This window comes from Coffea arabica, chromosome 7e, assembly GCF_036785885.1.
Source record: "Coffea arabica cultivar ET-39 chromosome 7e, Coffea Arabica ET-39 HiFi, whole genome shotgun sequence".
NCBI lineage: Eukaryota > Viridiplantae > Streptophyta > Magnoliopsida > Gentianales > Rubiaceae > Coffea > Coffea arabica.
The window spans coordinates 14,483,005-14,623,175 of NC_092323.1; the positions used below are offsets into that span (position 1 = coordinate 14,483,005).

Consider the following 140,171-nt stretch of genomic DNA (forward strand, 5'->3'; position numbering starts at 1 on the left):
ATCCTTCTTGTAATTGTAACTCATGATGTTTTCCATTAATGAAGTTATGAGTTTGATTATTTTATCATTCATGAGTAGCTAATTTTCTATATCTAGGGAGTAGATGAAACTTATGGCCAAGTGATATAAATTGAATGTAATTTACACTTGTTGTATCTTGTATTAACTTGTCTTCTTGTGCAGATTGATTACTTATTGTTGTTTGATCACCATTAGCGGGTCATTAGTTGCTATTACTCAATGAAAATTGGTAATGATAATGGAATAACATAAGTAGACCTTGAGTTGTAGGTTCATGAGAATAGAAATACATTCAAGTGGATTAATTTCATGCATGAACAAGAGCAGTTTTAGTTTTAATCAAGAGATTAGAGAAATCTAGACTGTTCTAAGCCTTATTATCATGAGAATGAAATTTTGGCAATTTTGGAAATGAATCCCTAGTTAAACAAGAGTAGTAACAAGTATTAAATTCATTCATTTCGATCTTTTGTGCCATAAGTGGAATCTACATCCCTAGATTCAAGTTTTTAGTGAATTTTCTCCAATTGTAACTTGCATTTATTAAATCAGATTATAGACAGTAGCAAATATAATTTTTCTGCTCAATCTCATTATAAGTCTAAATAATAGAGAAAATAAGGACCTAGTACTTGTAGACATTGCTCCTCGTGGGATCGATCCGATTAATGCACTAAACTACTAGTTTGGCCTGTATACTTGCAGTCAACGGGTATAAATTAGAATTAAACTTACACTTATATCAAAAACCCGTCACTCTCAAATATGGTATGGAAAGACTAATTTACATATACAAAATTATGAGTGAAAAAAATTACAAAATCTACAATACATTACTATCAAACATTGAAATTAAGACCCTACAACTCTTACTCTTCTCAAACAAATACAATAACAAGGCACTTTACTTATAATTCATCAGTGATAAACAAGAAACAACCACCACAAGAAATTACCTAAATAGAGTATTATTCAAACTGCTAGAAATAATTGACTTGAGTACTACTCAAACTACTAGAAGTAATTGACTTGACCCAAAACCTACTAATAAAAAATTTTGAATTTTATAATATAATTAGACTTGTTTTAATATGCGAATAGGCAATATGAATTTTACAAATCTGGCCAGAAATATTAAAACAATTTTTCTAAAATATCCCTCTTAATAAAAAGAGAAAAGATTTTATTATTTAGCTAAATGAATCATCCCTCAACCAATATAAGGAATCTCCCTCTTCAACAGAAATAATAATAATAATAATAACAATAACAGATTTTTTTTATATATATATACGTTAAAATTTGTTCCAAAGTGGCAAAATTATGATAAAGCTGATCCAGAAAGTGATCTACAATAGAACTAGATAATTCTCCACCCATCCATTTCAAGAAACAGCACACAATCTTCGAGTAAATAATTAACCATGAATGATGAGCACGTAATTGATCCGTACAAAAAGGACGAAGATGGTATCAAGATTAATGGCTCCAAACTGTAGCAGATTCTCCGTTTTGAGCAATTTTCTTCTTTATAGCTAAGAATATGCTTTCTTGATTTTCTCCACATGATCATATTGTCTTTGCCATCTTATCATATATTCCTTGATCATATATGTAGATGCTTAATGGAGCTAAAGGTCGGTTCTGTAATCTTTTTGAAATTAGATTAAAGGGCTGAGGATGAAGCCCTCATGCTGTCATGCATAAGGTGCAAATCTAAATATTTTGATTTTGAGCATCTTAAAGTTGATCAAATCTGTTCTTAAGAACTAAACAAGGAGAAGAATGAAATGGGAAAAAGACAAAGATTAATCTTTAGTACATTGTCAAAGTAATGATTTATTTTATACTAACAGATTTAGATGCAACTCTTTATCGAATTTGAAATCTTCCTTTTGCAAATTCTATCATGCATTCACGTTTTTGTAAAAAAGCTTTTACAATGACAGTAAAAGAAAAAACAATTCATAACAAAATGCTTGCATTGCAAATTGAAGCCTATTCTCAAACAAGAAAAAAAAAAAAAAAAAAGTTCCTTGACGGTATATGATATCCACTGTCTTGTAATTGAACTCTTATATATGAATTTTCCACCTTGTTAAACAGTTAACCTTGAGACCCGTAAAAGATAGGTATAGTGTAGATTTAAATTCATGTTCACTATTGGAACAAAATCCACGTTGACCCCAATATCTACATTAACCATATATGATCATGAAATTCTTAATTCGACTCTCAAACTCTCCATTTTATTTTGTTTTTTTTTCAAGGCTTGAAATCTCCCTTGAATTAAAAACAAACAAATATATGGATATTGAGTCTTCGAGTGCTCTTGTTAATGCTAATGTTGATATGGAATCTGGTGTCCTGAGCAAAATTGTGGTTAATAGCTCTCATTCTATAAATATTTCAGTTGACGATCATGTGAATCATGTTCAATCTCCTCCTTTGCTGCATGATATATAGTCTTAAGTTTTTTATTGATACTGGGTAGGGAATAGGGATCAAATATTTCTGATGCATCTCTTGTGTAGGTTAGGTCTGATGAGGGTGCTTGTAGTAACTCTCAGGTGGATCCTTTTTGGCTGACTAATGATTTATGGCAAATGAATCTGGTTGGTAATTATTCCAGTATTTCACAAAGTGCCAATAATGATAACAATGAAGAAGATCATTATTCACAAAATGAAAGGGATGAAGCCTTTAGTGAAAATTAGTTTATCCCAATAATTTCAAAGAAGGTCAAGGGACAGAAGGGAACATTCAGAGTCTAGCAAGACAATGCAAACACAATAAAAGTTTAAGATTAATTTTCTATACACTGACAGTGTATACACTTTTACCATTAGATGCATGATACATAATTCGAATTTGAATTTGAAACTCAAATATTGTATATGTATCATATATCCAATCGTGATAGTGTATACACTGTCAGTGTATATAAATTTATTCAAAAGTTTAAATAAAAAACTCAAACCAATCCATTATACTACAAACGTGGAGCGTGTTGAGATTATTTATTATTAAAATTTGTCAAGTTTACATTTAGTCAAACTCGGAGGTATATACCTAATTTTTTATGAGAAAAAAAAATATAAATAATCCCCCCAAAAGAAAGCTATTTGATTACCACTATTGCAACTTAGACACATAACCTTTATCCTCTTGGGACTTTAACCTATCACAAGGCTGACATCGTTCATAACTAAATGGTTATTAATTATTTAACCTTTCCCCAAAAAAAGTGCTTGATTTTTAAACTTTCTCTACAAATCAGCTTTGGAAAAATGTGCACCACTTGTAGCAATGTGCTTTTCTCACCAATTCCACAAATAAGTGGAGCCCAAAGTTTTCATTTTTCCTTTTTTTTTTTTTGGTTCCATTCTTGACCTTTAGTGACCAAAAAAGGTGTATGGGGCGGAGGGATTCACAGCAATTAAGAGTTGAAAATGGCTGGAGTTTATTAGTGCTCTTAGTATCTCTAAAGAGGAAACTGGAATTGACTGTTCAATTGACAGCAATAAGAGCTGAACTTGATGTATCATTGCTAGGGAAAAATATGCCCTTTCCTTTCAGGTTTTAAGTAACCATTTCTCTCAAATAGCAAAAATTTGAGAACATTACTTATAACTAAACCATTTCTTCTCCATGACACTGTAAATCTAAAGAACTTGGTAAAGTTTAATCAATTAATTAGCAAAGCAAAAGTATGAGAGAAGATAAAAATTGGCTGAACTCAATTCTTTTCCATTGTCACTTTAGAACTAAAACGTCACAGAAACAAGGATCGATCAAGTGGCATGGACTCCTAAATATGAGTTACCATGACCACTATAACATTTTAAAGACTCAAAACCGGTTAATACTGAAATTTAACAAGACTGGTAGGAGTGCATGCTAAACCTACATTCTCCTTTAGATGGCTTTCTTCAATTAAAAGACAAAACAAGAAAGAAAAGTTTCAGTTCGATGGTAAATTCTATATGTGACTTCTACATCCATATTGCATTGGCCTTGATAAGCAGTGGCTTCAACTTGCCCTGAACATTTAGGTTCATAACCTCATCAGAACCACCAACAAGTAGTTTCCCTATGAAAACAGCAGGAACAGTTGGATGGCATCCTAATGCTAGCAATGCATTCTCAATGTCCCTTCCTTCTGGATATTGATCAAGCTCATAAACCGTGGGATTTGCCCCGAAGCTGCATATCAACATGTGAATAGCATGGGATATGCAGCAGTTGCTCTTGCTGAAGATCACCACTGGCTTTTCTGAACCCAATCTCTTCACTATATCCATTCTACTTTTGGCAAAAATGTGAAGTCCTGGGCTAAATGATGTGCTCTAGTATTTTACTTCAGAGGAAGTTTGAGGCTTGCTTTGTGTGAAACCTGAAGTTCTTGAAGGTATATATAGAGGGCTGGCTGGCTCCGGGCTAGTGATGGAAGATTTATAACATTTTTCTTCACAAAATAGCAAAAGGGCCGCAAGATTTTGCTTGGAAAGTTGATGCGTTGGGGTTCATATCAGCAGGTACGTGAGAAAAGGATTGATTTGTATTCCCTACTATAGAGTATCACAAGTTGCATTAGCATCCTTGCATCGGTTTCTCATGCAGAAAATGGAGAGCGGTAGGTGATAGATAAGCAAGTAAGAATCTTTTACCTTTACTTGATGCTTAGTGCGGACGTAGTACGGCTCTTGGATTCCATACATTCGTCAAATTTGGGGGAAAATATCAGTATTGTACAAGGATTTTTTTTTTATTTGGGCTTTCTTCGTTTTCTTCCTGGAGAGCATTACAAAATATATATATATATATATGAACCTTTTTTTTTTTGTTAATGGTTCTTGTCACAACCATGAGTCATAGCATGCCTCCAGGACCATCAATGGCTTATAGAAGTACTTACATATTATCCACCAAGGCAACACTCTAATATTTGTAGCAGAACTCGAACACACTCAACTTTTTTGCGAATAATTAATCCGCCCTTAATAATTGATCCAATGTATATTTCCACGTAGGAATATAATAGTTGTATGCAAGACAAGCACATATTAGCATGAGTGAACTTGAAGTAGCTTGAGAGGACAAAGGACTCATAAGTTGAGTTTAGTCAAGTGCAAATCAGCTCCTATAATTTTTATGATACTTAGTATAAAGTTATATGTGTTTGGTATAACTGCCAATTTAATTGTATAAGTTGACAAATTCAATTTACCCCTATGTTGTTCTCAAAAGCCAAATCCCTTTTTGGGCAATGTCAATAGTACAAAACTGGCCAGAGAAGATGAAACGAGAGATGGACTTCTCAGAACAAACAGAACATTATTCCTTCAACTGTGTGGTGCAGGGGAGGGATTCCCTTTCAAGTACTAATGCTACCTTTATTCTGTCTTTTTTATACAGCTTGGACCACTGATTAAAAGAGAAAAAAGAAACCATTGTTTACCAGTTGATTCAGCCCTTGATTACTAACAAAAAGGAATCCCCCTCTCCAAAAGAAATGAAAAAGAAAATCATGATAAGATCGGATAATTGGGCACCCATCTTTTTCAAGAAACAGCATACATTCCTTAACCAAGCCATTTATGAGCATGGTATCGAAATCCGTACAAAACGAAGAAGAAGGTACCGAGAAGGACTGTGCAGCCTTTGGAGGATAGCAGATTCTCCATTTCTGAGCACTATTGTTCTCTATCACAAAGAAGATGCTTTCTTGATTTTCTCCGCATGACAAATGGATTAAACAACCTGGATCCAACTATGTCTTCTTTCCCATCATATCAGATACCCTTTGACATGGAAACTTAGGTTCACTTGGAGTTGGGGTGCATTTACCAAAAAAAAAAACTTTTAAGCAGTAAAAATACTTTCAGGGTATTCGATAACTAATTTTTCGTAATTTAAGCTGCCCAACTTTTGTTTGTTTGACAAAAAAAAAAAAACTTCTGTTGAAAATATTTGTGTAACAAGTGTTTCTTTATAATTCACCATAACCCCAAACCCAAACGAGACTTAATGAAGCTAATTATCAGTTCTTGAACTTTTTGAAATAAGGTTATAAGGGGCCAAGGATGGAGCTTTTATCAAATCCACCTCCACCTTGTTAAAGTATACAAATTTTTTTAAAATTTTGTTATACTACAATTTTGACCTTAGGCAATTTGGATGAGTGCAACTCGTGCAATAGAATATTGTGAAGATATTCATTTCCAAATTATCTCAAGCACCAGATTTCACTTTGAAGCCTCGAGCCTGATAAAATATAATATTAATCACATATATGCTGATAGTATATGTGCTATCATCCATGATAATTTATCTAAATTTGAATTTGAAATCCAATTTTTACATATATTTTATGTATCTAACTGTAATATTACATACATTATTGATACATATAAGATTTACTCAAAAATATAAAGTAGCACATTTGTTCTGTTATTCCTGAGCATCTTAAAATTGATCAAATAATTGTTTTCATTTTTTTTCTCTCAAGAACAAAATCCGCATTGTCGAGCCCCAGCATCCAACACTTGACATTCTAACATCAGAAAGTCACGTCACAGTGCCAACAGCAACTTGCATTCTTATCTTTGAGCGTGCAAATGACAGCAATTCTCCTCGAGTTAGTAGAAGAGAATCAAACCTTGAGAGTTGGCTCGGGTGGTTTCGGGTAGACTAGTTAGGTCCCGAAATCGTATGTTCGAATCACCTCTCTATCGCTTGTATATCCTTGAGAGGCGGGGTGCACAGGCGTAAGGAAATTAGTCTGGTAAAATTGGGATACTCCCTGTATTAAAAAAAAAAAAAAAAAAAAGTAGAAGAGAATCAAATGATGGTTGGGTACCCTCCGTCAAGAAATTAAAGACTGAAATGGTGGAAGAAAAAGGTAACAAAACCTGGGACATAAGATTGTATCTTATATTACAAGCTAGAATACTACAGATAATTTCCACTTTTGAAGTTTGTTCTGCAAAAAAATTCTCCTTTCATTTCAATGTCTTGCATACTTTGGAAATCTTGGATCCTTTTTTACAATCAATCATCCATAATCAACCACGAATTAAAGCTTGTGGAATTTAAGAAGATGCTTGCTTTATTTCGAAGTACATTAAACAATAGGAGAAATACCTATTTTCATCCCTAAATTTTGAGTTATGGACGCATTTCTTCCTCAAATTTTAACCAATTTTATTTTAAACACATTTCTGACATAACACAAATATTTAGTATCTGAACTATCAATTTTTAACCAATTTTATCCTCAAATGGGAAACTAATTAGTAATTTGAACGGAAATTAGACACCTGACGAATATGAACCTCTTGACTGAAAAGCCTTGCATGACTTAAAATTAGCAAAATAGGATGGCTATTTTTACTCTCCCAATTTCAATTTCCATTCAAATTGATCAATTTCTTGTTTGAGGATGAAATTGGCCAAAAATTGATAGTTCAGATACTAAATGTGTTATGCCAGAAAGTTTGAGAACAAAATGTATCCATGACCCAAAGTTTAGGGATGAAAACTGGCATTTTCCCTTAAACAATATGTATTTTGAAACAATTTATGTATTTTGATATTGGCATTTCCCTAAGTAAATTACAGCAAAAGTTCAAGCATCGCCTAATAGAACATACAACAAATCAAATGAAATTGAGAAAAATCTCGTAGGAGGAGGGATGGGGTTGTGATCTTTAAAGCAGATCATTTGACCACATGAAGTGGTTTATCTAATGTTTCAACTCCATATGCCCATAACCACAGGAAATTAGAAAATTTGGAGCAAAACCAACAGTAATAGCCAATGACATGTAGCACATTCCCGCACCATATTAATTAACATGAAACTAATTAAATTTCAAAAGTTTCAGGTAGATAAAATTAACGGTATCAAGATCCAAAAAGGAAAAGAATAATCCATGCACAGTGCTGTGCTATCAAAAGTTTGCCTATAATTCTCTTTTAAGACATGAAAAACAGAAATTTTCAATCAATCAGCCACTTCTTACATCTCTATAAAACAGACCACTATCCCAAAGTTTTTAAGAATAATAGCTTCATGATGATGTCAATGAATTTGTTTCCAAAGTTACTCTCTAACATACAAATTTTAAATTTGAATTTAGTATGAAACATGAACAAAGGTGGGAATAACATTAAAAAAAAAAAAAAAGGGATTAAAAGTAACTTTGACTATAGTAAAATAACAAACATTTTGAGACCTCCATTTCTCAAAATAGAAAGCATAATATTTTCAATGGACGGAGGAAGTAATGATTAACAAGATGAGATGTTTTAGGAAAGACACAAGCAAAGCTACTGAGCACACATCGAGACGGACATGGAAGTGCAGGTAAGCCACAGAAGAGGACAAACTAGATGATGAAGATCTCCACCAGCAGGCTGCAGCTCATGCATTTACCATCTGTTTACTGAAGCATTTATTCTGAAAACGCAGATCTTAGAAGTTGCTACAGACCATTCTCAGAAATTTTGTTCCAAGGATCTCAAATTTCATGACAGGCAAGAAATTTAGTTGGATCAGCGAATAGAAACAATTGACGGCAGTTCAGGTGAACTTATCCATTCACCTATAAGAGCTTGAAACAAAGATCATCACATTTAAAAACAGAACAGATCAAAAAATTCACGGAACTACATGCACAAGACTTGTTGCAGAAAAAGAAGATATATGTATAGAAATCATTAATCATATAAATCTATCAGCAGAGTCGAAATAACTTACTTGAAAAAAAAAAAAAGAAAGAAGGAAAAAGTAAAGGACAAGCAATGTCATGTCTAGAAATCATTAATCATATAAATCTATCAGCAGAGTCGAAATAACTTACTTGAAAAAAAAAAAAAAGAAAGAAGGAAAAAGTAAAGGACAAGCAATGTCATGTCTAACATTACAATGTAAAAAGAGAACAAAATTGTTGCTTCAGGCCCAAATTTGATACATGTTTTCAGCAACATCGACGTCACAAACAGTACATTTTGACAAAGGATCAGTCATCCCTATTGAACGGAAGTTGGAATGACGGAGTTATAATGCTCACCAAGCCCAAATGCATGCCTATGGTATGACAGCATAATACTTTTATTGGATAAGCCATTTCCACCTACAAATTTGTACTCATTTCCCATCTCCACATCAGGGAAGGATCCAGAAAATATCATGATATGTTTCTTCAGGCAATGAGTTAGAGCACCAAGTTCCAACTGTCCTCCCCATGCTGCCGTTGATTCCACTTCTGTACAATAATTCTCAAACTTCTCTGCAAGGGTATCAGTGGATTCTCCATCTGCCATATTCTCAGAGAGGAAAAAGGGCAGGAATTCAGATGCATGATTCCTCATATATGATGCCACCATTTGCCGAAGTTCTTGGAAAGTATAAGGAGAGGTACCTCCAGCCTGGAGGGCGAGCTGATCCTCAACAGCTCGGTAAAGACAATGCCCATCTGGCTTTATTTCATTAATGACCAATCCAAGTGGCTCAAGTTTCTTTTCTAACCCCTCATTTTCTGCAACTCTCTCACTGACAATGTTACACTGCTCTTCTCGTATTCTTTGCTCTCTGGCTGCTTCTTGTTGAGCTCTTTTCTCACGCCTCTGAACACTTTTGCTTGGTTTTGATTTCTCAGTTTGATTGGTGGCTGAAACTCCAGCAATGGCCTTAACCAAATTGTCAAGATCTCCTTTATCTTTCTTGTTGCTGCTGCCATAACCTGCAGAAGCCAGTTCTTCTGCATGTCTTTCTTTGAGTTTTGCTGATAGATTGGATATCTCTTGCTCCACTTCTTTCTTCTTAGCTTTCTGTTCAGCCTTGCTGCCCTTAGCAGCTGCCTTTTTCATTCCCACTTCCTTATTTTGTAATTGGGAGATCTCTTTCCTGCAGTATACATGAATTAAAATGCTTTTATTCACAGTAACCAATTCAAAACACAGTGGTTCTACTTATCTGTTTCAAAATAGGTTATCAATTACTAAAGCTTTAATATTCTTTTCTTTAATTCAGGAAATTGTTGTAGAAGTTCCCAATGCAAATCCATCCACTTTCAAACTATATATCAATGGCAATTAACATAAAACATCTAAGAATGTAGAATTGTTAGAGAGAGATAGAGAGAGAGAAGGGGGAGAGATAACTGAATCAACAGTGGTACACCATATTCAAAATTAGAGAACTGATAAAGTCTAGACAAACATTACAGCACCTATGCCTAGAAAGCATCTCCTCAAGGCTTTCTTCCTTCTTCACAGGCGTGTCTTCTAAAATCTCCTCAGAAGGCTTACCCACCACCTCAGGTCCATCCTCCATCTGCAACTCTGAGATTAAACAGGACAGCAATATTGGAATGTCAGGCAAGCATCACATTTCGATGACTATAATTTTGCATTGTGAAATGAAAGAGACATTTGTCACTTGATTATGATGTATCCTTCCTTCATGTCTTAAATAAGCTAAGGGCAAGGAATGAAATATCACGAAAGATCCAACAAGTAGTAGTAAATGGGTGTAATGGCCCATGTATATACTTCGTTCTTTTCATCTGGACATGCTCAAATGGCAGTCAGGTTAACAGAGGTCAACGCGCCTTAAATCAAGAATTCTTAAACTTACAAGAACATGCAACTATTGCACATTTAGTTCATAGTCTAGACCAGGGGTGTGCAACGAATTCGAAATCGGTAAACCAGAAGTTTGAAATCGGAATTTTTCGAAATTTTGACATGTGAATTGCCGACCGAATTCAAATTCGAATTGGCCAATTCCGATTTCGAATTCGATTCCGAATTCAATTCGGAATTCAGAATTCGGAATTTACCGAATTCTTCCGAATTCATCAAATTCAAAAACCTGTTTTCCAATTTTTTTTTTAATAACTTCTCACAAGTCTGCATCACAATACAGGCAACACCGGCAGTGGCAAGCAGAAATATTAAATGATCAGTTTCATATTCTGATGACTACGGATTCTACGAAGGCTGGCTGTGCAGATGCATCTTTGGTTAAATTAAATCTAGCAGTTGGTTCAAAATGGAACCAACACAATCAAGTTGCTGCAAGGAAATCATCTTGAGAACGGCCAAAAGGTCGATTGAGGAACATGGCCAATCGAACTCCACCCTGAGACCTGGGAAGGCAACAACTAACGGTGGCAATAGCAGTCGCAGTAGCAGTAACTTATACAAAGTCCATTTATTACAATACTTATACAACCATTCCAATCCACAAGAATAAAATAGCAGGCACATATGTTCCAATAAACTGCATTTGGGAAACTGAAATAAGACCAAAACTACCAAAATTGACTAATTTTTAGATCACCTTCTTAAAAGATATTGCTTTTATTGAAATTTCGCAACTACTAGAATACTCACAAGCTGTTTGATGAAATGCCTAAGAAAAATAAACTAGAAACACAAATTAATAACAATTATAGCATAGCCCCTATTAAGTAAAATCACCAGCGTACATCAATTTGTCCTTGAAGATGAAGGCTGATGATGGCTTGAAGATGAAGACTGTCGGGCTGATGATGGCTAGCTTGATGGCTTGAAGATGAAGGACTAGAGTGAGAGAGAGTGAAGATGAAACCTGAGAAAGTAGGAAAGCTGAAGGCTGAAGGCTCTTAGTTGAGCTCCTTCTCGACTGAAGACTGGTAGACTGGCGGCGGACTCGGCGGAGGAAGGAAGGTGAGAGTTGTGAGACTGGTAGACTAGCGGGGGAGGAAGGAAGGAAGACCGAAGACTGGAGCTTAAGTGCTTAACAGATTAGGTTTTGCTTTTTTGTCCTTTTTGGAGGTTGTTTTGTAACTTTGTTAATTGGTAGATGTATAACGTATTATTGTTAATTTGTTATTATGTTATATAATATAAATTTTATATTACATATATTGTAAAAAAATATTCTATTATATATATAAATATTATAAAACGAATTCGAAATTAGTTTTCCGCTTTCGAATTCCGCATTCGAAATTCCAATTCGAAATCGGAACTACCGATTTCAAAAACTATATTATCGAATTTGATCCGATTTCGACTAATTCGAAATCGGAAATTCCGATTTGAATTCCGAATTACCGAATTCGAAATTCCGAATTCAATTCGAAATCGGTCGGTAAATCAGAATTTTTCGATTTTGCACACTCCTAGTCTAGACTTAAATTTTGACCTTTACACATTTCAAGGCCATAGACATGCTCAATAGATTAAAAGGTCCCGTTTCACTAAAGACTTTAACTTCAGTTTTCCAGTTTACGTCCAGTGAGGATAGTCCATATTGTAATCTCAACATCAAAAGATTCAAGGGAAGGAACACCCATCAATAAAGCCATATAATTGGAAAATGTCACACAATAATATAACCAAAAGTAAAGGCTTGATAACAGAACACCACAAATCTCATTAACCGGATCATGACTTACTGGCATGAAAAGTATTGGGTGACAACTATCAGCATAGAAAAGTACTAAAGCAGTTCCATTCCTTTTCATTTATTTACTTTCAAGAGAAGAATGTTATACAATTAAAAAAATTTATGCCATTTCTCAGTTTTAAGCTCATCTTATTGTGGTCTCAGAGTTTCTAACATAAAACCCTAAGCTTCTTTATGATTTCTGAGTGATAACAAGCCAAAAGTAACTAAATGTAGATCAGATTAAGTCAAAGCTTGTAAATTTACATACATAAAAATACACATACTTCTGATCCCCTCATTTTCCACTATAATTCCTATAATCTTCTTCAGTATTTAGCTCGCATTGATTTTAGAACAATTGAGATGTAAGTTTAATTCACCTATAATAAGCACGTCCTTCTTACGACTAAGCATTTTTCTCCATGAATCTAACATTCTACGGCATTGACAACACACGTCATGGTTTAGAAGAATGAGAAAGAGATCAAATATTTAGGGCTCCTATCGTCCGCCTTATAAACTGGCTTTGATTATTTTGATGATCAACAAGTAAGAGAATCAACTACCATAACTTCTTCCATCGCCCCTATTACACTCTCTGCATTTTATTTATGCCCTTGCTTAGTTCTAATTTCCTGTTTGAATTCAGACACAAGCAGCATCTATTGACTTTATCATCCTAAGCTGCTCTAAGACACTGCACTAGGGGCCTTCTGACCACCTTTCCTGAGACCAACTGCCAACATAATTGGTGGATCTCTCTGGTCCTGGTGGTGAAACTAAATGACTCACAAGACCAGGTTAAGACAACCTCAAGCAGTGCTTCCAGCCAACAACAAACACTACTCAAGACTTCGTTTAAAGTGTTAGCACTTAAATAAACAAGCATCGTTTATTGCTTTGCATTATTAAAGGAACCTAATTGAATATGGATAAAACATCCAAAAACCCTAAACTTGAAAACAAAGTGCATAAAAAGTTGCAGCTGAGCTAGCAAAGAAAGGTTTGTCCACTATAAATCAAATGCAAATAGACTTGAATCAATCTGCACTCTACCGAATGAATGATTTCTTCCATACGTGTTGCCAGTAACAATTCAGCACTACTCTTCCACCGACAAATGTTATAAAAGTAAACATTCTTTGCCAACATCCTCACTTCTCAATTAGTCCAAAAAATGACCAGCTATCCTAAATGGGTTTTTAGTAAACCTTGATAAAGCCCTTGTGAATCATGTAAATTAAGACCTCATATTAACTTAAAAAACAACTCATACTTCACTGGAATACGCCTAATTATTTGTAGCAAATTCTTCAATAATTTCATAACCGTCAACTACCCATCTCTTCAATCTCATTATTAGTTTAGTTTCTTTCCAATCTGAAGTGCAAGTGGAGTGCATAAACTGGAACAAAACCAAAATTATTAACACAAAAATCAAACTTTGACAGCGCCGATTCAATTTCTATTTAATCATCAACTTTTTTCTTTTATTTTGAGCACAAATGTAACTTTATTTGATAAGAGAACACATCATACACAGAGAGGACAAACCTCAGTAACAAACTGCTGAACAGCCAAAAAACCAAAAAAAAAAAAAAAAAATTACCCCCCCCCCCCCCCGCCCACCTAAATTAAGACAAAACACAGTACATAATAGAGGAACTACTCAAAGATATCAAAAGGTAAACTTCATTCAATAGCTAGTCCACAATTCTCACTCATGCGTTCACCTTATACCCCTCCACGCTACAACCAGGAAAAAAAAAAAGGAAAAGAAAAATTAAACAAGATTCCCAGACTTCCACAGGTATCCAAATTTATAATTGTACCCAAGTTGTGGCAAGCATTCAGCTGAATTCAGTAATTAATATGCTTTCTTCATGATAATTCCACGGATAGAAAAGAACAGAAAATTCGATAAATATCTAAGACTGTAGAATAAATAAGCCCATGAAAAGAGGCGGGAGGTGAAGAACTGACTAAAAATAAAACAAAATAAAAACCTGGCGGTGGCGGTGGCGGGCGGCGGCGGCGAAAGAAGAAGAGGGAGGTAGGCAGAGCAGAGGCGGGACAAAGACCACGGCAATACTAAAAACAGAAGAAACTTTTATGCTGCCATAGGATTATATAATATTACGAGTGGAGAGGCCCAAAGTGGTCCAAATTGGTGTTTTTAACCCTAAGTTTCTTAAATTGTTCAAGACTAGTCCTAGTAGTTATTTTTCTAACAAATAATAGAGGTCAAAAATAAATTTTCTAACAAATAATTTTTTAAGTGAAAAATTAATTACTATTTTGGCTGTCCAAGAAACTTTTATCTTCCTGCGGAGAAAAACCAATTGAGGAAAAAATTTTAAATCCACAATATATATACATATAATTGGTCCAAATTGGTGTTTTTAAACTTAAGTTTTTAAAATTGTTCAAAGACTTCAAGTATTATAGTCCTACTAGTTATTTTTTAACAAATAATAGAGCTCAAAAAAAATTTTCCTAAAAAATAATTTTTTAAGTGAAAAATTAATTACTATTTTGGTTTTCCAAGAAACTTTTATATGGTTTTATCTTCGAGTGGAGAAAAATCAATCGAGAAAAAAACATGAATCCACTATGTATATATATATACACACACACATATATTTGATCCATCTATGGAATAACCATATAATTTTGGTAATTTGTTGTTGTTATTATGGATAGGTGTAGTAAAATTGAATAACTAAAGGAGAAAGATTTTAATTAGAATAATCTTATTGAAGAAACATGGGCGCAAAAAGGTCAAGCAAGCAAAAGAGATTAGTGATTAGAGCATATGAGGTACACGATATCTAATAACACAGAGCTGATGAATCAACCTAAATTATATTCACTGGGTTGGGCTAGAAGTCAGGGGAGAAGGGTCCTCAGAGCCCTATCTTATAATCATCTTCCAGTTTTTTCAGTTTTTCATATGACCTCACAAATTTTATTTCATGACTTTATAATTTTCAGTAAGTTCCAAATCTTAACATTGTCTAATTACTCAGAATATTTTATGGCTAGTTGCCTTTTTTTTTTCTAATCCACTAGACCACTGGTACAATTGCCAAGAAGTTAAAAGGTAATGATATGGTACAGTTTAAGGAGGAAGATAAGAATTTGACGTAACTGTCCGATACCAAAACATACTTCCAAGTTCCAACATGCATTGAAGGATCTTAGACTTCTTGAATGACAACTTTCAGTTCATCTGAGAGAAGAAAAAGAACAAATCAACAGGTTTAGGCAAAGCCCTCAGAGTGGCAAATTTTCTTCAGACTCAATGCTGAATCCCTTGTCAGAAATGAATTCCTGGTTTGTGACTGATCAAGTGCATTGTTCTCATTCTTAAATCATGTTGATTGTTCTTCTCCACGAAACTGCCATAATTTCATGTTTTGATCACCCTGCTGTTTCAATTGCTTCTATGCACTCCACAACTGTTGCTTTCTTTGACATTGCAGAGATTAATGCTTCATGAAGTGCCTTATTGTTCTTAAGCAGTGATCCAGAAAAGAGTACCTACAATGTAGTTTTCAGGATTAATTGTGTTGGTAAGTAAATGATGAGCTCATTGCTTGCAAGACTTGGTACTAAACACAAATCAGACCAGGCTTAAGGTGATCAGTTGCATAAACTTACTGCCCATCTTGTGAGGTTTTGTTGCTGATCTTTGCTAAGCTGCGGCTTGCTCCTATTTATAAATCTCTGAGAGCAGGGGAAGAAGCCAAATCAATGTAACTAGAAATCTTTCCAAGGAAAGTGCATTTTCAGGAAATCCTTAGACCTGAAGAGTGAATAGATCAGCAGATTGGCCAACCACTTTATCATATGTTAGTCCCTCTGCTGCCAATCCAGCCATTGCAACTACTGCTAACCTGAGAAACATAACTAAAGTTTAGTTTATTAGTCTTTCAAAAAATCTATCCTTAAAACTTCAGTTGAGCTTTGGGATAGGAAGGTTCAGATTCGTCCAAGCGGAGGAGCTTTGATTTATTTCTCCACCATTTGAACCACAGCTGGTCCAAGGTTCTTCAAGATTAGAAGGACAGAAATACAAGCCATTGGACACTTCAGAGACTGGTGGTAATTGCCTTTATGTGCAGTCCTATAAATCCACCCAAGTTTTGACATGAAAAGGAACTTTCAAAAGCTCCAGTGAATGAGAATCCTGGTTCATTACCTTGTGATTGTGTATCATTCTGAATTACCTATTTTTCCCCCAATAAGAAGTGATTCCCTTCTACATACAAGCTAATTTAATAAGGACTTTCAACACTAGGTCGGTTCGTAGTATTCTTTTTCACCATAAACTTAGGATCTGAAGTGTTGCTGCAAAACTTGAATGGAACAGTATAACATGAAATAGACATGCCTTAACGGTTATTTCGACTCTTCTTCAAACAAGAACATCACATTGGCTAGATATTAAAGAGGAAATGGGAATAAGATAATACACTTCCCATTATATCAACAGGCTCTAGTATTAAGACAAAGATACCTGTCTAGTTCTTTGGCATCAAGCTGTCCACTATATATCAGCTGTTCTAGTTTTTCATCAATGAGATTGACATGTTCTTTTCCAATATCCAGTGAATACCCGAGGATAGGAAGGCCAAGTAAGTAGGCAACTGCAATTTCAACAGCGAATTTTGTCATGCCAAAGCAAAATATTTGGGGTACACACATATTTTGCAAAATTGTACGAGACAGCATCCACTTTCATCATAATTTGGAGACCACCTCCTTCTCTTTCTCCTCCTTCCACACTGCGGTCACGTACAACAAAAATAAAAGAATTCCTTGAGGGATTTAATTTCTCATCCCAGCTTAAGCTTTATGACTGAGTATTGTGGCTTAAGGCTCCCCCCCCCCCCCCCTCCAAAAAAACAAAAAAAAAAAAAAAGCATTTGGTGGATTAAGTTTTACATTTCAGATTCCTTTTATACCACTAAAATCTGAAGTTCCACAGCATTTGTCTGGTATTTCATAAAACAATATATAGACAAATACTTCCTTACATTTGCAGATCTACATTTGCCATACTGAAAAAGATGTTACCTAAAAAGTGAGCTGCCTCATGTCTAGCAATCCTCTCCTGGTAATCAGGAAAAAATGATGAAAACCCACCAATGGCTGCCTGAAGGAGACTATATCATGAATACATATCAGCATTTGCTGTAAGACTTGCCTTCACTCTTATCACTCCCTCTCTTCTCTCTACGACTAAGCCTGTCTTCTGACCTTGTGTCTGTGCTTCTTTTTTTTTTTTTTGTGTTTTTGCATGTTGAATTCTATCGATGGTTGGGTGTACAGTGAAAGTTCTGTGCCTGTTACTCACTAATCTCACTTGTCTTCAGTAGACAATCATGGAAAAGTTAACTTTTCACACTTCACATCTATCAAGGGCATACGAAAAGATGTATCTTATGACTTACCCAGGGGAAACGCTCCCAACTGCCAGAACAATTAAAGAGATGCTCCCAATTAAGTATGGAAGAAAGAAACCCCAATCCTGAAAGAGCATAAAGATGATGATCATATACTATGCATCACTAGACAATCAAGCAAAAAACTGCAGAAATCTAACAAAAAGGAGGTGACTTAGTGTCTCAAATTCATACAATGTACTTCAATTTGTGGAGCTTTTGCACCTATTTACCTAATAAAGCATAAAATTGTTTATGGCACCACTCATTTACTAATATAAGTCGCATTTTGAGTGGTAATATCATTAATCATATGCTTTAAGATCAATATTACAGTTTTTTACTGTTATTGTAGCTTTAAGTTCACCAGAGAAGGGTGCTCCAACACAATGATTAAGGCTTGATTCTCATATACATGAGCAGAAAGATATTCGCCTGCATGATTCATCTATCTATGCTCGGGAGTAGACAAAATAAGTATGCCAATGGACATAAAGCTTACCCCAGGAAGCTGGCTAGTGAGAACACCTAAAAAACCAGTTGTTCCTACCACCGTAAAGAGAAACGCTGCCTGCACTACTGGAAGAATTAGTTAAACTAAAATGAATCAGAACTACTGTAAATTTCTTTGAGGAAAATTATGAAAACATAATCTCCATTTTCTCAAGTAATTATACATAATGCTGCAAAGAAAACATCAGAGCCAATGCATCAAGGTTTTATGTTTGAATTCTGAGCCAAATTAAAATTCTTCTTATTTTAGATAATGCAGATATAGGACACACCAATATCTCTATTTCTTGAAGAGCTACAGAACTGGTTAAGACCTGCAAGGTGGCCTTATAAGTTGAGACCTTTTTTAAGCATTGAATATGCACTTCTATATAATCAGTGGATGTGTTTGAGAATATGCATTTCACGACAAACTTACATCATTTCTAACACTTGGGATTGCAAGGTTCTCTGCATTTTTAATCCCAAGGGTTGTCAACTCTCGAAGAGATGTCTGCGACAGAAATTTCAGAACAATTGTCATTTTTCTGCAGATGAAAACAAAAGAATATTTTAAGGAAACAACATAAAATATATGTTTTCAGAGTACATGTATGCACAGATTTGTAGAAGATGTTAATGCTTGAGTAGAACTTTCCCATAACTTCTCATTCTCAGTTGAGACTGACCGTACGGCGTGATACATATGGCTGAGAACTCCACCTTTTCGCCCAACCAACTTCACTCAGCTGATCAAGTACTTCTTTAACTGCATCACTTTCTTTCTGCAGCATGTCAATAGATGAGAACAATATCAAACAAAATGTAACTGAGGCATTGCAGAATTCTAATATTTTTCTGATCAAATGGATAAAAGAATGGATTGATGTGCACAAGCATTTTATCCTAGTAGCGACTTGTCATACCATAGCAAAGAACTGCATCTGGACATTTAACGGGTCCAAAAATGCTTCATAAATTTTAAAAATTGAACTCGTTTTTGGTTAAATTTGCTGAAGATGCCTTCAGGCTATATCAATAGCTAGTGATGTGATAGACCCTAAAATTGTTTTGCATATGCCTAATAAAAGAAGGGCTAAGAGAAGAATGATCTTGTGATACAGTAACATTTACACTGGTCGGATAACCATGCTGCAATTTCACAACTTAGTAAGAAACTAAGTAAAATGCCTTTTAATACTAGTTACAGATTCGTGGCAGGACCAATGATTGGCCTCAGGAGTTAACCGTTAGCATTTAATATGTGAATATTAGTGGTACGAAAATCAGAGATGGACATTATTATTCATGTGCAAATCTTGTGTACTTTCTATGTTTTAAATGTGCATACAAACGTTAACATGTGTACTACTAGTTTTCCTGCAAATCTGTAAACAAATGTCGTCTGCTAAAGGCAATAACCTATCCTCACTCAATCTCAAATAAATTTCTCATAACCACCGTTACCATTTAGCTGCCTACAGTTTTACAGTGCAGAACATTCCAAAAAGAATTCTGCGAAGATTTCACTCTGAATCGGTTTCAAAAATGCCAACTTTCCATCTGTCCGTATATGGATTCTCATAATAGTCAATAATTTCTCCAAAAGTGAAAAGTCAGACCAATTCAATGCTCACATTTTATCTAAAATTAAAAAATGGAAGCAAAAATTAGTAAAAACACCTCAGATGACAACAATTTTTCCATTTATATCCGTAAAATGCACTAATAATCCACAATAAGAAAAACCCGCATGGAGAAAAATAAAGGTTGAAAAACAAATTTCTGTGAACAAAAGACTAACCTTGGAAATTGCAGATTCAAGAATGCTGAGGTCCACACCAGAAGCAGCTGATGAAGAAGCTCTTATCCTCCAACTCATGGGATGCCTGAAACATGTTCGATTATTCCAACATTGTAAATTAATATGGGAATGGCAAAACAGAGAGGAATAAAGGGTTGAAACGGAGGTGGAAGCCATGTTTTCCTCAGGTTTTCTTTCCTTCTTTCTGTCTTCTGTGAAGTTGGTCCGGGACTCGGGGTCTGGGGATAAGGTTGGCGGGAGGACTTGAATATACGGTTACAAATGTACTAGTCTTTCTTTTCCCCCATATGTAACCATATGGACCCTTTTTTAATTTTTTTTGGTCTTAATACCTTTTATGACATGTCCATTATTTCAATTTGGAGAAAAGTTTCATAGAGAACTTCTACAATGGGTAAAAGAACCTGAATTTGAGGGAGCATTAAAGGGTCATCTCAGAAATACCTCACAGACATTTCTACAAATACTTTGTCTTAAAAAAAGAATCTTTATTTCGTCATGTAGCAGATTATGGCTGGGAAATGGGGGCATACGTATGCCTTTTCCGAGAGTCGGTGGTTATTCAATTCCTTGAAAAACAGTTATCTATTCAAAAATACTATTTTCTCCGTCCCACACTTTGATAGTCTCATTTCTTTTTTCACAAAATTTAAGAAAAAATAGTTAACTTTGTTGGAAAAGTAAATTTAGATTGCTATTTTTCTAAAATACCCTCACATTAAATAAAGTACAACTTTATGGAAACTTGAATTAATGGTAAAAAAAGAATCAACTCTCATTAAATGAGGTAGATTTATAGTAACAACAACTTACATTAAATAAGGGCATTTTAGAAAAATTAAAATACAACTACATTCTTCAATTGGAAAGTGGACTACAATTTGGGACAGACGAAGATGGGAAATGGGACTGTCAAAGTGAGACGGAGGGAGTACTATAAAGCACTAAGCAACCAAGAGTATCCTTATTGCCGGCGCAACATTGGATCATTGAACTTACAAATTTTCCTACCATTATCTCCTAAATTTAAGACTATCAAATAGAACCCATTCAACTCTTTTCGATGATGGATAGAGGGAAACAGTTGGGGAGAGAAAAAGGAGAGATTGATGATGGGGTTTGGTGGACTTGGTAGCCCCGCTGTAGACTGCGGCTGACGGAAGACACAAGAAAGAAAGAAAGATTTAACCCGGGGTTAAATCTGGGTTAAATCTTTGCTCATCTATGATCTAACAGTTTAGTCCTTACTGGTTTGTTTGAGCGCTTTATTTATTTTTCTTTTAAAGCAAACACAAAAGGAAAATTAGAACCAGAAAATACAAACCCAAAGAGAAAAGGGTAAAAAATAAAAAAAAACCCCTTGTGGTAAAGTTAATATATAGAAAAATCCCCTATGATTTCAAAACGTACAACATGACACCCCATATTTTGAACTAAATTGTAAATGTGACGAAATCCGTTAAGTTTAACGGAAATGAATTATTGGAACTTTAAAAAAAAATTTATACCTAAATTTTAACAAATATACCTGTTCTACCCCTTAGCCGTTAATTATCTCTCTCTAGAGAATAAAATAAATGATTTTGTTAAGTTGTCTTTTGCTTAATTATATCAGGGCATTTTTATCATTTCGTCCATTTCTGTTAAATTTAACAGATTCCGTCACCTTTACAATTTAATTCAAAGTATGAGGTCTCGTATTGTGCGTTTTGAAATCACGAGGGGCTTTTCTCTGTATTACGTTCACCACGGGGGCTTTTTTTTTTTTTTTACCCAAGAGAAAATTAGAACCATGTGGAACCACAGAGCAGAATGAGCAAAAGATACAAGAAGCACATATTCATCAAACTGCTGCTTAATCAATTATGGTTAAAACAACTCTAATGAATGTGTCATTTGTAAGTAAAAACCAATTATGGTTACAACAACTCTGATTTATGAAATTCGAAATTAAGTTTTAACTTTGCATATGTCACTTACATTTAACCTCCCTAATGCATACATAGGCAGATGGCGTTAGAAAATTTCTAGCACTAAATTACTAACATATTGTCTTTTAGTCCATTAGAATTCATGGTTAAAATATGAAAAAAGAGATAGATTACACTTAACGAGAGTAATCTAGAATGGGATTAATACACACATCGGAATCCTTGCATTGTGAGAAACCATTTTAATGTACATATTTGCAAAATTGTATATTGAAAATTGACATTGAGCAGGAACCATTTAACCTTCATCTGCAATGATCTCAAATTCTTCATCTATGATTTGATGCTATGTGATGGCAATGTTAATCTTGCTCCTTGTAATAAAACGACTAGTATGGAAACATGTTTTTAGTCAGGATATACGAGATTTTCATGATTTTAATACTCTGAATTTTGGTGAAAGATTACTTACAATAATAAGTCAACATTGTTGTAGCTAAAATAATTGATAGCAAACCTGTTAAATTTGTCTTTGTAGCTTATTGGAAATTTTACAAAGAAATCTCTTCTTTTGATGGTTATAAATATAGTGGATATAATTGAATTTAAGTATGCCAAGGGCACCAGTCCAAGTGCTATATACACTGGTCCAAAAAAAGTTTACAGAGGCCTACGCCTTAGTTTAAGAGAGGTTTTGATTAGACATCAAACTAAAAAAGTAAGTTATGAGCCTTTGATTCGTTAAGTAATTTTTGCTAATTAGACTCTTTTATATTTTCAATTTTAGGTGCCTAATTTTCTAGATTTTGTACTATCTTTTTGTTATAGTAAATTTGCTATCTCTGTGTCTTTCTATTTTTTTTTATTTATTTTGTTATTGTCTTTATTAAATTGGCAAGAATCCTATTATTTAAGCTTTGATTAATTTTCAGGGACCAACCTAACAAAACCAATCCAACACCACAAATTGCTTCAAATAATAAATTTTAATAAATTACTTGCCATCTACAACCCTATCTTTCTAGTGGTCCAGGAAACAAGTACTCGAAGTCGAGGGCCAGGCAGAGGCTATATCCCTACTTCCAAACTTCAATATCCGCAAACTTCAATATCCACACACTTTATCTCCACCTCCTTCCCACTCCCCTTTTTCTCCCAAACAACACACAACCTCCCATCGAAATTCACCATCGTTGCGCCATAGACGTACACCCTGCAACTCCTTCCAAACACCTTCCTCCACATCATACCCTGCAATCTTCCCAAAAATATTACAACAACACAACACTCCCTGAACCACCGCAGGCTGCCGCCGACAAATTATTAACACGTTTCCGCACTTCCCCACCACCCCAACATCATACACCTCCCCACTTCTACCCGCCATTGCATAAACTCTCCCCTCCATCACCACGCTCGCGTGCATCCGCTTCAACCTCACCTCAACAGGGCTCGGCACCGTGGTCCACAACCCGGTAACCGGGTCAAAAACCTCTGCCCACTCCATAGACTGAGCCGTACCATCCACAACACAACCACCTAGAACATAAATCTTCCCATCAACAACTCCCGCTCCGGCGAACTCCCGGGCCACCTTCATTCTAGGGCCTTCCTCCCACCTATTGAACCTACAATCATAAACCCACATCGAATTTGACGGAATTCCATCAAAAGCTCCCCCAATTACGTATATTTTCGGGCCTAGGACAGCCAACGCGGGCCCTACGGGCTGGACGCGGTTGCGGGGAAGGGGATAAATGGGTTTTTATGGGTTTTGGCAAGTAGGGACGAGAGTGTATCAGTCGAAGGAGTTGTCGATGCGGAGGTTGAGGTAAAGAAAGGTTTGGATGGTACGGAGGCGGGGCCGGGCGGTCAAGAGTGTAGAGGAGGTTATGGCGGAGTGCCATGTTTTCGAGACAAGAGAGAGATCACGGTAATGGGAGCTGGGGACTCTTGCTAGGCAGTCGATGGACACGTCGTCTGGGAGCTTTGGGATCAGCTGGAGTTTAGCCGATGGTTGTGGCGGCTGGCTGCCACTGGCGGCGGCGGCGGTCATATGGATTGTGAAACTTGGGAAATGCCTATGTTGGTTGACTTGGTTGGTTGGTTGGTCGGTCGGTCAAGGTTGTTGCAGCTAAATATGTATTGAGATTTAACTGTAGAGACCTCCCATAAGGTAAAAGTTAGACATAATACTTTGTAAAAATTCCCGAATGGCATTTCCCAAGTACTAAATAATACCGGTTGGACTTGACATTCCTGGCATTGAGTACCTTAAAATACGTTAGCAGCGTATTTGGTCTCGAGCTCGAGGCTCGTCCAGCTCGGTTAATTACTCAGAATATTGATAAAAAAAGATTAATCGCACATGTATGGCTCTGACAAGGTTTTGGTACAAATCTATGGGTATCGGGTTGCATCCAAAAGGCGACTGAAAAATTCTGACTCTAACACAGTCTGGCAGCGAAATTTTTTTTGTTTTTTAATAAAGCTGTAGGCTACCGGGCTGTCCGGGCTGACAAGACCCGGTAGCCGACAACCTCTGCACAAAGTTGGCTGCCGCGCTCTCCAATAAAATTTTTTTAAAAAAAAACTCCAAAGCAGTCAGCAGGGCTTGTGGACAAAAAGAAAATGGTTGGCAGCTAATGTTGAGCATTTCGTGAGACATGTAAAGCTGAACAAAAAAAGTGCTAGTACATAGCAGAGATATGACAACCCCACCTCACCCTAAGGCGAACCAAAGAGTTCGGCGGGCCGCCTGCCCAACTCTCGCCGGGACTCAGTCGTTCAATTTAGAGCGATCTAATACGTTTCGGGACATACAAACGCGCGTAACCAAGTCAAGATGTCAAAATAAAAAAATGAAACCGGAATCGGTCATGAATAGTAACCGACACGTCAAAACCCAACCAAATATCAAGCAAATATTTACATGTTGAAATTTAGCATATACAACCTAAAGGGGCATACCAAAGTGACTCAAAAGTGGATACATGTACGGTTTGCCAAATTCAAAAGAGAAACGGACCCAAAAATACATTTAGGGTTTCAATCAATGAGCTATACAAAAGATATGTCCAACTAGCTCAATTCGGCAACCAATTGTCAAATCCAGTCCAAAAGTATTTCTTTTCCTGTAAGGAAAAACAAAAAAAAAAAAGAACAGAAAGGGGGTGAGCTTGCGCTCAATGAGGTACCAGACATATAGCAGTAAACTCATGGCATTTCACATTTAACAAATCAGGTACACATGCCAGATGTAAAGTAAAGGAACCAATGATTCAAATCGGAAGGATACAAGTGGCTCTCAAGAGCCAAATTCCCATTTGAGTCACCGAACCTTGATCGAAATAATAGTTGACACTCCGTCAACGCTAAAGGAGTAACCAATACCGTAGACTCCACTTTCTTCGATTCCTTCCACCTCACATACCCCTACCGGGCCCGAAATCCAATCAGATCAGAAATGGTAATACTCGAGTATACAGGAATCAAGGGTCTCAATACCCAAAGATCCCAAAACAGACTACCGTGGTTCGTTATCTAATCGACCAGGCCCTTGCCGGCCCGACTCGAGTAACTGGCCACAGGTGTTGAGCTCAGAGGTCCCAGAAAAGTCGTTGGATACAAGCTTCCAAACGACGTCAGAACAGATACAGATCCAGATACAAATAACAGATACAGATACAGATAGCAGATTCAGATACGCACTCAAAATTGGCATATGAACAAACAAGAGAACGAGTGTAATAAAGTACACCCTCGCCTTCCTTTTATCAAAACAGTATTTGGCCCCAACAGTCATAAATCAAGTATTTCAGATATTCAGATATTTCACATAACGGGTAGCAAGTAGTGGAACACTCACCGGGGTCAGTACAGATACCTCCCAAAAGAGAGCTTTAATCACCAAAAAACCCTAAAATAATCCAAGGAAAACAATTGAAGGTTCCACTTTCAAAAATCGAGCATATGTGAGGCTCGACTACCAGTCGTATGCCTCGCCAAATAATTACTAAAGCAAGGGTGCAAAACATGATTTTTGGAAACGAAAAGGTAACATGAAAACTTAGGTTCAAACAACCCAAAAGCCCTTCGCTCAAATCACAAGTAAATCCAACTAGCCTTCAAGTAAAATTTCAGCAGCATATCCCTTGTGTTTACCTATTTTCCAGCCATCATGGCTTCATTATTTCCTCAAATCAGTCCCAACATCTCGTACAAAAATAATCTCATTCCCAAAAGCCGTTCACTAGGCTTAATGGCATTCAAGTACAAAATTTAGCTCGAAAATGACCGGATATGAAAGTCAAGCCCTAAATAAGACTCGATTACAAATCATAAACCAATGCCAAATACAACCCCAATAGGGTTCCATAAGCATATACAAGCATTAGGGGAAACCAGAAAATCCAGAAATGGCATTAGCTTTAGCCCTGAAAAAAATAGTTTTTGACCTCATTTTGCAGTAATGGCACCAAAGGCACTAAAATTATCGGATTAAGGTCCAAAACCCACCGTTTCAAAGCTAAGAGATAGGGTTACAATATTACAGAAGGTCACTCAACCCAGTTTCGAGTGTAACCAGGTCAAAAATGCAATCAACTATACTAGAACCGCAAAAACAGATTCACAGAACGCATTCTAGTGCAAATATCATAAAACAGCCTACATAAGTCCAAATCCAGAAATTCCAAAGCCATATGAAAGCTAAGAAATAGGGATACATTTCATCAGAAGACCTCAACAACCAATTCGGAAGCATTCCTAACCAAAATAACCAATTACATAAGCAATTCCCAAATTCGGGTAAAACCAGGACAGCAAGGGTAATTTCGACTTTTCTCAAGCTACGCTACTCCGACTGACCTGAAATTTTGCAGGAACTTCTAAAATATCATTTCCTACAACTTTCATGTTTTAAGCCAAAGCCAATTCGGCCTCTAACTATGAGATACAAAACCGGGCAGAATGAAGAACAATGAAACCCTAAGTTTTCAATTTCTTTCCAAAACAGCAATTGCTTGCAATTAACCACTTTTTCCACCTCCTAGATCCCTTACATACCATTTCCAATCATCATACATAGCCACACAATCATATTCATATTAAAATAGAAAAATCCCCAATAATTACAAAACTTCATCAATTCAACCAAAAATCACAATATAATCCATAAAATTGCATCTTATACTACCACTAAGCATAAATTAAGCATCATTAGAGGGAGGAGAGTGGTTCTTCATAACTCACCTTAGAAACAAGAGAGAGAGAGAGAGCAACAAGTCCTCTTAGCTTTCCAAACAACTCCACCAAACCCCACACAAACACTCACTTAAGGTTTTCTATGGAACAAAAGTAAGATTAAGTGGTTGATTAGTTGAATTTGAGCAAGATGGAGGCAAGAATTTGAAGAGTTTTCTTTCTTTCTTTCTTGGAGGAGAGGGCCGGCTATGAAGAGCAAATTTTGAGTGAATTTTTGATCAATTTTGAGTTATTTTAACCAAATGGTAAAAGTGGGAATAGTAGTCAAAAAGTGCCACCAATGTCCAAGTGACACTTGTCACTCTATTAATGCATCTCTATCCCTTTGTTCCCTCTCACATCAATCCAAATTGCAACATCTACTTATCTCTTAACACCCGGTAAATTAATTTCAGTATCCAAAACTTACCCTAGTTGGCCGAATTTTACGGAACTTTCCGCACTAGTGGGTCCCACGTCCGATATACATTCTTATTTCTCAAAACCTAACCGATACTAGAAAACTCATCTAAAAACTCTATTTACTCATAAAAATTATCTAGAAAATTGTCCGGATACAGAAAGTGCAGAAAACAAGCCATTGAATATAATAAAACCCTAAAATGAAAAATTACGGGCTCTCACAAGAGAACTCGAAAAAAAAAAAAAGCTATGTTCCACAAGAGTTTAGCATCCCCTGAATTGGCAGTTGTTTATTTTATTTTTTTTAAGCAACTTTGTAATCTAGCCGTGCAAACGGACCGCTAGATTTTGATTGATGCTCTATATAAGCACTGAGGAACTTCCTCATCGTTACTCCGCGCCTCTCACTTTCTCCCACTCAGAGTTTACATTGTGAGACCACAAGACAGTTCTTCGCCTGTGAGAAAAAGAGAACATGACAATTCTTCACCTGTGAGAAAATGAGAAATGTAAACTCTGAGTGGGAGAAAGTGAGAGGTGCGGAGTAACGATGAGGAAGTTCCTCAGTGCTTATATAAAGCATCAATCAAAATCTAGCCGTTCGTTTGCACGGCTAGATTACAAAGTTGCTTAAAAAAAATAAAATAAACAACTGCTAATTCACGGGATGCTAAACTCTCGTGGAACATAGCTTTTTTTTGTCGAGTTCTCTGCTAGGTACCAGCGCTTTTTTTGTTCAACTTTACATGTCTGACGGGATGCTCAACATTAGCTGCCAGCCATTTTTTTTTTTTGTTCATAAGCCCTGCCGACTGCTTTGGAGTTTTTTTTCAAAAAAAATTTACTGGCTGCCGGGCAGCTTTGTGCAGAGGCTGTCAGTCCGGTAGCCGACAGCTTTATAAAAAAAATAAAAATTTTTCGCTGCCGGGCTGTGTCAGAGTCAGAAATTTTCAGTTCATACCAAAACCCTGTCAGAGCCATACATGTGCGATTAATCTTTTTTTGGTCAATAATCTGAGTAATTAACCGTCCAGCTCTTGAAAATTCAATTTAAATTCGATTTAATTATTATTTTTATCTTTTTAAGTTCGAATTCAATGTATTGTATTCAACTCAAATTCGACTTAATGTATTGTATTTTTTATCTTATTCAAAGGGTTTGTTTGGATAGGAAATTATTCAAAAAAAAAGTATCTAAAATAATACTGTAACATTATTTGTAATGTAATTTATATGAGATAAAAAGGTGGTTGAAAATTATATTCAGGGTATATATATATATATATATATATATATATATATATATATATATATATATATGTATTGGCAAATCTTGACAATCAAACAAACCCAATTATTGTTATTATACTAACTTTTAGTGTATCAAAATTTAACCAAAATTATTTCTTTTTTTGTAATTGAAATACTTCATTTTCTTGCACTAAATAAATGAAAATTGTGCAATGATATCTCATTGACCTTCTAAAAGGGCCAACTAACAATTTATGATACTTCATATCTATAGCATAACTGTAGCGGTGGACTGAAACTTGGGAAATGCCTTGGTATAAATGTGCATTGGCATAACTGTATATTTCCTGCAGAAACTGTGAAGATTGGTTATAGGACCATATCAGGCAATGTTGTAAAAGACATTAAACATATGTATTTTGTTTGGGAAAGGAACTTGTTTACTCATAATTAGAGCTGCAAACGAATTGAGTTGTTCGAGTCCGAACTTGACTCAAGATCGGTGAACATCGAGCTCGAGTCAAATTTGAATTGATCAAGTCGAACTCGAGTCAAATTTGAATTGATCAAGTCGAACTCGAGTTTGAAAATACTAATCTTGTTAGTTTCCGAGCCGATTCGAATTTGATTATATATATAATTTTTTATTTTAATAATAAAATTATATATATATTCCTAATATTTTATTTTTTTAAAAAAAATTATTTTATTTATTTTAAAAAAAAATAATTATTTTTTTAAAAAAAATTTAAACTCAAACTTGACATTTTGAACTCGTCGAGCTCAAACTTGAATTTGAACGAGCCTCAACTCGATTAGACCGAAATTCAACTCGTTTGGACCCTTACTCAGAATATACACCCATGATGTGATCTATATTGGGTACATCAAAATGTGGGAAATGTATCACAATCTAAGGTGCAAAATGTTGGGGATATTACAAAGAAAATGGTTGAATGATACAAAGATAGATACACAAAATAAAGATTTCAAATCTTGATTCAAAATCACTTTTCTTTAGGTTTTAATTGCCCATTATTTGTGTGCAATAGAACTTGGACAAATTATCCTTCACCATAATTTGAAATTTGTTTGTCTTTTACTCTTTGCAAAGATTTCAAATCTTGATTCAAAATCACTTTTCTTTAGGTTTTAGTTGCCCATTATTTGTGTGCAATAGAACTTGGACAAATTATCCTTCACCAATTTGAAATTTGTTTGTCTTTTACTCTTTGCACTAAATAAGACAAATCCTACTTGAACTATGGGCTGTTTTTCAAGAGAATTCTATAGCGTAGAAAAGTAATTTCTATACATGATCCAGAAGTATTTGAAAGTTGCAACTTTTGTCTAATGAATCATGTATTTTCTCAGCCAAGTGATTAACACCAGTGGTCTGAAGTTTTTTTAGAGGTTTTAGACACCATTTCGAGGGGCATTAACCGTCAAAACATGAAAAATTAAACATTTTGACCGTCACTAAGGATCCATCCGCAGATCATACTGCATTTCCAATGGGCGCTCATACTCTTGCAGAAGGATCCCTACACTCGTATAATCACTGTAAAAAGGACCTTTTGTGGAAGTTACTCGTATATATATAGCTCAGGATTTACGAATGAAATGTACAACAATGGTCAAAATCACTGAACATGCAGCTGTATTTGAATTAGAATGACTATAAACATATGAATTTGATCCTAAGTGACATGCAGTTGTACGAGAGCACAAGATTTCCATCCAGATGAAAGGTTTAACAATGCTGAAACCAATAACTAAGGGAGTAGAATTTATAGTACCATGCACGAATAAAACGCATGAACTGAACTTTATCGGATATCCAACCGGTCTATGCAATTGGGAAAGGCAGCAGGCTGGAGAAGAATCGAAGTACAATCAGACTGCAAGAATGTGATAGACTGTATCTTAACCGTCTCATGCAACAACAGCAACTGTGCTGTGATACTGGAGGACATACAACAACTGAGGGAGTTTTTTGAGCAATGCAACTTCTCTTTTATACATAGGGAAGGGAATGAAGTGTGTCATAGGCTAGCAAAGTTTGCCTTGAAGCTAGTTAATGATGTATATTGGGAATCATGTTTCCCTGGCTGGATTAAAGATCTAGCAAGAATAGATTATGAGAGCAATGAGCTCCTTTTGTAAAGTGCTCTTGTATTATCAAGTTTAAATCAATACAAATGTTATCATTTTGACAAAAAAAAAAAACCGGTCTATGCGAGCACAGTAAATTAATTTCAAATCAGAAGGGAAAAGAAAGGTACATACAAGAAGCAGGACTGGTCCAACTTACATTGCCAGCTGCAGATGAACCCTATATGGTATATACACATAATAACATTACAGAATCTAGACAGTGTCGGGAATGCAGCCGAATATAAATACAGATTACTTTCCAGATGGGCTGTAGCAAACTTGGCCAGTAAATTATCTGCCAATGTACCTCAGATGGTGGTGACTCGGACTACGCAATACACCTCGGCACTTTCGAGAATCTGAAGCAGCTGGATGGCTACCCCAATGTTGCTTCGTCACACAATCTGAGCTAGAAGAAACTACCAGTAGTATCATTCTGCTAAGAAGCAATTTATCACCTGCTTCTCAACTGGAGTAGTTGGAAAAATCGATTGCAGTGAGAATCCTGTGAAAAACACCACAATGGTTTTGTCGTCAACGAAAGTACTCAGGATAAATGGAATAGGAAGCTAAAAATCATAATGCATCTCTCATACAAGAAGATCAACAGTAAAGCCCCACGTGCTCAGGCAGCCCTCCTTTTCAGACCAAAATAATGGGAGTGAATGGATGAAACTTCATTTGAACTATAGAAGCAAGCAATTTGAAATTACATGAAGGGGAAGAAGAACAGATGTGAAGCTACCAGCTTTGGCAACAAAGTTCCATAAAAGAAGCCTGGCACTTCAATGATCGTCAGCCTTTTGAAGTGAATGACCTCACAAGCAAAACAGAATTTCTCATTCCCTTAAAGGTAATTGTGAATGCCAATGACAGATGGCAATGGGAGAAAATGACTTGAAAATGAACCAAAGCTCCAAGAAATTAACTCAAATGGAGTATATGTTCTCATCTAAGACTTATCACTTAATGGTCGTCTGCAAATTACAAATAGTAGCTGCAAAAACATATAGGATATTATCACCTTCAAGAACAAATTTTGAACACCAAGGACAAGTAACAACATGACAGAATGACTCAAAAATAAAAGAGGACCAAAATTCTAAGAGTTGAAACAGAGGGAAAGAAAAAGTGTAAGGTAGCTGACTACACACGCAATTCCATACTATAAAGTCATCATATAGCAAGCAAAAGCGATCTTATAAATTGAACTTTCATGATAAATTCAAATGCTCACTTCTGGGACCGGATTGTTAAGAAAACCTGGGACAAACAAAAGGCAAGGAGGGTAGTATCTCACATTTGCAATATAATCCATGAGTGGTAATTAATGATGCTCAATAAAAAATGGACTGGATCTCAGGAAGTAAGTCTATCCTCAACTGGATTTCAGATAGATAACGCAGTAAAAACATTAACATCACTGATCCAGAATGGACAATCATGACTAAACTACACCAATGTTCAAAAAATATTGAATCTGTCTAAATCTAAAAAAAAATTCAAGCAATGGCAGCGCAATCACCATGGGGACATCAAAGTAGCAGAGTATCACATTATAAGGCCATTTTGTCAATCGAGAAAATATCTTAAAAAACAAACAAATCCAAAATGCTCATGTTGCATTTGGCTCTAATCCATTTTGAATACATGGGTAAAACAACTGTGAGTATACCATTCGACTGAATCTCAGAATCTCCAGATTACAACATCAAAAATAAAGTACATAACTCAACAGAGAGGTGGGAAATGGGGAGAACAGCATCTCAGAGTCAATCCCCATAGTTTTCTTCACTGGTAATCAAAGTGCAAGGATAACAATTGTCATATATCATCACTGATGCTCATCCTCAGATCATAAAACAAATTAAACCACCAGTACAGACTTCAATATCGAAAAAGAAATTGAAAAAATGACATTATGAAACCATTAGACTGATAATTATCATACAGGACCTCAGGAAGACAAATTAATCTTCAATTCCATTTGGGAAATTGCAGATAGATAACGCAGTTTATTTCTTATTACATCATCGGTCCATCCAGGAAAAATTCAAAGGCAAATAGGATAATAAAAAAGAAGAAAATTTTCCAGCAAGAAGCTCAAGAAGCAGTAATGAATGATTAAAATGTCTAAACAAGGAGGAGGAACCTAAAAGAACAATTTATGCCTGCGGGACTTCACAGTTAGGCAAAAGAACAAAAGACATAAAACACTAGTTTGGGTCTTCTGGGATTGGATGAATGACGTTGCTTGGCATATGAAAATCAAATGTTTTTAAACTCTTATGAAAGTGGAGGCAGTCAGTCTGTTGGCTAACCCTCGTTACAGTATAGGACATGTTCAGCTACTGGCTTTATTCTGTAGATTTTTTGCTCCATAATTATATGAAAGCATATTTTAGGCAAGATGACCAATTAATATCAAATAAGGGGGGGAAGTCAATTAAAAAGTATAGACTGAACCAATCGAGCTTGTTCCTTTTTATGTGTGCTTCAGAGGTTCAGGGATGTTCCCTCGTCAATGGCCATTCCCCCAATTTGCGCTCTATTTTCCCCTTTCCTCGCAAAGAATGAAGTAAAAGTTCACACTCTCTGCAACGAACCAGTTTTATATAACTATATTTAATGACTACTCAATTAGAACGAGAGAGAGGGAAGTTTACAGGCATGGTATAACCGTACAAGGCTAAACCCATAAAAAACAAAGCATTCAAACAAATGAATCAGATAACTAAATGGCTAACATGCTTCAAAGATAAAAGAACCTGAATATTATAAACAACATATGCACCAAAGAACAATTGCCATACCCTGCACCAAACATCACCATCAGAACTCAGATGCCATACAATGTACAATCGCAGCTCCATTAGGAACTGTGAGAATCACGTCAGACCATAAAATCCTTCCGCTCAACATTCCATCCCCATCCTTCCAAACTTCAATATCCGCACACATTATCTCCACCTCCTTCCCACTCCCCTTCCCCTCCCAAACTACACACAACCTTCCATCGAAATTCACCATCGTCGCACCACATAAAAACCTAGGCAACCCTTTCCCTACACCCCTCAACTCCTTCCAAACATCTTCCTCCACATCGTACCCTCTGATCTTCCCTAAATAATCATAACAATACAACACTCCCCGAACCACCGCAGCCCGCCCCCTCCACCCCAAATCAAGCCTTTTGGACACGTTTCCCCACTTCCCCAGCCCAACATCATACACCACCCCACCTCTATCCGCCATTGCATAAACTCTCCCCTCCACCACCGCGCTCGCGTGCATCCACTTCTCCCTCACCTCAATAGGGCTCGGCACCGGGGCCCACAACCCAGTATCCGGGTCAAAAACCTCGGCCCAGTTCACAGACCGTGCCCAGCTATCCACAACACAACCACCTAGAACATAAATCTTCCCATCAACAACCCCGGCCGCAGCGAACTCCCGTCCCACCTTCATTCTTGGGCCTTCCTCCCACCTATTAAACCTACAATCATAAACCCACATCAAATTTAACGGAATTTCGTTAATAGACCCCCCAATTACGTATATTTTCGGGCCTAGGACGGCGAACGCAGGGCCTACGGGCTGAAACGGGATGCGGGGAAGGGGAAAAATGGGTTTTTGTGGGATTTTTCTGCTATGGCAATTAGAGAGGAGAGTGTACCAGTGGAAGGAGTAGTTGATACGGAGGTTGAGGTAGAGAGAGGTTTGGGTGGTATGGAGGAGGGACCGGGTGGTGAAGAGTGCAGAGGAGGTTATGGCGGAGCGCCATGATCTTGAGACAAGAGAGAGCTTAGGGTAATAGTATCTGGGGATTCTTGATAGGCAGTTGATGGACACGTCATCTGGGAGGTCTGGGATCAGCTGGGGTTCGGCCGATGGTCGTGGCGGCTGGCCGCCACTGGTGGTGGTGGTAGTGGTGGTGGTCATCTAACCAATGGACTGTGAAACTTGGGAAATGCCAATGTTGTTGCAGCTAAATACGTATAGGGACTCTAAAACTTTGGAAATGCCTATATGTTGAATTAGGGTTAATTCCACTTTGTCCCCCCAAACTTTGGACGATTACTCACTTCAGTCCCTAAACTTCAAAATGGGACACTTAAGTCCCTAAACTTATAAATACCTCCCACTTAAGTCCCTAAACTTATAAAATGGGATACTTAAATCCCTAAACCCTTATAAAATGGGACACTTCGACCACCAACGACATTCAGGATTTGTTAACAATTTTCCTTAAATGGGAGGTATTTATAAGTTTAGGGATTTAAGTGTCCCATTTTGAAGTTTAGGGACTGAAGTGGGTAATCGTCCAAAGTTTGGGGGGACAAAGTGGTATTAACCCGTTGAATTATTGATTGGCAACTAGGGTCCCGTCGAGTCGCTCGAGCACGACTCGAGGCAAAATAACTAAGATGGAGCTCTGTTCAAGCTTTTAAAATTTGAGTTCGAGCTTGAACTCGACATCAATTTATAGAACTCAAACTCGAACTCGAGCTCAAGTTTAAGTAAATGTAATTAATTCAAATCAAACTCAATCGAGTTTATTCGAACTCAATCAAGTCTAATGAAGGTTAAGTAATAAAAATTAATATTTTATATATAATTTTAAATAAAAAATATTATTGACATTTCATAATAATAAAAATACAAATATATATTATAAAAAGCTCGATAGAGCTCGTCGAGCTCTCGAATATTATATTTTCAAGATTGAACTCGACTTGATAGCTCTAACGAGCAGTTCGAGCTAGAGATCGAGCTGGGTCAACTGAGCTCGAGCTCAAGCTGCTGACTAAGTAGCTCGCGAGCTCGAGCCGAGCTACTTGGTTCAGCTCCAGCCCTATTGGCAACCACCTCTATAAAATTTTCAAAATTAAACTCAAACTCGGATTGATTATTAATTTATTTTATTATTCATGCTTGATTTCAACGTCATTATTATTAATTTTTAAGTGTTAGCAATATTTAACTAAAATTATTCATTTTATGTAATTGAAATGCTTCATTTTCTTATATACTACTAAATAAATGAAAATTGTGCAATATCTCATTGACATATCTTCTAAAAGGGCCATTTGACGTATACTCGGACGCCGTACAAAGCGTTGGGGGCCAAAGGGAAAACACAATCTGAGATTTCCAAGTTCGAACTGACAACGGGGAAACAAAATCTATCCAACTGAACTCTAAGATTGCCAGCCGTTAACAAGGAAACAGTTCCAACTGAATTGCCAAGATTTTTTACAAAGTTTCAACCAGCAAGACTGTCTGAATCCTGGTTGAACTGATCAACATATCCAGCTCCCCTTGTCCAATTGCAGTACATAATCAAAATCTGCTGAATTTCTCTTATGGGTTCCTGCCACCAATTTTGAACCATATTGCCTTTTGACAGTTTGAATTGAGATCTCTCGAAGCTTCCCGTCAGTGGGGTTCAACTTTTGCCACCACAACACACACCTTGAAGGATGCAGAAGTTGATGCCTCCAGGAAGGAAACAAGTACTCGAGGGCCAGGCAGAGGCTATATCCCTAAGTCAGCCTAATTAAAAATTTTTGTCAACCAACATATCCAAATCACAAGCCACTGGCCATTTGGTCCAGTGGTCATCACCATTAAAGGTGATGCTGGAGGTCAGGGGTTCAATCCTTGCCTCCCACAAATTTGACACAATTTGTGGCGGTCTTAATTGACCTTCATCGATGGAGACTGTACTCACATCGAACCCCCTCCCCTTCCCCTTAGACTAGGCTAGATTAGGTTATAGGACATCTATCATTGCGACAAAAAAAAAACATATCCAAATCACAAGTAACTTTATACAAATTATAATGCTGAACTAAATTTCAATGATCTAAAGATGACAGTTTTGTAAAAATCAGCTGTAATGCTTAAACTTATAGCACCGTCAAACTACTTCACAGTATCACAAAAATATAGAGAAGGAAAATTAAAAGCACATACAATGCAAACTAGTAATGTGCTTAGCTGGAGTGATTACCAAGTAAACTGCATATTTCAGATCATACTCTGGTTCCTAGTTAGCTCTTCTTCTTGAACAGGCATTGGAGCAAATCTGATTCCAGCCAACTCAAACTCTTTCAATTTCAGGCAGTCATCAAGAGCATCTGCAGATGTGCAAATGTATTGAAATAAAATTGAGGAACATGAAATAAAATTTGTGAGGTCATGTGAAACACTGAAAAAACTGGAAGATGCCATGTAAAATGTTACAGTGTATTTTGGCTCACAGAGGATTAAATGAAACAAAAACCAAAAAAAAAATTAAATAAAATTGTGAGGTCATAATAAATTGATGAAATTTCTGAGGGGAAGTCCAACTGAATTATCGAGTTTGAACAACTTATATGACCTAATAATATCAGTTAAGACTATTTGATTAATCATGAAAGTATCAAAGAAAATTCATAATGAACTACATAATGCATAAACAAAAGATAATAACAAAAAAAAAAAAAATTTAGTCTCAAATATATGTGTGTGTGTGTGTATATATATATATATAGTGGATTCACGTTTTTTTCTCAATTGATTTTTCTCCATTCGAAGATAAAACCATATAAAAGTTTCTTGGAAAACCAAAATAGTAATTAATTTTTCACTTAAAAAAATTATTTGTTAGGAAAATTTTTTTGAGCTCTATTATTTGTTAAAAAATAATTAGTAGGAATATAATACTTGAAGTCTTTGAACAATTTTAAAAACTTAAGTTTAAAAACACCAATTTGGACCAATTATATATATATATATATGTATATATATTGTGGATTCACATTTTTTTCCTCAATTGGTTTTTCTCTGCTGGAAGATAAAACCATATAAAAGTTTCTTGGACAGCCAAAATAGTAATTAATTTTTCACTTAAAAAATTATTTGTTAGAAAATTTATTTTTGACCTCTTTTATTTGTTAGAAAAATAACTGCTAGGACTAGTCTTGAACAATTTAAGAAACTTAGGGTTAAAAACACCAATTTGGACCAATTTGGGCCTCCCCACTCGTAATATACATAATCCTATGGCAGCATAAAAGTTTCTTCCGTTTTTAATATTGCCGTGGTCTTTCCGCCCGCCACCGCCAGGTTTTTATTTTTATTTTTAATCAGTTCTTCACCTCCCGCCTCTTTTCATGGGCTTATTTATTCTACACAGTCTTAGATATTGATCGAATTTTCTGTTCTTTTCTATCCGTGGAATTATCATGAAGAAAGCCTATTAATTACTGAATTCAGCTGAATGCTTGCCACAACTCAGGTACAATTATAAATTTGGATACCTGTGGAAGTCTGGGAATCTTGTTTAATTTTTCTTTTCCCCTTTTTTTCCTGGTTGTAGCGTGGAGGGGTATAAGGTGAACGCATGAGTGAGAATTGTGGACTAGCTATTGAATGAAGTTTGCCTTTTGATATCTTTGAGTAGTCCCTCTATTATGTACTGTGTTTTGTCTTAATTTGGGTGTTTGGGGGGGGGGGGGGGTAATTTTTTTTTTTCATTTTTTGGCTGTTCAGCAGTTTGTTACTGAGGTTTGTGCTCTCTGTTTATGATGTGTTCTCTTATCAAATAAAGTTACATTTGTGCTCAAAATAAAAGAAAAAAGTTGATGATTAAATAGAAATTGAATCGGCGCTGTCAAAGTTTGATTTTTGTGTTAATAATTTTGGTTTTGTTCCAGTTTATGCACTCCACTTGCACTTCAGATTGGAAAGAAACTAAACTAATAATGAGATTGAAGAGATGGGTAGTTGACGGTTATGAAATTATTGAAGAATTTGCTACAAATAATTAGGCGTATTCCAGTGAAGTATGAGTTGTTTTTTAAGTTAATATGAGGTCTTAATTTACATGATTCACAAGGGCTTTATCAAGGTTTACTAAAAACCCATTTAGGATAGCTGGTCATTTTTTGGACTAATTGAGAAGTGAGGATGTTGGCAAAGAATGTTTACTTTTATAACATTTGTCGGTGGAAGAGTAGTGCTGAATTGTTACTGGCAACACGTATGGAAGAAATCATTCATTCGGTAGAGTGCAGATTGATTCAAGTCTATTTGCATTTGATTTATAGTGGACAAACCTTTCTTTGCTAGCTCAGCTGCAACTTTTTATGCACTTTGTTTTCAAGTTTAGGGTTTTTGGATGTTTTATCCATATTCAATTAGGTTCCTTTAATAATGCAAAGCAATAAACGATGCTTGTTTATTTAAGTGCTAACACTATATACGAAGTCTTGAGTAGTGTTTGTTGTTGGCTGGAAGCACTGCTTGAGGTTGTCTTAACCTGGTCTTGTGAGTCATTTAGTTTGACCACCAGGACCAGAGAGATCCACCAATTATGTTGGCAGTTGGTCTCAGGATAGGGTGGTCAGAAGGCCCCTAGTGCACTGTCTTAGAGCAGCTTAGGATGATAAAGTCAATAAATGCTGCTTGTGTCTGAATTCAAACAGGAAATTAGAACTAAGCAAGGGCATAAATAAAATGCGGAGAGTGTAATAGGGGCGGTGGAAGAAGTTATGGTAGTTGATTCTCTTACTTGTTGATCATCAAAATAATCAAAGCCAGTTTATAAGGCAGACCATAGGAGCCCTAAATATTTGATCTCTTTCTCAGTCTTCTAAACCATGACGTGTGTTGTCAAAGCCGTAGAATGTTAGATTCATGGAGAAAAATGCTTAGTCGTAAGAAGGATGTGCTTGTTATAGCTGAATTAAACTTACATCTCAGTTGTTCTAAAATCAATGCAAGCTAAACACTGAAGAAGATTATAGGAATTATAGTGGAGAATGAGGGGATCAGAAGTATGTGTATTTTTATGCATGTAAATTTACATGCTTTGACTTAATCTGATCTACATATACTTACTTTTGGCTTGTTATCACTCAGAAATCATAAAGAAGCTTAGGGTTTTATGTGACAATAGTAGAAACTCTGAGACCGCAATAAGATGAGCTTAAAACTGAGAAACGGCATAAATTTTTTTAATTGTATAACATTCTTCTCTTGAAAGGAAATAAATGAAAAGGAATAGAACTTCTTTAGTACTTTTCTACGCTGATAGTTGTCACCAAATACTTTTCATGCCAGTAAGTCATGATCTGGTTAATGAGATTTGTGGTGTTCTGTTGTCAAGCCTTTATTTTTGGTTATATTATTGTGTGACATTTTCCAATTATATGGCTTTGTTGATGGGTGTTCCTTCCCTTGAATCTTCTGATGTTGGGATTACAATGTGGGCTATCCTCACTGGACGTAGACTGGAAAAGTGAAGTTAAAGTCTTTAGTGAAACAGGACCTTTTAATATATTGAGCATGTCTATGGCCTTGAAATGTGTAAAGGTCAAAATTTAAGTCTAGACTATGAATATGTTTCCCTACTAGTCATTTTATTACAAGGAGCAAGATTAATATTGCCATCACATAACATCAAATCATAGATGAAGAATTTGAGATCATTGCAAATGAAGGTTAAATGGTTCCTGCACAATGTCAATTTTCAATATACAATTTTGCAAATATGTACATTAAAATGGTTTCTCACAATGCAAGGATTCCTATGTGTCTTAATCCCATTCTAGATTATTCTCGTTAAGTGTAATCTATCTCTTTTTTCATATTTTAACCATGAATTCTAATGGACTAAAAGACAATGTTAGTAATTTAGTGCTAGAAATTTTCTAATGCCATCTGCCTATGTATGCATTAGCGAGGTTAAATGTAAGTGACATATGCAAAGTTAAAACTTAATTTCAAATTTCGTAAATCAGAGTTGTTGTAACCATAATTGGTTTTTACTTACAAATGACACATTCATTAGAGTTGTTTTAACCATAATTGATTAAGCAGCAGTTTGATGAATATGTGCTTCTTGTATCTTTTTCTCGTTCTGCTCTGTAGTTCCACATGGTTCTAATTTTCTCTCTCTTGGGTTTAAAAAAAAAAAAACCCCGTGGTAAACGTAATATACAGAAAAGCCCCTCGTGGTTTCAAAACGCACAATACGAGACCTCATACTTTGAATTAAATTGTAAAGGTGATGGAATCCGTTAAATTTAACGGAAATGGACGAAATGACAAAAATGCCCTGATATAATTAAGGAAAAGACAGCTTAACAAAATCATTTATTTTATTCTCTAGAGAGAAATAATTAAGTGCTAAGGGATAGAACAGGTATATTTGTTAAAATTTAGGTATAAAATTTTTTTAAAGTTCCAATAAGTCATTTCCGTTAAACTTAACGGATTTCGTCACCTTTACAATTTAGTTCAAAACATAGGGTGTCATGTTGTACGTTTTGAAACCATAAAGGGCTGTTTTGTTTTTTACCCTTTTCTCTTTGGGTTTGTATTTTCTGATTCTAGTTTTCCTTTTGTGTTTGCTTTAAAAGAAAAATAAATAAAGCTCTCAAACAAACCAGTAAGGACTAAACTGTTAGATGAGCAAATATTTAAGGGGTTAAACTGTTCGAAAACCCAAAATTAATAAGACCCCCTTCTTTCTTTCTTGTGTCTTCCGTCAGCCGCAGTCTACAGCGGACTACCAAGTCCACCAAAGCCCATCATCAATCTCTCCTTTTTCTCTCCCCAACTGTTTCCCCCTATCCATCATCGAAAAGAGTTGAATGGGTTCTATTTGATCGTCTTAAATTTAGGAGATAATGGTAGGAAAATTTGTCAGTTCAATGATCCAATGTTGCGCCGGCAATAAAGATACTCTTGGCTGCTTATTGCTTTATACTAGTATTTTTAACAGATAACTGTTTTTCTAGGAATTGAATAACCACTGACTCTCGGAAAAGGCATAGGTATGCCCCTATTTCCCAGCCATAATCTGCTACATGACGAAATAAAGATTCTTTTTTATAGACAAAGTATTTGTAGAAATGTCTGTGAGGTATTTCTGAGATGACCCTTTAATGTGGGAATTAGATTGGCATGTGTTTTGACTAGTAGTATTTAGCTTTTAACATTTTCAGCTAATGGTTATGCGATAGAACTTAGGAGATCAATACAGTTGCTGGGAGTAGATTTTCTTTTCTTTTGAAGAATGTGAAACATGCTTTTTACTTGGATGTGAGCTATTAACTTTTATCAGTGGGAATGCTAAACGAGAAAAATTCTTCATGGAAATTATGATAGTCTCTAATTTCAACATGAAACTAACTTACTGGTTGACATCATAAGGGGTGTATTACTGCCTCGTTGCAGTTGCACGCTTTATTGAAACATTGCTGCAAAGAAGTGGAAAAGGTGGTATTTAGCAGACTGAGATTTGTGACTATTATACTAATATGTCTTGATTTTCTACTTGCTAGAATACCACAATAAATATGATTCTACTAGCAAGCACTGTTTCTGGCTCAATCCCAGGAAACCAACTTATTAATTCATCAAAACAGAGGCCAAGCAGTCGTTCTTGTGTTGTAAATTCAGCAGTTGCGATGACAAATGAAGTTAAAAGAAGGTGCATTCACTTTTGAACACTGAGACTGTTTGAACACGCTTTTGAGTTTTTCAAACTTTCATTCTTTGAATTTTTATTGCGTGGCAGTTGTGAGTTTTATGACATGCATAAAGAACTCATTCCCTATGCTGAGGCATGGTCTTGGCAGAAGGACATAGTTAAAAAGAGGAAGGAATTGATCGAAAGGGAAAAAGACTGTTCAGACACACTGATCATTTTGCAGCACCATCCTGTTTATACATTGGGTACTCGTAGTTCTGAGGCATACTTGAATTTTAGCATGAAAAATGCGCCCATTAATGTATATCGAACCGAACGGGGAGGCGAAGTTACATACCATGGACCTGGACAGGTAGATTCTACTTTTCAGCAGAATTTTGTACCTAATATCTTAGGGTGTTATTTTTATAGCTCAGGAATATTTGGAAGATATTCAGACCTGAACCTGGGTTGACTAACTAGTGTTTTGTGCTATCCACTCAGATATGTGTTTCTCATGATAATGGTAGTCATGTTATTAGAACTTTTGTGGGATCAATTTGAAGGGAAAGCCATTTGTTTAAACCTGACTGCATTCAGGCTGGGTATATTTGCTTCCTCAAGCATTTGGGAAGTTGGGTTTGTTCCACCATCCCAGAGTCTAGAATCAAATATGTAATCTTATAAATAAGTAGTCTTATAAGTTGTTCCAGCAGATTCAGTAGCATGTATCCTGTATCATGCTCAAGGCTGTCAATTAAATAAATGTGTTTCTTTGAGCATCAAAACCTTTTTAATTCTGACATTTTACATTTTTGTTTTGTAGCTAGTGATTTACCCAATAATCAATCTCCGATATCACAAAATGGATCTTCATTGGTACCTCAGGGCACTTGAAGAAGTTGTTATTCGTGTTCTTTCCTCAACATTTTTCATTAAAGCTTCACGTATTGAGGGCCTAACTGGTGTTTGGGTTGGTAGGTTGGCAATCCTTTGACTAATATTCTATTGCCTTTGCCATACTTACACAAGGCATGGTTGTGAAATGAGTGAAGGTTATTCAATTTGTAATTTGGAAGGATTAGGTTTGGCCTCTAATAACTGTTTGTGTGGACAAGTATAGAATTCCTTTCTATGTGAATAAGTAACCATGTAGCTGCTGAAAATGCCTTGATATCTTCCTATCATCAAAGAGGATTTGATTGTTGTTCATTTAACTAGTTGGAAGTGACATCCAAGGCAAGAATCTTGAATGTAGATTCCATAATAGAATGAGTTCTGTGAACATTTTGCAAGTAGACTTTTCATTGAAAAATTGGCAGACTAAAAATATGGTCAGTGCTATCACTTTTTTCATCGGTTGTCATTAAGGATAGAAAGAACTTACACTTTTTTATGTCCTTGGATTAAATTTGTAGTCTACTATCATGTTTTCAATTCTTAAGGCACTTTGACAGTCCATTTGTTTTTAGCAACACTTGAATCTCATTCCATATGTATCATCTGAAAATTGTGAGTTTTCAGCACATATGCATAAAGTTTTACAGATAGATTGTTCTTGTCTTTTGTCCTTGACATCTTTTCCCTTCCTCTGATGTGCTTTAGGAATTATCCTTCTGGAAAAGCTGGATTGAATGGATCCATGCGTGATGGTTTTATAGTAAAATTAATTTGCTATTGACTTCTTAATAGCAATGTCATATTTAGCATTTAATTTAAGATTGCTGGTGAAATAGACAGAGACTAACACTTGTGACCCCTTCAGGAGACCAAAAACTGGCAGCTATTGGTATAAAAGTGTCACAGTGGATAGCATACCATGGATTAGCATTGAATGTTGCCACAGATCTGACAGCATTTGGTCAAATTGTCCCTTGCGGTATTCAAGATCGTCAAGTTGGAAGCATAAAGGGTCTGTTGCAGGAACATGTTTCACCTAATCAACGTGGAGCTGAAAACAAGTATGACATTGATGATAACCAGCTGATTGATATTACTCACAAATCTTTGGTTCAAGAGTTTTGCAAAATTTTTCAAGTTCACCTCCGTCATAAGCCTATCCCAGCAGGAATTGCCTGGGAAAGGCCTGAGGTTTTACATTCCATAACTGAAAAAGGAGACTAAAAGAACATGAAGGATGCACCAGGTGCTTTCCATTTTGCTGTTAAGTATGTCTTACACTCCATTTATGCAGAAAATTTCAAGACTCGGCTTAGTTTTACAGTGTCAGGATTCTTGAATATTCAAATTCTCTTTAAAGCAAGTTTGTGCAAATCTTTATGGTCTATTGACTTTCAGAGCATTTTATTCTTTCATTTACTGAGAGATAGGAGTCTAATAAATGGGATGATGAATCTTTTCTGCAAATAGCCTTTGGAGCGCAAAATTGCGTGACAGAATTTACATGATTCTCGAGGATTGTAATGGCAATACATTTGCACATCTGCAGATGCCCTTGATGACTGCCTGAAATTGAAAGAGTTTGAGTTGGCTGGAATCAGATTTGCTCCAATGCCTGTTCAAGAAGAAGAGCTAACTAGGAACCAGAGTATGATCTAAAATATGTAGTTTACTTGGTAATTACTCCAGCTAAGCACATTACTAGTTTGCATTGTATGTGCTTTTAATTTTCCTTCTCTATATTTTTGTGATACTGTGAAGTAGTTTGAGGGTGCTATAAGTTTAAGCATTACTAGGTTACAGCTGATTTTTACAAAACTGTCATCTTTAGATCATCTTGCTGATTGAAATTTAGTTCAGCATTATAATTTGTATAAAGTTACTTGTGATTTGGATCTGTTGATTGACAAAAAATTTTAATTAGGCTGACTTGGGGATATAGCCTCTGCCTGGCCCTCGAGTACTTGTTTCCTGGAGGCATCAACTTCTGTATCCTTCAAGGTGTGTTGTGATGGCAAAAGTTGAACCCCACTGACGGGAAGCTTTGAGAGATCTCAATTCAAACTGTCAAAAAGCAATATGGTTCAAAATTGGTGGCAGGAACCCATAAAAGAAATTTAGCAGATTTTGATTATGTACTGCAATTGGACAAGGGGAGCTGGATATGTTGATCAGTTCAACCAGGATTCAGACAGTCTTGCTGGTTGAAACTTTGTAAAAAATCTTGGCATTTCAGTTGGAATTGTTTCCTTGTTAACGGTTGGAAATCTTAGAGTTCAGTTGGAAAGATTTTGGAAATCTGAATTGTGTTTTCCCTTTGGCCCCCAACGCTTTGTACTGCGTCCGAGTATACGTCAAATGGCCCTTTCACAAGATATGTCAATGAGATATTGCACAATTTTCATTTATTTAGTATATAAGAAAATGAAGCATTTCAATTACATAAAATGAGCAATAAATAATAAGATAAATTATTGCTAACACTTAAAAAATAATAATAATGACATCGAAACCAAGCATGAAGAATAAGATAAATTAATAATCAAGTCGAGTTTGAATTTAATTTTCAAAATTTTTTTCAACATATAGGCATTTCCAAAGTTTTAAGAGTCCCTATACATATTTAGCTGCAACAACATAGGCATTTCCCGAGTTTCACAGTCCATTGGTTAGATGACCACCACTACCACCACCACCACCAGTGGCGGCCAGCCGCCACAACCATCGGCCGAACCCCAGCTGATCCCAGACGTCCCAGATGACGTGTCCATCAACTGCCTATCAAGGATCCCCAGATACCATTACCCTAAGCTCTCTCTTGTCTCAAGATCATGGCGCTCCGCCATAACCTCCTCTGCACTCTTCACCACCCGGTCCCTCCTCCATACCACCCAAACCTCTCTCTACCTCAACCTCCGCATCAACTACTCCTTCCACTGGTACACTCTCCTCTCTAATTGCCATAGCAGAAAAAACCCACAAAAACCCATTATTCCCCTTCGCGGCCTCCCGTTTCAGCCCGTAGGACCTGCGTTCGCCGTCCTAGGCCCGAAAATATACGTAATTGGGGGGTCTATTAACCAAATCCCGTTAAATTGGATGTGGGTTTATGATTGTAGGTTTAATAGGTGGGAGGAAGGCCCTAGAATGAAGGTGGGCCGGGAGTTCGCCGGAGCCGGGGTTGTTGATGGGAAGATTTATGTTCTAGGTGGTTGTGTTGTGGATGTTACGGCTCAGTCTATGGACTGGGCCGAGGTTTTTGACCCGGTTACCGGGTTGTGGACCACGGTGCCGAGCCCTGTTGAGGTGAGGTTGAAGCGGATGCACGCGAGCGTGGTGATGGAGGGGAGAGTTTATGCAATGGCGGGTAGAAGTGGGGTGGTGTATGATGTTGGGCTGGGGAAGTGGGGAAACGTGTCAAAAAGGCTTGATTTGGGGTGGAGGGGGCGGGCTGCGGTGGTTCGGGGAGTGTTGTATTGTTGTGATTATTTAGGGAATATCAGAGGGTACGATGTGGAGGAAGATGATTGGAAGGAGTTGAAGGGTGAAGGGAAAGGGTTGCCTACGTTCGTCTATGGTGCAACGATGGTGAATTTCGATGGAAGGTTGTGTGTTGTTTGGGAGAAAAAGGGGAGTGGGAAGGAGGTGGAGATAAAGTGCGCGGATATTGAAGTTTGGAAGAAGGTGGGTGGAATGTTGGCTGGAAGGATTTTGTGGTCTGGTGTGATTCTCAAAGTTCCTGATGGAGCTGCGATTGTACATTGTATGGCAGCTGAGTTCTGATGGTGATGTTTGTGCAGGGTATGGCAATTGTTCTTTGGTGCATATGTTGTTTATAATATTCAGGTTCTTTTATCTTTGAAGCATGTTAGCCATTTAGTTATCTGATTCATTTGTTTGAATGCTTTGTTTTTTATGGGTTTAGCCTCGTACGGTTATACCATGCCTGTAAACTTCCCTCTCTCTCGTTCTAATTGAATAGTCATTAAATATAGTTATATAAAACTGGTTCGTTGCAGAGAGTGTGAACTTTTACTTCATTCTTTGTGAGGAAAGGGGAAAATAGAGCGCAAATTGGGGCAATGGCCATTGAGGAGGGAACATCCCTGAACCTCTGAAGCACACATAAAAAGGAACAAGCTCGATTGGTTCATTCTATACTTTTTAATTGACTTCCCCCCCCCCCCCCCCCTTTATTTGATATTAATTGGTCATCTTGCCTAAAATATGCTTTCATATAATTATGGAGCAAAAACTCTACGGAATAAAGCCAGCAGCTTAACATGTCCTATACTGTAACAAGGGTTACCCAACAGACTGACTGCCTCCACTTTCATAAGAGTTTAAGAACATTTGATTTTCATATGCCAAGCAACGTCATTCATCCAATCCCAGAAGACCCAAGCTAGTGTTTTATGTCTTTTGTTCTTTTGCCTAACTGTGAAGTCCCGCTGGCATACATTGTTCTTTTAGGTTCCTCCTTCTTGTTTAGACATTTTAATCATTCATTACTGCTTCTTGAGCTTCTTGCTGGAAAATTTTCTTCTTTTTTATTATCCTATTTGCCTTTGAATTTTTCCTGGATGGACCGATGATGTAATAAGAAATAAACTGCGTTATCTATCTGCAATTTCCCAAATGGAATTGAAGATTAATTTGTCTTCCTGAGGTTCTGTATGATAATTATCAGTCTAATGGTTTCATAATGTCATTTTTTCAATTTCTTTTTCGATATTGAAGTCTGTACTGGTGGTTTAATTTGTTTTATGATCTGAGGATGAGCATCAGTGATGACATATGACAATTGTTATCCTTGCACTTTGATTACCAGTGAAGAAAACTATGGGGATTGACTCTGAGATGCTGTTCTCCTCATTTCCCACCTCTCTGTTGAGTTATGTACTTTATTTTTGATGCTGTAATCTGGAGATTCTGAGATTCAGTCGAATGGTATACTCACAGTTGTTTTACCCATGTATTCAAAATGGATTAGAGCCAAATTCAACACGAGCATTTTGGATTTGTTTGTTTTTTAAGATATTTTCTCAATTGACAAAATGGCCTTATAATGTGATACTCTGCTACTTTGATGTCCCCATGATGATTGCGCTGCCATTGCTTGATTTTTTTTTAGATTTAGACAGATTCAATATTTTTTGAACATTGCTGTAGTTTAGTCTTGATTGTCCATTCTGGATCAGTGATGTTAATGTTTTTACTGCGTTATCTATCTGAAATCCAGTTGAGGATAGACTTACTTCCTGAGATCCAGTCCATTTTTTATTGAGCATCATTAATTACCACTCATGGATTATATTGCAAATGTGAGATACTACCCTCCTTGCCTTTTGTTTGTCCCGGGTTTTCTTAACAATCCGGTCCCAGAAGTGAGCATTTGAATTTATCATGAAAGTTCAATTTATACGATCGCTTTTGCTTGCTATATGATGACTTTATAGTATGGAATTGCGTGTGTAGTCAGCTACCTTACACTTTTTCTTTCCCTCTGTTTCAACTCTTAGAATTTTGGTCCACTTTTATTTTTGAGTCATTCTGTCATGTTGTTACTTGTCCCTGGTGTGCAAAATTTGTTCTTGAAGGTGATAATATCGTATATGTTTTTGCAGCTACTTTTTTTAATTTGCAGACATCTATTGAGGGATAAGTGTTAGATGAGAACGTATACTCCATTTGAGTTCATTTCTTGGAGCTTTGGTTCATTTTCTAGTCATTTTCTCCTGTCGCCATCTTTCATTGGCATTCACAATTCCCTTTAAGGGAATGAGAAATTCCTGTTTACTTGTGAGGTCATTCATTTCAAAAGGCTGACAATCATTCAAGTGCCAGGCTTCCTTTATGGAACTTTGTTTCCAAAGCTGGTCGCCTCACATCTGTTCTTCTTCCCCTTCATGTAATTTCAAATTTCTTGCTTCTATAGCTAAAATGAATTTTCATCCATTCACTTCCATTGCTTATGGTCTGAAAAGGAGGGCTGCCTGAGCACGTGGGGCTTTACTGTTGATCTTCTTGTATGAGAGATGCATTATGATTTTTAGCTTCCTATTTCATTAATCCCGAGTACTTTCATTGATGACAAAAAACCATGTGGTGTTTTTAACAGGATTCTCACTGCAATCAATTTTTCAAACTATTCCGGTTGAGAAGTAGGTGATAAATTGCTCCTTAGCAAAATGATGCTACTGCAGTTTCGTCTAGCTCAGATTGTGTGACTAAGCTACATTGGGTTAGCTATCCAGCTGCTTCAGATTCTCCAAAATGCCGAGGTGTATTGCGTAGTCCAAGTCGCCACCACCTGTGGTCCATTGGTTGATAATTTGCTGGCCAAGTTTGCTATATTCAATCTGGAAATTATCTTCTGTATTTCTATTCAGCCACATTCTCGACAATATCTACTTTCTCCAATATGTGTGTATAGTAGTAGGGTTTATCTGCAGCTGGCAATGTAAGTTCGACCGGTCCTGCTGCTTCTTGTTGTATGTACCTTTCTTTTCCCTTTTGATTCGAAAGTAATTTACTGTGCTCAGACAGACCAGTGGATGTCAGATAAGCTCATGTGTTTTATTCGTGCATTGTGCTATAAATTCTACTCCCTCAGTTATTGGTTTCAGAATTGTTAAATCCTTTCATCTGGATGGAAATCTCGTGCTCTCATGCAACTGTATATCACTTAGGATCAAATTCATATGTTTATAGTCATTCCACTTCAAATACAACTGCATGTTCAGTGATTTTGAGCATTGTTGTTCATTTCATTCGTAAATCCTGAATATGAAGTGTCTATATATATATATATATATATATATATATATATATGTATGTATGTATGTATAGGAGTGACTTCCCACGAAAGGTCGTTTTTACAGTTATTCTACAAGTATAGGGATCCTTCAGCAATGGAGAAAAATGTCGTGCTCGCCTTCCTAGGGACGAGGACATAGAAGAGCATGAGCCCCCACTGGACATTCGCAGGTGGATCTTGTATGATCTTCAGACGGATCCTTAGTGACGGTCAAAATGTTTAAATTTTCTGTTTTGACACCTTTTTTTCTTGTTTTGACGGTTAATGCCCCTCGAAATAGTGTCTAAAACTTCTATAAAAACGTCAGACCAACCACTGGTGTTAATCACTTGGCTAAGAAAATACATGATTCATTAGACAAAAGTTGCAACTTTCAAATACTTCTAGATCATATAGGGGGTGATTTGCTATAGAAAATTACTAGAATTCCCTTAAAAAACAGTCCATAGTTCAAGTAGGGTTTGTCTTACTTAGTGCAAAGAGTAAAAGATAGACAAATTTCAAATTATGGTGAAGGCTAATTTGTCCAAGCTCTATTACTAGACAACTAAAATCTAAAGAAAAGTGATTTTGAATCAAGATTTGAAACCTTTATTTTGTGTTTTTATCTTTGTATCATTCAGCCATTTTCTTTGTAATATTCCCAACATTTTGCACCTTTGATCGTGATACATTTCCCACGCTTTGATACACCCAATATAGACCACATCATAGGTGTATATTCTGAATAGGGGTGTAAGAGTCGAGTATATTCTGAATATACAACATCATGGGTATATTCTGAGTTTCGAACTAATCAAACCGAGTCTCGTTCGAACTCGATTTTGAACTCGTCGAGTTCAAAATGTCTAGTTTGAGTTTAAAATTTTTTTAAAAAATTAATTATTTTATTTTAAAATGAATAAAATAATAATTTTTCTTAACGAATAATAAAATATTAGAGATATATATATGTAATTTTACTATTAAAATAAAAAATTAAATACATAATCAAATTTGAACCGGCTCACGAGATAATGAGATTAGTATTTTTGAACTCGAATTTGACTTGATTAACTTGAATTTGACTCGAGCTCGATGTTGACCGAACTCAAGCGATTCGATTCGTTTGCAGGTTGCGGTCCTAATTCTGAGTACAAAAGTTCCTTTCCCACACAAAATACATATGATTGATGTCTTTTACAACATTGCCTGATATGGTACTAAAACCAATCTTGACAGTTTCTGCAGTAAATATGTTCTCATCTCAAGATCTACGTCACTATTTATACAGTTATCCATATGCACATTTATACCAAGGCATTTCCCAAGTTTCAGGCTTTCAGCTACAGGGTTTCAACCTAGGTCCATTGGGGCCTTGTTCAGTTACAGGGTTTTTTAGTGAGTCCCTTTTATATTAGTCTTTGACTCAATTTTACGATGACTCCTGAGTGTTTCTAATTTAACTGGGTGTGTGTTGATTTCGGTTCGGAAGAAAAATTTCCCAAGTTTCAGTCCACAGCTACAGTTATGCTATGGATATGAAGTATCATAAATTGTTAGATGACCCTTTTAGAAGGTGAATGAGATATTACTGCACAATTTTCATTTATTTAGTGCAAGAAAATGAAGCATTTCAATTACAAAAAAAAAAAAGAAATAATTTTGGTTAAATTTTGATACATTAAAAGTTAGTATAATAACAATAATTGGGTCTGTTTGATTATCAAGATTTGCATATATATATATATATATATATATTATAAATATAATTTTGAATCACTTTTTTACCTAATATAAATTACATTACAAGTAATGCTACAGTATTATTTTAGATACTTTTTAGCTTATGGGAGGTCTCTACAGTTAAATCCCTATGCATATTTAGCTGCAACCACCTTGACCGAGCAACCAACCAACATAGGCATTTCCAAAGTTTTCACAGTACACTGGTTAGATATGACCACCACCACCTCCTCCAGTGGCAGCCAGCCGCCACAACCATCGGCTGAACCCCAGCTGATCCCGAAGCTCCCAGATGACGTGTCCATCGACTGCCTAGCAAGAGTCCCCAGCTCCCATTACCGTGATCTCTCTCTTGTCTCGAAAACATGGCACTCCGCCATAACCTCCTCTACACTCTTGACCGCCCGGTCCCGCCTCCGTACCACCCAAACCTTTCTTTACCTTAACCTCCGCATCGACAACTCCGTCGACTGGTACACTCTCGTCCCTAATTGCCAAAACCCACAAAAACTCATTTTTCCCCTTCCCCGCAACCGGGTCCAGCCCGTAGGGCCCGCGTTGGCTGTCCTAGGCCCGAAAATATACGTAATTGGGGGGGCTTTTGATGGAATTCCGTCAAATTCGATGTGGGTTTATGATTGTAGGTTCAATAGGTGGGAGGAAGGCCCTAGAATGAAGGTGGGCCGGGAGTTCGCCGGAGCCGGGGTTGTTGATGGGAAGATTTATGTTCTAGGTGGTTGTGTTGTGGATGGTACGGCTCAGTCTATGGACTGGGCCGAGGTTTTTGACCCGGTTACCGGGTTGTGGACCACGGTGCCGAGCCCTGTTGAGGTGAGGTTGAAGCGGATGCACGCGAGCGTGGTGATGGAGGGGAGAGTTTATGCAATGGCGGGTAGAAGTGGGGAGGTGTATGATGTTGGGGTGGTCGGGAAGTGCGGAAACGTGTTAATAATTTGTCGGCGGCAGCCTGCGGTGGTTCAGGGAGTGTTGTATTGTTGCAATATTTTTGGGAAGATTGCAGGGTATGATGTGGAGGAAGGTGTTTGGAAGGAGTTGAAGGGTGTAGGGAAAGGGTTGCCTACGTTCGTCTATGGCACAACGATGGTGAATTTCGATGGGAGGTTGTGTGTTGTTTGGGAGAAAAAGGGAAGTGGGAAGGAGGTGGAGATAAAGTGTGCGGATATTGAAGTTTGGAAGGATGGGGATGGAATGTTGGCTGGAAGGATTTTGTGGTCTGGTGTGATTCTCAAAGTTCCTAATGGAGCTGAGATTGTGCATTGTATGGCAGCTGAGTTCTGATCGTGATGTTTGGTGCAGGGCATGGCAATTGTTCTTTGGTGGACATGTTGTTTATAATATTCAGGTTCTTTCATCTTTGAAGTATGCTAGTCATTTAGTTATCTGATTCATTTGTTTGAATGCTTTGCTTTTTGTGGGTTTAACCTCATATCATGCATGTAAACTTCCCTTCCTCGTTCTAATTGAATAGTCATTTAATATAGTTATATAAAACTGGTTCGTTGCAAAGAGTGTGAACTTTTACTTCATTCTTTGTGAGGAAAGGGGAAAATAGAGCGCAAATTGGGGAAATGGCCATTGAGGAGGAACATCCCCGAACCTCTGAAGCACATATAAAAAGGAATAAGCTCGTGTACTACCCTACAAATTGTAGTATTGTTTCACACTGAATAAGCTCTATGGGTAGTCAAATTTTTACTGGAAAACAAAGTTAATTGTAGGCTGACATGAATAAGAATAATGGCATATATATTGCCATTGAAAAGATATTGAAAATTGCCTCTGCTTAGAGGGCCCCTTCGTTGCCTTTATTTGTCCTTTTCCATATTTTCATTTAATTTTTCAGTAATTCAAGTAACTTAGTTAGATTTTTTTATTCAAGAATTGGTGTTTCATTCATGACCTTTGGAACTTAAACACAATGTCATGTGTTGAATTATGTAAATGTGTCTTTGGTAGCACATTTTGGTATAGTGGCTTGCAACCCTTTGATACTCTTCTGCTGGGTAAATGAACTTTATAAATGTAGTTACCTTCACCTGTGTCCGCAAAATATTATTGCTGATAAACTGAAGTTTCATTATATATTATCAGGCAGAAAAAAACACTTAGCGAAAGAGGGGGGGAAAAGTTTGAAGGTTAAGTGTTGTGCTGTGTATACTTATTAGTAGTGAAGGTGTTTTGGACTTGTGCTTATGAATGCCGGATCCAAGTAGTCAAAAGTACTACTGAAATTATTGCATAGATTTTTGGAATTTTATTACTAAGGTTTAGCCTAAACTATAGCACTAATTTACGGGCTGCTTTGTTCGTGATCCAGAGTAACATTTGGTTTTGGAATAGTAAACTAGGCGATCGCAATGATTGTAATTCAACCTTTTGCTGTGCTTGGCTGGTTCTATACATTTTAATTAACTTTTTTCTCCCTTATTTCTAGTTAATTTTTCATCTTCTTAGTCCTTTTCTGACTTAAATTTTTCCCCCTTATTTGATATTAATTGGTCATCTTGCCTAGAATATGCTTTCATATAATTATGGAGCAAACAATCTATGGAATAAAGCCAGCAGCTGAACATGTCCTATACTGTAATGAGGGTTACCCGGCAGACTGACTGCCTCCACTTTCATAAGAGTTCAAAAACATTTGATTTTCATATGCCAAGCGATGTCATTCTTCCAATCCCAGAAGACCCAAACTAGTGTTTCATGTCTTTTGTTCTTTTGCCTAACTATGAAGTCCGCTGGCATAAACTGTTCTTTTAGCTTCTTTCTCCTTGTTTGGACATTTTAATCGTTCATTACTGCTTCTTGAGCTTCTTGCTGGAAAATTTTCTCCTTTTTTCTTATCCTATTCGCCTTTGAATTTTTCCTGGATGGACCAATGATGTAATAAGAAATAAACTGCGTTATCTATCTGCAATTTCCCAAATGGAATTGAAGATTAATTTGTCTTCCTGAGGGTCCTGTATGATAATTATCAGTCTATTCATTTTTTTTAATTTCTTTTTCGATATTGAAGCGTGTACTGGTGGTTTAATTTGTTTTAAGATCTGAGGATGAGCATCAGTGATGATATATGACAATTGTTATCCTTGCACTTTGATTACCGGTGAAGAAAACTATGGGGATTGACTCTGATATGCTGTTCTCCTCGTTTCCCACCTCTCCGTTGAGTTGTGTCCTTTATTTTTGATGCTGTATACTCACAGTTGTTTTACCCATGTATTCAAAATGGATTAGTGCCAAATTCAACACAAGCATTTTGGATTTGTTTGTTTTTTAAGATATTTTCTCAATTGACAAAATGGCCTTATAATGTGATACTCCACTACTTTGATGTCTCCATGATGATTGCGCAGCCTTTGCTCAATTTTTTTAGATTTAGATTGATTCAATATTTTTTGAGCATTGCTGTGGCTTGGTCTTTATTGTCCATTCTGGATCAGTGATGTTAATGTTTTTACTGCATTATCTATCTGAAATCCAGTTGAGGATAGACTTACTTCCTGAGATCCAGTCCATTTTATGTTTAGCATCATTAATTACCGCTCATGGATTATATTGCAAATGTGAGGTACTACCCTCCTTGCTTTTTCTTTGTCCCGGGCTTTCTTAACAATCTGGTCCCAGAAGTGAGCATTTGAATTTATCATGAAAGTTCAATTTATACGATCGCTTTTGCTTGCTATATGATGACTTTATAGTATGGAATTGCATGTGTAGTCAGCTACCTTGCACTTTTTCCTTCACTCTGTTTCAACTCTTAGAATTTTGGTCCTTTATTTTTGAGTCATTCTGTCATGTTGTTACTTGTCCCTGGTGTGCAAAATTTATTCTTGAACGTGATAATATCGTATATGTTTTTGCAGCTACTTTTTTTAATTTGCAGACATCTATTGAGGGATAAGTGTTAGATGAGAACATATACTCCATTTGAGTTCATTTCTTGGAGCTTTGGTTCATTTTCTAGTCATTTTCTCCTGTCGCCATCTGTCATTGGCATTCACAATTCCCTTTAAGGGAATGAGAAATTCCTGTTTACTTGTGAGGTCATTCATTTCAAAAGGCTGACAATCATTCAAGTGCCAGGCTTCCTTTATGGAACTTTGTTTCCAAAGCTGGTCGCCTCACATCTGTTCTTCTTCCCCTTCATGTAATTTCAAATTTCTTGCTTCTATAGCTAAAATGAATTTTCATCCATTCACTTCCATTACTTATGGTCTGAAAAGGAGGGCTGCCTGAGCGCGTGGGGCTTTACTGTTGATCTTCTTGTATGAGAGATGCATTATGATTTTTAGCTTCCTATTTCATTAATCCCGAGTACTTTCATTGATGACAAAAAACCATGTGGTGTTTTTCACAGGATTCTCACTGCAATCGATTTTTCCAACTATTCCGGTTGAGAAGTAGGTGATAAATTGCTCCTTAGCAGAATGATACTACTGCAGTTTCGTCTAGCTCAGATTGTGTGACTAAGCTACATTGGGTTAGCTATCCAGCTGCTTCAGATTCTCCAAAATGCCGAGGTGTATTGCGTAGTCCAAGTCACCACCACCTGTAGTCCATTGGTTGATAATTTGCTGGCCAAGTTTGCTATAGCCAATCTGGAAATTACCTGTATTATTCTCGACAATATCTACTTTCTCCAATATGTGTGTATAGTAGGGTTTATCTGCAGCTGGCAGTGTAAGTTCGACCGGTCCTGCTGCTTCTTCTTGTATGTACCTTTCTTTTCCCTTTTGATTCTATAGTAATTTACTGTGCTCACACAGACCAGTGGATGTCAGATAAGTTCATGTGTTTATTCGTGCATTGTGCTATAAATTCTACTCCCTCAGTTATTGGTTTCAGAATTGTTAAATCCTTTCATCTCGAACTCTCGTGCTCTCATACAACTGTGTATCACTTAGGGTCAAGTTCATATGTTTATTGTCATTCTACTTCAAATACACCTCTGCATATTCAGTGATTTTGGTACATTTCATCTGTAAATCCTGAGTGAATATGAGGTATATATATATATGTAGGATTAACATCCACGAAGGGTTGTTTCTACAGCAATTCTACGAGTACAGGGATCCTTTTGCTATGGAGAAAAATGTCGTGCAGGGACGAGAACATAGATGAATAGAAGTGCCCATTGGACATTGCTCCCTTATCATCTTAAAAGACTTGGCCACCAAATATGAGATGAGGACCTTGTCGCCCCCATCCTCTGCTCTGTGGCTCCAAAGAATTATGGAATCTTGCAACTCTTCGGCACAACTCCGTATTCCAATAATAATCAATTGATCTTCCAAACCTTCATCAATCTGGCTCTCAAGCGCAAGGTCCCACATGTGATGTGTAGGCATTCATTGTTGAAGATCTTCAAAATTCATAATCCGGCCATGGATTATTGAGAATCCGTCCACAAGTTCATTTTCTTATACTCAATAGAATTCTCCGCAAAAGCACTTCAAATTATATGTTGAAAGATATTTGTCCAAATTCTATTGGACGCAAATGCCGGACAAATAAAATCTAAAGGAAAGGGATTTTGAATCAAGAATTGAAGCCTTTATTTTGTGTTTTTATATTTGTGTCGTTCAGCCATTTTCTTTGTAATATCCCCAACATTTTGCACCTTAGACCGTTATACATTTCCCACGTTTTGGTCTGCCCAATATAGAGAGTATAGACCACATCATGGGTGTATATATATGCTCTTTGTATTCAAAGTTCCTTTCCCAGACAACATAACATGTGTTTAATGTCCTTCACGACATTGCCCGATATGGTCCTCAAACACTAAAACCAATCTTCACAGTTTCTGCAGGAAATATGGTCCTCATCTCAAGGGATCTACATCACTACTTCGAGCACATTTACGCGCATTGGGCATGAACATTAAAAGTGACGTATATTTGCACTAAAACACAACAGTTGTGGTCAACAAGCTGAATTGATGCTTAAATCATTATGTAGTGAACATGCTTACAAAGAATGCTGACAATCCTTCCTTGCTGACCACTGTAGTATTTTACAGATAGAAGACAGAGAGATAGCCTATACATGAATTACTTTAACCCACCCTGCAGTGTCTAATGCAGCCTACTGAGGATACAGCACTGCACCCTAAAATGGTCAAAAAGAAGAGTATGTGAAACTCATGCGACCTTCGCCACTGGAAAACGAAAACAGGCACTTCAATGAATCATTGCCACATACGAGAAAAAACTTTGCCTCGTCCTCACTACTAACTCTGGTGCCTTCTTATTTCTTCAAGAACTTCTCAATTTGTACAAGTGCCTGCGGATATGTATATCAAGATAGCTACAGTCAGTAATAATGTCAATTCTATGCCCGCCGCCACCACTTGAAACCCAATTTTCAGAAATAGCAATGAGAGAAAATCTCCAGTAGGCAACAACCCATGTTTATGAAGCCAGATGTGAAAGATATACAGGTTTAAGTTGTATGTTGCACGCTCAAGACGGTAACCAAAAACTAAAAAATAATATAACAGAATCTCCCTGGCCACCCTATGGTCATGCTTATCATTCCCTACTCATAACTGCCCAAAAAAAAATGAAGAGGATAGTTGGCCTCTGATCTCAGGCATAGCGATCACCTCAAACAGATACATCCAAAGACCTAAAGAGCCAAAAATCTCATCTAATAAATCATTTCATCAACACAACACAAATTCAAGCATGGCACCTGTATGCACAGATACAGGTATAGAGAGAGATACCTCAATGGCGATTGCAGTAGGAGTGAGATTACAGACATCTTTGCATCCCAACTTAGCTGCAATATCTGCATTATGAAAACAGACAAGGAACTGAATAGAGTGGTTTTCCTTGTTCTTTCTCTTCTTTTCTGCATGTAATTTTTTTTTTTATTCTCATTCTAATTTAATTTCAGGACAGGGGTTGTATCTAAAAATGCACAATTAAAATTGCTTAAAATCATACTCTCAAGGGAAACTCTTGCGCTGGCATTGGCATAGGCTTCTCCCCTATCCTCAAGAAGGGTAGACAAACGCCTGAGAGCCTGCTCAAAAACCAGATAGCAATCAAACAAAATATATGCTTCCAATTAATATTGAGAAAATTTAGCAGAATACAAAACCTTGGACTGGTTCAGGTAAATTCTCCAATATAAGTACAATACACACCTTTGTATAGGCATCTCCTGATTCTCCATGCAGAAGGGGACGTGAATCAGTTCCTACTTTTGCAATTCTCCGTGCCAAGGCTTCTAAAGGTACGTCCAGCCAAACACTAATTCCTTTATGCATGTACTTCCTGAAATCATAAAGCAGCAAAAAGCCATGGTAAATAGATTGCTTAACAGTACCAAGTGAGATAGCAGAGAATAAGCATAAATGTCTCTTATGATAATACCAATTAATGGGCCGAACAACTGCACCCCCACCTGTCGATACAACTAGCCGCTGCATTGAGGACAGCTTTCGTATTATTTCAGTCTAAAGAAAAGGAGCAGGATTAATAAGTTTATTTTACAAAGGATTAAGTAAAGCCAACAAAACAGAATTGTATGGATTACATTAATTAAAGTCAGCATTAGTAACTACCAGTAAATTAAAGATGATGTATTGTGCCCCCTGGGGATTGCTTGAAGACAAAGCATTTGCAAACAAACCCAAGAAATTAGATGAATGTCTACAAGCTACAAGGGTTTATATCAAAAGCTGTGTTGGCATCTCACCCAGTTAAAGGAGCACAATTTCTTTATTGATGCCTTGCTCTTTAGCCAAAGTTTATCTCGTACCAACTCTTTGTGTATAGTAGATCAAATTCAGGAATGCAAAATAACAATTATGTCATAGAACAACATGTGCAAAATTATCATCATCCAAAGCTAGTCAATATATTGGCAATTTTAATCAACTTAGACTTGATCTTAATAAACTTTGGCATATTCATGTTCACCTTCATCAAGTCTCCCAATGCTTTAATCAGAATGTCTTACCTCCATGCTTTCAGTGCCTGCGTGCTTGATAGCATAATTTTCAATGATAAAATTGGAGTTATGATGCAACCAAACTTGTCAGAGAGAGAGAGGGGGGGGGGGCGTGGCTAGTGCCAAGAAGTCAAGTTCCTATTTGTTCCTTCAAACTGTGCTGAAATTGGTTTATCAATATAATTTTCCTCCAGCAAGCAAACAGATCTTTACTTTTCTGCATATTTTTTTCACATTGGGAGAACCCCAGTTTCCTTGCGGGTTTTACATGGCTCACTGTAGGTAAAATCTCTTATCAAAACCTTTTCCCTCAAAGCACTGGTGTCTAGCTACTTTCCCTTTTTCTCTATAACTTTGGTTTTGGAGGGGATTAAGTTTCAAATAGAATTCTAACACTGAAAGAAGTGTCAAGTCCAGCATGAAGATCCTCTAAAAGCATGTTCAGATGTATTATGTTGATGCATCAGAGATGTTGCATAAATGGAAAAATAACACTTAAAGTTACATCAGGAACCCAGCATTGCATCATGCATGAATACCAGAGCAAAGTCAACATATAAAACCATGTTTCTTTAACCAATTAGATAACAGCTGGGGGTTAACCCGAATCAGCTAGCCAACTTATAATTATAATTACCACTAAGGGTATAAAATCTACAAGATGCTCCTTTTCCATGCTTTTTCCCTCTCAATAGAGAAAGTTATTCAGCAAATAATGCACAGACATTTGCTTACATGATTGTGTGCACAAAAAGATAGAGCAAAATGTAAATGGACAAAGAGATAGTTGGGCAAAAAAGCTTAAATGATCCATCTGATAAAGAGAAGAAGTTCAAATCTTACGAATTTGAATCAGGATTATCATACAAAAAAACTTGAAAGGAAAGACACAGCACGGTATGTTAAGTGAGCTGTCAAGCTTGTACTCTTTTATATCTGTTGACACACTTCTTGTTTCCCTTGCATCACTCTATCAATGAACTGTTGAAGTCTTCCATATGTTTGAGGGCATGCAAATAAAGAAATTACGATGCTTAGTGTCTGACCTCGTTGTCTCTAAAGAAGCACTCGCCATATAACTTAAAGATCTCAGCAACAGTAGTCCCCCCAACAGCCTGCTCTATTAGCGTGTCACTGAAACATTACAAAGAAAATGACACGCTAAGCGTGGAGCAATTAAAGAGAACTCAAACAGCACTTGTCAACATAAAAAAGAAAACATGATGATGCAACTATTCTAATTCTTACTGCCTCGTCTATCATAAGTTTTAAATAATTAAATTTCTCAGGATCTTCAAAATCACCAAACTTCTGTTTATATTAGCACTAAGAAGTTGAAACTGTCAGATAATGGTCCGAGAGAGAGAGAGAGGAAATGTTCTTGAGACGAACCAGTCAAAAAACGAATAGCCAAGAGTTTCGGACAAAATCCTGCCAACAGTAGTTTTTCCAGAACCCATCATTCCTGCAGTAGAAATTCCATGTAGTCATTGGCATACTCTTCTATGGTTAAGGAGTAAATGGACTCGAGGGTACTATCATTCCTGCACTCTTCAAAATTATAAGCCTAGCTTAGCTTCATTCTGGTATTATCACTATAACTTCTGCATAGTCTGCCATTCTGTTGGATACTTTTACCTGCTGTTAAAATCAAGCCCACCCTTACTAGAGAACATATAGATGACCTGTACATCCATCATTTCAGTTTTCTTTTACAGTTCTTCACCCAACAATAGTAAAACAGTACAGATGAAAAAAATTTAGTAGCATTAGGTTCGTCATTGCTTTCAACTCAAAAGATAGACAAAGTGTGACCAAACAGTGCTTGTAGGTCTGAAAATCACATGCTTCATTGTCACAAGGCAGCAGGATCGTGAATGAGGCAGGCAGCTACCAGTGCCATCTTCCTCAGAAGAACTCACAAATTAGCGGATGAAAAGGAATTGGCCCAGTGGCCAGGGCCCTCCCTGCTGCCAGGTCCAGGGTTTCAACCCTGGGCCTTGCAGTTGTGGGCTGTGGAGAGGCAAAAAAAAAAAAGAAAGAAAGAAAGGCAGATGACAAGGAATAAATTAAGGCATGCGAAATTTGAAGCTTTCGTAGTGACACATTACACAAATATCATGCACACATTATAAATATCAGCAAAGCTTGAGAAAACACGGTCCAAGTTATTAAATATAGTATAATCAGATCCAGAGCTGATTACTGTTACCCTGATGTGTAAAAGCTTTATCCCAGTCCTTATGGAAGCTTATGACCAAAATGTTTAAAAGCCCACTTAAGTATCAGATCTGAGTTTGTTTTCTATCTTTTAGCAGTGTCAGGTTGGTAATCACGATCATCCAATTATAAAGCTTATTCAGGTTTCCACAATACCCAGCAGCTGATTGAATATAGTGTGTTCAGAAGCTTGTATTACTTTGTAAAATGGTCAGACAAGTCTAAGGCATCCAATAGAAGTGCAAGACGGTAGGTAAGTAGCAGTTCCTTTCTTCTTCCTTTGTCCCCTTTCAACACAGATTTTCTGGAATCTTTAGAATTTTATTTGCAGCATAACAAAATATGTTCCGGTAAGAACTCTGATTAGAAACTTTTCCATTGCTATTTAACACTAACTTTGATAGCAGAAACTAACTATAAGAGACAGAATTGACTAATTTACCAATACTATATCATATAATAATCCCTGGATAAAACTGGGAACCATAAAATACAAAAAAGGAACTGACCAACAAGATATATACAGCGTCCATCTAGATATGGTTCAATGTCTTCTGACTTCTTCTGCAAGTAGAATAACAATACAAATAATGAAGTTAAAAATCTTCTAAAATGAGAATTCAGAATATTTGAAGCATCCCATGAGCTCATTTAGAAGTATACAATAGTGAATCATCAGGAGAATGTAACTTCCTAACTAGAGAATAATGTTGTCGAAAAAGTAAAGGTCAAAAAAAAAAAAATTTACCTTCAAGATCACAGCTTCATCAGAGGATGTTGGAACACTTCCAGATTCTAGCACTGAAGCTACCACAAAATTTAACAGAACAAATCAATAACTGTAAATCCAGGGTTGCCATTATCCACTTATGCATATTCTCCCTTCTTTTCTAGCATCAGGGAGGTTATAGCATCACAGGGAGCATTAAAGTTTATTAAGGAACTCGAGGCAATGCCAGAAAAAACATATCCTCAAGGTTTAGGCATAAATAATTTTTGAAAGCAAGAACTAACATTGCCCATGATCGAGAAATAAGGGGCAAAATGAATCTCAATGATCCGTGTTCTCAAGAAATTTGAATATCAACAGAGGATAAGAGTTCAAGGGTTGCCTCACCATTTCATCATGTGGAAACTAGACCTTGAAAAGGGATGTTGATGGACGCATAAATTGTCAAATATATGTTAAGGGTCCAAAGGATGACACTGAGCTGCTGAATTTATCTCTCACTCCCTCTTGCTTTACATACTTCCCAGCTTGTTTTAAAACATATAAAACCTTGTCCTCTAATGTAGTACCCAACAAATTTAATACATAGTCAAACTATCTGAAATTTACCTAATTTAGTGATATCCAATAGTATATTCAAAAGATTTTTTCTACCATGTTCATCAGAAAACTATGTCTAGGCTAAAAATTCATTAAGTTCAGTAATACAAACATCCTGACTTCTTTCAACTGCACAGCACAATATACTACAGAAACAACTTCTGATTAGTATTTGCTTACTAAAATCAACATTACTCTTAAATGGAGCTGCATTTCATCATTATAAAATAAAAAATCAATTAAAGCTACATCAATCCAGACTACCTGAAACATTCTGCGAAGAACATGAAACTTTAAACACCACTGATCTCTGCCCAATTACGCCTTTTCCAAATCCCAGATGACAAGAAGCAAGAGTTTGATGATGCCTCTGATCGTTTCCATTAAATCTTTTCGTATAACGCAATGAACTACTCGGTCTCCTCATAATATTTTCGGAGCTATTCAACGTTGACCATTGCAAACTCTGTACAACTTTTGCCTCCATGGAAATCCCACTTAAGAATCTTTTCTATTTTGGCTTTACACTAGTCCTACCATTCAACAAAATAAAGAAAAATTCATTTGGTTCAAAGCATCTAAACGAACAGATTATGTGCACTATAAAACAAACAGCCCCAATTCAAGCATTTTAGATACAAAACCTGACGTGGGATGTTGGAAGAAAGGAAGAAGAGGAGTCGTTGCTGATGGGATTACCTGAAAATCAAAGAAGAGGAGAAGACCGGGAGTATTAGGTGAGTTTTTGTGCTATTTTCTTGGTGATGGTGGTTGGTGGTGGTCCTTCTTCACTATGGAGTTACTAAAAAGCTCTGTAGATGAGAATGTGGGGGGCCTCGGGGGTAGGTGTGAGAATGTGAGTGGGAAAATCAAAAATTGAAAGGCAAAAGAAAGATTTTTCAGACTGTTTTATAGGTGGCGGAAAATTTGCACGTGGTTGGGAGAATTTCTTTTTTCAAGTACATTAACGGAAACAAAGAGAAAATTGTGGTACCTAACTCCAATTTTGTTTGGTTTTCCGTGGCAAAATCTTACACCTAACTAACTCTAAAGCCTAGAGCGAAACAAGGAGCATGAACAAAGTTGGTAACTTAGGCAATTGTACCATGCTAGGATAAAAGTTGAGAAGAACATTCTATGTCATGTCTTAGAAGATAACTTCGAAGCAACTATATTAGGATGAAACTTTTGATTTTTCTTCGTAAGAAGTGAATATGTCACTAATTTTCATGTAATATAATACGATGATTTGATAGGAATATTTTATTTTATATATAACGAGATAGTGTCAATATAATTACATCGATTGAAATTTTATAATCTGTGTCGTATATGAGTGTACGTGTCACCGTCTTAATTTTGAAACACAACTTTGTGAGTGTGCTTATTTCATAGCATCCAATATCTAAAAAGACACCATTTACGCAATTATTGTCGGTTTTAAATTTATTATCATCTCCAGATGGCTTCAAAAGAAACAAATACGTCATCAAAAATAAATACATAGGTAACCTATTTTTGTAACACAACTATGTTAAACTGAAATTATAAATTATATTGTCTATTCAAGAATGGCTTCATAAGAATTGAATATATATGATCACCTATTTTTACAACATAATTATAGTCTAAAAGTTAACCATACGACTATATCAATTTAAAAAGTTATAGTTCGTTATTATGGTAAAAAAACTCAAACTCTAAAAGGGAGTTGAAAGTTCTTTCTAGTTGAAACACTGCAATCATATTATATATTTTTTATATTTTAGATGTTTACACGTTTCTTTTTTTTTTTCAAAGAATTCTAGAAATTACATTGTAATACTTGATAATAATGTGCAAAAAGTCTTTTCAACCTACAAAAATTAGTGTAAACAGTTAAACAAAAATTCCTTTTCAGAAGGGCTAGATTGATAGATAATAAATCATACGAAATCTTTAGTTCTTCACATATCTGGACTTTCACGATACTGCCATCTGCTTGTGAATTTTTCAACAGCCATCATTAGCTTATGAGAAGAGTCACATGAATGTTTACTTAATCCATCAATAAATTTCTTAATTTCTCTATTTTTTTCTATCTCTTGTATCTTAATTTCTCTATTTTTTTTTATTCTCTATTCCATCACGTGTGGCTGTCCCATTAATTGCTCAATAGTCAATTAAAATTTGTCAACTAGACAACTAAGAGTCTAGATAGCAAAATAATGCTAAATTAAAGTTTCATTTATTGTAACTATGGGTGCAAATCAGTCAAACCAAATCGAGTTTTGGCCTAATCGATTTGAACCTCAATTTAGTTTTATGAAATTTGAACTCCAGTTCGAGCTTGACGAACTCAAAATATAAGAATCAAATTCGAACTCGACTTAAATTTGAGTGGAGTTCGAGCTTAAAAAAATTTTAAAAATAATTATTTTATTTTCAAAAATAAATAAAATAATAATTTTTTTAACAAATAATCAAATATTAGGAATATATATTAATTTTACTATTAAAATAATATATATATAATCGAGTCGTCTCACGCGCTAATGAGTTGAATATTTTTGAGTTCGAATTTGATTTGATCAGCTTGAACTCGATGTTGACCAAGCTCGGATTCGAGCTACTCGCGAGCGATTCGATTCATTTGCAATTTACAAGCGGCTTGATTCGTTTGCAACCCTAATTGTATGCAGCCCTAATTGTAACACGCTCTTGTCTTCCGTTCCTTTGCCATTTCTCTCCTTCCGTAGCCGCTGCTCACCCATGACTATATAATTTTTTTTTCGCCTCAACCAGCCACTGATCTTCCTCAGTCCCTCCCCATTTGCTCCTCTCCCATGGCACTACAGAGTTTGTGCAGAATCCAAACAGAGAATCCTAGCAACCTTCTCCTTCCAATTTATGAAGAATCTTGACTTTAGATTCCTAGTTACACGTCCCCTTATCCATGCTAGTGCAATGAAAAGGAAAATTTTGAAACGTCCACCACAGCTAGTAGCCCAAATTAAGTCCCTTCTCCTTTTGTTTATTTTTTTTTAATTTAATTTGATTTTACGTAGAAAGAAACGTCGTCGCAATTAGGTGTGCCAGAGGAAGGGCGTATAAATATGAAAAGAAAAAAATATATAATGAGAGAAAGTAAAAATATTATAAAATAATTACAAATGATGAGTTGGCATATACTTTTATAAATGGATCAATGAATCGTCGAGTTGGCAAGTTTTAATTGATTATTGAATAACTTATGAGAGAACTCACAAGTTATTCAATGCTTAAAAATACTTCTATCCTCTCTAAAAATACATGTTAACAAAAGCATCGCAATCTCAAATGACCCTAAGCGCATGAAAAAAAAATATATATAAACTTATTTTAGAAATTAGAAAATGTCAAACTCCAAAGGATGTGAAATTATATCGTATGTGAGGGTGAAATTGCCAATTAAATATCAATATGAGGACCGTAACGCAAAAAGTATAAACTCTAGAACCCTCTCTTCTTCAAAGGCTCGAGCTCTATTGTCTTCCCCCCCTTCCGACAAAAACCTTTTCTACCCAGTGTTCCAATCATCATCTCCTGCATAAATCCTATACACTCCGGCAAACGACGCCGTTTTCAGCTGAAGAGGAAGAAATCGCTCCATCTCCGTTTGGCTTTCGACAATGGCTACTGTTATGCAGAAAATTAAAGACATCGAAGATGAGGTGTTATATATTTTCTCGATTATTTATCCGATTTTTTTTTGTTTGCGTTTGATTTTTTAAACTTATATTTAATTAATATATACAAGTATGCAACAATTTTTGTAATGAAAACAGTGGCATAAATTACCTGTTTCTCAGTAGCCGTTGTTTTTGGCTAATCATGCATAGATGGGGGCAGGTAGATTCATTACTAGGTTTTTAGAAAGGAATTAGAGAGTAAAATGAAATTAGTTTTATTGGGGGAAATTATTGTGGAAAAGGGAGGAAAAGCTGAAGAAATATGAGGAATGCTGATTGTATTGAATATAAAAATATCTAATGGTTACAGAAATCTGGGAGGTGCATAATTTGTAGGCTTTGGAATAGTTGCACCTAATTTGGGTGGGTATTTTTCTGTTCAAGTTGGATTCTACTGCTTTAAAAGGAAGATAAAGGAATCCTTTTAGCTGATATCTGTGTACCGTGATTCTGTGCTGCTTAAATGCACCAGTATAGTGAAGTATGATAAAATTTATTTGTAACTGCACAAAAGGAGCACGAGTTTTTGGTGATATGCTGCATTATGGTAAACGTTATGGAGAAGAGAAAGAACATGAAACATATGATTTCCCGTTTATCTTTTCTTGCTTGTAAATTAGGAACTATTTTGAAAATTTTCCCTGGTACGTGTTGAAGTATTTGTGGAAAGAGGCAAGCTTGCTTTTCAAGTTTAGATCTTTCTATCATTTTTTAATAGATGAAACTAGTTTTGAATGTGATAAAGGACTTGCTTGCTTTCTAGTTCCTACGGTCGTTCTCTCTGGTTTTCCTGGTCAAACTTGTTCAACCAACTCCACACTCTCCCCCCTGGCCCAAAAAAAGGAAAAAAGGAAAAAAAAAAAAAAGTAAAGTAGTTGCATTGCTCTTCTTTTCTATGATTTTCTTCAAAGAAGTACTGTTGTAGCTAATTATCTGGTTTGCAGGGCATAGAAATGTATAGTTCAATTTGAATTTTCGCTGTCCAACTATGGCGAGGCATCATTTCAATACTATGTTGAGTTAATGTGGATGCTTGATTGTTTGGTTTTATCTTTAATTGATTTTGCTTCAGTATCTTCCGCACTGCTGCTTGTCGTAGTTTGATTATCATGTTCCTAGGGTTTAATTCTATGCCAAGTTAAGAATTTGAAGTTGCTGAACTGTTGTTTCAGATGGCAAGGACCCAAAAGAATAAAGCTACTGCCCATCACCTTGGATTGCTAAAGGTTCGCCTTGTTCCATTGGGCACTTGTGCTGTTAATTTGCTTTATATTAGATTTCATTTATACCTGTTGGAAAACCAAAATTATTTTACTTGCATGTATTTGTTCAGGAGCCAATTGCTTTTCATCTCACACAGAGATTTTTATTTTATTTTATTTTATTTTGTTGGGCTACCGAGATTTTATTAGTTCTGGTATCTAGACTAATTCAATTTTTTTGGTCAAGTTTTCTTTTCCTTTTTTATCCACTTGTTGTTTATTCAAATTTGAAAATAGAGCCTGCAATTCAAGATTTAGGAATCTTTACATTACCATGTATTAATGATGGGATTTCTTTCAACCTTGGATTTTATCATTTTTAGCTTTTATTTGGATATGTTTTCGTACTGGTGGTAATGTGCAATGAGATGGGTGATGCCAGTCTTTGTCATTTTATGTTTTAGACATCTCATTCACCTATTTGCTGCTCAATCATCCACTGTCTTTCTTGATGAAATTTTTATGAAGAGAGAAACTGGTCCTTTAAACTGCGCGTAATGTGTGAAACGTTAAGTTTTCTTTGTGGCTTTGTACAGTGAAATGTTATTCAGCATAGGCACCCTAAAAGGTATTGATGAATTGCAAAACGAACTATTGCACAGCCACCATTCCTCACTGTAGACTTAACATGATCTATGCTTTTTCTTGATGGATTTCTATTTAGATAATTATAAGGGTGATAATAAGATGTAATTTTGTGGTTACAAATGGTTTGAGCCGCGTGATATGCAAATGTAATCATGTATTTACAAATGGTTTGAGTTATCTTAACTGTGAAATGATCATTGATCCATCTGTGATCGCTGTCAAATGGTCATTGCTTTATCTATGATGCGTTAAGCTGACTGCAGTTTGCTGCTGTGGATATGATAATTTTTAATATCTTGGGATTATGTCTTGATGTGAGATGCACTTACTTTTGACTTTATCGGTGATGTCCATCTGTATTTCTGGTACAAAAGTGTTCTGAAAATTTGAACATGTCTAGATTCGATTTCGGTGAATTTTAAGTCGTTGGTTAATTACTGGTTCTCTACTACCATCTGTCAGAAAATTATGCATCTTACATTGTCTAATCATTGTAGGCTAAGCTGGCAAAACTTCGGAGGGAGTTACTTACTCCATCATCAAAGGGAGGTGGCGGTGCAGGAGAGGGTTTTGACGTTACAAAAAGTGGCGATTCTAGAGTTGGTCTAGTTGGTTTCCCGTCTGTTGGGAAATCAACACTTTTAAACAAGTTAACTGGAACTTTTTCAGAGGCATGTATCCCATGCATGTTAATAGCGTGTAATTTTTTCCTAAAGTTGCATGGAAGCTTTGCATGTTTTAAATGTGTCCTTTCAGTATTTTAACATGATATGCATTTGTTGCATTAAAAACCTTATTCCATATGTTGTTAGAGGTAGTCAGGTAGATGCCTTTGTGGAATTAAATTTAATAGTTAAGTTCAGATTGTCTAATCCTTCTTGTAAGAAAAAGTGTCCAATTTGACCATATATTATCATATGTGATAATGTTATATCTATTTTGATACTAAAAATAAATAAACAGTTACCTAGCATAGTCTTCTCAGATTCAACATAGTTAGGGAAATCCAAATGTCAACAATTTCATTATTTTGTCACTAAAAGCAAATGTACGTAAAATAAGCCCTAATATATTTTTTTAATGTGAAAGTGGCTGAAATTGGTATTTAAGTCTTGCACAGTTCAGCTGATGTGGAAAGGAAGAATAAGAAAGGATTGGATTTCTGACCTGCAACATGGTTGTTATAACACCGGCTGATGTGTGGCAGGCTATTGGTAGATATGGTTCAATAGCTTGACGGTAAATGGATGTCTTTGTAAGTTAGATGTTCCTATTCTATCTTCGTCCTCTTTTTCTATACCCCTCTAGCTTACGAAAGGAATGCACCTAGTCAACCAGAAACCTACTTCAGTTCCACTACCTCTTACGAAACTGCACCATTTTCACCTTGATAATTGAAGAAAATCCCACATGGAAGATATTAAGCCAGAGGAAACCAATGCATGTATCAAACTTAGACCCTTTTTCTACCAAATGCATGTATAAAAGGGAACTGTAATCCGATTCCACAGAACTAGAGTGAAAACTGCGACACACCAAGTGATAATACATGCGAATAACACAATTGCTTTAATCAGCTGTAACATTGATATCGTTACCTTAACTTGAACCATCTTAGTGTTACTTTTTTCAAATTATGGTTGATCCGTTTGTTTGATTATTGCTCATTGTCTTGGAGGAACCAAATGGATATCGTTGTTTGTCTGGTGGTAGCTGGTCTTTTGGTGGCTTGATTTATTCTTGAAGTTACTTTTGTTTTCCCCTTTTGTTTTTGGTTGATTTTTTTGGAGTTACAAACTGGGAAAGTTTGGCTAAGTGATGGTCGTGACTTGTGATGATTGATTGACCGTAGGGAAACGTATTAGTGTGGGGTTGGCATTGTAGAATATTAAGAAGGGGGTTGAAACTCAAGGTTGGACCTTGTTTTTTTTTTTTGCTGGGGGGGGGGGGGGGGCGGTGGTTGGTGCGGAGAAGGGGAGAAAGAGAGCAACCAATGTTTTTGTATGGTTGACTTGGCCAGGAGAGTTTGTACTATCTTGTAGGGAGGTACTGCATGTCTCTCTTTCATATGCCTTTATCTCACGGAAGTCTCTGTAATATACAAGATTTCATCCTAAATCATACTAGTTAGATTAACTTTCCTCCCAGTTTAATTCTAGCATTTCTTTGGTTTCTTTGTAGTTCTTTAAAAAGGTTTTAGAGGCCCTTGATGCCACGAAATAAGCAAGGTTCCAATGTTTTATCTTTTTTATTTATTATGAAATTTCTTCCCTTCTTTGGCTAACAGGTTGCTTCATATGAATTTACCACATTAACCTGCATTCCAGGAGTGATAACATATCGGGGAGCTAAGATTCAGGTATATACATATATATTTTGTTGTACTTTTTAACTTTTAGTTTGCGAGGATATCAGTTATAATCTGATATTCTGATTCCTGAATGGTTGCCTTTTTAACACGTGCTATTAGGATTTGGTATTGGTTCAGTTGTTGTATAAATTAGCCAAGTCATACTTGCATCACTACCAAGATATATATTGATGTACATTTATATTTTTCCTATATCTGGTAGTGGATTGCACATAATAATTAGGATATGGCAGTTCTTACATATTTACTTCTATGCTTTTATATTTGTGCATAATATGCTTAGTGATGGTGCTGGATGTCATGAAGGATAAATTATATGAATCTCTCATCATTCCTTTCTTTGAGAAGTTGCCTCTGATTTTCAATATGCATGCTTTGTTTGGCAGTTGTTAGATCTCCCTGGCATTATTGAGGGTGCCAAAGACGGAAAGGGTAGAGGAAGACAGGTACTCTATGAAGTTTTGTGTAATTTATATATTTTTTTGCATCTTTCCCTGCTCCTTTTCCTGCATATCATGTGTAAAGTCACTGCTGCATTTGCCTACTGCCAATACTTTAGTTAATTTTTTGAAGATGCAAATTGGCTTTCGTGAGTCTTGGACTCTAGTTCCCATCTCAATGTATTCTGTTTCTACATCGTTTAGATGTTGGGGAAAAGAAGCTTTATTTTGGCAGGACTGTAAATTTTAGTGTTAAATGTTTCTTGTGGAAGTCCTATCCATGGTTCATTTGCGTTAGAGATTCTCAAATGTCTTTTTGCTTTTTTTTTTTGGGGCATAATTTTAAAGAAAGCACTGTCTTCAGATTTCTTGCCTAACCACAAGAGATCACGTGCCAAGTCTTTTCAAGAGGTCACAGTCATTGGTGGAATTTCTTTTCTTGGCTCTTACTGAACCTTTTGTTCATAGACTGGTGCCAGTAAAGGAACTTAAAGTACTTATCAAAACTGATAGATTAGGTACCATCTGGTCTTCCTTCACACCATGTATCATGTAAATATAAATCACAAGATTAGTTTCCTTTAGTTTTTAATCGTATTTTTGAAGCTATATATCTTTGTGGTATCATTGACTTTTGTCTGCATGACCAGATGATGATGTTTTTCTTTTTAACTTTTGGACTATTTTTTGCTTTTCAGCTATACTTAATCATTGTGCCTGAGCTTGCAATAAGCAATGCATCAGATAAACTTTATATACCTGTCCTTGTGATAAATTTATGATTTGTTCTTTAAACAGGTCATCAGTACCGCAAGAACGTGCAATTGTATTCTGATCGTTCTGGATGCAATTAAGCCAATCACTCACAAACGTCTGATTGAGAAAGAGCTTGAGGGATTTGGAATCAGGTCAGAAAACTATTGATGCAGGGAGTACATATTCTTGAATCATCTAGCACCATGGCCTGATTGTGATCTATCAGTTATTGTGCCTGTCTTATTTATTTGTTTAAGAATGAGGAATGATGCCATTTTAACCACCAGAGTTCATGATTGGTAAAAAGCATTTGTGTTCTGTATTTATCTCTATCCTCTTGAGAACTTTCCATGTGTACAACATCCATTTACTCTTACGCTTCACTGGAGTGTCTTCCACTCCTCTCTAGGCTGTGAATTTTCTCAGTTTCTTTAATTTGCTGTTTGTTGGTACATCTTTCTGTGATTACAGATTGAACAAGGAACCGCCCAATCTGACATTTAGAAGGAAAGACAAGGGTGGGATCAATCTTACCTCGACTGTAACCAATACAAATCTCGACCTTGATACGGTGAAGGCAATATGCAGCGAATATAGGATACACAATGCTGATATTAGTCTAAAATATGATGCCACAGCCGATGACCTTATAGATGTTATTGAGGGGAGTAGAGTCTACATGCCTTGCATCTATGCTGTCAATAAGATTGATCAGATTACACTTGAAGAGCTGGAGATTTTGGATAAGCTTCCACACTATTGCCCAGTCAGGTAATTCTGCATTCATGGCATTTTGTGAAGCCAATAGAGAGCATTAGTAGTTATGATAGAATAATTTATGCAAGTGAGCAATGAAATGTCAAATTGTTAAGTTTGGAAAAGAAAAAAAATTGTTGTAGACACCTTTGGAGTGCATAACTGTCTTTTCTGGACACCTGGGATTGGATTTGCCGTTAATGCTGAGACTTTCAAATATCCTAATTCATCTAATGCTAGCAAAGTTCAATCTTGGAAGCACTGAATTTCACTAATCTGAAGCATTCGTTTGTGGAGTTTTACCTGTTGTGGCAGGGGAAATTAGTTTGTCCCCATATATGGTGAATAAACTCCCTCATTCCTTATACCATTCAAAATTAACAAGCTTAAATCCTCTCTGCTCTAGGCTCTTACCTAAGCATTTCCTTCATCAGAGGACCTTTTGTTAAGTTGTGAGAATTTTCTCAAGTTCTTTTGTTCTAGTACTTGTGCCTTGAATAATAGAAGTTTCTACTTGATGCATATATGCATGCATGCGTGTTGACAGATATAAACATATAGATACATGTTTGTTTAGGTGTTTGTCTCTGTGTGTGATTTTTATTTAAGGTTGTTTCTATTGTCTGGTAGCATTGCTTCTATCCTTTCCATATAGGCTGCTTGAGAAGTTTTTTTTATGGTGTTTTTGGATTCACAAATCATAAGGTTAGAACAGAGTCTCTGAAGTATAGCTGATTTTACTTCCATTTCTTGTGTTTGTAGTGCACATTTGGAATGGAATCTAGATGGTCTGCTGGAGAAGATCTGGGAATATCTCGATCTGACTCGTGTATACACAAAGCCGAAGGGAATGAATCCAGATTATGAGGACCCAGTGATATTATCATCAAAGAGGAGAACAGTTGAGGACTTCTGCAATCGAATCCACAAAGATATGGTCAAACAATTTAAGTAGTGAGTCTCTCTCTAAACATTCTGTTTTCTGGGATTTTTTTTTTTTTTTTTAAGAAGGTCTGGTTGAAAGGGCTTTTCCAGTTTTATGCTTGTAATTCTTGATCTTGCTTTCTTTCTGTCTGTTGCTCCCTTGTTGCTTTGCGTATTCTCCCTCTTTTTTTTTTTTTTTGGGGGGGGGGGGGGGGGTGGGTGTTTCCCCTGCTTCAAGCTTGCAGAGGAGAGTACTGGGAGGCTTCAAGCTTCCGGAGGAGGGTATTATCTCCATGTCAGCAGCACCGTAAACATCTGTTAAGGGAGGAGAGCGGGAGGATGTCTTGCCTCATTGTTCCCCCACCCCCACTTCACCCCTTTCCTATTTTTCTTTTCCTAACTTCCAAGTTGTTGGTGAATCTTTTTTCTACACACTTTCACTGATGCTCCAAGGTGATCGAATCATATATGGAATTTGATTATTAATTTCTTTTTTCCTTCCATTCACTGCTATAATATCCCCATAACTTTGCTACATTCATGTGAAGATGTTTAAAGTCACCTCACATAGAACATTCAGCTCTCATATTTTATTTATTAAATGGTATTCTTGGTAAGGACTTTATCCTTTGTATGCTAACATTGCAAAAACCTGATAGTTTTTACATTGCCCGAGCATTTAGAAAGCTGTAACTGGAAACAATGATAATACTCTTGTTTCAAGAGTCTTTATGTGTAGGAGAAAGTAATTTGTGAATTGTACCTTTAGTTTCCTTTGCTTACAATATACTCTCACTCTTTAATAAGCATTAATTGTGAAGATAAATTTATCAAGAATAGATGTTGGTTACAAAATTTGAGCATAACCTCAAGCACAGATGTCAGTTACAAAAATTGAGCATAATCTCAAGTACAGAGGTTTACCATCCTAGTTTTCTGTGATTTTGATTTTGATCAAATAATGTATATACATTTCTGAATAATTTTGTAAAGAGATCATCTTAAAGTAAAGCTTTCCGAGAAGGCCTTGGTCTAGTGGCTAAGATTGAGGTCTCCGGAATTAGAAGTCCTGGGTTCAACTCCCCCTTCCCCCTCCTCACTTCTTAAATCCCACCTCTCCTCTGGTAGGGAAAAATTAAAGTAAAAATGCTCCTATAGGTCTTATTGAACCAAGAAAGTTTTGTTAGAGATTACTAGCTATAATTAATAAGGTTGGTACCTCAAAAAGGAGGTACAATTAATTTAACTCCATGAATAACACTTTCTTTTAAGATATGTGATGTCAGACTTACAAGAAGTGATATGTAAATGTTACTCTTAAATTACTGATGATGCACGATATTCGTGTTTGTAATTTGGTTCTATTATGATATGTGAAACGAAGTTGGTTCCTGGAAATTTTATCAATCATTAGACACCTGGCTTTGAACTATGCTATAATAGGAGCATCAGACTTAGCCATGTGCATGTGTTTCTATGTTTGAGAATAGTCTTTCAAAGCGCTCACATTTTGTTGCGGGAATTTATGTTAGGCCATTTCCGTTTTCTTAGTTAATTGTGGTTTGTTTCATTTTGCAGTGCACTGGTCTGGGGATCAAGTGCGAAACACAAGCCACAAAGGGTAGGCAAGGTGAGTCCTTAACTGACTGTTCAGCATGTTTCATTTTTCCACTCTTCTCAGCCTTCCTTTCTTTCCTTGTGGTTGGAATTTGTGCCAGCAGCAGTCTTCTTGTCTAATTTGGTTCATATCATCAACAGGAGCATGAGCTGGAAGATGAAGATGTTGTTCAAATCATCAAAAAAGTGTGACTTTACAACCTTTGTCAACATGATGAATGTTGGCTGAGATAGATCTCTGCAGAAGAACTCCATGTGATTAAGCCTGCTATGGACTGCACTTTTCATATATAGGCAATTAGCGGTTAGTAAAGGTGAAGAGATGGCTTGACGTGTAATTAAAGCTGTTTTGTAGTCAAGCTATTTTTGGGAAGATGTTTTCATTCTGATTCTCTTGATAGTTATCATCAGTGAAGCAGAGACTCAGAATGCAATACCATTCCAGCATTCTATGACTGTGATTGCTGCTTTTGTCCTGTTTACTCTCTTAAATAGAGTTTTCTTAAATTAAACTGTTTGAAACATAAGTTGCAGATGAGGAGGATGTTGGACCTACAAGTCATTTTGCGCCGGGAAACATTCAGAGGCACGTTTCAATAGCTCTGAAAGCTACAAATCTGGACTGTTTATTACTTATTTTTGCTCGTGTAAAGTAGTGTTGAACTTTCCAATTGTATTACTGTACAGATCTGAAGCCACACTTTACCCAGACAATAAGATTGAATTCGAATCCGGACTGTAGCTCTCCATGTTCCCCTCCCTTTACTCTCTAGAGTGGCAGATTGCATTCATCAGTATCTGGCACTTGAGGGAGGACAAAATTCATGTCCTCCTTTGACATGGGGAAGCTGGGAATTCAGGGTACTGAATCAATCCTTGGCCTCAATTGTATTATTGGTGGAGCTAGTTTGTGGAGTTAAGTTGGCTAAAATACTTGACAATGACTTGGAATGGTTAAAGTTCCCTCTCTTTTCTTTATGTGGTAATTCCATTATCTCCAGAAAGAAAGAAGTGTTGCTTCAAGTCAATTTGGAACAGAAGAAAAATCCTTGAGGAATGAAAATCTAGCATGATTCAGAGAGTAGTCAACACCTTATCACTAGAATTGAGTCTCTAAAGTTGCAGATTTAGACGTTATTTTGGAAGGCCAAAATGAAACTAAGCTTTTTAAACATAAAACTCAATGATTAGTTCATAAGTTTGTTTTTCCTTTGTTTTTTTTTCTTCTTTTTCTAGTCGGGGCGTGCTTAATGAGTTTTAGTGTCGGCTAATTTTTATTTTCAAGTATAAGTGGGGTGTCTGACTGACACTGATACTCCCTCTGCTCCTCCTCCCCTCCTAAATTTACATTTGTCTCATGGATTACTCTCACTTTGAAAAATTGCAGCTTTCAGTCCTCAAAATTTGGACAATGCACCAAATTTATTGCTAAAGTTTCAAAAAGAAAACCTTTTGTCCATCCTTTGCACGTATTAGGAAGTTTGGCTACAAGCGATCTTGATCCAAACTATTCCTTACAAAATTAGTCCTCTGTCTTCTATTGTTGGATATATACTGAGAGATTATATTTGGCCATTTCATATCAACTGTTTTAGTGAAACCAAAGTCTATCGCTTAAAAAAAAAAAAAAATCTATATAGTTCCACGCGCCTATAGTCTTCCCTTCTACATCAAACATACAAATGCACCATAAGTTCTACGGTTCTCTTTTCTAAATTTTTTTTTTTCCAGCAAGGAGTAGATTTTAAGTTCCACATTTTTATTATGCTACTGCGACACAAGTTAGCTTAGCTAGCAAAGATGGGTCATTTTCTCACAAAAAGTCGTATATTCTGTAAGTGATCTATGATTACAGAGGCATGCCCTAATCCGTACTGGTGATCGGAGCTGAATCCACCCAAACTTTTCCTTATCAAAAAAAAAAACTATGCTGCTACTCTTTGTGACTGCATTGCATTTACCATTGCCAACATAACAACTTTTTATTTGAAATTTTTTTAACTGCATATAACTAATCTAAGTATTGATCAAAAAATAATTCTAATAATGAAAAAGGAAAATTCTACTCTAAGCGACGTAACTACGTAAGGCCTAATTCAAGGAGGTCAACATCTTGGATTCTTTTCAATCTACAGAAAATGAAGAAATTTGGCGCTCCAAATTTGGTGAATTTGAATAGGAGAGCTACTTTTTTTTTTTTTTTTTTTGGTTGCCTGCCACGGTATCCAGGGCTTTGCCCTGACTAATCCGTTGGTCGACCCGGGTCGCACACCTGGCTGTGGTGGGTGAGTCTCCCAACAAGGGTAGCTGCATACGCCAGGTTTCGAACCCGAGACCTGCTTAAGCGGAACCAAGCTGCTTACCACTTGGCCCAACCCCAGTTGGTAGGAGAGCTACTTCAATAATTGCGTAATTGTTAACAAAACCTCCTGTCAACTTAGTTTTTTATGTTCTAGCTTACTCTCCCCAAGATTATTCCTAAAAATTTGTTAGCAAATTCATGCTAGTGTTTGATTTTGGTTCGTGTGGCACTGAATTCGCATAAATTTTTTGTAGTGGTTATAGAATATTTGTATTTTCTTTTTCCTTATACACCAATTATTCATTTTTGCATTTATCAAATTTGAGGTCTCCCATTGCAAAATCAAAGTTAAAACAACTAGTTTTAAGTTAAAAATTCTGAGTTCAAGTTTCAGAAATTATGAGCTTAGTCTTCGAGTTTATCTTTAGCCAGAGCCACTGTTGGGAGAGCACCTTTTTCCTGAACCATAACAGAATAACTTAGAATCATATCTGCTAAAATCAATTTCATGCCAAAAGAAAACCATTCGATTCTTTACTGCTTCCTCATTCAACAGATTGACAGCTCTACTTGATCCTATTGTCATCAGCATCTACAATTTGCAGAATCGAAGATACAGGATTCAGGCAAGCAATGTGACACAGATGAAAGAAGCAGAACGAATCAGCAACACCTATCGTCCATGATACTCGCAAAATCACTCTTAGTTTCCAACTTCTGAGGAAGATTGATCAGAACACATGAGAAGATACACTACTTGAGGATCCATAATCATACAGATAATTACGTTCTAAACCAAATCATTCCTGGCAAACATCAGGCTCTGACACAGCAGTTGAAGTAGCTGAAGATGCTCCTCCTTCCCTGCCCATTTAAACCGAAGACAAATCCGATGAGGATGAGAAGAGCACAACTATTTCAGTTTCACGGTTCAAGAATCAATTGCAGCTTAAAGAATTTGCATAAGGGATTAAGATTATTGATGCTACACAAGTAATCAGACAAGAGAGAATCTATGGATCTTAGTATAAGTTACATAAGCCACAAAATGATCTTTGTATGATAAAGGATAATATATCAATACCTATGACTTCCACTTAATTCTATTTAGTACAATAATGACACTCCAGCAGTAGCAGCACCTAACAGAAAATACTCGCATAACTATTTGATCCTCCAGCTAGGCTCCCTGAATTAACAAGTATAATTACTAAAAGGTGTTTTCTTGACAGGTCAATGAACTAAAGAATATTTATGGGCATAAAAGCAGGGGCATCTGATTAAAAGTATAGGGTTGCTAACATCTGCAGCATGTGCACCATCAGTTCTTGTCTATTCCCAATGATAAAAAAAATTTTCTCTAGCTTTTCCATGGAAGGAGTCATTTCCCCTTTTGGATATGTTTCCACCCACAAGGCCACAACTTGTTACCTTATTTCATGTGATGTGGTACTCAAACCAAGGACCACATTCTATCAGTATCATGAGCAAGAGTACTACATGGTAATATTGACTGTGGACTCAATTGGAGGAGCAAATTGCAGATGAGCTATTATCCAGCCAACTTTGATGTGGCATTCCCCAATGCCCACCCAATCTTGATACATTTAGGTTCATAAGCCTTAGATTATGTGTAACCATGAAAAGTTCATTCATACAAGTAACTGATTACTGTAATAATTTATTCGAGTTGATTATTGTTTCTTTTATCAGTGTTTCCTTGGACCAACATTCTCATATTTGATATGCCAAACAATCTTTTCTTCTCAACCAAATTTAGCAATCAAGATCAGGGCATTTAAGGTTGCCCAATGGTGCCACCTAACTGCTTAGCCAGTTGATCAACTGAGTTAACCAACTACCAAAAGGTGAGGATTCTTAGCCGACCAAATGTCCCACCACATGCACCCCACCAGATAAGCCTGTGCACTGTCCTTATTAATACCTACCAACTACTTTTGCTTGTGTCTGCATTCATTGCTGGGGTTAAATCATGCATGATAAGTTACAGCTACTTGATATCTTGATATCTCTATACACGTGATCAAAGAAAACCAAATCTCATCTCACAGCCCCAAAAAGATTAAACGATAGAACAAAATATTTTTTAGAAGAAAAATACAGCAAAAAAAAAAAAAAAAAAAAAAAAAACTGTGAGTTTAGAAATATTACAGTTGGAGAATTGTTCTGATGGAAATGGTGGTGGTCATCGCTATGGCTAGCAATGGAATTGCTGGTGGCTGAGGATACAAGCTCTTCTTCATTACCAAGACTGGCCCTTGATGGATCCCTCTTGTTCTGCTTTCTATTTTCTCTAATTTTTGAAAAATCCATAGAGTAATCAGGCATGACACCCTTCTGGTCCCAGTCTCCAAATTGTGGCACAGATAGCCATGGTGTATTTTTCTGCAAACAACAAAATTATACACTATAACAGTTTCAGTTTCCGTTGTCCAAAGTTTCTACTGTAGAACTTCAGAAACAATTAATATTGCGAACAATTATGTAACCACTATCACTGTTTAGACCTCGTCAAAGTTATGGAAGTTGATTATCTTGATTATTTATACAAGAGGAAGCATCCTCGAACTTGAGCGCACAAATATTATAAAGGTGGAAGAAAAGTATGAGTATGCAAAATTGACAGTTCAGATTTTGAAAATTACAGCACAAACCTAACACCTAGCTCCAATGAGCTCATCATCATGAAAAACAACACCTTCAAGATACACACAGCAATAGAAATACAACAAGAATCTTTGAAAATCAGATAAGATTAAAGGCGAGAACTTTGACCAGTTCTCACTTCAAGAATTGTGCTTTTTGAGTTGTCAACTACTGCATGGTCAAGAAAACTACAATTGGTGACTAAATGGATCCAAGTATGACTGCCCATTACCAAGAAGGAAAATTGAGGGAATTAAACAGGGGAAAAAAGGAAAAAGAAGCTCCACATTCCTATTGCCTTAAAGTTTCACTGATTCTTCTTTCTCATCCCCTGATGGATGAATAAAAAATACATCCCAACAACTTCTTATCATGCATTTGGGCGGAATTGCCATAATCAAATCGGCAGAATTATTCAAAACGAGCTAAAGAACTATATCGATATCTTGGAAAAAGATGAACATAAAATGTGCAAAACGAACTTCAAATCAACCAAACCAAAAATTGAGCAAGAGCAAACATAAGAAAAAACAACCAAAAACCAGAGAAAACCCCCTTCTTTTTCCATGGTAATTTTTGCAGATTTCCCCAAAGAAAAAACAAAAAAGAAGCCACAAGCTTCAAAAGGGATGAGCCCTTTACCTCCTTGCGATAATCCATGAATACCAAATCCTCGAGAACTCAGAAGATATGAAGAGAAGGTAGCAGTTATAGTAGCTAAAGAAAAAAGCCCTTTACTACTTTTATGGCTGCTACTCTTACAACTATAAAAGCAGACTAAAGCAGTAAAGAGCTCGGTCTGAGGGTGTCCAATCCGTGGGAAGAAATGAATGCTGCTGCAGAAGAAAACCAAGAAGATTACAGAAGGCAAACGCAAATAGACAAAGAAATAGATGGATGGATGGCTGGACTCTGGAGCTGGCAAGTGACTATATCTGTCTCTATTTGTCTAATTCAGGATCGACTTCATCAACATTTGGGATGTGAATTGTATATTTGTATATACAGACGTAATATATATGTATGTGGAGCTATATGCATCATATGGTCCACATCTTTTACGTGTAAATATTTTGGCCAACTGCCACAGTTTTCTTTCTTCCTGATTCTGCTGCCTGTGTAGATGCACACGCTTTTGCCAGCCTATTTTTTACTACTCCCAACTTCTTTTCTTGCTTTCCTTTTCATGTATTGGCTGGCTTTAGGATGGCTTTCCTTGATGCTTGTGACCTTTTTCCCTTTGTGAACTAATAATAATATATATATATGTTAAAGTGGAATCCTAATATGTTTGGATTGTATTTTTTTTTGGGAGCTTTTTGTAAAAAAATACTAACACTTTTAATATTTTCTTTTAGATTGATATACGTGAGATAAAAGTCGATTAAGAAATATATTGAAAGAAAATTTTAAAAAAAAATCTAAAAACTTTTTGCACAAAAATATATAAGGTGGGAGGGATTGTAAATAAAAGGTTTTGAATTCAAATCCTCTCATTTATCCAAAAAATATATATAGAAAAATGCTCCATTAGTAGATATTTTACCAAACTGAACTTTATAAAGGACACTAAATCAATTCATTGTGTTTTACCCAAAGGACTAAATGATTTTTTGTAAATCTTATGCTAAATATGCTGTTGAAAACAAGAGAGTCGAATATTATGCTAAATATTGTGTTTCAAGTAGATATACAATTTTAGTCTCATGACGAACTACTTTGTATCCAGAAGTGTCAATAAATATCGCAAATATATATATATATGTATATCATAACTTATTTCCCTTGAAAGAATATAAGTGATAACACGGAAAAGGCAGAAATTTATCAACCAAATTAATTTAAACTCTTTTAAGGATATTCAAATTTGTCCTAGCAACCGACCTAAGCTGATGTCCTTGTCTTTTCTTGAGTTAATGTTTTTTTTTTCTCAATGTTGTTAAACTCGAACCGGAGAGCGACTCGGCTAAACTACTAGGTTAGGGGTCAACTGGTCGGATCGATCAGACCGTTCTCAAAAACCTGCTAATGTCAGCATGATGTTATAATTATTTTATATTTTTATAAGTTTTAGAAATATTGAAATTAAGTTCTTGATTATATTTGGCCAATCATGAAAAATGTTTCAAAAATATTAGACTTGCAATCAAATATACACCTAATAATTATATATAAAAATATAAATTCATAATTAAAATAAGTCCATTCTCCAAAATTACTTGAAAAATAAATTAAAACAAATTAATGCTAATTGGAATCACTGATGCTAGATTAATGAGATTATAGGGACGAAAACATCTTAATTTAGAAATCATTTAGGAAAGCGAATGATTTTGATATTTATACTAAATGGGTGACGTTTTCTTATTTCTATTAATAAATGAAAGTGTTACAATATATGTAACTCAAATTATGTTTAAGGAAAAGAAGAAAAAAAAAATTTGAGAAGCAGGTTAACCAATCGAATTGGGTCACTAGTTTAGCCGAATTTTAATAATTTTGACTAATTTTTTATCAAAACGGTTTTATACTACAAACCAATTCGAAAAGAATGTTGATTCACGGTCGAACTGATCGGTTCGACCCGAATCTAACAACACTGCTTTTTCTCAGTGTCTTCTTCTACTTCTCATCTCTCTCTTCTCTTTAGTCAAACATTTCCGCTAAATTGTTGAAGATTTATGATTCAAGTTCTACTTTTTTTTTTTTGGTCGAAACGATGGTTTCATATATTTATGATTCAAGTTCATTAAAGACATTTTTAGGTGCTTAGAAGTGTACATCCAAGTGTTTTCATGGTCAAACTTTAACCAGTAAAACACATCTTCTGGTAAAAAGCATCAAGTGATTGCCATGATCAAGTTGACTTTTGACATAAAAACAAAAAAAGAAGGAAAAAAGATGACCATGATCAAACTTCTAGTCTTCCATAGACAACGGAAACTAGAGATGTAGTAAGGCTGTCATCTTTTAGAGCTTCTTCCCTAAATTACCTCCAAAGGTTTTCAAAGTTCTGCAAAAGTAAAGAAAAGAAGAAAAGGGTACTCCTTTATATACATTATAAATTATTTTTCTCCAACTATATAGCATAGTAAATAAATAAATCAATAATCCTGTCATTTCATGTCAAATTTTTGGCCTAAACAAGTAGGAAATTTTGTCAATATATTATTTTTCATCAAGATAGTTGTAAGTATACATAGAATGAAAGTTTTTGTGTATTATTTTTTGTGGGATCTTAATACTAGAATCTAATAGATCCACTCGTCCTCAGAAATTCCGCAGGCAAGCAAACAAAGGCATGTGTCTCAAGAAGAATAATGACACATGAAGAGCTATATGACTTCTGAATGACAGGGTGGAGCAACTTTACACCAGGATTGCACATATACTTGAATACATCTATGTGTTTTTTTTTAAAAATTATTTTAAACTGTCTGTGTTTTTATTGGGGAATTTTCTTTTTATTAAAGTGCCTTCCCTTAAAAAGTGGAAAAGAAAAAGAAAGATTAACCTTAATTAACTTGCAAAGTTCTTGCAGAATAATTCTTCCTATGCCCATTATCAATACACTTTCACCTTGGAAAAAGATTTTTAAGTTATTCAAGCAAGACATCGGTGGAGAACCCTATAGTTGAATATTTATTTTAAGGAAGCTGTGCATTTCTTGGATTGATATAATATGGAGTGGTAAAACTTCGAATTACTGCCACAATCACAATCCCTTGTCTCCTATCTTTGTTAAGAATGCAAAGCATTTCATGTTTGATGCTCAAAAATCATTATACATGGTACATTAATGCAATTTAGCCTTGTTTGGATTGTGATTTTTCGCAGAAAAATTTTTATATTTTTCATGAACACATTTTTTGAATATCCTTTTTATCTTGTATAAATTAAATCGTTACAGTACATTTTTTTATAATAAAAAAATCCTAAAAATAAGCGTATTTAATGACAGATCTAAAATAGGGCTAACTAGGATTAATCGCAGTTTGCCCTTTTTGTAAATATGACATTGTCACACTTTATCTCCTTTTACTTATAAAGTGGAATGTAACAATTATAATCACCCCACAATTGCTTCTGATCATTAAGAAGGAATTGTAGAGGTCATTCGTCTAGACAATAATGGAGGATAATTTTTTCTGCCATATGTTGTTGCCATGAATAAGTTGTAAATCAGTACAAACAAATTGTAAGTATTTCTCACTAAGTTGGTAGAAATAGTGTGTGCTATTCATGATCAACAACACTCACATAAATCAAGATCTATACCAAAAAATGTAAACCACCCATTTTGAGCTTTACTCTAACGAAATCTAAACCACATAATTTTCTTTCTTCATGGCCACATATCTAAACCACAAAATACAAGAAAATATTTTCTATTACAGATGATGGAAACCATATTTAAGTTTGTCATTTTTTTTATTCTTCTGAAATTGCCACCCAAAGTTTTAAAATGTTGTAGAAAAATGAAAAAAAAAAAAGGGTACTCCTGCATATACACTATAAGTGCTTTTCCCACAATTCGGCTTGCTCTATTACAGTAAATAAACAATTAAATAAAATTTCAGCTTATTTCATGTCCAATTTTTTGGCATAAAAGCTTTATAGAGAGATTCATCAATACTTGCAAAATTCTGGAAGAGGGTTGAGTAAGATGATAAGATGTGAGAGATTTTAAATAGGAGATGTTGGGTTCAAAACTTTCCTTCCGTGCATGCGTGCGCGTGCACACACACATACACTGATACACACACAGAGACACACATATATATATATATATATATATATATATATATATATACATACATACACAAATATATAGGTTTCTTATTGTTATGCAACATAATCAATAACGCGTGTGCACACACACACATATATATATATACACATACATACACAAATACATACGTTTCTTATTGTTATGCGTGATAATCAATGCACTTTCACCTTGGAAAAAGATTCTAGTTATGTAATCAAGACATCGGTGGAGATCCCTATAGCTGATTATTTATTTTAAGGAAGCTTTGCATTTCTTTGATCTGTACAATGTGGAGGGGTAAAAGCAAGACTTCATATTGCTGCCACAATCATATCCCTTTTCTCTTCTATTTGTTAAGAATGCAGAGTTGGTTAAAAAACCTAGAAAACTGTCGAGCTACTAACCTTATACATTCGCAACCCTCCAACTATTTTTTTTATTTAGGTAAAAGAATTCCACTAAAATGAACTCTAGTTTGTTAAAGCTATTGTCCGATAGGTATTTATCCATGTGTTGATTTTCATGGTTCAAACTTTAACTAAAATTTCCAAGAAAATATCTAGTGATTGCCATGAATAAACTATTACAGACAATGGAAACCATAGGTTCTCCTTTTGGCAATCAGGCAAGGGCGTACGTCTCAAGAAGTACACAAATTACACATGAAAAGCTAGGATTTTTTTTTTTTTTTGGTGGCAGCTGGGTAGTGCAACTTTAAATTACGAATACATAATTAACTTTATGTATTTTGGTTTTATAGAAGTGTTTTCTCTCCTCAAAAGTAGAAACAAAAAAGAAAGTGACCCTAAAATGACATTAAAGTTGCTATATATAATCTTTCCTGTGCGTTATAATCAATACACTTTTACCTTGGAATATGAGAGCTATGTAACCAAGACATAGGTAGAGATCCCAATGGTTGATTTTTTATTTTGAGGTAGCTCTGTAATTTCTTGGTTTAATACAATATATAGGGTTTAAAATTATATTTACTGATTTATTTACTTGTATAAATTACATGACTTTATAAATGATAAACAATTAAACGCAGGTGTTTGGATACCCATTATTTCAAAAAAAATATTTATTATAATATTATAATATTTTTTGCGATGTGATATACGTGAAATAAAAAAATAGTTGAAAAGATGAAAAATGCAATTAGAAAAAGTGTTTACGATGTAAGTCAAATAACTTTTCAAATAACAAGATATCCAAATACTTTATTTTTTGAACCTATACAGTTTAACTCTTGATGAACTAGCTAAACAAAAATAGCAACTCAAATTCTTGAAGATTAGGTTCCAAGAAATTATTGAATCCTTTATTGAATTAATATAAGAAAAATCTTCCCGCCAATCTATAACTTGCTCTATGTCGATGAAGGACAGAGAATTCCAAATATGCAGCACATTCTGCTAATGAAAGAAAAAGAAAGAAGAAGAAACCAAAGCTCATGTAGAAATTATGAAATAAAGCATATGGTGTAAACCAATTATGCCTAGTGCAAGTTTATATGTAAAATCTGTTTTGCATGCTTGACATTTGTAAATAGTTTCCGTTTCATTTTTATGGATAAATGTTTTTCATTTTTAGTCCCACAAAATGCAGCATATTGTCTACCATAGAAGGCTAGCATATTGTCTATTAGCATTAGTATTTGTAACCATTAGTATTAAGACTCATATATATAGGTTGAATATAATTTATGTATATCATATATAACCCCTGTGGTTTTGTTTATTGCCATATGGCTCTTCTAATGTTTCAAAATATCCATTTCACCCTCCTATAGTTTTATGAAAAGTGAAAATTTCATGGAAAATAATCTATATAATGTCGTTAATTGAAATACCGATAGTGTCCTTACTTAAATGCTAAATCAGTTGATGACTTAACTACCTTGTATAAAAACATAGGAAAATTACGTGAATAAATGCAAAAATCACAGGGGTAAAGTGGATATTTATACAAATTATAAGGAGATTACATGAAAATTAAGATTTTATCACGTATGTTCTCAAAGTATGTTTCATATGAACCCCTTGACTGATTATGCATTTCGTCCATTTTTCAATTTACATAAAATCATATGAAGCTTATAGGTTATGTGGCTATTTTGAAACCTTAAATGGGTGATCTGACATTATACAAAATAACAGAGGAATTATAAGTAATTCACCCTATAATTTATGTAAGGGATACATACTTCTGTCTGTGTACATTCATCCTATGATTACACGATTACAACTGGCTTTATATAATCATGATTAAACTACTATTATCAAGGAATTTGGATTATTATATTTTGAAGTGTTTCAACCAATAATCCCACGCCTGCTGGCTAGGGACGTCATGTCCCGCCTTGCAGACCGGGTACCGAACCGGTCTGCGGCATAAAACATTAAAGTACCCGTTTTTAAAAACAGATATATTATTTCCTCAATATGACAGCAAGGCAGGATTAAGAATGATTAGTGTGGCCAGTGATCTCAGAGTTGGCTAATTGTCCGTAAGTCACAGAGAAAGAAATGGGACCATCTCAATTAATTAGCTTTTGTTGTCATGTGCTTTTGCATTTAGTATCTAGGTAATTATCTCTTTCCTCAGCATTAAGCAAGCAGCTAATTGGCTACTAAATTATGTCAATTAGTGTAAATTTTTTGGAGTTTTTTGCCAAAATAACACTCTTCCTAAAAAATATTCCCAATGTGATTTACTTTCAAATAACGATGTTATTGTTGCCATCTAGTTATCCTAATTGCCATGCAGGATAATAAGAAAGGAAAGTTCTAATCTAATTTATAGTTGCCATCATGAACTAAAAATTTAAAATTTTTTATTATAGAGGCACAAGAAGATTGCATAACTTTTATAATTTCCTTATAATTATTTAAATAAATTCTGCCATTATTGGCCTTGCTATTATTGGTTTCTGAATTTTTTAAAATGTATCAAACTTATTGCATATATTTTTAAAAAAAATAAATTTTAAAAGTACAAAAATTGTAGCAAAAATTTCAATGAAAATTGTAAGCAATTACAAAAACTTCAAGGCTACCATATTTGTTTATGTTATCCTTCTTACTCCTTAAAAAGACAAGAGAATAATTTTTATTTGCCTTGAGATTATCGATTCGAGAAGCATATTTTTTAGGTGTTGTTAATATAAATATTGGCTCCTTAGAATTACGTTTGACAAAGGAAAGATAATTAAACAAAAAAAAAATACGGGAAGGTTTAGAAAGAAAATTGGAGAAGATATTACATGGGAAAGAGAAATGAAATGTGCCTTTATCTCCATCCTAGCACATATGCAGCCTAAGTGGCAAAAAAATGATCATAAAGACAATAAATTTTAAAATTAGGTTACTTTGGGTATATGTTTTGGAAGAAGAGTTATTTTGGTAATAAACTCAATTTTTTGCATGGGGTACATAAGTTTTTTTTTTTTTTTTTTGCCCTTTTGTACTAAGCCTACTTGATGACCAAAGCTATAAGATTTATGACTAAAAAAATAAATATGCTAAATCTGTTTCAGTACAAAGTTTAACGGTAATTGATTTTCCCATAAGACTCAAATAGGCAATCCGTTTTAAAATGCAGTCAAGCATCCCAGCCCTTGTAGGACCTTTTTTTTTTTTTTTTTTACGGTAATGATAATATTTCTATAACCTAATCTAGAAGGAGGGAAGTCTAAATAGATTGTGTATAAGAGATTAATAGATATAAGAATCTGACTAAATCAAAGAATGTTCTGGCACCTCCTTTGAATTTTTTTCACAGCAAGTAGGTACAGCATTTCTAATAGCCTTGTAGGACTATTAGAAGAACAATTTATTATTTAGCAAGTTAAAAACTTGGTTATGTTGACTAGAGATATTACAAGGCAAAGACAATCATAAGTACATATTTCTAACGTTCAAACTAATTTATAAATCGTTATGGTAAATAGTTTTTTTCTTCTATTTTCACGTATACAGGTTTTTTGAGTTATTGCCATAGTTTGCTAAGGAGTTTGTGAAATCTCCTCATAAATTTGGCATAAATTTATAGATGCTCCTATAAAGAGTTTTATGCAAGGTTGACCTTTTAAATCATAGTTATTCTTTAAAAAAAAAAAAAGCATAGAACAATCTCCAGAACAACCCTTTAAACCATAGTTATCAAATCCAACTCTATTTTTAAAAAAATAAAAAGAAAGAAAGAAAGAAAGAGAAGGGCTCTGTCCACCAGCTTGGACCGCCCAAATTGGGAATTCGGCAACTAATGGTGACCAGTCACTAATGAAAAGGCGACGAGTCACTAATAGTGATCAAAGCAGATTACAAAAGGTTTGACCCTTACAAATTAAATTAAGCTTAAACTCTTGGTTGGACAAGAGAATTAGGATGTGTTTGATAAAATTGAGGTATGAAATATGAAATCTGAATTCATTGATTTATTGAATTATTAAGTATCAAGTATAATACATTTGAACGTATATCAGATTAAAAAAAAATAAGTGAATAGTTTATCACTTATTTTTGAAATTAAGTTTTGTTTAAAAAATTCAGTGCTACTTAATTAACTCGGATATTCTATTTTTGATCATCAAACTTATTGAACATGTTAAGATCTGAACCGATTGAGTTTAAGTGCTAAACTCTATTTTTTATTATCAAACGCGTCTGAACACGTTAAGATATGAACCCATTAAATATAAGTGTTGATTAGGTTATTAAATAAAGCCTTAAACCAAAAGATTAAAGATAATTTGGGCACCCACATCAATGTATTAATTACTAATTTACTATGAAGAGATTGTCAATTACTTCGTGTCTTCTTCTACAGAATCGGTAGTTTTCATCTAAATACTTTTATAATCCGGAAATGACAAATTGCTAAAACCTTTAAATCTAATTTTTTTTTTAATCTCAATTAAATTTCTCTCTAGAAAGTCCTCTACTCATTTCTGGATGACTCCAAAGAATATTTTAGGTAATCCTGAGTTGAAGAAGTTAGAAACGTTGCAGTTTTCTATTTTATGTGAATTATCATATTGGAGAAAGATAAAGACAAATCTTTGGTAGAACCTACGTGAATATACCCTCGTACTTGGGCTTGAATGTTTTGTTCATTGTTTTTATTGCATTTTCTGTAATTAGTTTAACCAAAAAGAAATTATGATAAATCAAAAAGAAGAGAAGAAAAGAAATTATATGCCCCCTCTTCAAAGAAACTGCTACTACTATTTAGAGACTCCATAATACCAACAAATAAAATTGGAGTAGTTGTCAAGTTTTATATCAACTAGTGCTTGAGGCACACCCTCACTCAGTGGCGGAGCCAGAAAAAATTTTCAGCGGGGGCAAAAACAACACTAAAATTTTTTTCCTACTCTTTTGTTAGTTTTTTAAGTAAAAAATATTCACCAATAAGTTAAAATGAAAAAAAAATTTTGAACTTATTTCAAATGGAATTTTGTGACCCACATATCCTTTTAGAATATTAGGTCATGAACCAATTTAAAATATCACGTAATTTTTTCACTTATTTCATAAAAAAATTTTGGGAGCACACTTGAGATAATATCAAAATTTTATACATATTATAGGAATTTAAGAGGGAGCAGTGAGGGCTAGTGCCCCCACCTTAAATCCGCCAGTGCCCTCACTTGTGTGCAGTTAATAAAAAACATATTTATCAAAATTATCTTCTTATGATATTTTTTTATTGGTTGAATCTTTTATAATGCAGATAATTATACAGAGAGATGATGGAAGTTGGGCAGATTACGTGGGAGTTGGCAGTTAGTGTGAAAAAGTTGATAACCTCAACAAATAACTAATACAAATAGCTATCTCCTAATTGGGGGAAAAGTTATTTTTAATAAATTGGAACAAACCTACCCTTGTCATTAAGGGTAGATTAGAAATTACAAAAAATGATATAATATGTTTGCACTACATAGTGATTCTCAAAACATTATATATTACATAGATGGATATTTAAGGGACAACTATTAAATTCGTATTCATTGAAGAAAATAATTATCTTCCCCATGTATTTGTTAATTGAGCTTAACAAGTATCTTGTTCAGTATAAATAAATTGATCCATGACAGTTGGAAAATGAATTTTTCCAGAGTCCGAATTTTAATGTTATAGTAAACATGACAAGACCACTCCCATCAAATCTATCTGTGATAGTATTCGACTCGATTTGAGAGGAGTAAGGGCATGAACAATTGTCAGACAGACAGACAAACAATCGTTTATAGATTAGTAGCCAACTTATAAATTTTTTGATGATAAATTTCTGTCTTATAACGGCATATAATTCTAACATTACTAACATATACGACCACTATGCTCAAATGTTCAAATATCACATCTTTGTTTCAATATTGATCGTAGAGTTTTTTTTATTTTTTGTAACCCGGAACATGTCCCAACCCGAGTCCTTAGGACCGAACCGGCACAACAAATCGTAGAGTTGTTTATACTCAATTACATTTTGTTCAAAAGGACTTGGACCATTAGCAGGTTGCACTTGCCCCAAATTCGACTTGAGAAGGCTAATGCTTTAACCCAAAAAAAAAAAAAAAAAAAGGTTGTGACAGCCATCATGTTTTGACAGAATTTCATCTTCAATGTGGGTTTTCATATGGGAGCTACAGATTGGACACCTAGCTCAATCCATGACCGCTCCAGTGGAGCCCAATCCAGTGTAATTTCATATTGGGTTTTCGTTTCTTGGGTGTAATTTTTCTCTGGAAACAACAATTTCTTACTTTATCTTACTTTTTTTTTAAGAAAAAATTTTCTCCTCTTGAAGGTACAAAAATAGTGTTCATATGGGCGTCTATGAGTCTCACAATAGTAGCCAATATAATGCAACAACAATTCAGGAAGTGCCAAATCTTTATCATCTATGTTGGGGCAAACAATGCTTGTGCTGGGCCAATTCTTTTTCATGAGTTTCTGGTCCATAATGAATCTTTAAGCCCAGATGATCGAGAATGTAGTAGGCTCTGCTTGGATTAGTACTTTTTTCTTGAAAACTGTTTTTGTTTTTGGAGTTTGCAGTAACATTCCGAAAAACAACTCAAAAAACACACATAATTTTAAATACAACTTACAAAAATAGAAAAATATGTAAAAAATTATCAAATAGTATCCCATTTTTCTTTTTTTCACCCAATAGCACCACCCAACACACAACACCACCCACTGCCACCATCATCTCTTTCTCCCAAATTCCACCAAAGAAAAACCCGCATCCATATGTCCACCATCTCCCAAGCTAAGTAAGTATTTCTTATACATTTTTTTAACGAGGAGAAGAGTAGAATTTAAGAAGCGAGAAATTGAACAAGAAACTACAATTTTCGAGGCTTCAACTTTCTGATATTACATTTTTTCCCATAGCTGATTTACTTTTTCACTCTTTTCTTTTTTTTTTTCCCTTGAAAAATGATTAACAACGTTGTAGTTACTATGCAACTTGTATGTAAATATGACAAAGTAAGTAATCATACATTTTATTATCTATTTTTTTTCCTACACGCCTTACATAAATCACAAACCCCCTAATTTCTTGTAGAGAAACCTAGCAATTTCATTCACAAATGTCTTAGTAATATTGTAATACTCTTCCCTCAAAAAAAAAAATATTGTAATATTATTTCTTTCTTCCTTTTTTTTGGGGGGGGGGGGGGGGGTCACATTCCTATGACCCATTTATTACCACACATACAATATACTCTTGGAGGCACAACTCTCCCTGCTGAAAAAGTCCACTGATAACTAGAGTTGGCAAGGTCACAAAAATGACAGGATGGAATCATTTGCTTGGGGGTGTTGAAGGCTTGGAAGGGGATTGTGCACCACAAATTCTGAGAAGAGTGATTTGCCAATGGGTGGCATTATCTATCTGTTGGGGCCTTCTAACCTCAGCATCTACTTCCTTCAGCCACAGAAAAAAGTAACAAGGGACAAATGCAAAATCATAAAAATATCTCTTTTCTTGTTTTTTGGTATTATTGGCATAATAGTAGTATCATGGTGTGAGGTATGTGAAACAAAAATGTAGATGAAAATATAAATTTGTGATTAAAAAAAAAGGTTTAAAGAACAATACATTTTTTTTCCCTAAATAATCACATGTCCAGTGGATTTAAGGAACAATGTTCTTTTTTTATTATTTCCTTTTTTTTATGTTATTATGGGAATAGCATATTTAAATGAATTTTATGCAATAAAGCATGGTGGCACTAGGTTTGATCATTTATCTTGCAAGTGATTGCATATTTAGTTGCATCCAACAAGTGCAAAATAGTTCAATTACTTAACAATATTATATTGATTTTGGGTAAAGATTATTTGCTTTTATCTCAATTTTCTTGGCACTTGTAACTACATTGGTGTCTTTTGGCTTATAAGAAAAAGTGGTCAATTCTTACTCCAACAATCTAAGATTACTTTTTAAGGAAACAAAATACACTTCTTGAACTTTTAAACTCAGATTCAATAAGAATCTTGGAGAAAATTTAAGTTTGTAATAGTAATTTACTAGTATTATTGATACTCTCCATTCATGAAACTTTGCTTAAAAGTATTTATCAAATATTCATTGATAACAAATTAACTACTCTAGGTTTGAATTAACTCATATTACTAATAAACATAACAAAAAGGCTTCCTAAGTTAATGCATACTTTAAAAAAATATCATGCATTATAAGCAAAATCAAAATATATTCCTGCCCCTTCTTCCCTTGTGGCTTCTTTAATCCCATTTATCTTTTCTTAAAAAAAAGTCTCTCTCTCTCTCTCTCTCTATATATATATATATATATATATATATATATATATATATATATATATAATTCTTTCATTTTTTCCTAATTTTACATGGAAAAGTAGAGTGTAGCAATTTTTATTAGCAAAATGTTGACTATTCATCCATTTCAAATTTCACAATTGTGGACAAGAAAAAACTCTCATTGCTAGTAATTCTTCCATTCTATTTTCTACCACTTGTTTAGGAAACTTAAAAAAAAAAGGGGAAAAAAACAAAAAAATTTGGAAAATGGAAAAATCCCCATTTCTTTCAGCCAGAGACAAAGATTGCTAGTGTCTCTCCTCATCACTTCACTTTGCTTTTGCTTCTGCTTCCATTTTTACCCTCAACACTCCCACAAAAATTTCTGAGAAGAAGAAGAAGAAGCAGGAGAAGAAGAGTTTCTCTCTTCCGAACTCTGAATTTCTGAGAGTTCCTAACAGAGAGAAACCCAAACAAGAAAATTACACACACTACACACACTAATTATACTTCGAGACCCCTTTACGTTTTCCTTCTATTCAAGAATCATGGATTTAGCTTCAAAACTCCAACTTATCGACCTAAGGTCCACTTTCCTCAGCGGAACCTCCCGGAGAGGCTTCGCTCTCCGCCCTCCCCACCTCCCTATGCTCCCTACAACAACTGCCACGACCCTCAAAACCACAACATTTCCTAAAAAGCAGCCTAAAATTTCAGCCAAATTACAGGCTGTGGCGGTGGAAACTGCTGAAACTGAGGTGAAAGATGAAATAGAGTCGCTTTTTACGGAGGATTCGGACACCCAATTGGATTCTAAGCGTGTAAATAAGCAGTCAAGTAGTGGGGCGTCTAGTGTTTCATCTGGGATTAGGCTGGAAAATGTTAGTAAGAGTTATAAGGGTGTGACTGTGTTGAAAGATGTGAATTGGGCGGTGAAAAAAGGCGAAAAGGTCGGATTGGTAGGCGTAAATGGAGCAGGGAAAACGACCCAATTGAGGATTATATCTGGTTTAGAGGAGCCTGACTCAGGGAATGTGATTAAGGCCAAGGCTAATATGAGAATTTCGTTTTTGAGTCAAGAATTTGAGGTATTGGGGACGCGAACAGTGAAGGAAGAGTTTATGAGCGCATTCAAGGAGGAAATGCAGGTTGCTGAGAGGTTGGAGAAGGTTCAGAAGGCTATAGAGAAGAGTGTGGATGATTTGGAGTTGATGGGAAGGCTGTTGGATGAGTTTGACTTGTTGCAGAGAAGAGCTCAGGCTGTAGACTTGGATGTGGTTGAGGTAAAGATTAATAAGTTGATTCCTGAACTTGGATTTGTTCCTGAGGATTCTGATAGGCTCGTGGCTTCATTTAGTAGTGGCTGGCAGATGAGGATGTCCCTTGGGAAGATTCTTTTGCAGGTAGACACCAATCTGTGGTGTATGTTTCTTGAGAAATGTTGATTTTGAGAATACGTTAAGTGGCAGTTAGGACTGAATATTACTCTTTTCTACAAAATGCGCTAACTTTGGAACTTATACTAATTAGCTGACTGATGCATTGGTCTCAGGATGATGGTCTGGCTTAGTTTGATCTGTGCTAGTTTATTTTGTATTTTGTCTGTTTAGTAATTGAAGAATTATTTTGAGGATAGAATTTAGTAGACTAGTTCAACTTAAATATATTTTTAATTCAAGGTGGCTACAATAATTACAATTTTGATGAATGTAACTAAATTTGAAACTAAATGTCATCTGAATGATATTGAAACTGCATTGTATTTGATTTTGTACTAAAGAAGTGCTTATGATCACTAAATAGATGCTCAATTGCAGGTAGGATGCTTTTTCGTTGGAGATGTGTTACTCCTACCTAATCTAAATCCAGTTTTGATAGGTTTAGTTATGTGTTGTACGTTGTGGCACTTATACTGAGCTTATTGCAAACACTTGCAGGACCCAGATTTGCTACTTTTGGATGAACCTACAAATCACCTTGATCTTGATACAATTGAGTGGCTTGAAGGTTATCTCCAGAAGCAAGATGTGCCAATGGTCATCATATCTCATGATAGGGCTTTCCTAGACCAGCTGTGTACCAAAATTGTGGAAACAGATATAGGTGTATCAAGGACGTATGATGGGAATTACTCTGATTATACTATTGCAAGGGCAGTTTGGATTGAAGCTCAGTTTGCAGCATGGGAGAAGCAACAGAAGGAAATTCAGCAGACAAAAGAGCTAATGAACAGGCTGAGTGCAGGAGCAAATGCAGGCCGTGCATCTACTGCTGAAAAGGTATGACGTTTGATTGAGAATCTTAATCTATATAAAGGACCTATATTCCTGTAGACCCATAATATGAAAACACTAGTTAAATCTTCTTAAGTGATGGTCAATTCCTTTTTACAGCTTCATTACTTTACAACTATAACTTGAGAGTCCTGCCTGGTAACCAATTTGGACACCAAAAGTCTGAAGTTTCCCCAAATCTTGATTCCTCTTACAGTTGTATGACTAAGATCAGATTCCTGTTGCATTTGATAGGACGTACATATGATTTTCCGGAAAACATCCCCAAAACCACAGAAGAAAGGAATCTGAAGAAAGAAATGAGAAGTAGAAAACAATTAGTGGTCCATGTGGCAGTTCTGCTACTGGTATAATTTGCTTCGCTATCATGTTATTGTAACATTTTATATCTTTTCTTAAAATGAAGTAAATGTCTTTCTTATTATAATTATTTTTTAGTATATTCTTGATGACAAGGCTTTTAGGTTTAATAATTCAAACTTCATTCATGTAATCCCTTATATTCTATATCTTTCATTAGCTCATTGATTGTGCCATTGTTTTGGCAAGAAATAATCTAGTAAATTCCTTTTAAGGAATGGCTTTAGAATGAATTCCTTATTTCTCTTTCCTCACCTTTTTTTTTTTAAAAAAAAAAAATTTGGTACTTCCTGTCCCTGGGTGGGATTTTGGAATAACAGAAGCTGGAGAAACTTCAGGATGAGGAACAAGTTGACAAACCTTTTATTCGGAAGCAAATGAAGATCAGGTTCCCTGAGCGTGGGAGAAGTGGGCGCTCTGTAGTGACGATAAAGAATCTGGAGTTTGCATATGGAGATAAGGTACTTGATGAACACCACCAAGGTTTATTTCTTTCAGTGTTTGTTCATATAGGCTGAGACAGTGTCATGAGATTTCATTTCTGACAGTTAAATGAATTTTCATGGGGCACCAAACAATTCAGTTCCCTATTTATACCTTAAAAGTATCTTAACATAATTTGCTTTAATTATTTGCCAGACACTATTTAAGAATGCCAATTTAACAATCGAAAGGGGAGAGAAAATTGCCATCATTGGCCCAAATGGATGTGGTAAAAGTACTTTGCTCAAATTAATTATGGGCCTACAGAAGCCAGATAGAGGTGAAGTGTTGCTTGGGGAGCACAATGTATTGCCAAACTACTTTGAGCAGAATCAGGTTGACACCCTTGTTATTGTTGCCCTTGAGAATATTTTGTTTATTAAACAGTAGTCCTGGTCTAGTGATGACCGGAATATTCAGAATGCTTGCTTATTACTATTTTTTTATATGGATGAATTTTGTTCATTTTTTAGGCTGAGGCTCTTGATTTAGATAAAACAGTGCTTGAAACAGTAGCAGAAGTTGCAGAGGACTGGAGGCTTGATGATATAAAGGGACTTCTTGGGCGTTGTAATTTCAAAGCTGATATGCTTGATAGGAAAGTTTCCTTCTTGAGTGGTGGTGAGAAGGTAAGGCAATCACATTTTATTGTGCATGACATGCATATTTGGATTTAAGCTAAAGCTCGCTCACGTTCTGAATTACTGGCTATATCTGTTTACTACAACTTTTTCCTTTCTCAATTAAATTAGTAGAAGTGGATTTTTGTAATAAAATCTTTCGTTCTTTTAATTGAGAGGAGTTTAATGTAATTTGGAACTTTAGGACTATGTCTTCTGGTCGAGTTGCCTTCATAAAAAATCCAACTGTGGGTGTGTTAAAATCATAATTGGAAGGCCTATTGGATATAACATGGGAAGAAAGATGATAAAGTGATGCAGCTATTGCCAAACTTCATTGTTTGAGCTGCTTTTGTTTATTATTCTATCATATGGTCTGGCACATAATTGAAATGCACTAAAAATTTTGAGCAATGAGCCATCCAGACTTACATTTCCCTGTTCTGTTTTTACGCTATTTTCTGATCTTTTTTCTCTTGAAAAATAGGTTGAAATATGCGCTTTAAAAGAGATTTCATATGTTGCAGGTGTTGTATGATAAGCAGATTGCACGATTTTGGGATACGTTCTTAATATTAGGGGTTACTGCCTCTGTTGTTTAGCATTTTTAATCCAGTCCCACTTGTTTCTTTAAGCTTGACCTTTTACTCCTGTGCTTTTGAACTAAAGGATAGGTGAATGTTGAAGAGTAGCAAGAGACACATGAAAATGCATGTTATTTTCACATATGGAAACAACCAAAGGGACAAAGCACATATGGATACTTCTACCAGAGAAGAATTCTCAGAGCACAGCTTGAGGTTTATTTGACTTGAAATAGTTAAATTTGAGAAACAGAAGTAGAGCAGAAAGATGGTGTTTAGGATATCCGAAGTATAATGACTTTAGGATATTAGAAAGTGAAAACTATAAAAATTTTTGTCTTTGCATCCTTTCTTAGTTGTCCTACCTTTGAATTTGACCTTTAAATTTGTGGAAAATTTGATAATTTCTGTTTTTAAACTTCAAGGTTCAGAATGAAACTTCTAAATCTTTACAAGCCCATCATAGCCATTTCTATTTGCCTGTTCTGAAGCAGTTTGTTATGGTTCAGTAGTTAATATTACGCAGTTTAAGCATTTGGCCTGTTTCTCTTTCAGGCTCGACTAGCATTTTGCAAGTTTATGGTGAAACCTTCAACCTTGCTTGTCCTGGATGAACCAACAAATCATTTGGATATACCTTCAAAAGAGATGCTTGAGGTTTGTGTGGGCTCATTTATTTCCAGGCATGAGTGTATACATCATAGCATAAAATGTATTTCATCTTCGTGACTATTTAACTGTATTTGTTCTATCAGGAGGCCATCAATGAGTACAAGGGAACTGTTATTACTGTATCTCATGATCGGTACTTCATAAAGCAAATTGTTAACAGAGTGTTGGAAGTGAAGGATGGTCATGTGCAAGACTATGTTGGAGATTACAACGTAAGTTTGATTCCTGTTTTAGCAGCAGTATGTTCAAATGAATATATGACTGAAAACTAAGCATCACTAACCTCTGCAATTACATCACATTTGTATTTCAACCAGACAATACTATGAGCCTTTGACTTTGACAGACCATATAAACACATTGCGTGTGGATTTATATTGCATTTTTACATGTAGACAAAATTTTAGAACTTCAAGTTTGAACTTGCAGCTTTTCGGTTAGAATCAAAACTTCAAACCTTGATGTGGTTCAATCATGAAGGATTTTTTCCTAATCTGTTAATTGACTGTGCTTTAAGTAGGATTGAGTTTGACCTGAACTTGAGGTTCGGTCGAAATAGGTTGGGCAACTTTTTCATGTCTAGGCCTTTGTGATATATGTCATTCAAAAAGGGCTCTTTTCATTACCATTTACCAATCACATCATTCTTCATTTGCAGTATTATTTAGAGAAGAACCTTGAAGCAAGGAAGAGAGAGCTTGAGCGCGAGGCAGAACTCGAGGAGAAGTCCCCAAAGGCAAAGGCCAAATCAAAGATGTCAAAGGTAAGGTCACGTGTAGTAAGTCACAAGTGTAAGAATTGCGATCTCTATACATTTGTATGACTCATCACCATTGAAAGAACTAAACTTTCTATTCGTGGCCAACAGGCAGAAAAGGAAGCTAGGAAGAAGCAGAAAATGCAGTCATTTCAAGCTGCTAAACAAAAGTCTAAAGGGTTGAAGAATGCTAAAAGATGGAACTGAATAGTTTTAGTTACTTACCACAGTGCTGATCCAAAACCTATACTTTGTACAAAGCCTGGTAGAGGATGCATAGCTTCTTGTCCATCTGAATATACAAATTAAATAGAAATAGGTCATGTGATTTGCTATGATCTGGCAGGCTATAGCTTCTTATAGGAGGCCATGAAAAGAAAATACAAGGTTCTTTGATCAAATTATCATTCTATTAGCTGCAGAGTTCTCCATCCAACACCCCCCTCCCTCCTCCTGCTCCTACTCCCTCCCTCCCTCCTTTTTTTGGCAGTGAAAGTATTGCAAGCATTTTTGTTCTCTGCAAGCCATAGCTATTAAAGGCTCTCCAAATAAAGCCATTTGTGTATGATGTTACCAACTTATCTATGGAACAAAGGAAAGTAAGAACCACCGGTCTTTGGGCTGGTGGTCACCATCAATGCATTAAGGTTTCGTGAGGTGGGAGGCAAGGGTTCAAACCTTGTCTCCCATCAATTTATCACAATTAAATGTGGCCTTGTTTAAAAAATTCAGATGGGTGTGCACCCGTCTGATTTACCACACCTGTCTCGTCCAGTGATGGTTCAGTTTTTAGCATAAGAAGCCTCCGCAGGATGGATATGGGGTTTTGATGTTGAAATAATTAAAAGGGAGATGGGCATCATCATTCCAAAAATCAAGTAATTAAAAATTACAATGAGCAATGTAGAATTTCACAGATTGAATAGACGTAAATTAACCACCATCCACACAACAATTCAGGCAGCGTGCCTTCAATTGGTCCAACCATCAAAGGATGATAGCTTGTAGTTTGCAAAAAATTAGGGGAAATACTCACATCTTATTAATTTTGAACTTTTATTTGGTGTTTAAGATGCTCTTATTAAGATGGGTAATGACATATTCATCATTGGATTAATAGATAGTAAAATAATAGTCTAGAGTAATTAAGCAAAACAGACACAAGTGTATAAACTCGGCCAAAAAAATTGATGTCCTTAAAAGAATTACTACATGAAAAGAAATTACTTGGCAAAAAAATAATTGGAAATGGTGCGTTAACCATCTCTTTACTATTAATTTCGTAAGAAAAGGAAAAGGTATAGGACTCAATTAATACAATCTTACAATTGATGTCCTTAGCGCCAAATAAGCAAAAATTGCCTTCTCTCTTAATTTGCCCAGTTAGCTTGTCCTTTCCCAACAATTTTCCGAAAATCAAATTATTGGGCTATTTTAACCGCCGATTCTGCATAAACCCCGCCTCAATTGTGAAAAGCCAGCTCTCTCCGACGGCGCCGTTTTAGCTGAGAATAAGGTCCCTTCTCTTCTCTCTGCATCTTCATTTTATCTTGGTTTGTATGTTTTGAGGTATGAGAGCTTGAAATTGTTTTGCTTATGCTTTTTAGCTTTATCTTCACCAGAAAAACTGTCTTTTTTTTTCTTTCTTTTTTAGCTTTTCAATTTTGGTTTTGTGTTTGTTTTTGTGAATTTTCTACAGCAAGAAGATTTTTTATTGGTATTGATAAAAGACTATAAAAAAAAAGAAAGAAAAAGAGAATCTTTACTGAGTTGGTTTCTAACTTAATTTTTTTGGGTAGTTAAGATTATTATGCTGGCACTTTTCTGTTAAAGGGCCATCACAAAATTAGATTTCGTCCGGAACTAGTGAAAAAGAAAGATGTTTTAGTATGTTGGTTTTGGTTATGTATAAAGGGCCTTCACAAAATTTAATTTTGTCAAGAATTAGTGAAAAAGAAAGATATCTGGAGTTGTTGGTAAAAGGTTATCACTGAATCAGGTTTTGTGAAAAAATGGCTGAGTTTCAGTTGCTTATTCTTTGTCCTCTATTGCAATGAAGCAGTCAACGAATGATAAAATGCTTCCGTCTTAGAGCGTGTACAGCTTATGTCAGCGTTTTTTGTTTTCTATTTGGCTATAGATAACCCGATGGAAGAAGTTATATTGGGAATGCCAGGACCTTGGGCCGATGATAATTATGAAGTGGCTGACCATTATACAACCAAAATTGGAGGACTTCCTGTAAGATAGTTTGTTTGATTTTGAGAATTAGACTTATTTTCAAGGAAGTTCTTGCTGTGTTTTTATTATTGTTTTTTGTCTGAACAGGACTGGCCAATTCCTGATATTGGTATTAAGCCTGAACTGCTAATATGTCCATCATGTAAAAGCAATCTCTGTCTTCTTGCACAGGTTTTTGAATAGTTTGCCCTTTTTTTGGTGGATAACAATCAGCTCAAAGTTTGAGTCAAAGTGCTTTCTTTTTTCTGGGTTTTGTGTTTCTTATCTTACTCAGGTTTATGCTCCGATTTCGAGCGAGAGTTTGACACTTGAAGAACGTGTTATTTACATTTTTGGTTGTGTAATGCTGCAATGTGGGAGCAATCCTTCAAGGTTTAATGGTTCTGGCTTACTAGATTCCTATTAAGATCTCGAAGTTGGATTGACCAGAGTTATTCTTGTTCTTGGTCTTCTTTGTTTTTACTTTTATGGTTCTTTTGTATGTAGTTGGAGAGCTCTTCGAGTACAGAAGTCAGTCAGTAGTGAAGATCCATTTGTACACAGTAATGATGTTGCCCCTTTTCCGTCGTCTTCTGTTTCAGCTGTTAAAAATGATTGGCAGCAAGACTTGTGGACATTCGAGTCTAGAGAGGATGATGATGGTGGAAACGGTGATGACTTAGATCTAGAGGACTTAAGTAGGGCATTTTCTGAAGCTGCAAGTTTGTCTTCCAATTCAAAGAAACAAAGTTGTGATCCTGAGGCTAGTCTGAAGCCTTCATCTACAGATGAGAAATCTAAAGCTAATGATAAACGATTTCCTGGTATAGCTTGTGGGTGTGTTTGGAAGAATATTTCGAATGCATTTTTTACAACATGCAGATTATTGTTTTGAAGTTTATCTCAGAATGTGTATGTGTGCATATCTGTAAGTTGAAACTCCTGCATTTCAAAAAAAAGGTACCTGTGCCAAGATAACCAGATTGAAGTGCAAATCTGATCCTTCTGAGCAGCAATCCCCCTGTTCAGTTAGTATCTATTCTTGAATGAAAGAGAATGGGGAGGTGGTGAGTTCTTGGGCCAGGATAGCATTTTCCATGAGTTGTTATGATTCCTGCTGTAATATCCTGCCGAAGTCCTAATCCAATCTAAAAGCATGTCGTCTCTAAGCTTTTCTACCACAAAAAAAGGAATCAATACTTGGCCATTTTTTATGAATTGTAAACCTCACAATCATCTGGACTATTAGCCTTTTAGTTAGCTCATTTGTTTATTTCAAAATTCAGTTTCAGTGTAATACTATAAGGCTGAATTGTTTATTTTGTAACAATGTGATTTGTGCTAAAATGATAGTCTCAATCTGCATAATCCATTCCTAGCTGTGAGTTTCTCTGCAGGATATTTTTCCATGTTTTGCTAGAAAGTCTTTTGAAAGATTTTAATTTTTTTAATGTTTTTTATTGCAGTTTTGCCTTGCTTCTACATATATGCACAGGAGGAGAAATTTACAAAGGAGGTCACTTCCTTGTGGTCAAAATATGGCTCACTGTCTGTGAATGGGAACGAAAGTGATCTTGATGATCATACACCGGAAGAGAGATGGGAAGAGGAGAAGTATGAATATGATAAAGCCTTGAATGCCGATAGGACTTACCTCAAGTTCAAGAAACGTATTGATGCATATCCAGAGCAATGCTTCAGGTGAAGTTGTCAGGGTTCTTGACCTTAGAAGTGGAAGTGATGCTTTTCACCTTCCTGTGTACTTATAGTTGATTGGCAGGCTCTGAACCCAGATTATTGTTTCAGTACTTTTAGAAGCTCCTGTTTTGGCTGTGAAAGGCAATTTTTATTTTGGGAAAAAAAGGGGGGGGAGGGGGTTTATGGGGCAATGTACGGTCTGTCGCTATTAAGAAGATGTTTTGACTGGTAGCTGAACTTTTTGATCCTTAGAGACCAAGTGAGGAGATATTCTAGTAAGAGTTACAGATATATATCATGAGGGGAATGAGTTAAAGTCCGTATTATTTGGTTGAAGTTCTGATTTGAGAGCTTTATTATCATGTCACGGATAAAGGTCAACAAAAACTTATCGACACTCAAGTTTTTGGACTTCTTCATGCAAAGTAGAAGCAAAGTGTAGAGATTCTCTCATTTAATTTATTTCATTTTTCAACTGTTATTATCTTCTTCAACTCATAGTAAGTGTGCTTTATATGGATTAACCACGTATCTTGTAGTAGCTAGTTTCATCATTCCTTTCTCTTAGGATACAACTAGAATACTTGGTAGGACTTTTGGACTCTGCCCAATTCTGAAGTTCTGCAATGTCAATGCTTTCAGATATTCATATGGTGGGAGGCCACTAGTGGCCTTTATGGATAAGGAAGGTGCTGGCACATGCTGCCTCTGTGGTGGGTCAAGGCAATACGAGATGCAGCTGATGCCGCCATTGTTATATTTTCTACAGAAAGCAACCAGTAAACAACCCAACATTTCTTTGGAGAGCTGGAACTGGATGACTCTGATCATCTATACCTGTTCTAAGGTGACTCTAACCGTACAAAATACTGTGCTGAAATTGGATGCAAATATTTTCCTCATATTGATATGGCTAATTATCTACCATGACTGTGAACCACCAACAACATTGATTGTGAATTAGAGAAACAGGGTACCATTGCAACTTGAAAATCTGATGGCTCTTTGAAAGCCCGTCATAATTTTATTATCCAGAGTAAATGTTTATGTATAAGAAAGACATGCGACTTTCCAATGATTGTGTTTTTACTATGAAACTGCTCAAATTATTCAGAAGGTTTTGTCGGAGAGAATAATGAAAAGTAAGTCAATCTTCAATAACACTGGAAGTGTTTGGATACCCCAATTATCCCAAATAATATTTCGCTTGCATCATAGACACATTTTTCAACCCACCTTTTTATATTTCCAACCACCTTTTTATCTCACATACATCACATCACAAAAAGTGCTACAGTAATTATTCCAAATAATATTTCAAATAATACACTATTCAAACAAACCTAGTACTATTATCACATATAGTTTCGAAGCAACTATGAAGGTGGCCTAAACTGGCTGCTAAATGTTTGAAGTCATTCTTAACTCCATTTCATTGGATGATCCTCTTTAACCTCAGTAACCTTGTCACTGTTCCCCTAGGATTTGTAGGCTCTTAGCCATCCACTTCTTATAGGATAGTCCTCAACAACTCATCCCCAATTACTCTTCGTTCGTACTCCTCATGGCTTGCAGCTATGGGCTAATTTGTATATATGTGGTTCCAAGTATGCTTTGTCTTGTTCATCTGCATATTCATCTAATATCACGATCCTTGTTCCTTTTAGAGCTGTGCAGAGTCTATCCATCTGGATAAGCCCAACAATCACGGCTGGGTTGTAGCAGAGGAAGCTGTTGTTGTACAGTTGGAGTAACATTATACCTCAAAGTTGTACTTATGGGCGTGCATTTTGTTTTTTAGTTCCCCATTTTTGAGCGATTGACTTCATCATTTTGTGTTTTTTTCATTTAGATGATGAGCATAGAATCGTTAGTTTTCTTTTGGTCGTGTTCTTTCTTTCTTTCTTTCTTTTACAAGTAGCTATAGAATGGGGGAAAGAATGAGGCAAAGTTTTTGCTGCTCGGAGGAGCATAGCAGCAAAAGGAATTTGGTCAGCAATTGGAGCCTCCACACTTCAGTCCCCAAATAATTCAGGGGCTGTTTAATGCGGAGATTGTACCATATGCTCGAGCTTTTGAACTGTTAAAACAAGTTCCGGTACTTTACTTAATTTGATTGATGTATACAAATTGATATTATCATGGCAGATTCCTCTAGCTAGCCAAATTGCAAAGGTTTGAAGTAGTTAAACATTAGACTACATTTTCTTCTTCAGATGAACAAGAAAATTGTTCAAAATAAGATGAAAGCATAATTGATTTGAAAATCCAACAATTACTTCCCAATTTAAGCTCTGTCTCGTCTTTGGCACCCAAGATCAATGTAGAATTTACATGAGCACGATATGCCAGTGGCATTTACCACCGACCTTTCTGTCCTAGATAGATGTTGCTGCTCAAACTTCTTCTACTCAAATTTCTTGACCAGAGATAAGTCATTCAGCATCTTCTCAATAGCATCGTCATCAAGGGCACGGCCTCTATTCTGTAAGAAGAAACATGAAACATTCATTATCAAGATGAAGATTAAAGACGCTAGCAGCAAACTCCAAAGTATTACAGACTGAAAGAGGCAACAGCTAGATGGCTAAAGAACAAACATCTGCAACAGTAACATCCCTTTTGTGGCATAGTTAATGTCGGGGATATAACAAAGTTCCATTGGTGGCTTATCCGCTATGAGACAGTTCAAGAAAAACTTAGGAATGTCGAATATTAGCATGACCATCCACTTTTACCAAACTAGCAATACCATCAAACAAATGCTGGAGCATTGAAAGCATAAAACATTCTTTTATCAAAGCCTTTGACCACAAGAATCAAACTGATGAAAGTGTTGAGTTGTTATTGGCTTCTCCAACTTATTTATACACACTTGTTGGTTGTATTTTCCATAAAAATAAAACTACACTTGACACGGTTAGTGAACCACACTGGTACCTTGATTGATGGGACCATAGCAATAGCTTCCTCAACAGTCTCTGGGCAAAGATTACCAAGTACACAAAGCTGCAGAAGACAAGGAATTAATGGCACTTTTAAGGTTCCTTTCAACAAATGAAGAGAGACATGTTGCATTTGTTGGATACTTACCTCAAATTCAGCAAGCTGGTATCTGCTAAGAATCCTGATATTTGACTAAGGAAGATGACAATCAAAAAGGCTTTTTTTTTTGTTTTTGTTGTTTTTTTTGGGGGGGGGGGGGGGGGGGGGGGGGTTTCCAAGTTCAAATAACAAATTTTACCAAGTCCTATTGAAAATATAGCTAGTTGTCTCCTATTAGACCAATAAGGAGGAGGCATGATCCTATTTCTTTTACAGTGGCTAAAACTAGCAAAGGACATGGAAAAAGATGTGATAAGCACAATCCAGATAAACCATTGACATGAAATCAGAAGAGAAGTCATCAGTTGTTCTATTTAATGGAAATATCTGAAAAGCCACAGCAACTACAAAGATCATATATTGGTTACTAACAAATAATAAGAACAATAGTTGAGTGACAACCCACAAGGCTTTATGCCGAGCACTGACTCAATGAAGAGGAAAATCACATTGTCAATGTAAGAGTAAACTATTGCTAATTCCACACTAACATAACAAATTCTGCAACAAACATGATGATGTGAAAGATTATCTATGAGCCTATACTTAAATCTAGACGTTTATAAAACTGTCAACATGCTTATTCATTTTGTTGAAGCAATGAAGCACCAATTTATGTCGGTTAAGTTTATAAAGGAAGATGTGAACAATTATCAAGGCTAGGAACCACATACTAGATATTGCCAGGCATCTCTTCTTAAGCTTAGTAATTCAAGCTTTTCTTTCTTTGTTTATTATTGACTATCACAAAATGACTCATCCGAACTCCTACTGATAGAAATCAGGATTTAATCATTATACCACACTACATGTCCTCATTATCTGTCCAACTAATCACAAGATATATAACTTTATATGCATGAAATACGGAGTCCAGGAAACAAAAGAAAGAGCTTTGTTGTCTAAGGATACTCTCGGACTTGTCTGACAGAATCAGGATTCTTGTAGCGGCTGAAACGCTTCACATACTGCAGAGACTTCTCAAATACTCTGAAACAAGTAAAAACCATAGTACATTAAGACATTTTTCTTTAAAAAGTTACAAGTTGAAATGCAAGATGCACTCAATCTCATGTTCATCAAAAGACATGACAGAGAGATGATTTTACCCGCCTACAGGTAAAATTAGTATAAACTACATGCGGAGGTCTGCATCTTAAACTACAGAAAATTTTCCTTGATATCTTTTTAAAGACATTGATCGAATAATCGCAAAAGGCGATTCAAATTATAAGAGAAAACAATCTAAGTTGTTCATAGAGAAAAATATCAACTTTTATCTCCCATCCATATCCAGAAGTTGGATAAAAAGAAGTAGACAGCCAGATGAAATACTTACTGAGACATTTGATTCATTGGATCCTCCGACATCTGCTGAAGCTGCTCATACTTATGTTCAAGAATTAAGGAAACTTCACAATTCATCAAACACTTGGCCTTCAAAAATTCTGCAAAACCAGCAAGGAAGAAGAATCATTTAGTAAATGAATGCTTTTGTATACCAAGAAATATGAAATGAAAACATTTGATCAGAGGATTAATAGAATTAATTTTTTTAAGCTGTATGAACAAACAAAGTAAACACCTAGCTCATCTTGAAAACTATGATGAACAAGATAATCCAAAATAATTAATTTGCCCATTTGGGGAGTCTGCAACAGTTTACTAAATCAATAAAATGTGCAGTAGAATGAAATTAAACAGTCTTGTGTTACAGCGAGAAGTGTTAGCCTTTTAGTTATCCCTCCGAAAGCAGATAATGCATAAAATCCAGTTACTGCTTTTGTTTTTAATGAGAAGGCGATAATGGTCATGCATTCAGTAACTAACTTAGGTAGAAGCTTGAGCATTACAACCTGCAGACATATTCTGGTGTGGCGAACAGATGCACCAAAGTATTACAGCAGTCATTCAAAACCAAAATCACAATTTAAAAGTTCAACCATGAAAACTCATAATTTCAAAAATCACCAGTATCATAGCAATTTGCTTTGACGCTCAGCGTATTATGCAGGAAAGCACCAAGCGAAGTGCCAAACGCTGTGTCCTTCCTGACGACATTGAAACTTCCATTAAAGCAACAGTGTTTCGCTTTTCCTAAAGTTTTTGCATACAACATCTTAAAGGCTTCTGAGACTACCAACACATCATTTTCTTGAGAAACTGAAACTCAAATCTCTATATCAAGACAAAAAAGGATCAGAAAATAGTTTCTCAAAAAATGTCAGCCCAAAACTTTGCAACTCCAGAGACGTGCACTGCTTAAGGCCATCTTTCTGAAAGTCCACCAAAAGTCAGATAAAAAAAACCTCATATCATCAAACATCAAGATCGGGTTTTTGACATTTCACTACGTCTTGATGAATTTGAAATATGAAAAGCTCCATCCTCTTTGGAAACTTAATACTTATAATGGCACCCCACATAATGAACTATTTGATGTATCCTTCCCTGTCCAGTATCAGCAGATTAAAACAGCCGAAGAGACCCGCATGTAGTTCATTTTACTCCTATTCAAAACACCGTTAACATTAAATAAGAATTATCACAAGCATCACCCTCTTTTAAAACTTCAATTGGCACACTGCCACAAGGGGAAACAAGCATGAAGAACTTCTGTCATTCAAGCACTCCAAATACCATTGTGCAACCTAATTTCCTTCCATAGCCTCTCTTCTGAAAACTTTGGAATTGTCAGTAAACTACAAAAAACAGTGGCAAAAAGTTCAGGATCTCCCTTTTGCTCCAGCGTTTCAATATCGCTGGTCTCCCGTAAGTTACTCTACTAAGTCAAATCTATTACAGCTTCTCTACATGCAACCAAATCTTCTCTCTACCTCATTAAGTATACTTGTTTATTAAACTCCTGACATCAAAGGTTTCTCAAGCATCTTATAAACAATTCTATGTATTATGTGCATCTCACTAGCTCTGACCAACATGTCCTCTTACATTTGCTAACTCTATTATTGACTCACTTATATAAAAGCTGGTGATTCTTGAAGCAACAACATCAGTCGTGCAAAATAACACAAACAGCATAAATAAAACATTCCAATGCAGCTGAAAGAATGACTGACCACATCAGGTTCAATTCAGAAGAAAATGATGCAAGTCAAACTCGATAAAAGATCAACCACCCTATTTTGTCATTCGAACAATTTGAACGGCTTATCCCCTGATATAAAGGAACCATAATTTGTGCAAGGAAATTTCTTCTTAAAACTTCGATAAATTCATAACACCAATAGCTAAGCAAGATATCATCTTTTACACATTAGAACAACAACAACAAATCATAAAATCGTATTAGGAAGTGTGATTACCATCACCAATCTTGAGCTCAGCGGCGTTCTCTTCCTCTTCTCCCGACATATTTAGCCCAAGTTAAACTAACCTATATCAAAACAAAACTTCACCGTTAGCTAAAAATATCTCTAAAAATTGCAAGAAAGTAATAAACAACAGTTCATTAGTATTTGCAGATAAAAAAAAATCGAAAACCTGAGCAAAAAAAAGATTCTTTAATACATATATATATCGACAAGAACTAATGGACACACATAAAATCCATTATCATTGTACTGAAACTACAAATTTAGCACTAATATCTGACTAGATGAAAAGGGTTTTGAGGGAAACGAAAAGGGGTGATTCTGGGACAGTTTCTTGGAGCTGCCGTGACCTTAATTTGTCGGGTATTGTGGGAGAGGGAACCTTGGAGTAAAGGGTTTTGATGCAGAACTTTGATGGGGAGAATCAGCTCGTCTTGGAGAAGAAGGGGAATAAAGGGTGGGTGTAATTCGGTGATTTAGCCAACTTCCGTTGGCCCATAAATTTAAAAATATTCTAAACTTAGCCTCAGGATTCATAAGATTGTCCCAGACCACCCCTTCAATTTTTTTTTGATAGTTAACCCTTCAAAAAAAAAAAATTCATAAAAAATGAACCAATTTAAGAGCTTGATGGACAAATAGGCCAAATCAATACATTCGGTATAGCTATTACGATTCGAGTAAATCTTATATACGCTTTCAGTGCATATATTATTATATACTGTTACCGTTAGATTCACGATGCATGTATAGAAGTTGGATTTCAAATTCAAATTTTATATTTTGCATAATTATTATTCGTCCAAAATTAATATTGTGTACACTATCAATATATCCGTAAGGTTTAATATATTAACTAAACAATTAAATTGATTATCTTCTTAGGTCAAGTTTATCATGTGCAAGAAAATAGACATTCAATTCAAAACCAATTAACAACTAATAATGAATAAAAAATATTCAAAATTTTTATTAACTTGTTAAGAAGGCCATTTGAAACTGATATAGACTTTTTGTCATTCAAAAGGAATAATAACACAACATTCTTTGTTAAATACATGTAACGAAAACAACCCATCTTCTGGCGTACCTTAATTCCGACTTGGGCTTTTAATGGGTTTCAGTCAACCCGAGTTCACCCCAATCGTGTTGAAACAAATTGGGCTGAATCTTGTAATTATTGGGTTGGGTTGTGTTTGAACTCAAAATAAAGCCCAATTAAATTATGGGTCGAGTTTGGATTTAATAGACTTAACTCAGCCTAACCGATTAAGTAGATAAGTACACATTTTTATTGACAATAATTTTTTTGGATTTTTTTTTTCGAAAAGGGGAAAGGATATTAGAATTCAGAATTGAAAGTTTTGAATTCTCAACCTTAGTCAGTAAAACTAGAGCCTCAATTGATGTATATTATTTAATAATTATATGTACTGTAACATACATAATTTATAATTTATCTATAATGATAAAATAAAATAAATATTATATGCATATTATGGATTAATTATGAGTTTGAACCAAATCTAAATTAGACCTAAAGTTCTAATATGTTTATGAGTCAGAGTTTGGACTTCTCAATGCCTTGCTCACAAGATTCCATTGACACCACTAATTGCTGCTTTGGTAGATTATAAATTTATAACAAAGCAACATACTCTTCTTATATATGTACAACGATGTAGGAGGGAATGCTACCTTAACTAGGTGAGGCAAGGCAGAAAGCAAAACCAAGAGAAAGAAATTCACGATCATCTCTCTTAGCAAGTTTCAGAGAAATCTTACAGAACATATTTAAGGAAAGAAGACAACTAAAAATCCTAAAACTAACAATTAAGTTTCGCTCAAATATGGCTCCGTTCCTTTCTTTTTTACTTTCCTTCAATCAAAGTATGCTTAAAGTACCAAAAAAGTGAGATAAAAGAAAGTGAGACCAACCACTGCCCCTGTGACTGCAACGGATCTTATGTCTCACTTCCTATACCACTCTCTGTCCCATTTTTTTTTATTATATTACTATTTCTCCTTCACAAACATCATGTTTTATTTCTTTTTTATTTTCTTAAAATCTAATAACTATTAACTGAGCAATACACAAAATTTAGCAAACTCAAAAAATCAAAATGCATAAAAAATGAGTTTTCTAATGAATTTTTGACTGTATTTTTTAATTTTTTTATTATACATTGCTTTTTTAAGGTTGTTTTATTTATTTATTTTTACTCAGTTAATAGTTATTGGATCCTAAGGTAACAAAAAAAAAACTAAAATATGATATTTATGAAGGAGAGATAGTAATCTAATAAAAAGTGTGACAGAAATTGATACAGGAAGTGGGACAGAAGATCCGTTGTACCCTGTGCAAGTTTTGTTGACGATAAGAAATCTGGGAGAAAGTGGGAAGTTAGTGATGCACGTTAAGTTGTACGTATAAATCATCGAAACATGATCCCATTTTTAGTTAAACTGATCTAGATTTCATGTAGAGCAAGTCTAAGAGATTCACTCAAACTGAGCTGTGTGTCCGACCTCTAATGATGATCCATACAAATATTACAAAATCTTTGTAAACACATCCCATCTTTAGTACCTCTGACCTCATTCACATAAATAGACATGTGAACAAAATGGCAACAGATTCTCAGTTTCACTTCTTCTACCATTTTCTATTCCAATATCTATTAGATCGTTATATATTCTTCATGAACATCCTATTTTAATTCTTTTTCTTGTCTCTTTAACTTCTAAAGCTACTAACACAATAAAAGATCATAGACTAAAAAACAAAATTCAACTAAAAAAATGTGTTTTTAATGAATATTCTTTTTTTTGTTGTACATTATTATCAAGTCTATTTTTTCTTTTGTATTCTACCCTATAAGTAATAGTTGAAACTTAAAGGGATAAGAAAAAGAATTAAAATGAGACGTTCATGAAAAATATATGGCAATTTGATTAAATAGATGTTGGAATAGGAAATAGTATAGGAAGCAGGATAGAAGATTCTCTACAAAATAGAACGTTGTGCCAAATAAAATACTATCAAAATTTAATAAAAGAAGGCAAACAAACCTATATAAGGTTTTAATAAAAGCGGGGCAAAAAGGGTATGTCACACTATGCTCTTTGGTAGCATCACACTCTTAGTTTGCCCTTGAAGGGTTCGTGGTTTTTTTCTTAATCACTAGCTTCATGTAAGGTAAAAATGCAGCTTAAATCAGATATGTTGTTATTTTTTGATATCCTTCTTCCCTCATCCATCATCTTCTTCTTACACTCATCAGTTGGCTGTACCCTTCTCTCACTTTTATTCTGATTTTCCGACATCCTCTTATTCCTGCTTTTCTTCTCTTAGCGGATCCTAGTTTATGTAAATAAATTTCATGAATCAAATGATGATAGAAAATGGTTAATTTTGTCAAAGCACTTAGGATTAAACTGGAAATAGTCTGCCATTGACCAATTAATGGCAAAGAAAAAACAACGCTTATAGTTTCATGTATCCAAAATGACTTGAGTTTATTCAATATTTATTAGGTCAATGTCAGCCATATCAACCTCAAGAACAGGCTATGTCGTAGGTAGGGGTGAAAAATGATTGCAGAAGAATGTCCCATGGGGGTGCTAGGGAGAGGGGGTGGTGGTATCAGGTACGAGGAAGGGAATCAAGAAGGACGATGGTAGTTAAGGATGTTCTGCAGTTCTTCAATAATCTCATCATTTAGTTCCCTTATGTAAGAGCACAGCATACTCAAGTTACAAGAACTGAAAACATATGACCTAAATATGTTTCTGACTCTACTTGATAAGTAGTTATCAGAAAAACGATTGGACATTCACATAATTGTCATTTTATCTTTTTACACACACACACACACACGCGTACATAAGTTAAAAAAAAATTTGGCAAAGAAAGGTCATGATTATGCAATAAACGACAATAAAAGAGAAAAAAGGGATTAGCCCCTCGGGGTCAGCTCAGCCGGTGGGGTATTTCTCGTGGGGCACGGTTCGAGTCTGGCTTCACATATCGCCTGGGTGCTCTTGGAGGGCGAAGTACTCCAGGTTCAGGAAGATTAGTCTGACAAAACTGAGATACTTCCTGGATTGATAAAAAAAAAAAAAAAAAGAGAAAAAAGGGATCAAGTGGTCAGGTATTGTAAATTAAATTTGAGCTTTTGTATCTTATTTATAGCTACAATCAAATGAATTAATAACCTTTTTAGTTTTCCACAGTAGTAATTTTTATTTTTACCAATACCTTAGATTGATGGGATCCTCAGCCATCCTTTTGACGTGACATGTTCTCAAATCTCAAAACCTGCCATGTGATGGGCTATTATATCTGTGGCTCCATACTACACGCGTGTGTTGGGTTGGAGACAGGGACGGTTATTAGATAAATCGTCCTGAACAGTATAATATTTATTAAATATTTTATAATTTTAGATTAATTATTTGTATATTTTTATGATAGAAGCGTGATATTTTATTATTGTTTATATGAATTATATATATAATAATTATATTTTTATTGTGAAATTTTACAAGTGATTCGAATTATATTCTAATCAAATTAAAAAATTATTACATCATTCAGTGCGGTTGTTGTCCTCCGTGCTCCTGATCCCAGGGGACCATGCCAGCAAACTCCCAGCTCAGACTCGTTCAAACGGCAGATTCCGATGAGAAAGAGACAAATTATTGCAATTACTGCACATTACCGATCAATTCCAGAGCTGGTCTTTTCCAGCACAAGTTTAATGCGATCAAGTGATCTTGGCCCAAGAAAATTACCGTTTCCAAAAAAAAAAAAAAAGATCTTGGCCCAAGATGTTCATGCTTTTAATCTGACTTGCCCTTATCTAACACACTATTTGTAGCTTTTTCCAAATCAATAAGGGTCATAAAAAAGCCAATAAATGGAAAAAATCTAAAACTAAAGAGAGATTTTAATTGGAATAAGGGAAAAACAATGGTTTTTATTCGAACAAACAGAAGAAGGCTTTTGTAGTTAAGCTTTTGTGGTAGATATAGAATATTTATTACCTTATTCATAAAGAACAAGGAAATAGGAGCTGAGTTTATGGCTTTTCATGCTCGAAGATGAATCAACAATTTTAGAGATTATTTTCAAGTGTCCTCAACAAACAGTCTATTACTCATCCATCCACATTGATGGATGCAATTTTTTTTTTTGAGGAAGATCAATTTAGTTGATTTTAGAAATTCAGTTACAATTCCAAAATTTTTTAATTAATAGTTTAAGGGTCTGTCTAACGTGTACCAATTGGGCACTTTTTAAGATGTAACTCAGGTGTTAATTTTTTTGAACAGTAAACTTAATTAAGAAAAGTGTATAAATATAAGGACAGATAATAATTGTTACTTTGTTAGTGTGTGTATTCACATAGTAGATAGGTATGCTTAAAGTGTATTAACGAGTGTTTATTGGACGCCGTTAAAAAAATTCTTAGTTTAATTTTGGTTGGCTCACCAAATGTCCAAGAGTCGGTAATGGAACTAGGCACATAATGAAAGTCGAAGCTAATCCATGTTGGCCCAATGATCTTTATGGTGTTGAATGTGTTGATTATGAATGTTCATCATTATGTTGCCAAATTAGGATTGCATTTGAAATTGTGGGGCAATATTTGTTCTCTTTCAAAGTAGTATTTATTGGAGTTTGTTCTTACTTCTTAATCAAGAGGATGAATAAGTCAATCTATTAATTAGATAAGCTTCCATTTGGAATTAAATATTCCAAAAATTGCTTTTAGAAATTTGTCAAACATGTCCATTTTGTACTACATTTTTGTATTATATATAGTCACATCCAAAAAAAAAAAAAAAGTTACAATGATATCTTTCTCAATATTCATCAGCAAAAGTCTATTAGATAATTGACTCTTATTAGGGTACTCCATGTCTCCCTAGATAGTAACTAATGTACCTATGTATATATTGGGTGGTGATTATTATATCTTTTCACCTTCAAAACTATTTAACCCTAAAAGAGAAAAATTCCAATATCCAATGGTAGGGGGAGGCAGCAATCTTCATTTTTTTTAAGTGTTTTTAACTTTGTAACCTGAGAAATTCTCCACTTTACGGGCAAGATAAAGACCAAAGTGAATTATTAAAAAAAAAAGAAATTGTATGCCAAATGTTGTTTTAGATAATTATTAAAAAAAAAAAAAATTCTATGCTAGTTTTGTTTTATGTCTGGCTCCAATGTTGTTATAGAGGAAGGACCATCTATTCTTCACAAGGTAAATATAAGTTGAAATGTTGGAACAGGTTCAAATTATCAATTAATTTGAGTTCCATTAAAAATTTTATTTCTTCTTTCAGAGGTGATTTAGCTCCAAACCTCCCCCAACAGAAAATTCTAACAGCAAACTTTAATGAAGCTACACATCTAAATTAAAAAAATAAAGTTCTGTTAGTGGATAAAGCAGAAGGCAGGAACAATTTTTAGTGAGAAAAAATCCCATATTTAGTAGCCATGATTTGACCAGCAACACAAAAAATTTTTAAAGCGAATTTCAAATTGCGATACATAATTTTAACACAACTAACACGTACAAATCTTTGTCGAAAGCACCTAATTATCACATTTTTGTTAGTGCAAAAATGTACATGTAAACCCCTTTAAAAAAAATAAAAAAAAAATTTACATGTAGCTGGTGATTCCAATCCATTGAAAAACTTTGTACACCTCCCATGGAAAACTAGCTAGCCCAAGCATGAGACTATGCAGGCTTCTTGCCCTATCGACTCAGTCGAGGAGACAAGACTTTTAAATGTGTTATGAGTTGTATGTATCAAACAGAAAATTAAACCTCCTAAAAGGAGAAAACTTTAAATATCTTCCTACTGACCAACAATTTTGGATAAACAAAATTAAAGATAGCCCGTGGGAGGACTTGATTAAAGTGGTCCACAACAATAAAAAAGTTATTGAACATTATTCCATCATTAATCCATCTAATTTGCAAGTCTCGTCCCTTCAAAAATTTGTACCAATAAAGGATATAAACTATTTTGCAATGTTCCCATCATAAAAGATGTTGAAACGTACCATTATTGATGAAGGATCCCTAATTGAAAACTTAAACACTCGTTGAAGGATCCCTAATTGAAAGTAAAAGTAAGTATTAGATACACATTATAAGTAAATACGTATTGATTATGAGTTAGGACCGAACCCCCATTACACTTGAAACCCTAATATTTTTTATGAGCCAAATTAAATATGCGCTTTACGTTATAAAATGCAAAGCCCAAAATCCAAAGGCTCAACGGATGAGTTTCAGATTCATGAATCGGTTCAATTCTGATTCAATGACTTAAAATTATTTTAATATTAATTTACTTGGATAAAATTAATATGTGAAAAAATAAAAGAAATATTTAGTCAAAAACCAGTTTAAAGGTCGATTTTGACTGATTATTGATCGTATTTAATTGATTCTTGATTGAATTTGATCTATTCATATAATTTTCTAAGTTAAATACAGAATCGGATAACGCTGATCTGCAGCTCAACGTCCAATCAAGTTAAATATAGAATCCAACCGAAACGATAACACTGATCCGCAGTTCAACGTCCAATCCAGTTTTCCAAATACACTATTCAGAACAGGGCAAGAGCATGCATCAACAAACACATTGACACACTCATATGAGCAATAAAAATCAGTGGTCCTTTCAGGCTATAAATGTGGTAGAGTTCTGTGGAGAGATTATCTCAAGTCTCTCAACTCTCAACTCTCAACGACCCACACTCTACTGCAAATTTCAACAAACTTAACTGCCAATTATGGAGAACCTTAAATGTGGAGTGGCCACCAAATGAAAGTAACAGTGTCTTATTGCAATGTGGTATGCTCCACTGTAACAGCTTGTCACCCATGTTCTATCCAAAAAAAAAAAAATTAATTAGCTATTTTTTGGGGTGTTTTTGAAAAATTTTGCTGTAGTAGAGTTTTTAAATTATATTTTGAGATATTTTCAGAAAATATTTTGGGATATTTAAGAGTAGAAGAGTTTCTAGAATATATTTTGAGATATTTTTTAAAATTTTAAAAAAATTTAAACTAATTTTTAGATTACCTTTTAGAGTACTTTTTAAAAATTTTTATTGTATTTGAAAAACTAGTTTTTGAAAAATACTCCCATCCAAACAGACGTCTCTTTAGATCAAAATAGAAAGATGTTTTGAATTTTGAAATATTTATGACATCTATGTTTTACTCATTTACGCATTACTTATAGAAACTCTTCCTGCTATAGCTTTGAAATTTAAATTTTGTGCATTTATCGATATACTCTTAAGCAAGAATTCGATTAGAGACAGTTGAAAACATTATGTTAAAAACAATGTGCATTAGGCTATCGGATCATACATTTTGAAATTAGACGAATAGAATTATATTTTAGATACGATTGATATAATTATTATAATTTCTTTTAATGATTCGATGTACACCCCTAGATACAGTACTGTATTATCCACATATTTAGTTTGTGTAGATGGACAAAACTCACTTATAGCGACATTGTTACGTGAAAGAAAACAATACATCCACATTAAAACCATAATCGTACTTGTTCCAAATCTATGTATGTTGTTAAATTTATATATAAAAACAATGAATATTTAAGCCAAATCTGACGGTTGATCGTCTGGTTGCTGCTTCCTTTCCTCTCTTGAATGTTACTTTCTACCAGCTGTCGCAAGAAATTCAGGGTTTCAAATAGCGCCGTTCTGGTCCCATATAGATAATAATAATGGGATCAGAACAACATCTCGTCTACAAATTGCATGCCCCCCTTTTGGCCCATTTCTAAATTCTAACCATTGCATGGCCTCTACTGATATTTCTTACTTTCTGTGCTTGAAAATTTTTTTCACCATATTGTTCAAGAATACTTCTTGCTAGCTGAAATGGCCCCCAGAAGTTTTTTCAGAACTATTCTTTGGTTGATAGACAGGTGGATTTTCAGAGATAGCAATAAGCTTCCTCGGAAATTGCCATTTTTTGGGGTTCTTCCAGCTGTGCTTTTCACTTACAATAAGCTTCATGATGCCATTGTGGAGCATCTGCAGATGATTGGAAGGACAAGCTACTTGATAAAGCTCCCATGGTTTGTGAACATGGATATTGTCGGCACGGTTGATCCTGATGATGTATACCATGTACTGATCGCCAATTTCGCCAACTATCCAAAAGGGCCTGAGATGAAACGAATATTTGATGTTTTGGGTGATGGAATATTCACCTCGGATTTCGATCCTTGGAAGAATCAGAGAAAGCTTGCTAGGTTGTTGATCAATCATCAGAGGTTCCAGAAGTTTATGGTGAAAACCAACTGGGATAAAGTTGAGCTAGGGCTGATTCCAGTTCTTGAGCATTTTGCTGAAAATAGCCAGATTGTGGACTTGCAAGATGTGTTCCAGAGATTGACTTTTGATACAACTTCAAAATTCATCACGGGTTACGATCCTGGATGCCTCGCTGTTGATTTCCCAGAGGTCGAATTCGCCAAGGCTATGGATGAAGTTGAAGAAGCAATAGTCATGCGCTATTTCTTGCCTGAAAATGTTCTGAAGTTCCTGAGTTTTGTTGGGATTGGACGAATGAAGACAACGAGTAAAGCTTACGCAACATTGGATCAAGCAGTAGCCAAGTACATCTCCATGAAGAAGGAAGAGTTGAAGAAGGGGAACAAATCCTATGAAGGTGACGACAATGGTGAAGGTTTTGATCTCTTGACTTCATATGTGAAAGAAGGTGAGCGTATGGGAATGGTATTTGATGATAAGTTCTTCAGGGACACAATCCTCAATCTTATGATTGCAGGTAGAGATACAACTAGCTCTGGTCTCACTTGGTTTTTATGGCTTGTTTCAACTCATCCGGAAGTGGAAAAGAAGATCAGAGAAGAGCTCAAAGCTTCCATATCACCATCAGGAGAAGAAGATGAAAAGTTCAGGATTTTTAAGTTTGATGAAATAAAAAATCTTGTTTATTTACATGCAGCACTGTGTGAAACATTGAGGTTATATCCACCAGTTCCTTTTCAACACAAGACACCTCTTAAGCCAGACATTCTTCCAAGTGGCCTACATGTTACTCCAAAGATGAAGGTAATGTTTCCCTTGTACGCAATGGGGAGAATGGAGTCCATCTGGGGGAAAGATTGCAAGGAGTTTAAGCCAGAAAGATGGATTTCTGAACGTGGAAGGGTTAAACACGAGCCTTCCTACAAGTTCTTGGCATTCAATGCTGGACCAAGAACTTGCATTGGGAAGGAAGTGGCATTTACTCAAATGAAAGCTGTTGCTGCTGCAATTATTCACAACTATAATATTCAAGTAGTGGAAGGTCACCCAGTTATTCCTAATGTTTCTGTCATTCTCTACATAAAAAATGGGCTTAAGGTTAGGGTTACAAAAAGATGGAAGTAAATTCTACGGGAGTCATTGGTAGGGACTCTCCTTTGCACCGATCACTGTCTAGTGGTCACCATTTGCACGTTTAATAGACATTTTCAACTGGTAATTTACGGTGTTCCAAATGCTTTCCAGAACATGGTGATCATTAGATGCAGAACGGTGCGATGACCCTACTGTAGGATTTACTGCAAAATTTCATGTGAGTCATTTGTTGAGGTTACTGATTCGTATCTCGAGAAGCTAGTCATACGCTTGAGTTGTCATTTGCTTATCGATTTTTAGTGATTTTTTTGGTCATGCTGGTGTTTTGCATTCATGATGTTTCTTTCAATGTTTGAGTAAATTCATTTGCTCGATCATACAATGAAAACTTGCACTACATGTTCAGTCCCGGCTGTCATCAGCCAGACAAGTCCATTTTGTGTAACATGCATATACTTTTTTTTTTACCGACACGATAATTTCTATTTTACATCTACTCTTACTCTACATTAAGAAAAAGGGATGGATCCAAATGGATCAATGAGGAATCCGGATCAGAGGGATGCTTTTGCATCTGTTGATGAAATTTCAGGAAATCTTGGAGAAAAATACAAATAAGAAGTTTGATCTCTTAATCTACATCCAAGAAGAGTTTTAAGTCTTTTTGGTGGCCAACTGCTCTGTAACATGCAGGTACAGAGTGCGTAAATTTCGTGTCAATGTCACAAAGAAAAGGTGATGAAATAAGTAAAATTTCTAAACATGAATGGAGAGTTTCCATTAATTTTCGCGTTTGTTTGGTTAGGCCAAACCCTAATAAAAAAAAGGCCAAACCCTAATACCGCGTTTTTAAGTTCAGGAAAAGTGGAAGGATAAAGATTGCAAAGTGTACTTTTTGAACCATTTGCAGTAACAATTTGAATATTAGTGTAAATTCTCAAAAATTAAAAAAAAAATAATATGTAAAGCATAATAGATATCTTAAACTTAGGCCCATCGAAATCTGTCATTTTTAGCTTATTTAAAGAAACAAAAAGACAGACAGCAGAGATTACCAAAAAAGAAAAAAAAAAAGAAAAAAAAAGAGGACGTTAACTGAAAACTCAAAAGTTCAGATTTTTCCCCTCCTTTTGAGAGAAGCTTAGTTGATGAAGCAAAATCTCCCTCCTCATGGCCAGAATTAATTTTGTTCGGGCCACTTGAGGACATGTTGGTTGGTTTAATTAAATGGTATGGATCTAAAGCCTCTGAACAAGCTGCTTGCAGGATTAATGACTGCAGGGCCCTCTTTACGAAGTATGATCATCCATCACCTTTAAATGGTTAAATTTCCCATATTAAATGCTTAGGGATTCATGCTGTAATTTCTAAGCTGCTTATTTTTAACTGCTCCAATTAGTCATTTAGAGGGCTCTGTATGGTTGGAGCATGGGGCTCTTGGAGAAGGATTCTACTTTTACCTTGGTTTTGCAAATAACAACAATTATGCATATCAGTTTGCTTTGTGAATTGTATTATTATTAAAATGATTATTTCAGGAAAAATAATGGCACATCAAACACTCATATTTATTATTTTTTCCTTACATTTATAGCTAGTTTGGATGTTTAGGTTAGAAAAGAAAAGAAAAGAATAGAAAGGAAGAGAGAAGATTTAATATTGTTTGAGAGTTTTAAAAGGAAGTAGAATGATTTTGAATATATATATATATATGAATAAAAATTTCATTCAATAGTTTTGTGAGGATAAAATGGATAATTTAAAAAGTTTTGTAAGCTTCCATCAGTTTTGCTTTGCTTTCTACCGGTTTTTGGTTAGAAAATTGCACTATAGCAGCACTTGGCATCCTTGAAAATCCATTTTTTCTTTTCTTTTCCGTTTCACTTGAAAGTCCCAAACATAATAAAATCTACCTTTCTCTTCCTTTTTTTTCGATTCCGTGTAAATCTCAACTCCCAAACTAGCTATTAGGCACGCTATCATTTTAACTTCAATTTTTTTGTTTTTAGAATAAATTTACACTTAGAGAAATGGCCTAGCACTCGTTAGACAAGCAATTTTCTTTTCTTTTTTTTTTCTTTTTGATTAAATAAGAAAGAAGACCATCAGTTGGACTCTACTTATACCTTGATGACTCGAGCTCAAGACATTAGTAAGAGTATTTTACCACCCAAGGTTCACTCCTTAGAAATTATACAACTTTAAACATTTGAAGGTAATTGTAGTGTTTGAGCATGGATTTATTTCTGAAAAGAGTTCAAATGTTGTATTCAAGTTGAGTTCTTTATTTTTATTTTTATTTTTTTTATCATCGCAGAAATATTCCTTGCGGACTAATCTCCTGTGCCTGTGCCCCGCCCCCAAAGAGACACAAGTTGAGATCTTTATTGATCAATAGATTATTGATTGAGAGCTGAAGTTCTCATGAGTTGCTTTTTGTACGTTGAGATCATCCAATTTTTCTAGTTTAACAACGGGGTAGATACTGACAATTATTAAAGCTCGATTTGATCGGAAAAACGGCTCAATGGATCTTCCCAAAAGTCCTCTTTTTGAAGGGGAGGGAATGGCATACTGGCAGTACTTTTCTTCTGTTGATTACACTTTTCTTGACTTCTGACCATGCCACTAACAAGAACCAAAAAAAAAAAGAGCCACTTTTGTTGACTTCTCAGTTCTGACCATGTTAGTAATTAGAAGAGTTATTCTTTTGATGAACTCACGAGTACTTGCAGTTCATAGCTTACAACTGGAGTTAACCTATTCTTTTTTGTTTTGTCACCGTCATAACATTTATATAACTTAATCTATCATACTCTAAAAAAAAAAAAAAAAAATCTAAAAAAATTATATAAAAAACTAGTAGATATATAAATCTGATTAGATTAAAAGGATGTTCTACCTCCTCTTTTGAATTTTTTTTTGTTGTAAATAGGTTTTAAATCCCCGATTTATGATTTAAAAAGAGATTAATCCCTTTTTTATGGCCATTGAACCAAAGCTATGTGGTTCTGGAGTTAAACCATTCGATCGAGCTAGTTTCTTCTAAATCCTGTATATTGTATGTATACCTGACAATATCTGACTTCGGAATTTTTCTAGATGGATCCTTCCTTGTTGTTTTGTCCATTGATCTTGGATAGTCTGTTTATCTGTGACCTGCTTCGTTCTGGATAAACATTTCCATCACACCCTTAAAACTTCAAGAAATGAAGTTAAGCCTCCCATACAGATAAAATCCCAAAAGAAGCAAAGCATTCGCTTGTATTTGCAATAGAATTCTGATTTTCATTTTTGTTTTGTTAGTTATTTGTAAGGGCAGGGGGAAAGAATCAACAGCAGAGCTTTCACTCTAAGATTAGGAGGGCAATTGCTTTTAGTGTGTTATCAAATGCAAACTTTTCTTGTATAATAAAGAGTAGTTGCTGCGATAATGAGTTTTTGAGAGCATAATAATATTCAAGTAATGATACGAATAGAGTATTTTTGGGCTCTAGACTAGGGATGTAATCGAGTCGAGTCAAGCTCGAGTAGTACTATACGCGAGCTCGACTCGACTCATATAAGCTCGAGCTCGATCGAGTCAAAAAAATTGATACTCGAAACTTGACTCGATGTACTCGCTCTAAGCTCGAAACTCGACTCGATAAGGCTCGACCCTTAGTCAAGCCTTATCAAGCCGAGTCTAATCAAGTTTTTTGACTCGACTCGACCAAAAAACTGAGGCATTTTTTAGACATTTTTTCTTTTTAGGTATTTTTATAATTATGTTATTACTTTTTTACCCTTATAAAATTTTATTATAAAGAAGAGTATATTGTAAATTCCGTATAACCTATATCCATAATAGTCATTTTATAATTATAATACATATATATTATTTAAATTATAAATATATTATTTAAATAGCTTGGCTCGACAAGCCTCGAGCCAAAAATTTGAGACTCGAAACTCGACTCGAAAGCCAATCGAGCTACTCGAACTCGGTCAAGAAACTCGGCTCGAACTCGTTTGACCGAGTTCGAGCCAAGCCGTTGACCGAGCTACTCGCGAGCTACTTGTGAGTAGCTCGGCTCGCGTACATCCCTACTCTAGACAATCATAATTCTCAAAAATGGAATTGAAATGAATATCATTCTTTAGTTGTCACGTTTAAGATTCTTCTTTTGTTTTCAAATAATACTTAAATTTTCATATCGAATGTTTCACTTTTAAAGTAGGCGATAATGTGATTATTGTAGGGGGGGATAGTATAAAGGAACAAATAAAATGTGATTATTGCAGTTGAAATATTTTTTTCGAGTCGCCATCGATCTTAAAGTAATTTTCAAACTTTGATATGTTTAGGTACCTATTAATATATTTTAAAAAGAGAGGACCTTTATTTTTAAGGGAGTCTCCAATACTTAAGTCAGTACTTAGATTAGAAAGATTAAAATAAGTTTAGGAATCCATGGGCCTTAAGATGTAGTATAATCCATACATTGGTGCAAATACTCCTTAGAAGTAATTGTAATAATGGTAAGGAGTGGCACATGGAGATGGAGAGGAATAAAATTCTCTACATTTTTTTTTTTTGGTTTATTCTTCCACACTTCTCCACACTCTTCTCACTTTCAATTATCAAGCATAAGATTCGAACTCTGATAACGAAGAAAACTCTAAAAGCCTCGAACAAATTTCTCCGCTTAATAATGAACCTCCAAAAAATAGGTGAGCTAGTATTTGGTGGTGGAGTAGAATATAATTCTTCTCTTATAAATAAACCTCCAACAAGCAGGTGAGGTAGTATATGGATGTCGATTAAATTAGAGTGAGGTTCTTTTATAGTCAAGGTGGTATTTTAAGGTCGAATAAAATGTAATTCTGCACTCGAAAAAGAATGTCAAACAAGTAGGTGAGGTTCAAATTAATGTGACGTGGAATATTGGACGTAAAAAATTTTTATTTCCCGAAACGATAGAAGTTTTTATTCATGCTAAACATAATATTTTCATGTTGGCCTAGGTCCATTGTTACATATGTAGGGCAACATATGAGCAGTAGTGACCAACATAATATTTACATGTCGGAATATTGGACGTAAGAAGTTGAATCCGAACACTTTATGAGTAGTATAGTAACCAGCTCTTGAACATTGGCATGATCCAATAGTGGACCTAAGTACCGTCCAGTGGGGGCACAGGCCCGTGACTTCACTAGCCAAAAGAGAATTAACGTCTGTGAGTGTATTTAAATAGAAAAGTAATTTTAAAAATTATTTTACTTACATCACAAACATAATTTTTAATTAATATTTTATTTTATAATTGTATTTTTATTTCACATATATTACATCATAAAAAGTATTACAGTGGTTATTTCAGATAGGAGCAATATTTCAAATAATCTCCTATCGAAACGCAACAATATTAGGCTTAAAATCTATTAAAACATGATTTGTGCACTCACTGAATTGTCAAATAAATTTTATTATCATAGTTGCTGCAGTAGTTTGATGAAGAATAAATAAATAAAGAAAATTAATGCACAGTAGCAAAACTCAAGTACCTTAAAAGTTACAAATTAATTTTACTTAACCCACAATATCGTTACTCGCCATTTGAGCAACTTCATTAAGAGTTATTTCTTCATAAGGGTTTAATTTTTTTTTTAATTAAGTGTTATTTCTTCAAAGGGTTCCTATACAACAAGATACTTCAAGTTCTCAAAATACCTCATCTTCTCAAAAATCACCTTTGCACCTGGCCTACCTAAGTACGGGTTGAAATGATGTACCAATTGAAGTTGCCTAGTTTATTGGCATAGGCCAAGATGTCCCCATTCATATTCATGCTGTGGAGTTTCCATCTTAATAGCCATGGATTGGCCACATTCATGCTGTGGAGTTTCCATCTTAATAGCCATGGATTGGCCACATTGCTTCTCCAAGAGACATTATTATGATCCCTCCTCCAACATTCTCAAGACATATATATATTTCTTGTTTCCTTTCCTTCCTTTTCAAGACAACCGGGTGCTAGGAGGGGCAGTTGACTACACCCCAACTCGATATGTTGTTTTGTTTTGTTATTTTCAGACTTGGACGTTTTTATAGCATCAATAATATATAGATTAAGACTTGACTTGGAACTCTAATTCTCTCTCAAGGCTTGAGTCATGCCAAGATTTGGGACCAAAAAACCTACATTATTTCAAAATATATAACGAGTATAAGTTAAATTGTCTTTTTCACTAACTTTGCTCTTTTTCCTTGACCCTCCTTTACTAACAAATTGTCAAATTGTCCTTTCTTTTCTTTTCCCTTCCGCTCGGTATTTGCTACCATTGCTACCCCCTTCCTTTTCCTTGTTCCTCTTTGCCTTTATACCTATTGTCCATCTTGGTAAATATGATTCATGTAATTTTGGTTGTTTTTTTTTTTTTTTATGGTCTGATAGAACTAGGTGTTATTGAAGATCAAAAGTTCAGGAAAATGGTAGTAGTTTTTTAGGGACTGGGTTGTTAAAAGGTTGCTGCAGATTAGATACAAAGATAAAGGGATTTGGTGGTGTTTGTGATATCAATGATTATTTGGTTTTAGTCAAGTAATCACATTGACTTTTAATATCTAAAGAGGCAGTTATTGTGGGTCTATTGGAGAAAGCTAGAAGACCATTTATTGGAAACCTAGTGTTGAATGAATAGCTTGTGGTTATGATTTTTGGGCTGTTCAAGTTGTTGGACCTGCATAGGATCTGGTTTTGAAGTGTTTTTTTTTTTTTTTTTTGAAGAAGTCAACAGATGGTTAGCAATTGTTCTAGTGATGAGTAGTTAAAGAATATTATTAACAAACTCTTCTTTTCTTTTTCTTTTGACAAAAAATGTGTATTTTAGGTTACATTGAAAAATAATTATAAATGATTGGGTTTTTTTTTTGTAGGTTAAACAATAAAAACAAGAGTGGTATGTGTAATATTTAGAATTAGAGGGGAGCTTACTGAAATTGATAGAAATCTTGCGAGTGGCTTCTGAAATTATCCCAAAAAAATATTTAAAATCAAAAGGGAACTTCTTACAATTGTCAAAAACCTTAGGGGACGTTTCTGAAATTATCCCAAAAAAATTCCATTTTTTTGATAAAGATTTTGTGGAGTCAGGGAAGAATTAATGGACGACTTCCTGGGAAAAGGAAAATTATATACCACGATCACATGAATGTGAATTCTTCTTTTTAGAATCACGAATGGAGTAATTCACCCACAATCTAATCTCTTTTTCAATAAGATGAACTAATAAACTATGCCACTAGTCATCAGAAAATACAATTTCTTGTACGTTAATTAATTTGCAAGTGGAAGTAATATATGTAGTTAAATTTCACATTTGACATTAATTAATTTTGCCGCATGAATTTTGTTGAAATTTTATGTGTTATTTCACATTTTGCACAATGATTTGAGTACAAAATATAAATGAAGGTAAGGCAATGTTATGTCAATATACTGTCTCTATAATAGTCCAATCTATAAGCCACTTGGAATATAGTTTTTTTTTTTTTTTTCCGAAGAGATTTTTCTTCCGAGGTTGGATAGAGGTGAAGCTCGTGTAGATAGATTAGGGTTTCCATCTGTCAGGAAATGTAAACGATAGTTTATTAATTTATGTGTGTGAGTATTCGGACATTTTACTCCTTTTTTTTTTAAAAAAAAATTCTCATGTATTAATTTATTGATTGTATTTTTATTAAACAATTAATAAAATTAGGGATGACGGCCCTCCTTCATGTACGGGATTTTTTCTAAAAAAAGAAAGATTAATTTCCATATTTAATTGCTGAAAGGTGATCAATATACGTGTGAGGTTCATTTGCTTGCCACCACTTATTGAAGTGGAATTTAATATTGGAAATGATCTATATTAAGAAGCAAGGGGAATATTTTTCTTGGGCTTGAAAACCAAAGAGTTGAGAGAGTGATTATAGGACGTAATACCATTTGTGCCCAGAAACAATCCGTGCCTAGAAATAGAAACTTCCTTCCAATTTAAGATTTATGGGAAAGAATTGGTACTTCATAATACTTGCAAAATTTGTCCCTTTGTCACTTTTAGAAAAAAATGAGTTGAAATGTAGTTAATTTGTTAAAATTGGGAAAAATATGACTTGTGTGCTCATCACACGTTCTATTTCACGTCTATTAGAAAGGGAATAAAAAAATAAAATAAAAACTTATCCTTGTCAAGTTAGTAAAAGGGTAAAATACTTGATAATAGACTACTCTTCAGCATATAATATATACATATGTTTGAGACAAAAGTAGATTTCCCCTTACATTGGAAGGCAAAAATGATTTTCTTTCCCCTATAATTTTAATTGAAATCTTTTTCTTTTTTAGGGTAAGATGGTGTTTAAAAGTAAAATTGATCAAATATAGGCAGCATATTCTTCTCTTTTTTACAGCTTAACTAGATTTTATGCTTAGCATCAACAAAAACAAAAGTCTTAGGATTTCTTATAGGTGCTGCTTCTCAAACAAAGCACATGATATGATGCAAGAAAAAAAAATTAAAAAAAGATACAAAAGTAAAATTCCATAGGTACACTTTTTGTTTGAAAGCCTACTTTTTAGACACCTTGAGCTACTTGGACACTAAATTCAACTAAAATTTAAAACCAAGCTCCATATCATTTTTGAATGGAGATCGGTTTGATCACTAGAAAAGGAACACACACACACAAACACACATGCTGTTTAGATGAAATTTAAGCCCATCTCTTGCTAACCCTAACTTTGAGGCCATGCTTCATGTAAAGAATGACAGAAAGATTAGGCACCACAGGATGACCTTCCACCATTTCAACGTTGTAGTTATGGATCATGGCAGCAGCAACAGCTTTCATCTGAGTAAATGCCACTTCTTTCCCCAGACAAGTTCGCGGTCCAGCGTTGAAAGCCAAGAACTTGTAGGAGGGCTCATGTTTGATTGTTCCCCTCTCAGAAATCCATCTCTCTGGCTTGAATTCCCATGAATCTTTGCCCCATATAAACTTCATCCTCCCCATGGCGTACAGAGAAAATATTACCTTTATTTTTGGATGAACTCGATGACCACTTGGAAGTGTGTCTGGTTGAAGAGGAAACTTATGCTGGAATGGAACAGGTGGATATAGCCTCATTGATTCACATAATGCAGCATGAATATAAACAAGATTCTTCAGTTCATCCACTTTGAACAGCCTAAAATTTTCGGCTTCTTCGTTAACCTGAATGACTGATTTCAATTCTTCCCTGATCTTATTCAACACTGTAGGATGAGTTGAAACAAGCCAAATAAACCAAGTTAATGCTGAACTAGTTGTGTCTCTTCCAGCAATCATAAAGTTTATAATGGTATCTCTCAAGAACTTGTCATCCCTCTTCAATCCTGTGGTGATATCATTATCACCTAGATTGATATATGATGTCAAAAGATCAAAGCCCTCTTCATCATTTGTGGACTTTGTTCCTTTTTTCAGCTCTTCTTGCTTCACTGAGATGTACTTACAGATGACTTCATCTAGGATTTTCCAAGATTTGCTCAGTTTCTTTTCTTGTCCTATTCCTAGCCACCTTTCCAATTTCAGAACAATTTCAGGCAAAATATGTCTCATAAATATTGCTTCTTCAACCTCATCCATGGCCTTGGAGAATGGAACACCCGGGAAATCGACAGAAAGACATCCAGGATCATAGCCTGTGACAAATGTACAAGTTGTATCAAAGGTTAATCTCTGGAATACATCTTGTAAATCCACCATTAGGCCTTGTTTAGCAACATAATCAAGAATGGGAATAAGCCCTTTTTCCACTTTGTTCCAGCTAGTGCTGACCAAGAACTTGTGGAAACTTTGATGATTAAGTAGAGCTCTAGCAAGTTTCCTCTGGCATTTCCACAAATCCAAGTCAGAATTGAATATCCCATCTCCCAAAACCTCAAATATTTTCTTGAATTCCGGCCCTTTTGGGAAATTCACGAAATTTGAACTCATTATATAGTGCACATTTGCTGGATCAACAGTGCCCAGAATGTCCATATTTGCAAAAGAAGGCCCCTTAAGGTGGTAAGTGCCCCTGGTCATCTCCAAAACCTCAGCACACTTATCATGAATTCGATGAATATTCATAATCAGATAAGGAAATGTGCCTAGAATTGGCAATTTCCATGCAAGTCTTTTGAAGCTTCTTAAATTTCTAAGATAAAAGAAGCATATAATTGCTAGGAAAATTTCAAAATAACCCAACGAAAACAAGGCCATTTTAAGTAGCTGAGGAACAATATGAAAATATTTGCAAACTTGTACGTTTTCTTAGTTGGTTTAACTCTCTCTCTATATATAAGTTAATCTTTTATACACGTACAGTGTATACACATCATCATTGAATACATAACAACCCATCTGAATATAAAATTCAAATTCAAATTTTACTCATGTGTTATGCATCTAACTGTAACAACAATGTATATATATCTTGATCATACAGGAAGATCAACTTTGGCTTGTTTGTGCATTTATATAACCATGCACGTTACTCTAGAGATTATCCAATAGAAAATGAAGCTTTCTTGTTGCACTAGTAGTCCCTAGTTTTGGATAAAATTATGAGACCGTAATGGTTATGCTGAGTTGCTAAATATCTTACTGTAGTTGAGGCAAGTAGGAGTATTCAAGTTTATAGGCCGTACAGCATTGGACCATTTTACTCTTTAGCAGGCCCAGAAAATGCAAGAATACATTTCTTCTTGCGTCATCTATTTTACTTAGAAAACCTTGTTGGTTGTGGAGTTTCTTTCCCAACCAGAAACTAAAAATGACAGGTATCCAATTCCATAATTTCTTGAACCAATGTCGATCCTCTTCTTTGTTTCGTAAAGTATGTTTTATAAGGAAGCTTGTAAAACTTACAAGGAAAAAAAAATACTAGTTTGCACCTCTAATAGTTTGACTAGTTCTCATCTACATTCTAATTTTGGACATTACATTTTGATATTCTCAAGTTTTCTAAATTCACCTCGATCACTAACGATGTCGTATAGATGCAATTACGAAACATGCAAGTTTACTTTACTTTAAAAAAAATGCAAGTTTTACTTGCATAATTACATGTTTAGTTGAATAAATTTATCTTTTTTTGCGAGTGAATTTATCGGTGATGAATTCAATCGTTACTTCCACATGATATATTTATGACTGGCAAGAAAGGCACCCAATGTTTAAATATATGCTTATGAATTAACTTAAGTTTTAGATATAGATTATCTATTACAAATTGAAGTAATTAAAGCAATTTTGTTGCTGTCAAATAATTACAAGGGATAAAGTCTACTTCATGTCTAAAATGGTTTTCATCAAATGTCACAATTCAAAAGCATTTTGTCAACCAAGAAGACTTTGTTGTGAGAAGAGTCGTATTTCTCGTTACAGTTCTTTAGCAAGAATTCCAAATCCTACACACAAAACACTTTTGTCAAAACATTTGAAACTAGCAGCTGAAACAAGATAGACTATAATAATTAGAGATTGATTTTATAGAGTATGGAGAATAGTTGATTTTTATTATTTAATGAAGAATATATGATCGACATTGACTGCATGTCTAATGGCATGTGATGAATCTAATTGGATTATGTAGCTTATCAATTTATATAGAGGTAATCAAGAAACCATATCAGCTAGCATATAGGAGACATGAAGGTTAGATTAACTGTGAATTACTGCATCTTTCTATCTTAAATCCACACTTTGTACAAGTTATATGTAGCAGAAGGATATGATTTAGTCTCTCCTCAAAAATAGTACTACTATATGTGGGTGAGAGGTAGCGGAGAGATGGAGGAGAAATTTCAATACCATCAACTGTAAACATAAGATAAGTTACATAATCTACGCAAACATTGTCTCATTGGATACATTTCCTTCTACATGATGTGACTGGCAAGAAAGATACCCAAAAATTTAAAATATTCTTATGAATTAACTTAAGTTTTGGGTACATTACAAATTGAAGTAATTAAAGAAGTTTTGTTGTTGTCAAATAATTACAAGAGAGATATAATATAATGTCTTATTCATGTCTATATGGTACATTGATTCATTGATTATACAACATGGAAACGTACTACATGATGATCAAAGTCTAAAGGTCCTAATGGATGATCAGCAATTAGTTCGATGACTGTACAAAAGGAAATATAAAAGATAAAGCCAATATTGAAAGGTTAGAGTGAAGATTATTGTTAGAATTGGAGACACATGTCCATTTGTGTCTCAGGTCTCTTCCTGTCACAAATGAAGAATCCCTTTCTCAAGCCTAGCAGGCTACCCACCTACCTACACCCTGAGGATGTGGAGGTTGCCCTAACCTTTGTTTTGGGGGAGTTAGGCAAAGCACAGTTGCAGGTAGTAACTGTATGAAAAGGTTGAAGTCTATGATTTGGTTAAAAAAAAAATTTTAAATCATATCTTGTACATCGATTTTAATATATAACACGTGTCAGGCTCATAAAATTTTGTTGTATATTTATAAACTGTTGAAAGTGAGTTACATTCTAAACAAAATGAATTAATCGTATGAAAATGAAACAAAATCGGTCCAAACAGTTTTTCTGACAATAATTTGCTATTGATCCTTTCTCAGAAAAGTCCTGAATCCTGAGTGAACCCTCCCTCAATTCACCACTGTACATATATATATATATATACTCAAATTACATTTCCAAAGTTGCAAAATGTTAATCAGTATTAGAGGCACTAACTTAAAACTTATAGGTTTGTTACTGTGTTATTAGCCTTTTGCTAGAAACTACTCCATAATTTTTAATCAATGTTTGGCTAGCTACCATTTTTTTTTTCTCTTAAACTTGGTTGAAATTTTAACAGGGATGGTTATCTCTTTCTATCTTTCAGCCTTTTCTTCACATTTTTTTTAATACCGAAAAAGAATAACACCTTGATTTTCGACTAAAATGATAACGTCGTACATGCTGTTATAGACGAGGAGGTGTAATGCATCAACCTGCTGTTCTATATTAAGGTATAACTTGTTCATATTATAAGAAGATTAAGATGTGAAATACAATAACAACAAACACATACTGTAATTACTATATTTTATAAGCAAATAAGAGACGATACATTAATTGGGATATAATTAAGACTCGAAAACGGGGACTATAATTCAATACAATTAACATATTATATAGGTTACATAGGGTAAATATTCGGATTATATGACACAGGACTGAGAATCACAACAGAACCCAGGAGGATTTGGAAGCTAGAATAGACGAAATTAAGCTTAATTTCCATGTTCTTGATCCCACCTTTTGCTAACCTTGACCTTCAAGCCTTGCTTAATATAGAGAATGACAGAAATGTTAGGGACAATTTTTTGCCCCTTAACCACTCGAACATGGTAATTGTGGATTATAGTTGCAGCAACTGCCTTTAGCTGTGTGAAAGCCACTTCTTTTCCAAGGCAAGTCCTAGGGCCAGCATTGAAAGCCAAGAACTTGTATGATGGCTCATGCTTAATCGTTCCACGATCCGATATCCACCTCTCGGGCTTCATTTCCATGCAATCTTTCCCCCAGATCGATGCCATTCTTCCCATTGCATACAAAGAAAACATAATCTTCATCTTTGGGTAGACTTGTTGGCCTGTTGGAAGGATGTCTGGTTCAAGAGGCTCCTTATGCTGGAATGGAACTGGTGGATAAAGCCTCAGTGATTCACACAATGCTCCATGCAGATAAACCAACTTGTTCAAGTCTTGAACCTTGAAAAGTTGGTATTTTTCAGTATCAACCGGGGGTGTAATTGACCTTAATTCTTCCCTGATCTTCGTTTCAACGATGGGATTCTGTGAAAGAAGCCAGAAAAACCAAGTGAGAGCTGAGCTGGTTGTATCTCGCCCCGCGATCATGAGATTCAATATGGTATCTCTTAGGAAAGTATCATCATGACTTGGCAATTCCATGGTTTTTGCTTCAGTAATGTATGATGTTAACAAATCAATGCCATCTTGATCATCAGTTCTTGATTTTGACGAAGACTTGCTGCTTAGTTCTTCTCTTTTCTTCGAGATGTACTCACCGATAACACGATCTAAAGTTTTCCAAGCTTCACTGTACTTCTTCTCTTCTCCAATATTTAGCAATCTTTGTAACTTCCATGTGCTTTCAGGCTGAATATGCCTTGCAACTATCGCTTCTTCAGCTCTATCCAAGGCTCTTGCAAACGGAACATCTGGAAAATTGATTGACACGCAGCCAGGATCATAACCTGTGACTAATTTGCATGTTGTATCAAATGTGAATCTCTGGAACAAATCTTGCAGGTCCAACACTTGGCCTGTTTTGCATAGATGATCAAGAACTGGAATAAGCCCTTTTTCAACCTTATCACGACTAGTTTTCACCAAAAACTGATGAAACCTATGATGATTAATCAAAAACCTAGTAGTTTTTCTTTGGCTTTTCCACAAATCCATGTCTGCATTGAAAATACCATCTCCCAAAACATCAAACATCTCCTTGAACTTAGGCCCTTTGGGGAAATTCGGAAAATTTCCACTCATGATGTGGTGAATATTAGCAGGATCAACAGTGAGCAGCGTATCCATGTTGAAGAACCACGGACCTTTAAACAGGAAAGTTCCTCCAGCTAGTCTTGCAACTTTAGTGCAATTGTCATGAAGCCAATTTGCATACAGGATAAGATTCGGCAGCATTCCAATGATCGGCCAGTTCCATGGAAGCCCTTTATCATTCCTTAAAGCCCACAAATAGAGAAAGCAAAAAAATGCTAATATGACCTCAAAGTACCCCAAGGCTCCTAGTACTAGAGCCATTTATGTTCTGACCAATGCTTTCAAGATCGAGGAAAAAGTTAAGAGAAGAAGCTCAAGCTTTGGTTTTTGTAGCCTGAATAATCTGTGAATTATATCAGAAAGGATCAGAACTTGGCAATTTTGAACTACTAAGAGAAATGGATACTTGCAACAGTCAACTACCAACAAAATGAGTTTAACTGACGTTCTCATGATTTTTGTAGGCTTCTGAAAAAATTCAATGCAATATTGCATCAACACTTTCATGTATGTATTTGTAGGTAGAGGTGGCAATATGGATAAATGGTTCATAATTGGTTTTGACTTAATGAATGATGGATGAAATTTATCCAATCCATTTAGATCCATTTAACAAATGGATCTAAATGGATTAAATAAAAACCAATTATCCATTTAAATATTTTAGTAATTTTTTTTATCAGATCCCTATGCAGTAGCTACTTTGGGCCCTGACTAATTCAGAGTTGAGCCAAGTTGCACCCCATAAGAGGCGCAAGCTCTCCCAACACCTGTCTCTCCGTTCACAAGACTTGAACCCGAGATCTTGCTTAAAAGGAGCCAAGCGCCTTGCAAGTTAGACCAGGTACAGCACTTGGCCTCACAGCAAGGGTGGTCCCTCTCGTTTCTCAACATCAGATGAAACTTTCATCATGAAAGCATTTCCTTAAATGCATGCCACAATAGCACAAGACAGAAACATGATTTTTAAGTAAATGGATATATATAGTTTTTGTGGATAATCCATATAAATTTATTTAATTTAATGGTTTTACTTTGGTCAACCATTTAAAATCAATACTATAAATGGATAATCCAAATCCATTTAATTATGAATTATATGGATAGATAAATGGATCTCAATCCAAATTGCGACCTCTATTTGTACGCTAACCCTTTGCTGCCTATCTACTAACATCCTCATTGAATAGATGAATTGTGCTTGGTCTCTTTGCCAACGAGAAACCAAAGAAATGCATGGATTGCATCACCCTCTGTTGACTCGTACCCACCACCAATCCAAAATTTTTGGCTGATGTAAACTACCTTGTACGTGTTCTACTATCTAGGCTTCTCTTGTTCAAATTTAGAGGTGCAACAATCTTACATTATAGTCTGCTAACTGTTACTATCCCATACCATACATATCTGAATCTTTACAAACATGTTCAATATAGGTGGATTTCTTTAGTGAAAAATCAATGCAACAGGGTACAACTTTTCTCTTTTTTTTTTTCGAAAAGACAGAAGCCTGTATTATCTACCAATAGATAAGTCCTATATAAGCGTCACAAGAGCTATTATTTAGGGGAGAATTCCTTTCAAGTAATGTTGATACCCAAAATTAGCTAGGAATCTAGGATCCTCTAGAATGGTTATTTTTTATACTAAGGAATTATGTGCCTTATATTCCATATTACAATAAAGACAGGATTGTGGAGTGGCTTGAGTTTATAAGGATGTTGACCTTGTTAGGATTGAACCACTCGATCTAATTATATATATATAAACTACCATGATGAAAACCATAAAGCCATATTTTTTTCCTTTTTTAATTGTTTAATTCTTCTCCTTCTTCTTCTTTTTTTTTTCCCCTTTGCCTAAAATAGTAATCCCCACAAAAGCATCAGTTGTTTTAAATCTTCTTCATAACTATCGAAAAATAAAGGAAAAAATTTGCTCCCATCCAGACCACGCAATCCTCCATACAAGATGCGTTATCAGGTATCTACACTTTATCTTGTTATTTATCCATGTCTCTTAGAACCATGAAGGATCATACAATTATTAACATGAACAAAAGTCCTACCAAAAAAAAAATTAAAGAAAGATAAAAAAAAAAAAGAAAGCAAAATGAATAAAACCCTAGTGCGAAACAAATCTCTTCCAGTCTTTCTACTTGGCTTAAATCATACAAATCCCAGTACAATAGCGACATGACCTTATTTCATTATTGAAGAATGAATGAATGGGGGGAAGTCACTTAAGTGCCTTTTTGATCATTGAATAAATGAATTTTCGTAACAAAGGAAAAAGAATCAAAGAGCCCAGGTTCATAATCTGTCAAGTAATTCTATTCTTTACTTTTACATATAGTTTAGAGTTCCAAAAATAACCATCTAAGCCCTCTTCTTTGCAATTGAAAACAAGAACATACAATCAAAGATCATGCAAGAATTGTTATTAATACCCGAACTTCGTTGGCTGCTCCTCCTGCTTGTTGAATATAGCTTTTATTGTTATCCACCTGCCCTGATAATCACAGAATATGTTTAAATAGTTTTGAAAAAGATAGCTGCATGAATCAACAAAGAAACACCGTGATGGGAGAATGCTGCGTAGCAAGAATTCTTACAAATTGGATGCTGTGCTTAATTTACATTCTTGCACTTTCTCTACTCCCTATCCATGGTTGAGCAACTTTATAAGTACTATTGGATTCCAAATGTTGATTTTGAATGAGAAAAGATTACAAATATGAAACGAAAGGTACTTATTTATGGGGTTCATAAGGGAAAAATGTATACTGATTGCAACGTAGTATAACTCTCGTGTAAAGTTCTTTGCACCTGATAATGATGAAATGTGAAGTGATTCCTCCATATCTTCCCCTTTATTTGAATGGGTGAGACCAAAATTGTGCAAAAGATCTTCTGTCCTGCGTACTGTAATTGTAGTCGTTTTCCTTTTCATAATATCAGGAGGGATGAAATATTTATTATTTTCTCTTAGTAGAAGACATTTAAGCAAATAAGTGGCACTTGAACATTCAGCAAAACAGTCATTAGACATACTAACATGCACCTTTTTGAGAAACAGTTTGTTCATGCCCTTCAGAATGGAATGATGCAACTTTGATAAGTTTTACTTGCGTGTATAAATGTGCTTCCTATTTCTTTTGCTTCCAAGGAGATGGCACATCACAAGATACAGTGAATGCAAATCTTGTAATATCTTTTTTCTCTTGGATATTAGAATTGGTAGCATTTGGTGATTGAATGCCATGATTCAAAAGTTTCCCTTTTCCTCTCGCACACAGTTGTTCATGTATCTTCAATTAAATTAAAAGATCAATCCTTCTGTAGAAGGCTCCATATAAGATATTTTCGGCTCGGAATACAAAAAGGAAATTCAAGTTAGTCCATCCATCCAGAAAACTTTGATATAGTGACTAAGTTTAAGATGTCAGGAAGTAGAAAATTTGGGCTCTAATCTCCCTACTCCTTCCTCGTTTCTTAAATTCACCCCTCCCTTGCTAGAAAAAAAGACAGAAAGAAAAAGTTATACCATCCATTTTCTTAGTTTGTAATTGTGCACTAAGTTGCTTGTACTTTGTGAGGTGTAAAATTAACAGTTAATAGAGGGCGAATTCTGTAACAAAGGGAACTAGTTGTATTGTTAGTTTCACGGAAAAGTTGAACAGAAATCTTTTAGGACGGCCATTAGTTTATTGGCACATGTTCTATTTTTTCCTTTTTCTTATATATATTATGTGTATATATTTCATATGGTAATTGTTTAAATCTAGTCTCGCATTTTACCCTTTAGCCGTTGATTACATGTAATGGGTAGTTTTGGTTGATGTCAATTGTCCTCGAATTGCATTGTGCAGAAACATCAAGGACCAATGTGTCAATAGGCGAACGTGGTGGTCAAAAATAAGATAGGATTAGAAAATATGAGGGACCAAAATGGAGAAAGTGTAAAATTCAGTACTTAACTTGATAGCATAAATAAGTGGTTCTGAATTCAGATTTCAGTTTTATCAAATGGCCCCTATATCTTTTCTTTTTTTTTTCTTGTGGGAAACAAGATAGGCCCTAAGTTAGATCCTAACGGGAGATGAGGACCAAAGCTGAATTTGCCCCAAGGACATATTCATTGGATGCCCATTACTGCAGAAATGTTCAAACGTGAGAAACTCCTGCCCTGCACAACAAAAAGCCACGTTCTTGTTAGTTGGAGATTGTTCAGTCCTCAAATCTCGTTCAAACAAGTAACAAATTTCAAGAATCTGAACTAGAAGTACATGAGCAAAAGTTCAGAGAAAAAAATGAATAA

At 35.3% G+C, this 140,171-nt stretch overlaps 16 protein-coding genes, 1 long non-coding RNA gene, 6 other non-coding genes and 4 pseudogenes across 53 annotated transcripts in view; 14 read left to right on the top strand and 13 right to left on the bottom strand.

Moving 5' to 3' along the window:
- Positions 1–3,750: 3,750 nt before the first annotated feature.
- Positions 3,751–4,466, bottom strand: LOC113701151 (monothiol glutaredoxin-S2). Its single transcript, XM_027221665.2, has one exon. It carries the CDS (start codon positions 4,323–4,325, stop codon positions 4,017–4,019), a length of 309 nt encoding a protein of 102 aa, XP_027077466.1. The 5' UTR covers positions 4,326–4,466; the 3' UTR covers positions 3,751–4,016.
- A 4,454-nt stretch (positions 4,467–8,920) lies between these two features.
- On the bottom strand, positions 8,921–14,626 carry LOC113701152 (OVARIAN TUMOR DOMAIN-containing deubiquitinating enzyme 5). 2 transcript variants are annotated; one of them, XM_027221667.2, is made up of 4 exons: positions 14,476–14,626; positions 10,260–10,371; positions 9,450–9,934; positions 8,921–9,344 (listed from the first exon to the last, which is right to left on the bottom strand). In XM_027221667.2, exons 2-4 carry the CDS (start codon positions 10,361–10,363, stop codon positions 9,058–9,060), a joined length of 876 nt encoding a protein of 291 aa, XP_027077468.1. In that variant the 5' UTR covers positions 10,364–10,371; positions 14,476–14,626; the 3' UTR covers positions 8,921–9,057. The 2 variants fall into 2 exon arrangements, with proteins under 2 accessions (XP_027077468.1, XP_027077467.1); XM_027221666.2 differs by having other exon boundaries at positions 8,921–9,934.
- A 1,011-nt stretch (positions 14,627–15,637) lies between these two features.
- LOC113701153 (uncharacterized) lies at positions 15,638–20,528 on the bottom strand. Of its 3 annotated transcripts, none has more exons than XM_027221671.2 (10): positions 20,216–20,528; positions 19,101–19,196; positions 18,851–18,959; positions 18,422–18,490; positions 17,929–18,005; positions 17,552–17,640; positions 16,992–17,121; positions 16,278–16,368; positions 16,133–16,198; positions 15,638–16,012 (listed from the first exon to the last, which is right to left on the bottom strand). In XM_027221671.2, the coding sequence occupies exons 2-10, from the start codon at positions 19,115–19,117 to the stop codon at positions 15,893–15,895; spliced, it is 768 nt and encodes a 255-aa protein (XP_027077472.1). In that variant the 5' UTR covers positions 19,118–19,196; positions 20,216–20,528; the 3' UTR covers positions 15,638–15,892. The 3 variants fall into 3 exon arrangements, with proteins under 3 accessions (XP_027077472.1, XP_027077471.1, XP_027077470.1); XM_027221670.2 differs by having other exon boundaries at positions 18,851–18,925; positions 19,022–19,196; XM_027221669.2 differs by having other exon boundaries at positions 18,851–18,925; positions 20,216–20,527.
- A 2,728-nt stretch (positions 20,529–23,256) lies between these two features.
- LOC113700617 (F-box/kelch-repeat protein SKIP6-like) lies at positions 23,257–24,223 on the bottom strand (annotated as a pseudogene).
- A 7,099-nt stretch (positions 24,224–31,322) lies between these two features.
- On the bottom strand, positions 31,323–35,225 carry LOC113701154 (F-box/kelch-repeat protein SKIP6-like). 11 transcript variants are annotated; one of them, XR_011818365.1, is made up of 4 exons: positions 34,056–35,225; positions 32,543–33,036; positions 31,956–32,239; positions 31,323–31,747 (listed from the first exon to the last, which is right to left on the bottom strand). XR_011818365.1 is itself a non-coding variant. In XM_027221673.2 (3 exons), the coding sequence occupies exons 1-2, from the start codon at positions 35,182–35,184 to the stop codon at positions 34,075–34,077; spliced, it is 930 nt and encodes a 309-aa protein (XP_027077474.1). In that variant the 5' UTR covers positions 35,185–35,225; the 3' UTR covers positions 31,323–31,747; positions 34,056–34,074. The 11 variants fall into 11 exon arrangements, 4 of the variants coding, with proteins under 4 accessions (XP_027077474.1, XP_027077473.1, XP_071915540.1 ...); XR_011818364.1 differs by lacking the exon at positions 32,543–33,036 and adding an exon at positions 33,709–33,800; XR_011818363.1 differs by lacking the exon at positions 32,543–33,036 and adding an exon at positions 33,709–33,837.
- Positions 32,594–32,675, bottom strand: LOC113702543 (small nucleolar RNA snoR27; annotated as a pseudogene).
- On the bottom strand, positions 33,002–33,089 carry LOC113702529 (small nucleolar RNA snoR26). Its single transcript, XR_003451173.1, has one exon. It is a non-coding gene; the product is annotated as a small nucleolar RNA snoR26 (small nucleolar RNA).
- LOC113702534 (small nucleolar RNA snoR27) lies at positions 33,192–33,284 on the bottom strand. Its single transcript, XR_003451178.1, has one exon. It is a non-coding gene; the product is annotated as a small nucleolar RNA snoR27 (small nucleolar RNA).
- Positions 35,226–38,283: 3,058 nt separating the features above from the next.
- LOC113701157 (octanoyltransferase LIP2p, chloroplastic-like) lies at positions 38,284–45,910 on the top strand. Of its 7 annotated transcripts, none has more exons than XM_027221681.2 (7): positions 38,284–38,530; positions 42,669–42,733; positions 42,821–43,085; positions 43,539–43,689; positions 44,478–44,858; positions 45,162–45,288; positions 45,537–45,910. In XM_027221681.2, exons 1-5 carry the CDS (start codon positions 38,513–38,515, stop codon positions 44,834–44,836), a joined length of 858 nt encoding a protein of 285 aa, XP_027077482.2. In that variant the 5' UTR covers positions 38,284–38,512; the 3' UTR covers positions 44,837–44,858; positions 45,162–45,288; positions 45,537–45,910. The 7 variants fall into 7 exon arrangements, with proteins under 7 accessions (XP_027077482.2, XP_027077481.2, XP_071915965.1 ...); XM_027221680.2 differs by having other exon boundaries at positions 38,285–38,530; positions 42,585–42,733; positions 44,478–44,880; XM_027221677.2 differs by having other exon boundaries at positions 38,286–38,530; positions 42,585–42,733.
- Positions 45,911–46,197: 287 nt separating this feature from the next.
- Positions 46,198–50,243, top strand: LOC113701156 (F-box/kelch-repeat protein SKIP6-like). 8 transcript variants are annotated; one of them, XR_011818456.1, is made up of 5 exons: positions 46,198–47,413; positions 47,632–47,760; positions 48,444–48,936; positions 49,240–49,523; positions 49,734–50,243. XR_011818456.1 is itself a non-coding variant. In XM_027221676.2 (2 exons), the coding sequence occupies exon 1, from the start codon at positions 46,286–46,288 to the stop codon at positions 47,393–47,395; it is 1,110 nt and encodes a 369-aa protein (XP_027077477.2). In that variant the 5' UTR covers positions 46,201–46,285; the 3' UTR covers positions 47,396–47,413; positions 49,734–50,243. The 8 variants fall into 8 exon arrangements, 1 of the variants encoding a protein (XP_027077477.2); XR_011818459.1 differs by having other exon boundaries at positions 47,669–47,760; XR_011818458.1 differs by lacking the exon at positions 49,240–49,523.
- Positions 48,196–48,288, top strand: LOC113702537 (small nucleolar RNA snoR27). The gene has a single exon (XR_003451181.1). It is a non-coding gene; the product is annotated as a small nucleolar RNA snoR27 (small nucleolar RNA).
- LOC113702531 (small nucleolar RNA snoR26) lies at positions 48,391–48,478 on the top strand. Its single transcript, XR_003451175.1, has one exon. It is a non-coding gene; the product is annotated as a small nucleolar RNA snoR26 (small nucleolar RNA).
- LOC113702544 (small nucleolar RNA snoR27) lies at positions 48,804–48,885 on the top strand (annotated as a pseudogene).
- Positions 50,244–52,296: 2,053 nt separating the features above from the next.
- LOC113701155 (F-box/kelch-repeat protein SKIP6-like) lies at positions 52,297–57,028 on the top strand. Of its 2 annotated transcripts, XM_072059861.1 has the most exons (3): positions 52,297–53,520; positions 56,045–56,328; positions 56,539–57,028. In XM_072059861.1, the coding sequence occupies exon 1, from the start codon at positions 52,371–52,373 to the stop codon at positions 53,454–53,456; it is 1,086 nt and encodes a 361-aa protein (XP_071915962.1). In that variant the 5' UTR covers positions 52,297–52,370; the 3' UTR covers positions 53,457–53,520; positions 56,045–56,328; positions 56,539–57,028. The 2 variants fall into 2 exon arrangements, with proteins under 2 accessions (XP_071915962.1, XP_027077475.1); XM_027221674.2 differs by lacking the exon at positions 56,045–56,328 and having other exon boundaries at positions 52,298–53,520.
- LOC113702540 (small nucleolar RNA snoR27) lies at positions 55,049–55,142 on the top strand. The gene has a single exon (XR_003451184.1). It is a non-coding gene; the product is annotated as a small nucleolar RNA snoR27 (small nucleolar RNA).
- LOC113702533 (small nucleolar RNA snoR26) lies at positions 55,233–55,320 on the top strand. The gene has a single exon (XR_003451177.1). It is a non-coding gene; the product is annotated as a small nucleolar RNA snoR26 (small nucleolar RNA).
- On the top strand, positions 55,612–55,693 carry LOC113702546 (small nucleolar RNA snoR27; annotated as a pseudogene).
- A 1,030-nt stretch (positions 57,029–58,058) lies between the features above and the next one.
- Positions 58,059–64,806, bottom strand: LOC140003973 (shikimate kinase, chloroplastic-like). Its single transcript, XM_072059865.1, has 11 exons — positions 64,396–64,806; positions 63,961–64,229; positions 63,115–63,173; positions 62,876–62,930; positions 61,539–61,611; positions 61,193–61,280; positions 59,567–59,649; positions 59,338–59,467; positions 59,135–59,213; positions 58,912–58,976; positions 58,059–58,466 (listed from the first exon to the last, which is right to left on the bottom strand). Exons 2-11 carry the CDS (start codon positions 64,181–64,183, stop codon positions 58,431–58,433), a joined length of 891 nt encoding a protein of 296 aa, XP_071915966.1. The 5' UTR covers positions 64,184–64,229; positions 64,396–64,806; the 3' UTR covers positions 58,059–58,430.
- A 2,389-nt stretch (positions 64,807–67,195) lies between these two features.
- Positions 67,196–76,632, top strand: LOC113702102 (developmentally-regulated G-protein 3). The gene is made up of 10 exons (XM_027223089.2): positions 67,196–67,388; positions 68,579–68,632; positions 69,754–69,927; positions 71,544–71,615; positions 72,014–72,073; positions 72,866–72,975; positions 73,295–73,594; positions 74,342–74,533; positions 76,082–76,133; positions 76,262–76,632. Exons 1-10 carry the CDS (start codon positions 67,347–67,349, stop codon positions 76,310–76,312), a joined length of 1,107 nt encoding a protein of 368 aa, XP_027078890.1. The 5' UTR covers positions 67,196–67,346; the 3' UTR covers positions 76,313–76,632.
- Positions 76,633–94,974: 18,342 nt separating this feature from the next.
- On the top strand, positions 94,975–100,852 carry LOC140011119 (ABC transporter F family member 5-like). The gene is made up of 9 exons (XM_072059372.1): positions 94,975–96,070; positions 96,605–96,946; positions 97,642–97,782; positions 97,961–98,140; positions 98,278–98,433; positions 99,564–99,665; positions 99,764–99,892; positions 100,339–100,443; positions 100,549–100,852. Exons 1-9 carry the CDS (start codon positions 95,216–95,218, stop codon positions 100,642–100,644), a joined length of 2,106 nt encoding a protein of 701 aa, XP_071915473.1. The 5' UTR covers positions 94,975–95,215; the 3' UTR covers positions 100,645–100,852.
- A 942-nt stretch (positions 100,853–101,794) lies between these two features.
- Positions 101,795–106,502, top strand: LOC140004519 (probable 20S rRNA accumulation protein 4). 2 transcript variants are annotated; one of them, XM_072059373.1, is made up of 8 exons: positions 101,795–101,953; positions 102,578–102,678; positions 102,766–102,849; positions 102,953–103,050; positions 103,165–103,481; positions 104,124–104,358; positions 104,998–105,202; positions 106,023–106,502. In XM_072059373.1, the coding sequence occupies exons 2-8, from the start codon at positions 102,586–102,588 to the stop codon at positions 106,107–106,109; spliced, it is 1,119 nt and encodes a 372-aa protein (XP_071915474.1). In that variant the 5' UTR covers positions 101,795–101,953; positions 102,578–102,585; the 3' UTR covers positions 106,110–106,502. The 2 variants fall into 2 exon arrangements, with proteins under 2 accessions (XP_071915474.1, XP_071915475.1); XM_072059374.1 differs by lacking the exon at positions 102,953–103,050 and having other exon boundaries at positions 102,766–102,820; positions 103,260–103,481.
- Positions 106,503–106,538: 36 nt separating this feature from the next.
- Positions 106,539–111,301, bottom strand: LOC140004527 (DNA-directed RNA polymerase II subunit 4). 3 transcript variants are annotated; one of them, XM_072059375.1, is made up of 7 exons: positions 111,146–111,301; positions 110,787–110,857; positions 108,800–108,908; positions 108,373–108,450; positions 107,449–107,482; positions 107,296–107,364; positions 106,539–106,840 (listed from the first exon to the last, which is right to left on the bottom strand). In XM_072059375.1, the coding sequence occupies exons 2-7, from the start codon at positions 110,833–110,835 to the stop codon at positions 106,763–106,765; spliced, it is 417 nt and encodes a 138-aa protein (XP_071915476.1). In that variant the 5' UTR covers positions 110,836–110,857; positions 111,146–111,301; the 3' UTR covers positions 106,539–106,762. The 3 variants fall into 3 exon arrangements, with proteins under 3 accessions (XP_071915476.1, XP_071915477.1, XP_071915478.1); XM_072059376.1 differs by having other exon boundaries at positions 111,178–111,300; XM_072059377.1 differs by having other exon boundaries at positions 110,965–111,276.
- An 8,257-nt stretch (positions 111,302–119,558) lies between these two features.
- Positions 119,559–121,557, top strand: LOC113701751 (alkane hydroxylase MAH1-like). Its single transcript, XM_027222530.2, has one exon. It carries the CDS (start codon positions 119,749–119,751, stop codon positions 121,270–121,272), a length of 1,524 nt encoding a protein of 507 aa, XP_027078331.1. The 5' UTR covers positions 119,559–119,748; the 3' UTR covers positions 121,273–121,557.
- An 8,230-nt stretch (positions 121,558–129,787) lies between these two features.
- LOC140010965 (alkane hydroxylase MAH1-like) lies at positions 129,788–131,558 on the bottom strand. The gene has a single exon (XM_072058688.1). It carries the CDS (start codon positions 131,516–131,518, stop codon positions 129,986–129,988), a length of 1,533 nt encoding a protein of 510 aa, XP_071914789.1. The 5' UTR covers positions 131,519–131,558; the 3' UTR covers positions 129,788–129,985.
- Positions 131,559–134,353: 2,795 nt separating this feature from the next.
- Positions 134,354–136,284, bottom strand: LOC113700418 (alkane hydroxylase MAH1-like). Its single transcript, XM_027220854.2, has one exon. It carries the CDS (start codon positions 136,110–136,112, stop codon positions 134,559–134,561), a length of 1,554 nt encoding a protein of 517 aa, XP_027076655.1. The 5' UTR covers positions 136,113–136,284; the 3' UTR covers positions 134,354–134,558.
- Positions 136,285–137,578: 1,294 nt separating this feature from the next.
- Positions 137,579–140,171, top strand: part of LOC140011489 (uncharacterized) — a 3,403-nt gene continuing 810 nt past the window's right edge. The window contains exon 1 of the long non-coding RNA XR_011818663.1: positions 137,579–137,834. This is a non-coding gene — a long non-coding RNA (uncharacterized lncRNA). The remainder of the gene's footprint in view (positions 137,835–140,171) is intronic.
- LOC113701407 (putative pentatricopeptide repeat-containing protein At5g08310, mitochondrial) overlaps positions 139,803–140,171 on the bottom strand; it is a 5,249-nt gene continuing 4,880 nt past the window's right edge. Inside the window, exon 3 of the mRNA XM_027222041.2 lies at positions 139,803–140,039. The gene's annotated coding sequence lies outside the window, so the exon portion shown is untranslated. The remainder of the gene's footprint in view (positions 140,040–140,171) is intronic.

Coding starts and splice junctions, on each gene's coding strand:
- LOC140003973 (XM_072059865.1), bottom strand. CDS start 64,183: ATGGAGGCAAAAGTTGTACAGAGTTTGCAATGGTCAACGTTGAATAGC. Junction 62,931..63,114: donor ATGAAGCTGTGATCTTGAAG/GTAAATTTTTTT, acceptor TTCTACTTGCAG/AAGAAGTCAGAAGACATTGA. Junction 61,612..62,875: donor ACGCTGTATATATCTTGTTG/GTCAGTTCCTTT, acceptor TTTCTACTGCAG/GAATGATGGGTTCTGGAAAA.
- LOC113702102 (XM_027223089.2), top strand. CDS start 67,347: ATGGCTACTGTTATGCAGAAAATTAAAGACATCGAAGATGAG. Junction 74,534..76,081: donor ATGGTCAAACAATTTAAGTA/GTGAGTCTCTCT, acceptor TTCATTTTGCAG/TGCACTGGTCTGGGGATCAA. Junction 76,134..76,261: donor AGCCACAAAGGGTAGGCAAG/GTGAGTCCTTAA, acceptor TATCATCAACAG/GAGCATGAGCTGGAAGATGA.
- LOC113700418 (XM_027220854.2), bottom strand. CDS start 136,112: ATGGCTCTAGTACTAGGAGCCTTGGGGTACTTTGAGGTCATATTAGCA.
- LOC113701152 (XM_027221666.2), bottom strand. CDS start 10,363: ATGGAGGATGGACCTGAGGTGGTGGGTAAGCCTTCTGAGGAGATTTTA. Junction 9,935..10,259: donor GAGATGCTTTCTAGGCATAG/GTGCTGTAATGT, acceptor TGTATACTGCAG/GAAAGAGATCTCCCAATTAC.
- LOC140004519 (XM_072059373.1), top strand. CDS start 102,586: ATGGAAGAAGTTATATTGGGAATGCCAGGACCTTGGGCCGATGATAAT. Junction 102,679..102,765: donor CCAAAATTGGAGGACTTCCT/GTAAGATAGTTT, acceptor TTGTCTGAACAG/GACTGGCCAATTCCTGATAT. Junction 105,203..106,022: donor TCATCTATACCTGTTCTAAG/GTGACTCTAACC, acceptor TGTTCCTTTTAG/AGCTGTGCAGAGTCTATCCA.
- LOC140004527 (XM_072059375.1), bottom strand. CDS start 110,835: ATGTCGGGAGAAGAGGAAGAGAACGCCGCTGAGCTCAAGATTGGTGAT. Junction 107,483..108,372: donor TCTGTCAGACAAGTCCGAGA/GTATCCTTAGAC, acceptor GTCAAATATCAG/GATTCTTAGCAGATACCAGC. Junction 106,841..107,295: donor CTATGGTCCCATCAATCAAG/GTACCAGTGTGG, acceptor TTCTTCTTACAG/AATAGAGGCCGTGCCCTTGA.
- LOC113701156 (XM_027221676.2), top strand. CDS start 46,286: ATGACCACCACTACCACCACCACCACCAGTGGCGGCCAGCCGCCACAA.
- LOC113701153 (XM_027221669.2), bottom strand. CDS start 20,392: ATGGCTTCCACCTCCGTTTCAACCCTTTATTCCTCTCTGTTTTGCCAT. Junction 19,197..20,215: donor TTGAATCTGCAATTTCCAAG/GTTAGTCTTTTG, acceptor GACATGCTGCAG/AAAGAAAGTGATGCAGTTAA. Junction 16,013..16,132: donor AAAACCTCACAAGATGGGCA/GTAAGTTTATGC, acceptor ACTACATTGTAG/GTACTCTTTTCTGGATCACT.
- LOC113701155 (XM_072059861.1), top strand. CDS start 52,371: ATGACCACCACCACCTCCTCCAGTGGCAGCCAGCCGCCACAACCATCG.
- LOC113701751 (XM_027222530.2), top strand. CDS start 119,749: ATGGCCCCCAGAAGTTTTTTCAGAACTATTCTTTGGTTGATAGACAGG.
- LOC140011119 (XM_072059372.1), top strand. CDS start 95,216: ATGGATTTAGCTTCAAAACTCCAACTTATCGACCTAAGGTCCACTTTC. Junction 96,071..96,604: donor TTGGGAAGATTCTTTTGCAG/GTAGACACCAAT, acceptor AAACACTTGCAG/GACCCAGATTTGCTACTTTT. Junction 100,444..100,548: donor CCAAATCAAAGATGTCAAAG/GTAAGGTCACGT, acceptor CGTGGCCAACAG/GCAGAAAAGGAAGCTAGGAA.
- LOC113701157 (XM_027221680.2), top strand. Junction 43,086..43,538: donor CATACCATGGACCTGGACAG/GTAGATTCTACT, acceptor TTTGTTTTGTAG/CTAGTGATTTACCCAATAAT. Junction 43,690..44,477: donor CCTAACTGGTGTTTGGGTTG/GTAGGTTGGCAA, acceptor TGACCCCTTCAG/GAGACCAAAAACTGGCAGCT.
- LOC113701154 (XM_027221672.2), bottom strand. CDS start 35,184: ATGACCACCACCACTACCACCACCACCAGTGGCGGCCAGCCGCCACGA.
- LOC113701151 (XM_027221665.2), bottom strand. CDS start 4,325: ATGGATATAGTGAAGAGATTGGGTTCAGAAAAGCCAGTGGTGATCTTC.
- LOC140010965 (XM_072058688.1), bottom strand. CDS start 131,518: ATGGCCTTGTTTTCGTTGGGTTATTTTGAAATTTTCCTAGCAATTATA.